The 144,179-nt window shown below is 35.8% G+C and overlaps 2 protein-coding genes, 1 long non-coding RNA gene and 2 other non-coding genes across 8 annotated transcripts in view; 2 read left to right on the top strand and 3 right to left on the bottom strand.

Moving 5' to 3' along the window:
* Window positions 1–19,367, bottom strand: part of LOC136037928 (ribonuclease 3-like) — a 104,786-nt gene extending 85,419 nt beyond the window's left edge. For 2 of the 3 annotated variants that reach the window (XM_065720792.1, XM_065720791.1), the window contains exons 1-2: window positions 19,344–19,367; window positions 14,474–14,713 (exon numbers count right to left, since the gene is read on the bottom strand). In XM_065720792.1, the coding sequence (XP_065576864.1) occupies window positions 14,474–14,713; window positions 19,344–19,359 (256 nt within the window). In that variant the 5' untranslated portion in view covers window positions 19,360–19,367. Of the gene's footprint in view, window positions 1–12,513; window positions 12,771–14,473; window positions 14,714–19,343 lie in introns of those variants that run through there. The other variant, XM_065720789.1, reaches the window with a different exon arrangement.
* Window positions 19,368–38,131: 18,764 nt separating this feature from the next.
* On the bottom strand, window positions 38,132–137,554 carry LOC136037609 (uncharacterized). The gene is made up of 2 exons (XR_010619983.1): window positions 137,240–137,554; window positions 38,132–39,003 (listed from the first exon to the last, which is right to left on the bottom strand). It is a non-coding gene; the product is annotated as an uncharacterized LOC136037609 (long non-coding RNA).
* Trnaf-gaa (transfer RNA phenylalanine (anticodon GAA)) lies at window positions 47,801–47,871 on the top strand. Its single transcript has one exon. It is a non-coding gene; the product is annotated as a tRNA-Phe (tRNA).
* On the top strand, window positions 58,179–58,249 carry Trnaf-gaa (transfer RNA phenylalanine (anticodon GAA)). Its single transcript has one exon. It is a non-coding gene; the product is annotated as a tRNA-Phe (tRNA).
* Window positions 69,920–129,902, bottom strand: LOC136037924 (ribonuclease 3-like). Of its 2 annotated transcripts, none has more exons than XM_065720783.1 (13): window positions 129,790–129,902; window positions 119,721–120,612; window positions 116,006–116,312; window positions 109,492–109,731; window positions 107,542–107,804; window positions 97,393–97,639; window positions 94,073–94,250; window positions 90,879–91,053; window positions 87,841–88,069; window positions 83,596–83,882; window positions 76,910–77,070; window positions 73,759–74,006; window positions 69,920–70,880 (listed from the first exon to the last, which is right to left on the bottom strand). In XM_065720783.1, the coding sequence occupies exons 2-13, from the start codon at window positions 120,600–120,602 to the stop codon at window positions 70,021–70,023; spliced, it is 4,077 nt and encodes a 1,358-aa protein (XP_065576855.1). In that variant the 5' UTR covers window positions 120,603–120,612; window positions 129,790–129,902; the 3' UTR covers window positions 69,920–70,020. The 2 variants fall into 2 exon arrangements, with proteins under 2 accessions (XP_065576855.1, XP_065576856.1); XM_065720784.1 differs by having other exon boundaries at window positions 129,794–129,895.
* Window positions 137,555–144,179: the final 6,625 nt, after the last annotated feature.

Here is a 144,179-nt window from a genome sequence, read left to right as displayed (position 1 = left end):
AGGAGTGGCGCTTCGCGCCACCCCAACACCTAGTTGGTGGGGGCGCCCCCCCCAAGCCCCCCCGCGCGCGTAAGTCGTTACGCGCCATATTAGTTACGCGCCATTGTAGTTGTGTCCCTATGTCCCAACTGTGAATATATATATATATATATATATATATATATATATATATATATATATATATATATATATATATATATATATATATATATATATATATATATATATATATATATATATATATATATATATATATATATATATATATATGTATATATATATATATATATATATATATATATATATATATATATATATATATATATATATATATATATATGTTTTTAACTACGTAAAACTTGCGAATATACAACATTCTTTGCTGTCCCATCGTCTGTGCATATAAATAGATTGTCAGGTTTACCGACTCTTAAACATGCAACGCATAATGGTCCATGGGAAAACAATCCGTATTCAGATCTATACCTCATGATTCTATTGATTGCCCTTGAGCTTTGTTGATGGTGATTGCTAATCGACCATTTCCTTTGTTGCCGTCGTCATTTACATATCCCCCTGTGCCCCCCGGCGTCCCCGTTGTAGTTGTGTCCCTGTGTCCGGGTCGTCATTTATATTCCCTGTGTCCCCGTCGTCATTTGTGTCCCGGTGTCCCAGTCTGTGATTTCTATTTGAGTGTCCCGGGCGTCATTTATATTCGTCAGGATATTGTAGGGCATCGTAGCATCGATGAGTTTAAGCAATTCTTGTCAACTGATTGTTTCGCCTATAAAGAATATTATCTCGAGGTAAGAACTGATCACCGACCACAACGATTGCCACTTTGTTGATAGTTGCGTATCAGGAGGCATCAATTCGATTGCTGTTTTTAAGCAGAAGCACTAAATTATTATTTTTGTGGAAAAGATGATATATATAAATATATATATATATATTTTCTTTTTAGTTTTTTTGTAGTTTTTACCTTTTTTAGTTTTTTTCTTCTTTTATATTAATGCTAAAGCCAAGGTTCAAACCTGGAGCCTCTCGGACCTAGAACCTGAAACATAACACTTTACCAACTCAGCTACTTCGGCGTGAATACATTCGTTTTGAGCAGCTTCCTCGGGTGTTGCCATTGTAGGTTCTTCAGTCATTTTACAATTAGAAATTTCTCTTTCAACGGTCTTCTTACAATTAAAAATTTGTCTTTGAACGATATTCTTAAATACCTGTGTCCTGGTCGTCATTTATATTGCCTGTGTCCCGGTCGTCATTTGTGTCGGTATCCCAGTCTGTAATTTCTCCTTGAGTGTCCCGGTCGTTATTTATATTCCCTCTGTCCCGGTCGTCATTTGTGTCCCGGTCTGTAATTTCTCTTTGAGTGTTTTTTCTTTTTAGTATTTTTTAGTTTTTTACATTTTTTCTTTTTTCAGTTTTCTTTTTCTTCTTTATTTTTCAGCTTCACTATGAAATACATATCGCCGAACCTTTGTTTTTTTAACTAAAATCTGGTAGGCATTGATGACCTTATCCAAGTCAAGATCCCAAACCCAATCATCATCGCTATCATTTTCAGTTTTGATATGTTTTGACTCTCGCTGTCCAGGTGGATCTTCATCTAACTGCGCGGTTTTGCGTTCTTTAGCCTCAAGCCTGTTTCCTTGCTGTTCTTTTGATTCCTCGGCACGCTTTCTTTTCTGACTTTCTCTATCAGCAGCAAGTTTTTTGGCATAGACTCTTTGAACATCTTCATCGGATATATATATATATATATATATATATATATATATATATATATATATATATATATATATATATATATATATATATATATATATATGTTTTTAACTACGTAAAACTTGCGAATATACAACATTCTTTGCTGTCCCATCGTCTATGCATATAAATAGATTGTCAGGTTTACCGACTCTTGAACATGCAACGCATAATGGTCCATGGGAAAACAATCCGTATTCAGATCTATACCTCATGATTCTATTGATTGCCCTTGAGCTTTGTTGATGGTGATTGCTAATCGACCATTTCCTTTGTTGCCGTCGTCATTTATATATCCCCCTGTGCCCCCCGGCGTCCCCGTTGTAGTTGTGTCCCTGTGTCCGGGTCGTCATTTATATTCCCTGTGTCCCCGTCGTCATTTGTGTCCCGGTGTCCCAGTCTGTGATTTCTATTTGAGTGTCCCGGGCGTCATTTATATTCGTCAGGATATTGTAGGGCATCTTAGCATCGATGAGTTTAAGCAATTCTTGTCAACTGATTGTTTCGCCTATAAAGAATATTATCTCGAGGTAAGAACTGATCACCGACCACAACGATTGCCACTTTGTTGATAGTTGCGTATCAGGAGGCATCAATTCGATTGCTGTTTTTAAGCAGAAGCACTAAATTATTATTTTTGTGGAAAAGATGATATATATAAATATATATATATATATATATATATATTTTCTTTTTAGTTTTTTTGTAGTTTTTACCTTTTTTAGTTTTTTTCTTCTTTTGTATTAATGCTAAAGCCAAGGTTCAAACCTGGAGCCTCTCGGACCTAGAACCTGAAACATAACGCTTTACCAACTCAGCTACTTCGGCGTGAATACATTCGTTTTGAGCAGCTTCCTCGGGTGTTGCCATTGTAGGTTCTTCAGTCATTTTACAATTAGAAATTTCTCTTTCAACGATCTTCTTACAATTAAAAATTTGTCTTTGGACGATATTCTTAAATACCTGTGTCCTGGTCGTCATTTATATTGCCTGTGTCCCGGTCGTCATTTGTGTCCCGGTATCCCAGTCTGTAATTTCTCCTTGAGTGTCCCGGTCGTTATTTATATTCCCTCTGTCCCGGTCGTCATTTGTGTCCTGTAATTTCTCTTTGAGTGTTTTTTCTTTTTAGTATTTTTTAGTTTTTTACATTTTTCTTTTTTCAGTTTTCTTTTTCTTCTTTATTTTTCAGCTTCACTATGAAATACATATCGCCGAACCTTTGTTTTTTTTAACTAAAATCTGGTAGGCATTGATGACCTTATCCAAGTCAAGATCCCAAACCCAATCATCATCGCTATCATTTTCAGTTTTGATATGTTTTGACTCTCGCTGTCCAGGTGGATCTTCATCTAACTGCGCGGTTTTGCGTTCTTTAGCCTCAAGCCTGTTTCCTTGCTGTTTTTTTTATTCCTCGGCACGCTTTCTTTTCTGACTTTCTCTATCAGCAGCAAGTTTTTTGGCATAGACTCTTTGAGCATCTTCATCGGCTTTTGCCATTGTAAGTTCATCAGTCATTTTAAACTTAAACATTAATAGATTTCTACGTGAACATATATGTCTTAAATATCTTTAATGACGTCACCGTCATAGCAAAAATGACGACAACTAGCTTCATGACGCCAGTCGACACAGAAACATGACGTCACCTGATCCACAGACAGACAACTTATTTTTATATATATAGATAGATATAATTCTAAAATTGTCAGGTAATTTTCTATTTTGAAATAAAAAACTAAAAATTATTGCTCAGACAACATAAATATTTTTGATATTTACATAATAGCTTTAGTGGTTCTGGACTGAAAACTAAATATGCTAATCAAATTGGGAATTGCAATCTTTTAGGTTGAAAAGCAGATCAATTGGAATCATGAGAATGCGTGGAATAAGAAAAGCCTCACCCTCAAAAGGCCCTGTCAAGATTGTTGCCTCTATTACGTTATAACAGACATAACACGTCATTTGTGTCCCGGTGTCCCGGTCTGTAGTTTCGTTTGTCGACAAACATGACGTCAGACGACAAACAACTTCATGACGACATACAGCTCAATCCTTATAATGACGTCAGTCGACAAACATGACGTCAGTCGACACACAAACATGACGTCAGTCGACAGACAGACAAACAACTTACTTTTATATATATAGATATATATATATATATATACTAGCTGTTGGGGTGGCGCGAAGCGCCACCCAAACATCTAGTTGGTGGGGCGCTTTGCGTCCCCCCAAACCCCCCCGCGCGCGTAAGTCGCTACGCGTCACATTAGTTACGCGCCATTGTAGTTGTGTCCCTGTGTCCCACCTGAGATATATATATATATATATATATATATATATATATATATATATATATATATATATATATATATATATATATATATATATATATATATATATATATATATATATATATATATATATACATATCTGTTTTTAACTACGTAAAACATGAGAATATCCAATATTCTTCGCTTTCCCATTGTCTGTGCATATAAATAGATTGTCAGGTTTACTGACTCTTGAACATGCAACATATAATTGTCCATGGGAAAAACAATCCGTATTCAGATCTATACCTCATTATTCTAATGATGTGCCCCTGTGTCCCGGTCATCATTTATATTCCCTGTGTCCCGGTCGTCATTTGTGTCCAGGTATCCCAGTTTGTAATTTCTCTTTGAGTGTCCCGGTCGTCATTTATAGTCCCTGTGTCCTGGTGTCCCGGTCGCCATTTGTGTCCCGGTGTCCCGGTCTGTAATTTCTATTCGAACAATCGCTGTGTCCCAGTCGTTATTTACATATCCCGCCTGTGCCCCCGTGCGTCCCCGTTGTAGTTGTGTCCCAGTATCCCGGTCGACATTTATATTCCCTGGGTCCCGGTCGTGATTTGTGTCCGGGTGTCCCAGTCTGTAATTTCTCATTTGAGGTTCCCGGTCGTCATTTATATTCCCTGTGTCCCGGTCGCCATTTGTGTCCCGGTGTCCCGGTACGTAATTTCATCAGTTGACAAACATGACGTCAGTCGACAAATAACTTCATGACGCATACAGCTCAATCCTTATAATGACGTCAGTCGACAAACATGACCTCAGTCGACACACAAACATGACGTCAGTCGACACACACGCAGACAACTTATTTATATATATATATATATATATATATATATATATATATATATATATATATATATATATATATATATATATATATATATATATATATATATATATATATATTGTATATATATTTTGTATATATCTGACAAAGTCTTTTGTCAGACTTTGTGATAAGCACCACAATTACTAAAATCACATAATAAATAGTATCACAGTAGTAAAACAAGTCACATTTTAAAGAACTGTATAGGAACAATGAAACTTCCATCCGAAATATTAACGGGAAGCCGATTTCACTTCAAAGAAATAATGTATTAATAAACCAAAAACGGTTTTCAACCAAAATTGGCAATTGAAGAGAATTTGTTCAAAATTTCATAGTGTCATTTGATCAAAGCTAGAAAATTTGAAAAAAAAATTCTAAACAAACAATTTCTGATAATTGTTGTCGTATTATTTTTTGAATTTGTTGAACCTAATTTTGCCAATTGGCAGTAATACAGTATCGGAAAAAACATATACGTCCACGAAATCAACAATATTGTTTTGACCAAGATTCGAGACCAGGCAGTCCTTTACAAGTCTGTCGACACAGTCTTGGAACCAAATGAGGCGGTTAATCATCCATCTAAATTTTTAAATTCCGTGGATCTTTCAGGGTTTCCACCACACGTGCTACAAATAAAAATAGGCGTACCAATAATACTGTTAAGATATATCAACCCACCAAAGCTTTGCAATGGCACGCGACTCGCCGTAAGAAAACAATGGAAAACGTAATAGAGGCCACAATCTTGACAGGGCCTTTTGAGGGTGAGGCTGTTCTTATTCCTCGCATTCCCATGATTCCAACGATCTGCCTTTTCAATTTAAAAGATTACAATTCCCAATTCGATTAGCATTTGCGATCACCATCAATAAAGCTCAAGGTCAATCATTAGAAAAATGTGGTATAGATCTTAATACTGATTGTTTTTCCAATGGACAATTGTACGTTGCATGTTCGAGGGTCGGTAAACCTGGCAATCTATTTATATGCAGCGACAATTGGACAGCGAAGAATGTTGTATATTAGCAAGTTTTACGCAGTTAATTTGTATTGTATCTATCTATCTATCTATCTATTTAAAAACGAATTGTGTGTATGCATGTTTGTTTGTTTGTAAAAAGAGCGTTTACATATGACGTCATTATTAGTACATAAGGCTTTGTATATGCACAGACAATGGGAAAGCCAAGAATGTTGTATATTCCCAAGTTTTACGTAGTTCAAAACACATATATAAATCTATCTATATTCATAGGTGGTACAAAGGGACACAACTACAATGGCGCGTAACTAATATGGCGCGTAACGACTTACGCAAGCGGTGGCGGCTTGGGGGGGGCGCCCCCACCTACTAGGTGTTGGGAGGCGCTGAGCGCCACCCCAACAGCTAGTTTCTGATAATTGTTGTAGTATAAATTTTTGAATTTGTTGAACCTAATTTTGCCAATGGGCAGTAATATAGTATCTGAAAAAACACAACTAGGACACAAATACATTTTTTTATTTTTGAGGTTTATTATAAATTGTTGAGTGTTAGCATGCTTGGCACATAAAATTTTTGCTAACAGTCAATGTTAGAATGAACACTGACAAATTGAAAAACATTGAAAAAGATAGAATGTTACCAAAAAGCAAAACCAGGCTTGCGGTTCAAAGAGAAAGGGCCAGATTAAGAATGTGCAATTTACGTCAACGAAGGCGTGTCGAGGAACTACCAGAGCAACGCGAAACCAGAGTTGTTTCTGAAAGAGAAAGTAAAAAAAAGAAGGTGCGCCGAGGAATCACAAGAACAGCAAGAAAACAGGCTTGTGGCTGATAGAGAAAGTAAGAAAAGAAAGCGTGCCGAGGAATCACATGAGCAACCTGAAAATTATCGCCTGGCATTCAGGTACAGCCCAGTCGATGATTATAGTAGATGTGTTAAAATCGGGACTATGTCTAAAATTTGTCCCTATTACAAGGCCTTGAAATTCAATGGTGAAACAATGGGAATGTGTTGCGCCTCAGGAAAAGTTAAACTTCCTCGATTGGCTGCACCACCAGAGCCATTGAAAACTTTGCTTACTGGAACTACGTCAGAATCTAAGCGTTTTTTATCACAGATCAGAAAATATAACTCATGTTTCAAATGAAGTCGTTTGGTGCCCAAATCGAAAATCCAGATCAATTTATGCCTACTTTCAAAGTAAAAGGGCAAATTTATCGTAAAGCAGGGTCCCTTCTACAATTCTCAGGTTAGAATCATAAACTTTTACAATTGTACTTCATCAGTGATAGAAATTCTGAATTGAATGCACGTTGCGAAATTTCTCCCAACGTTGAAAGGACAATCGTTTCCCAATTACAACATCTTTTCCACGAAAATAATATTTTAATGCGTCTGTTCAAAACAGCCATCGATTTGATGCCTACTGATACGCATAAAATTGTTATTTCCGCTGACAAAACGCCTCCTGGCCAACATGTGCGTAGATACAATGCTCCAACTATCGACGAAGTGGCAATCGTTATGGTCGGTGATCAGTTTTTACCTCGAGATATTATTCTTCATAAGCGAAACGCTCAGTTGGTAAGAATTGCTGAAACTCATCGATGCTACGATGCCCTACAATATCCTATCATTTTTTGGGATGGAGCCGACGGCTATCACTTTAATATTAAATTGATGAATCCAGCCACTAACAAAGAAATGAATAAGAAATGCAGTGCAATGCATTATTATTCCTATAGACTAATGATTCGGCAGGATGAAGAGAATTTTATTTTAAAATGCCGTCAATTGTTTCACCGATATGTCGTTGATATGTATGCAAAAATTGAATCAGAACGTTTGCTATATATCCGCCTGAATCAGAACAAGCTCCGCTCTGAATAATACATTCATTTGCGAGATGCAGTAGTAAATGACGGTAATACCACAAACGTTGGAAGATTAACGATTTTACCTTCGTCATATGCTGGCAGTCCCCGTCATATGCATGCATATGCTCAAGATGCTATTGCGTATGTTCGTCTCTATGGTCGTCCAGATTTATTTATTACATTTACATGTAATCAATCTTGGGACGAGATACAGCAGCTTTTACTTCAAGGACAATCGGCGGTTCATAGACATGACATTACGGCCCGTGTCTTCCGGCAAAAGTTGAAATCACTGATAAACTACAGAGTAAAACTTGAAGTGTTTGGGTCAGTGTGATGCTGGATGTACTCAGTGGAATGGCAAAACGAGGTTCGCCACACGCACATATACTAATCAGGCTACATAATAAAATTACGTCTAACGAAATTGATGATGTGATTTCCGCTGAAATACCTGATGAAAATGTCGATAAGGGGTTATATGATATTGTTGTAAAAAATATGATACATGGACCTTGCGGTGCATTGAACGAACATTCACCTTGCATGGCCAAAGGAAGGTGCACAGGGCAATGTCCTCGACTTTTAGTATCCAACACAATTACTGGCAATGATGGTTACCCACAATATAGAAGAAGATCTACTGAAGATGGCGGTAAAACAGTAATAATAAAGAAACGTAACGGTACCACCATCGAAGTAGATAACCAGTGGGTTGTTCCATATTCCCCATTATTATCAAAAACATTTAATGCACACATAAACGTTGAATACTGAAACTCCGTAAAGGCAATCAAATAAATATGTAAATACGTCAACAAAGGCAGTGACATGGCAGTTTTTGGCTCGCAGTCCGAAATCAAAGATATCGACGAAATCGTAAAATATCAGGCTGGAAGATACATAAGCAGTAATGAAGCTGTTTGGCGAATTCTTTCATTTCCGATACATGAACGTAGTCCAGCTGGTGTTCACTTAGCAATACATTTACAGAATGGTCAACGTGTTTATTTCTCGGACACCAACGAGCTACAAAGAGCCCTGAATCCACCGGATACAAAGTTAACTGCTTTCTTTTCGCTATGCAAAAATGATTCTTTTGCAAAAAAAAACTGCTGTATACTGAAGTGCCTTCGTATTACACGTGGAATACTAAAAATAAAGTATTTGAACGTCGAAAACAGGGTAAGTCAGTCGACGGCCAACCTACCATCTTCAAAGATACCACAATAGGAAGACTACACCGTTCACCCCAATCAACATGAATGCTTTTTTCTACGCCTGCTTTTGGCGAACGTACCCGGTCCGACGTCCTTTGAGAGTTTGAGAACTGTAAACGGTACTATACATGACACTTACCGTAGTGCATGCCAAGCTCTGAATTTATTGGAGAATGACAAACACTGGGATAACTGCATCAATGACGCGTGCGAAACGTCAACTCCAAGTCAAATTCGTGCATTGTTTGGCATCATTTTAACAACTTGCTCTCCATCAGCTCCTACAGAGTTATGGGAAAAATATAAGTCAACAATGTCCGAAGATAAACTCCATCGAAAACGGTTAGAGACGTCAGATATGACTTTTGATTTTACATCAGAAATTTATAACTACACTTTAGTTATTATAGAAGATTTGTACGGATGTATAGCAAACAAACCTCTTCAGGATTTGGGAATGCCTTCACCTAATCATACCGCTGCTGATTCGACATGTGTAGAATTGGATCGTGAACAAAGTTATAGTGCGAGTGATCTATTGTCGTATCTACAAAATAACATTTCCAAGTTATTCTGGCATCAATTCGATCAAAAAATGATATAGCGTTGGCAATTGCGTTGTCCGGAATAGCCGCAACGTTGCTGCCTGGTGGAAGAACTGCTACTTCCACTTTGAAATTGCCTCTGAATTTGCATTCTACAGAAACTCCCACGTGCAATATTTCCAAATCATCTGGGATGGGTAAAGTATTGCAGCAATGCAAACTTATTATTTGGGACGAGTGCACAATGGCACACAAAAAATCGCTCGAGGCTCTGGATCAATGTTTGAAAGATTTGCGAGGGAATTCGAAACCCTTTGGCAGCACATTAATATTGCTTGCGGGAGATTTCAGGCAAACATTACCTATAATACCTAGATCAACCCCTGCAGACGAAATGAATGCTTGCCTGAAAAATTCTAATTTATGGGCACACGTAAAAACATTAAAATTAACTACAAATATGCGTGTCTGATTGCAAAACGATGACTCTGGTCAAACATTTTCAGATCAATTACTGGCAATTGGAAACGGAAAGCTCCCAGTAGACTCAATTTCAGGACGTATACAACTACCTGCTGAATTCTGTAATTTAGTGACGTCCAAAAATGAATTGATTGAAAAAGTATTTCCAAATATTCTATACAATTATAAAACTAATAAATGGCTAAGTGAAAGAGCGATTCTAGCTCCCAAAAACATAGACGTCCAAGAAATCAATAATATTGTTTTGACCAAGATTCGAGACCAGGCAGTCCTTTACAAGTCAGTCGACACAGTTTTGGAACCAAATGAGGCGGTTAATTATCCATCTGAATTTTTAAATTCCGTGGATCTTTCAGGGTTTCAACCACACGTGCTACAACTAAAAATAGGCGTAATAATAATACTGTTAAGAAATATCAACCCACCAAAGCTTTGCAATGGCACGCGACTTGCCGTAAAAAAAAACAATGGAAAACGTAATAGAGGCCACAATCTTGACAGGGCCTTTTGAGGGTGAGGCTGTTTTTATTCCTCGCATTCTAATGATTCCAACGGATCTGTCTTTTCAATTTAAAAGATTGCAATTCCCAATTCGATTAGCATTTGTAATCACCATCAACAAAGCTCAAGGTCAATCATTTGAAAAATGTGGTATTGATCTTAATACTGATTGTTTTTCCCATGGATAATTGTACGTTGCATGTTCGAGGGTCGGTAAACCTGACAATCAATTTATATGCAGCGACAATTGGACAGCGAAGAATGTTGTATATTCGCAAGTTTTACGCAGTTAATTTGTATTGTATCTATCTATCTATCTATCTTTATAAAAACGAGTTGTGTGTATGCATGTTTGTTATTTTGTAAAAAGAGCGTTTGCATATGACGTCGTTATTAGTACATAAGGCCTTGTATATGCACAGACAATGCGAAAGCCAAAAATGTTGTATGTATTCCCATTGAGAAGGTCCCTCTGCTATATTTTGTGTAGTGTGTTCTTTGGTTTTACCCTTTGCTGCTTTCTTGCTGGTTGCCACTAAAGGATGGACTTTGATGTTTGGTCGTGTTTCATTCACACAGGACGTCCCATGTATTTCCATCTTCAAGTCCTGATCATGTTGATGAAAAATGATTGCCCAGTAATTTGGTATATTTTCTGTTTTAAGACATGTGTCTAGTTTACGTTAGTAGTAGTAGTAGTTGTTGTTGTTGAGGATTATTTTGCAGACAATTGTTTCAAAGGCTTGGAGTCTCTTCTCTTGCTGCATTTAACTTCCTTTAACTTCCTTGATTTAACTTCCAGCATTTGCTTCCATACAGTATAAATAGGAGAACATTACTATTTGAAACCCAAAGTTTTAGCTAGTTCGAGAACTTTTGTGACTGCCAAATATGTTTAAACAAAATGTTGAAACATTCCGTTTTTAGTTGAAAGACTGTAAATTTATTTTACATTTCGACCAGATTCAAGAAGAAAATTTACATCTCAAGACGTTGAATAAACATTGTTATTGAACTCTCTCCGAAAAAACGTAGTGAAAGGTTTTTCTATATAAGGTTTTCTACATTCAGTAAAGCTTGTAGCAATTTTGCTTATTCTAATTTAAGCCCTATTTCCTCGTGTGATGGTTACTTTGAAATTCATAGATTTATTTTTGTGTTGAGTTTGCGTTCTCAAGGCGCCAGGCTCGAAAGAGTTCGAAAAAGAGCTCTGATAGTTTCGAAGCAGCCAGAAATGTCGCATGAAGAGCTGCAAACAAATTCTAAAATGCAAAAAAAAAGAAATCTGAAAAAAAAAGATAGAAACCCTGCATTGATTTCGGAAGAAAATCTCTGATCCACTCAATCCAGAAAGCCCTTTCCCCCCTCAATCCACAACAAAACGACTCCCGCGTAAGGTTGCAGTGCCTGTTGAGAAACTTCAGCCGGTACGCTGTGCCCACCAGCGGTTAGAGAACAGTTTATACCTAGTTTTGTAAAAATGTATAACTAAAGCCAGAAGGATTGATTAGTGCTTTGTTTTCTTTTTTTTGTGTGTGTTTTCTTTTTTTTTGCATCGCTTTTTAATGTGACTATACCAAAGAAATTTGGCAGTGTCATGAAAATTTTGGTGAAAATTAAAGCTTATCCCTCTATCTATCTATTCATCTATTACTGAATTTTGCTTAAAAACGGCAAAATTGTACCCAGTGACATTAAGATTGTATTTGCATTTGCTGTGTTGTATAACTTTGATTGTTATTGTTTGTTTTGTTTTCGCTTTGGACTCAGCTTACATACTCTTATGTGATAAAAAAAAACATTAATAATCCAATACAAAAACAAAAAATTGTTATCCTTCGCTGGAATCAGCGGATTAACACGGGGCAAATTAATGTGTAGGCATTTTAGAATCGATTAAATAAACTATTATATTCATAATAGACCAGTCTACTGTGACATACCTGTACCATATCAGTCATTATCCCTGTCGTATAGAATCCTTCAGCAGAAAAGGCAATAGTAACATCTCTTTTCATTGAGCTAGCTGACCTTAGCGCTACTAATTTCTTCTCAATATCATTCAGTTTCTCTTTGTCTTTTTGGAGTGGTTTTGGCATATTTGCTAGAAGGTGGCGTTATTTGACATACTCCCGCCATGTTATTTGATACTCCGGATTTCCGGCATAACTTAACTGAGGTGGACGGAGAACAAAATGCACAATGGCTAGAAATATGGGACACAAATTAAACAATTCTACCAAATCAGTTGAGCATTGTTTGCATCTGCATCTCCCTGTGGTTATAATCATAACTCAAACTGAGGATAGCCAGTAAGTTCCTCTACGTGAGAGGTGAAAAAAATTTAAAAAGGGGTTAAAAATAAAAAAGATTTCAATGGGTTTAAAAATAACTTTAAAAGCATAAAACAGGAAATCAATGGGTTTTCTTAAACTTAAAGTTTGCTAATTGTTTATTTATGGGGATGAAACATAAGCGGTGTTCCTGAATAATATATCCCCTGTTGCCCAAGGGTTTCTCGTTAAAGCAACGTTAAAGGGCCGTGCACTCGTAACTTTTCTTGGCATCAATTTCAGTGGTTCATTGGGCAACAGATAGCGGTGCAAAAACGGCACCCTATGAGCAAGATTTTCAAGCCTAAACATGATGGACACCAAAAGTCGACTGCAGTTTATCACTAGCTAAATGATTAATATCAATTTAGTTCTTTTGATTTTCTTTCTGAAGGGAAGGAAACGACTGACGATTGAACCACCTCAGGAAGATAATTTTTTGGACATTATTTTTTTATTATAATGATGAAATTTGGCGCCGTTTTATTATTTCGGCACCGAAAACTCGAAAATTTTTCCAGCTCAAGTTGCTATCGTTTTCTTTGCAATTTGGTGCCTATAAAAGTTAGGTCAGTGAGAATTCTGATGAAAATAAAAGTTGAAAGCAACCCCAACTTTCAGATACATGCAAGCTGAAACTTATCAATGCCTCAGGGGCTTTATATCTACATACAGGAGAAAAAGAAAATTTCTTCTCTTCAGGAATTTGTCTGAAGGCTTAATTTATTCAAAAAAAGAATACGAGTGGAATAGTTTTACAAGTCCTAAAAAAAATCTTCTAAACTCTTCATAAAATGTAGGCTATGTTACGAACAAACTGGCTGTATTAAGAACAAACAGTAACATTTTCTAATTTATAGCATATTTTTGAACTAGCTCTACCAGACCGGAAGTTGGCACTGTTTAAAAATTTAGCTCAATTGTCTTTTTCTTTTATTTTTGAAGGTCCACTTGTAGAATATACAAATTTTCATTTTTTATATATGTATTTTTCATTTTTTTTGCCTGTAGGGATTTGATTCTCATACAGATTCCATTTACTCCCACAAACTGAAGGGTCAAAGAGGGGAATACCTTTTGGAGAATATGTTGTCAAGATAACACAAGGGAGGAGGTACAAAAATTAGGTACGGATTGAAGGTCACTATCTTTTGCTACTTCGCGGGAAGAAGTCCTTAGAGACTAATTCTATTGGCTTCTTTCATTCACATTTCAGGAATTTCAATTTAACAAGTCGTGTCAATCGTTAATATTTTAATTATTGAAAAAACTACAGGTATGAAAAGAAAATTCCATTACAAAAAGAAACAATAACCAAGGCAAAGTAGTGATCCTCTGTTTTCGGTTACCACCCCAGGCCTCCCTGTTTCTATATTTGCACACCAAGCTTTTGCGGCAATTTTTCCTACACATTATTCTAAACACTTGTACAAGAAGTATTGGACGACGTCCGACCCCCTTTACCTGAATTTAGCTTTTATTTTATTAGTCGTGTATTCTTTTTATCGCTCTCTTTCATTCTTTCTTTTGTTACCAAATTCTTGAAAAAGTTAAGAAGTTTAGTAGAAACACTTACCAGGAAATGTAGTTTTCCCAGGTTCTAATTGATCTCTATCTAACTGATCAACTCTGACTGCATTGGGTCGCATTCCCGGTTTTGTGGCGATCATTTCTTTAAATTCTTCTGCATACCGTTGCCAGTTTTTTGGCGACATGGCAAGATATTCCTGTAGGTTTTCTGGCTCAACCAATAAGCTTCTCGAGCGAATGAAATAAGAGAGGACTTTGTTCATTGACAGAATTTCTTTGCCGTTATCTAAAAAAAACTTTACTTATTGGCTTGCTCACCAATGGTCTGCATAGCGCAGGTACCGACCTCTGATTATCTGCCTTCAGCTAGGTTTTAGGTGTAAAACCTATTTTACAAAATAAATCACCGCGGTACCTTGGCTTCCATATTGATTCTAGTCTATCATGGATGCATTATAGAGACATTATTTCCACTAAAATTGCACGTGGAGTTGGCATCCTCATAAGAATGAAGCATATTCCGCCGGAATGTACTCTTCGCACGATATATTTTGCAATAATCTACCGAAAGTAAAACAGTTCAAAATAGGGATGAAACCTTTTAATTGACAGTGAATAGATATAAAATTGTTTAACTGGATATTTCGAACAGATATACAGTGTTCATCATCAGCAGTAAATAATCTACCCCTACGGGTAGTAATCTACCCGTATATATACGGGTAATATTCTACCCGTATATATCATGCGGATGTTTAGTTTGGAGTGGCAATTTTTATGTTAATTACAAGCGTGTGCAAATGCTACAAAATAAAGTGGCAAGAATAATTGGGAAGTACGTAAAAAAGTTAAAGACACCGGTACATGCTTTAAGTCTCTAAGGCTACTCAATGTTGGACAGATAAAGGACTATCAAGTGGCAATGTTTGTATTTAATTATGTGCAAAATCTAGTCCCGGAAACTTTTAATGAGTTTTACAGGCTTAGAAATTTTATTCATGAGAATGATACAAGAAGATGTGATGACTTGGTTGGGGATATTCAAAATAGTGTAGGATCTGGTTTTACTTAGAAGTATCTTAGACCTTCTGTACGGAATTCACTTCCCTGCTAGGGAGTGTTAGGGAGTCTGAGCACCTTCCACAGTTTAAAAAAAGATTAAAAGGGTTTTTGTTGGGGAATTAGTTTCTTTTTTTATTGGGGGGGGGGTAAGAGTGAGCTATAGGGCTGGAGGGAGGAGCGGTTTGAAGGGATTTGGGCGGACGGAGATGTATTTGGATGGGGGCTGTTACCTTGGGGATGTTTGAGAGAAGGTGATTGTCTTTTCTCTCTTTTCCTTTCATTGTTATTTTATTTAGTGTAGGATGCTTCTAGAAACATTTATGTAGTTTTTTTTATTATTATTTTTAATTTAGGATGTCTTTAGGAATGTTTCTGTAGTTAATCGCTGCGCGTTAGCAAAATTTAAATTTTTCCTTAGCGTAGTGATTTATATCTATAATAGTTTATATTTTTGTTTATTATGTAAATAAAAGTGAAAAAAAGTCAGAAGCTACTTGCTCTCGAGCCCCAAAGTGGCAAAAATATGGGGCAAATTCTTTGTTTATTTTGAATAAAACGAAATTACCGAAACTTTTAGGCATCGAATAAAATATAATTTTTCCAATAATAATAATGTATAATTAAGTAGTACAATAGTACATTATAATTATAATAGTACATTAAGTAGTACCTTATAATTAGTACACTATAATAAATAGTGTATAAATAATCAATTAAAATCAAGTAGTTGCAGACATCAAGCCATGGTTAATTGTAAAAAAAAGCCAAGAAAGATAGTCCGAATGAGTGAGAGGCAAATCTGGCATAAGCCCTTTTTAGGATTGTATAAAAATTACCTCATTTCATTTGTTGATAGATAAGTCTATCTATCATCCATCCATACGTATATGGATGGATGATATCTATAATAGTTTATATTTTTGTTTATTATGTAAATAAAAGTGAAAAAAAGTCAGAAGCTACTTGCTCTCGAGCCCCAAAGTGGCAAAAATATGGGGCAAATTCTTTGTTTATTTTGAATAAAACGAAATTACCGAAACTTTTAGGCATCGAATAAAATATAATTTTTCCAATAATAATAATGTATAATTAAGTAGTACAATAGTACATTATAATTATAATAGTACATTAAGTAGTACCTTATAATTAGTACACTATAATAAATATTGTATAAATAATCAATTAAAATCAAGTAGTTGCAGACATCAAGCCATGGTTAATTGTAAAAAAAAGCCAAGAAAGATAGTCCGAATGAGTGAGAGGCAAATCTGGCATAAGCCCTTTTTAGGATTGTATAAAAATTACCTCATTTCATTTGTTGATAGATAAGTCTATCTATCATCCATCCATACGTCATTCATAGGGCAGAACTAAGGTAGATAGTCACATAATTAAGGGATGAAGGATTGTCAAAAACAGTCAAGAATCTTTGTTTTGAATTTTCTTCACTGTTTGTTCTATAAACTTGGTCATAGTGGTAAGACTTGAAATTAAGGACACTTATCTAACTCCTTCACTGAGTATTTGATTTGTAATTCACTATTTCTTACTAGGCAAATATCCTTTGTAATACAGCCATAAAAACAACACCATAGTGTTTATTATTTTGTGAAAACCAGAAAAATATGGTGCACCTCTTCCACCAAAAGCGAATTCTTAGTTCGCTAGCCCCAATCCCCCTATAAAGTTTTTGCAGAAAGTTTTGGCTTGTTCCCTGTTCATAGGACAAAACAAGGCACACACACAACTATGCATTAAATTTGTCACCTTTAAATAGAAGCTAACGACTACTGGCAATCTCTTTGAGCTGTATAAAACACTCAATTGGAGTCAGGCATAAACTGAAAAGGAAAATATAATCCATCTGATTACCGGAAATAAACTAGTAGTGCATTTGCAAATTTTGAATATCCCTCTGGATTTAGCAATCCCTTCAGAGATTCCGTCCGTTTTCATGCTTAAGAAAAACGCTAGCTTTCCGCAACGATTTGGTCAAATCAAGATGAATTCTTGGCAAGATTTTTAAATGAATAAAACCATGACTACGAATCATCAAAGCTCATGATCTTATAACATTAAACAATTCAAGGCTGCATGTAAAATGTCCTAGCTACAATTTTTACGCAAATTATGATCAATTCAATTAATACTTTCCTCCATTTACTTGAAAACTTTGCCTTAAAACGTAGCGTTTTCTGGGCACTCGTTTGAAAAGATACGGTCGGATTTCCGCGTGAATTTCCATAATGTGTAAAAGAACTATGATTGATTGTAAAAGTTCTCCAGAGAGATAAGTACATAAGGCAACAGCCTGAATAGTTATTAATTTATAACTAGCTAGACCAAAATAAATGGTTCAACTAAACATGCTTTTATTGTTTTTTACCACCTCTTCGTTTTAGGAAATTTTACTTCCTTCTTCCTTCTTGTCTAATATAGAACATTTTATTGAATTTCATGTATATACGCTGAGAAGGAGATAGAGGGATTAGATACTTTGCTCGATTTTGGGACTATCAATGAAATAGGACTTCCTTAGCCTTGTTTGGAAAACAGAATGTTTAGTTCCTTACAGGTCATAGCACTGATTCCCAACCGACTTGGAATCATGTTCCACCTAGACATTTCTATAATTGTAAGACTCCTCTCGTGGTATTTAAATTTTGTTACTCAAAGTATTACGTGTATTCGCACAACCTGTATATGAACCAACCATACCCCACTGGTGGGGCCTTTGTCCCACAGGAATCAAGGGATTATAGCTTCTGAGTATTATTTGATTTGCATTTTTGTATAAGCCTGTTTATTATATTGCATTGAGAAAAAAAAACATTATTTTATTAATTTTATCGCTAATTAACACTTTTAATTAGCACGGAATAATCATTATTAACAATTAGTTTGTCATGTTATTTATTGCTATTAATAAATTGTTATTATCTGAATTCTGCATCAAATATTATTAGCTAATCAATGTTTAACAGCCGTTAGTTATTATTAGCTAACGGCTATATTATTATATAATATCGCTAATATCGATATATCGCTAATATCGCTAATTATCGCTAATTATAATATCTCTAATATCGATAGTATTAGCTAATCAATGTTTAATAGCCGTTTAACCCATCTGTTATTGGATTTTAGCGAAAAGTAGTGTTCTATAATGCATATCGTTTTAAAACTCATTGAAATATAACAAAATAGAAGCAAGACAAAAGTTATGTAATTTAAAAAAAAGGAAAAGATTTGAGAGACCTGATAAATAAAATACATTGATAAGCAAGAAAAGAAAAAAATAGAGAAAAGAAAAAAAATCTAAGGGGGGGGGTAGGAATAGTGAAAAGAGAATAAAAAAGATTTCAAAAAGGGAATAACTGCTTCTCTATATTGATGCTACAATGAAAATACACTAAACGAAGGTCGTGTAAGTAATTTCTTTGACCGCACATCCTTTACAATTGATGAGAAATAAAAATAGTTAGTCAAATATTGACTAACTAGCAATAATTTTTAACAAGAATTCATAAAAAAAAAGAATGAGAAACTTTTGCGCTGATAATCGTTAGATTTCAAGTATTTCCGCTTCATATGCGGTAACCTGTGTCCAGAAATCAGTGTTGTCTAATATTAGGGCTAAAATTTATGAATAAATCCCCTGTGAGATTTGTAATTAGGATGAAATGAAAATATCGAAAGTGTTTTGAAATATTAATTCACTGTTATACAGGAAATAAGAAATAAAACTAAAAAGCAAAGAAAAAGAAAAAAAACTTTTCCACAAATAACGATAGATCCGTATATTTTGGCCTCATAGCATTAGTTTATAGCACATAACAAAGAGTATCCGATACCTGTAGGTCCTGTCATAATGATTCTTAACTGTTTGGCTACTTATATTTAACTATTTAGATTCATGTGTTTTGTATCCAAAAATTTGACCTTCAATGAAAATTATGAAGGCGTTTGGTGCTAAAGTAGCACATATATCAATTTGGAACTTCGTAATTTGTGCTAAAATTGTTGCCTTGACCAGAGTGAAGGGTTATTTACAAAAGTAAGACTGGCGGTACTATTGACAAAATTAAGAGAAGAAATCCTACAATGGTGCCTTTATAAGGGCAACGAAAATACTGGATGCAACAAAAGCGGATATTTCAAGGAAACAACTGCTTCCCTTCTATCAGAGAAAACATCAAAAAACCAAGTTTACACTTTCTGAGCGAAAATGGGAACGATTCAGACCATAAAGAGAGAATAAAAAAAAGACAAAACCAAAACGTGGATGTCACAATGACCAAAATCTAACGTTTAATTTTATTATCAGTTAAAGGCTAGACAAGCGACTAAGATATCTTCGTGTGAAGGAAAATAACAAAGTGGAGAACTACGTCACATTTGTCTAATTTTAAATAAAGCCTATTTAGCATAGGATCTTTTAGGTCTGAGGGGTCGACAATTCGTATCAAGTTGTAAATGTGGAAGTGACAATCTATTTTTGGAATGAATAAATTATCAAATTCTCGTTTAAGAAGACCAAAGTAAGAGTCATTTGTTTTTAAACCACCCGTATCCCTGTTAAGAGCCAATTATAAATTTTGATATGTATTTCAAACATCTCTATTAATGGAATAAATAATTGTCATGAGAAATTAAGCTAGCCTGGTCATTATGATTCAGATGGTCAAAGATGGGCTCAGCAAGGACTGAACTGAAATTTTAAGTTTTTTCCTCTTTCTGACGGCTCTATCGATTGACATACGGTGCTGAGATACTCTATCCAAAATTCTTTCTGTCCTTCTAATATACAGCAGGAGCAAGAAATACTGTAAACACCGTAATTATTGAATTTAGGGACGAGGTCTTTATTTTGACTGATTTTTTTTTTCTGGTAATTCTACCTGTTTAAAAAATGTAAAAATAATATTTTTCTTCAGATTTCTTGCAATTTGATCTGAAACCCCGTTTATGTAAGGAAGCCAAGATAAACTACAGTATCCTTAACATTTGAGGTATCTTCATCTGTTTTTGTGAATTTCTTAATACAGTTTTCAATTACAGAATTAATTAAGGAGATCAGGTACCGATTCCAAAATAAGATTCCTCTAAGGGTTCAAACCCTGATTCAAGAATATGAGGTGAGCATGCACGTATTGCTCTGTCAACTAACGAAGTCACTATGGGTAGCCTTTCTGTACACCTCAAACTCAAAACTTCTGTCATTGTAGTGTACCAGGTCATACAGAGAAGGAAGGCAACTATTCATCTCAGATTGTTTAGGAAATTTGAGTTTCGTATTCATAGAATTAAGCAGAGCAGAGAAGGAATCTAGAGAATCTTTCGTATATTTCCACAAAAGAAAAATATCTAAGCGACCTCAAATTTTTGGCTTATTAAAATTTTCTGAGATAGCTTGTTCTTCAAGATTTTCCACGATAAAATCATCTTCTGTCGGTAAAAAGGGACACCCATTAGAAGTTCATTTTTGTCTGTTAAAAGTGTCTATAATTAAAATAACAATAAGTTTTATTACAAAGAATTGTGAGTGAAAGAAGAGTTATTTGTTAGCGTGGATTTGCTAGAGACGCCTGGGTCAGGGTTCTCCAGAATGAGTTTCATCTTTTGTGATTCACAATTGGCAAACATAGGTTCCACGTGATCCACAGATTTTGAAATTGTAATTAAGCCCTTCAAGAGCATGTCCATGACCACCAGCGCCATAATATTTTACGTGGCCAAGCTAGCTTAATTTCTCACAACAAGGGTTAACCCCATCAATACAGAGATGTGTTTGAAATACTCAGCGACAAACTTGGAAAAATTAAAAAAAAACATAATCTCTCTGTTTCTTTCAAAACTGAACAAAAAGTTGAACATTTTGTTTTTTAACTCGGGAGAGGATAAAACGGACCTTATACTAGGTAGTGGTGTCTACAGATTCCCGTGTTCATTTGGAAAATTTCACATTGGCAGGACTCATCAACAACTAGGGGAACGATTGCATGAACACAAAATTTCAATAAATAAGTCCCTGAGATTTGAAAATAAAAATGACAAATTTCATTCAGCTCTGGCCCTACATATATACGAAAGTCCTGACCATTTAGTTCTTTTTGAAGATAGAACTATAATATCTACCGTAAATGGCCGACCGCAATCTTTTAAAGAGGCAAAAAAAACATGGGAAAACTTCTCATTGGGGAAGACCCTTTCAACGAAGGGGGCGCAGGATTTTTGAATTATTTAAAAAAATAAGGAAAAAATAAATATTAGAAGTTTTTTCTACTGAAAGTGAGGAGCAGCATTAAAACTTAAAACAAGGAGAAATTTTTGCGAATATGAGGGGTTTACCTCCTCGTAATACCTCGCTCTTTACGCAAAAGTATTTTTAGTAATTTCAACTATTTATTCTATGACCTTTGTGATTCAAGGGTCATTCTTAAGGAATTGGGACAGAATTTAAGCTTTAGTGTAAAGAGCGAGTTATCGACGAGGGGTGAACTCCCTCATATACGCAATAAAAATATACAAATATAGAAGTTCGTTACGTAACTTAATTCATAAATTACGTATATTTTTTACTAATGAAAATGTTCGTAAAACAATTAAAAGTTCTAGTTGCCTTTTTAAGTAATCAGAAAATTAGAGGGCAGCTAGGCTTCCTCCCTCTCTCCTTTTTTCTCAAAATCTTCCGATTAAAACTATGAGAAAGCCATTTAGAAAAAAAGAAAATTAATATACAGATTTTGTTTTAATTATTTATGTGCGGAGAGCCAAGATCAAAACATGCATGAATTAAAAAACGTCCAGAAATTAAATAAAAAAAAACAAGTTTTTTAAATGAAAGTAAGGAGCGACATTAAAACTTAAAACGAACAGAAATTACTCCGTATATGAAAGGGGCTTTTCTTCCTCAACGCCCCGCTCTTTACGCTAAAGTTTTTTCCTTTTTTAAAAAGTAGAGCTAAGAGAAAGAGTCAAACTTTAGCGTACAGAGGGAGGCGTTGAGGAAGACAAGCCGGTGGTATGTCCAGTAACCAAAAATGGCTTAGAACCAGTTCACGATCGAACCAGTTCGCGAAAACAACATATATTGGCATTTTTTCTCATTAAGAGCTAGTAAATTCCTTGAGTACCAAAAAGATACACCTTGTAACGTGCATTCAAGGTTATGGAAAAGAACTGCTAAGTCCCGGCGAGAGCAAAAAATTACTACATCATCAGCAAACATAATAATTTTACAAAGAGGCAAAACATCCGGTAAATCATTTATAAAAAGAATAAATAAAACAGGCCCAAGAACAGAGCCCTGAGGATTCCATAATTAATCTGGGAAGTATCTGAACGATGATCACGGGACTTATCGATACATTCTAGTCATCTCCCGGAAAGATAAGATGCAAAAAAATCAACAGTTTGTGATGAAAATCCATAAGATTTAAGTTTCATAAGAAGCAAAGAATGATTGATGCTGGTGGAGGACTCCCAAAACACAAGAACTCACATTTGGAGGCATCAACTGAAAGGCCTACTGTGGATAGTTTGGCTGAAAGCCGGTAAAAGTTGGTAATTAGACTATGTTTTGTCCAGCTAAGAAGCAGAACATCATCAGCATATGCAATGTGATTAATGCCTAAATTTTCATTGTAAAAATTTACGGTTGAAGACGTTGGAGACACGAAGCTAAAACACATTTAAATATGCTCGGGGATAACACGGCACCTTGCCTAATGCCTTTTTTAACAGGAATATACTCCCCTACAGTACCGTTCCACTTCACCCTAACTGAAGAATTAGCATACCAATACTAAAGCACGGAAAAAATAGAAAGGTTAACACCTGAGGCTGCTAGAGAAAACAAAGCATTTGAATGAATTATATTTTAAAAAGCACTAGATATTTCAACAGTCAAACAATACAGGGGACATTTTTGAGCAACCGCTTGTTTCATTCCCCGACCCACAATATGGTGAGCTTGAACGCAGCCCATACCTTTTCTAAAACCAAGCTGGAAGGGTGTAAAATTGCACTTGGAGCTAATGGCCGGTAGCAGTATATATTCAAATAGCTTACTGACAAAACAAGACACAGTGATAGGACGGAATTAGAGCAAGCACTGGGGTCCTTACCCCTCTTGACTATGGGAGACATACAACCGGACAAAAAACTATCTGGCACAACGGACTTTGCCAAACACATCTGAAACAATTACTGCAAATGCTTCAGCAGTTCAGGACAATCATAAGCAAAATACTTGAAGCAAAGACCATCACTATCGAGAAACTCAGACTTATTCACTTGCTTAAGAGCTCGGAGTATAGCACCAGATTCCACCGATAACACTTGAGATTGGTTGATACGAATTGGGAGGATTGAGTTGACAAGCTTTGTAAAATGATTTTGGAGATTAATATTAAATGAAAGCAAAATATTTTTATAATGAGAAACGAAGTCACATAGCCGAAGAGACGAATTAATTGGAGGTGAACCCTTTACACTGTTTATAACACGATCCCAGGATTTCTTGTCACAAGGACCATCCCAGGCATTCAGTCTCGCTTTACGCAGGGAATATTTGTTCTCTCGTTTAGTTTTCTGTTTTATTTGATGTAGTGAACCAGAAGAAGGAGCAATTACTTTTTTTCATTTTTAAAGACTTTTTTAAACAAGTAAGGGTGCTTTGGATTGCTATGTGACGGCTGAGTTGGTATTCTTGGTTTTTCCTGCTTAGTGTCCTCAGTTAGCAGACATAAAGTTGAGTCACAAACCATTATAGAAACCAGAAACCAGATCAGAAAATAGAAGCAACAGAACTATGATTTAAAATTATGCTTTCCTTCTCCAAAAAATGCAGTACAAATTGAGATAAAGACAATAAGCAAAGTTTCACCCCACATTCTCTTGGATATTAGTATAATTTATAATAAAGCCTTTGGGCAGCTTGGTTTGCCTCTTTTTATGATGTCTTGACTATCTGAAAAAATCACTAGATTACAAATAGTACATACATTAACTGTAAACAAGGCATTGAGAGATAAGGTGGTCATTGATTATAATTAGCTGTTGATAAATCATTACTTAGCTATTAATAATTGATAACTGTTTAGAACATAATCTGTAACAGATTAAAACATTCACTAGTAGTTGAGGGTTAATAGTTACAGATTTATAAGTGCGTTTGAGTAATTAGTGGCATGACACAAATTGTACACTTATTGCAATTACTTACTTATTACTTACTTATTGCAATTTATTGTAATATGATGCTTACTTACAAGCTAAAGAACGGAAAGTCAGCAATCTTCGGCGGCAATCTCAGTACCAGCCAGCACAACACAAGAGGACACTCCAAGAAGCTACCAAAGTCAAGCTCTCGATCTAAAACTCGCCAAACATTCTTTTCGAGAAGAGTCATAAATCATTGGAATAAACTGAAAGATTCAACTGTCAGTGCTCCCTCCATCCAGTCCTTCAAAAACCAAGCTGACAAAGAGTGGGAGAAGAAGCTGTGGAGGTTCGACTGGCAGTCATCAACTCAAGAGCACTACAGGTCTGGAAGACCTTAAAGCTCTCAGATGGATTAAGGTAAGGTAATTAAACCTAACAAAAAACAATAAATTTTAATATGCTGTCATTGATTTTGGTTCTGCTTTGACACTTGGTTCCTTGAAACCCCAATTAACCCCAGAACAGAATATACATACTCTGTTATCAAAAAACATACCAAGGGCATTGCAGATTCAGGTTCAGGACTTACTTCCAAGCTAATGTACAGACTTATGTGAAACTAAGAGTGTATATTCTTGGGAACATACTAAGTAAAACAAGCACACAATGATTCTTTTTTCCCTTTTAACTGAAATATATTCATCAATGAACTGGAAATTATTGTAACGGAATTTTACCTTTGACCTTAGATACCCCTGTGCCTCTGGAGGCAACCAGGACATTGACAAAGAGACACCAGTCATCCCTCAAATGGGCTACTGCCATAACGTCTACCCACTGGGGTTGTATGGACGTATTCTCTTTGAGGAGGTCCCTCCGGTATGTTTTGTGTAGTGTATTCTTTGGTTTTATCCTTTGCAGCATTCTTGTTGGTTGCCACTAAAGGATGGACTTTGGTGTTTGGTCGTCTTTCATTCACACAAAACGTCCCATGGTATTTCCATCTTCAGGTCCTGATCATGTTGATGAATAGAGATTGCCCAGTAATTTGGTATATTGTCTGTTTTAAGACATGTGTCTAGTTTTCGTTAGTAGTAGGTAATAGTAGCAGTTGTTGACGATTATTTTGCAGACAATTGTTTTCAAAGGCTTGGAGTCTCTTCTCTTGCTGCCGATTTAACTTCCAGAATTTGCTTCCATTAACCATAAATGGGAAAACATTACTATTGGAAACCCAAAGTTTTAGCTAGTTTGAGAACTTTTGTGAGTGCCAAATCTATTTACGTCTGGTAGATGAGCCACTAGCATGTCCTATACAAGAATAAATCTCTTTGCCTGTTACTCCTCTGTTCTCCACAGGGAATTATCAGGGGAATCATCATATTAACGGAAATGTCATACTGTATGCCTAGACATCTTAATTCTATTCTAGTTTAGGTTGTCTGAAATTATCGTTAAGATAACAAAAAGCGCTGATATGACTTCGGGATAAAATATCAAGCAGAAATAATTATATTTTAACTTATGATCATGATCATATGATCATTTTAACTTATGATCATGATCACCATGAAGTCCTTTTGATCCAACTGTCAAATTATAATTGCTTATTTTTACGAGTATCAAATGCATGACACATAAGAGGGTCCCATAAGGACCTACAATTATCCTTCTTTAAACAACTGATGCAACTTGCATAATCCCCATTTACAATTAACTACATTGACCCCTTATATAACATACCTTAGAGAAGCGACTTTCGAAATATGCTTGTTTCAAGTTATCTTGTCAATAGATTGTTTCAACTAATATGGGTTAAATTTCATTCTTTATCCTTTATATAAAGCCATGTTACTAGTGAAACATTAGTAGTCCCCGTTTATAATGAGCTGTATCGATCCTAATATGATCCACGATCGCTGTATCGATCCACGCGCGTAAGTCGTTACGCCCCATTTTTGTTACGCGCCATTGTAGTTGTGTCCCTGTGTCCCACCTGTGAATACAGATAGATATATATATGTTTTTAACTACGTAAAACTTGAAGATATACAACATTCTTCGATGTCCCATTGTCTGTGCATATAAATAGATTATCAGGTTTACCGACTCTTGAACATGCAACATAAAATATTCCCTGTGTCCCGGTGTCCCGGTTGTCATTTGTGTCCCGCTGTCCCGGTCTGTAATTTATCTTTGAGTGTCCCGGTCGTCATTTATATGTCACGGTCGTTATTTGTGTCCCGGTGTCCCAGTCTGTAATTTCTCTTTGAGTGTCCCGGTCGTCATTTATATTCCCTGTGTCCCGGTCGTCATTTGTGCCCCGGTCTGTAATTTCGTCAGTCGACAAACATGACGTCAGTCGACAAACAACTTCATGACGACATACAGCTCAATCCTTATAATGACGTCAGTCGACAAACATGATTTCAGTCGACACACTAACATGTCGTCAGTCGACAAACACAAAAACAAACAACTTATTTTTATATATATAAATATTTAAGTTACTATGGGCTAGAGTTGGTTCTTTATTATAAAAAAAAAATAAAAAATGACGTATATCAAAATATTTTGGTTGCAGCCACTTTTCTTGATTTTCAAACCAATATATTTCCCTTGTTCTTCAAGCCAAGGGATTCTTCATATATTGGGGTTTCGGACAAGGCTGTTCAAATAGCATAATTCTTGTTTTGATCAGATTCTATTTTTAGGAGTTAAGGGTTATTAAATTTCTTAGCATTGGACCTAATCGTCTGTTACTAGATCACTAGCTACCGCTGCAACCAATATTACTAGCTACTGCTGCAGCTCGGTTTACTATGGCCTAGAGTTCGATATTACCATTAAAAACTAGCTACCGCTGCAGTCATAGAAGTCAATTCGGTAAAATTCTACTTAAATGACTTCTTGCTATCTCGGAAAGGGTTTAGGCTATGAAAATAAAACTTTCAGGGATGGGTCTACAGGCTAGAGTATGTCCCGGGAAGGTATTTTAAAGTTTATTGTACTTCAATTAAGCAGAAGATCTATTTTGGAAGGTTTTACTTTTATAACACAAATATTATAACTCCCTCTAAAGGGAGAAAGATTGGAGGTAGTTGATTCAAAACACCTTCCCGAGACATACTTTAATCTGTAGATTCATCCGTGAAAGTTTCATTTTCCTAACCTAAACCCTTTCTGAGTTAGCAAGAAGTCAATTAACTAGAATTTTACCATCAAATTCTCCTGGTGCATGATATCTACACCGGACATATTTTTGTTGGTTTCTCGAAAATATTGCAGCGTGATCAATTCGCAGCTTCGTGCGAAACTTGAAACATGACTTCATGAAAACCAAACCTTAATTTAACCCTCTAGACATTCTGGTACTCTGAACACTAAAAATGCCTAATTTTTTATTATTTAGGGACAGTAATCAGTAATAACACCTTTCCATAGTCAAATATACCAACCCCTTTTCTACTCACGAAAATAATACTGAATCCTCCTAAAAATAAAGGATCAAGGCAGTAAAACTTCGAAATTAAGCTACGATTGGTTGATTTGTTTTTATACTTAATTATTTTCAACACAAAGTATTTGAAAGATAATTCATGATAAGCCGAAATAGCTCAGTGGGAGAGCGTTAGACTGAAGATCTAGGGTCCCTGGTTCGATCCCAGGTTTCGGCCCGGTGTACGATATCTATACCGGACATATTTTTATTGGTTTCTCGAAAATATTGCAGCATTCGTAGCTTCGTGCGAAACTTGAAATTTGACTTCGCGAATACCAAACCTTAATTTAACCCCCTAGACATTCTGGTACTCTGAACACTAAAAATGCTTAACTTTCATTATTTAGGGACAGTAATCAGTAAAAAACACCTTTCCATAGTCAAATATACCAACCCCCTTCCTACTCACAAAAATAATACTGAATCCTCCTAAAGATAAAGGCTCAAGGCAGTAAAACTTCGAAATTAATCCACGATTGGTTGATTAGTTTTTATAATTAATTACTTTCAACAAAACGTATATCAAGGATAATTTATGATAAGCCGAAATAGCTCTGTTGGGAGAACGTTAGACTGAAGATGTAAAGATCGCTGGTTCGGTCCCGGGTTTCGGCAAATCTTTCTACTTCCTTTTGGTCTTTTGCCAGACTTTGTGATAAGCACCACAATTGCTAAAATCACATAATAAATAGTATCACAATAGCAAAATAAGTCACATTTTAAAGAACTGTATAAGAACAATGAAACTTCCATCCGAAATATTAATAGGAAGCCGATTTAACTTCAAAGAAATAATGTATCAATAAACCAAAACCGTTTTTCAACCAAAATTGGCAATTGAAGTGAATTATTTCAAAATTCCATAGCGTCATTTGATCAAAGCTAGAAAATTTTATACACAAAATTCTAAACAAACAATTTCTAATAAATGCTGTCGTATTATTTTTTGAATTTGTTGAACCTGATTTTGCCAATTGGCAGTAATACAGTATCTAAAAAAAACACAACTAGGACACAAATACATATAACCAAAAATGGCTTACAACCAGTTCGCGACCTATCCAGTTCGCAAAAACAACATATATTGGCATTTTTTCTCATTAAGAGCTAGTAAATTCCTTGAGTACCAAAAAGATACACCTTGTAACGTGCATTCAAGGTTATGGAAAAGAACTGCTAAGTCCCGGTGAGAGGAAAAAACTACTACATCATCTGCAAACATAATAATTTTGCAAAGAGGCAAAACATCCGGTAAATCATTTATAAAAAGAATCAATAAAACAGGCCCAAGGACAGAGCCCTGAGGTATTCCATAATTAATCTGGGAAGTATCTGAACGAAGATCAAGGGATTTATCGATACATTCTAGTCATCTCCCAGAAAGTTAAGATGCAAAAAAATCAACAGTTTGTGATGAAAATCCATAAGACTTAAGTTTCATAAGGAGCAAAGAATGATTGATGCTGGTGGAGAACTCCCAAAACACAAGAACTCACATTTGGACGCATTAACTGAAAGGCCTACTGTGGATGGTTTGGCTGAAAGCCGGTAAAAGTTGGTAATTAGACTATGTTTTGTCCGGCTAAGAAGCAGAACATCATCAGCATATGCAACGTGACTAATGCCTAAATTTTCATTGTAAAAAAATTTACGGTTGAAGACGTTGGAGCCACGAAGCTAAACACATTTAAATATGCTCGGGGATAACACGGTATCTTACCTAACGCCTTTTTTAACAGGAATATACTCCCCTTATTTTGTTCCTGAAACGTTGAATCTGTGCCATTTTTCAAACCCAAATTTAAGTTCACCCTTTGGTCCAGTTTAATAGTAATAATAGCAATAGTATTCATACAGGCTTTGAGAGTTTCAACTTAATATCCTAATCCTTCCCTAAGACATTAATCATGTGCTTTTTGAGAACCTATATGCCCTCGATGCCTTTCAATAATGCCATAGTACCTTAGTTTTATATCAAATACATTTTCTAGAAGTTCTTACTCGTTAACACATTCCACTCCTGAAATAGTGCATCTGTTCCATTTAGATAACTTCGATGGTCTTAAACACTATTTATCTAGTTCCAGAGTAAGTTTTAGCTGGAGTAGTAGTAGTATCCCCAGAAATTTCAGTTTAATAGGCTGACCGTTCCTGATATTTGGCTGATTCACCCTTTCGACTACCAGCGTGCAACAAGTGCTTTTTTATTTAGTGCTACATGCCCCTCAACATCTTCTGTGAGTTTCAATTTAATACCCTGTTCAGTGCCTGATATATTCCATTTGTTGTATTTTGCCAACCTGGATGCACTTAAACTATTTTATTTATTTCAAAAGTAGTAGAAGTAGCGGTAGTAGTAAAAGTAACAGCAATACCATTAGCCTTTTAAGTTATAGTTTAATGCATTAAGCCTATGCTTGGACCCTACCAAAACATTCTTTTAATTACAGTGTGTACATTGTGATTACAGGGTACTGTGTGTTTTGATTTATTTCAATGATCTAAAAATTTCAGCTTAACAGTCCTAGCTGTTCCTGAAATTTGGCTTATACGCTTATCTGACAAAATGTCTGCATGTAGTGTTTTTACATTTTATTTAACCCCACCCTCACCATCCTTTGAAAGCTTTACCGTAAATTTCTTATCCTTAGCGTAGTCTTATTCGTAGTAGAAATAAAACTAACTGGAGCAGCAGGAGTGATAGTAATAACAATAGTAGTAATATTAGCCGTAGTGGCGGTGTTAGCATTCATGTAGTGCCTTATAATTACTTCAAAATCCCATCAACGCACTCTGATAATTGCAACTTATAACTATACGTCAGGGATGCTCAACCAATCATTATAGTGGGCCGTGTTGTCACTTGAAAGAAGTCAATGGGTCCAGAACCTATTAAATTTTAATTTTAATTAATTTTCAATAAATATTACTGATATACTCTTTTGATAGTCAGTATACCCATAGTGTGGTTTTATTAATGTCAATACCCCTTAATTTCTGCTTAAAGTTCCGCATTATATGTTTAGTTTTCAATATCCCTTGAATACTAGTAGCAGCACTAGTAATATGCATAAAGTGACTTTTGGCAAGAAATTAGGACAATCAATTGTTTTCTGAAATAAAAACAATGAAACATATCACCGCAATAAAATTTTTCAAAGAACATTTTTGTGCTGTTACGGAGAGCCCAATGGAGCGTATACTTAGGACAAGAAGTATTGACGGTGACAATGCTGTGGCCTGTATAACCATGCAAAGGTTAGTATTCCCTATCACTGCTCCCTTGAGACAGAGACACAGATAAAGTATACGTAATACATCCAAATGAAATAATTTTACGTCCATTATTGAAATTCAAAAAATCCAAGAATCCTTCACCAACGCTGTAAATGTTTCCTTCATTGCTTTTAGCCAGACAACACTATGTGGAGTACCCTGACAGTGATGCCAATTCCTCTGTCAGCAATCTAATGTCTGCCTGATTTGGTGGCACTGTAATAGATTATAGTTGTGATGAAGATACCGGCTTGTCATCTATATATATATATATATATATATATATATATATATATATATATATATATGTATATATATATATATATATATATATATATATATATATATATATCTATATATATAAAAATAAGTTGTCTGTCTGTCTGTCCTTGGTTCAGGTGACGTCATGTTTCTGTGTTGACTGACGTCATGAAATTAGTTGTCGTCATTTTTGCTATGACGGTGACGTCATTAATGGTATTTAAGACATGCGTTCACGGAAAAATGTTTAATTGTAAAATGACTGAAGAACCTACAATGGCAACAGCCGAGGAAGCTGCTCAAAGAGTCTATGCCAAAAAACTTGCGGCTGATAGAGAAAGTAAGAAAAGAAAGTGTGCCGAGGAATCACAAGAACAGCAAGAAAACAGGCTTGCAGCTGATAGAGAAAGTAAGAAAAGAAAGCGTGCCGAGGAATCACAAGAACAGCAAGAAAACAGGGTTGCGGCTAAAGAACGCAAAACCGCGCAGTTAGATGAAAATCCACCTGGAAAGCGAGAGTCAAAACATATCAAAACTGAAAATGATAGCGATGATGATTGGGTTTGGGATTTTGACTTGGATAAGGTCATCAATGCCTACCAGATTTAAGTTAAAAAACAAAGGTTCGGCGATGTGTACTTCATAGTGACGCTGAAAAATAAAGAAGAAGAAAAAACTGAAAAAATGTAAAAACTAAAAAAACTAAAAAGAAAAAACACTCAAAGATAAATTACAGACCGGGACACAAATGACGACCAACACAGAGGGAATATAAATGACGACCAGGAACCTCAAAGAAAAATTACAGACTGGGACACCCGGACACAAATCACGACCGGGAATATAAATGGCGACCGGGACGCAGGGACACAACTACAACGGGGACGCCGGGGGCACAGGCGGAATATATAATTGACGACTGAGACACAGGGACTGTTTGAATAGAAATTACAGACCGGGACCTCGGGACACAAATGACGACCGGGACACTGGGACACAGGGAATATAAATGACGACCGGGACACTCAAAGAGAAAATACAAACTGGGACACCAGGACACAAATGACGACCGGGACACAGGGAATATAAATGCTATTTATATGCACAGACAATGGGACAGCGAAGAATGTTGTATATTCGCATGTTTTACGTAGTTTAAAATATATATGTATATCTATCTCTATTCACAGGTGGGACACAGGGACACAGTTACAATGGCGCGTAACTAATATGGCGCGTAACGACTTACGCACGCGGGGGGGCTTGGGGGGGCGCGAAGCGCCCCACCAACTAGGTGTTGGGGTGGCGCGAAGCGCCACCCCAACAGCTACTATATATATAAAAATAAGTTGTCTGTCTGTGGATCAGGTGACATCATGTTTCTGTGTTGACTGACGTCATGAAATTAGTTGTCGTCATTTTTGCTATGAAGGTGACGTCATTAACGGTATTTAAGACATTTGTTCACGGAAAAATTTTATTGTATATAAAAATAAGTTGTCTGTCTGTGTGTCTGTCTGTGTGTCAGGTGACGTCATTTTTCTGTGTTGACTGACGTCATGAAATTAGTTGTCGTCATTTTTGCTTTGACGGTGACGTCATTAACGGTATTTAAGACATTTGTTAACGGAAAAATGTTTAATTGTAAAATGACTGAAGAACCTACAATGGCAGAGAAATTACAGACCGGGACACATCTATCTATATATATAAAAATAAGTTGTCTGTCTGTCTGTGGATCAGGTGACGTCATGTTTCTGTGTTGACTGACGTCATGAAATTAGTTGTCGTCATTTTTGCTATGACAGTGACGTCATTAACGGTATTTAAGACATTTGTTCGCGGAAAATTTTTATCTATATATATAAAAATAAGTTGTCTGTCTGTGTGTCTGTCTGTGGATCAGGTGACGTCATGTTTCTGTGTTGACTGACGTCATGAAATTAGTTGTCGTCATTTTTGCTTTGACGGTGACGTCATTCAAGATATTTAAGACATATGTTCACGTAGAAATCTATTAATGTTTAAGTTTACAATGACTGATGAACTTACCATGGCAAAAGCCGATGAAGATGCTCAAAGAGTCTATGCGAAAAAACTTGCTGCTGATACAGAAAGTCAGAAAAGAAAGCGTGCCGAGGAATCAAAAGAACAGTAAGGAAAACAGCAAGAAATCAGGCTTGCTGCTGATAGAGAAAGTAAGAAAAGAAAGCGTGCCGAGGAATCAGAGCAACCTGAAAGTTATCGCCTGGCATTCAGGTACAACCCAGTCGATGATTATAGCTTGAGTAGATGTGTTCAAATCGGGACAACGTCTAAAATTTGTCCAAATTGCAAGGCCTTGAAATTCAATGGTGAAACATTGGGAATGTGTTGCGCCTCAGGAAAAGTTAAACTTCCTCTATTGGCTGCACCACCAGAGCCATTGAAGACGAATGAAGGCTTGCCTGAAAAATTCTAATTTATGGGCACACGTAAAAATATTAAAATTAACTACAAATATGCGTGTCCGATTGCAAAACGATGACTCTGGTCAAACATTTTCAGATCAATTGCTGACAATTGGAAACGGAAAGCTCCCAGTAGACTCAATTTCAGGACGTATACAACTACCTGCTGATTTCTGTAATTTAGTGACGTCCAAAAATGAATTGATTGAAAAAGTATTTCCGAATATTCTAAAAAATTATAAAAATAATAAATGGCTAAGTGAAAGAGCGATTCTCGCACCCAAAAATATAGACGTCCACGAAATCAACAATCTATTTATATGCAGCGACAATTGGACAGCGAAGAATGTTGTATATTCGCATGTTTTACACAGTTAATTTGTATTGTATCTATCTATCTATATAAAAACGAGTTGTGTGTATGCATGTTTGTTTGTTTGTAAAAAGAGCGTTTGCATATGATGTCATTATTAGTACATACGGCTTTGTATATGCAGAGACAATGGGAAAGCCAAAAATGTTGTATATTCGCAATTTTTACGTAGTTTAACTCCTGCAGACGAAATGAATGCTTGCCTAAAAAATTCTAATTTATGGGCACACGTAAAAATATTAAAATTAACTACAAATATGCGTGTCCGATTGCAAAACGATGACTCTGGTCAAACAGTAGACTCAATTTCAGGACGTATACAACTACCTGCTGATTTCTGTAATTTAGTGACGTCCAAAAATGAATTGATTGAAAAAGTATTTCCGAATATTCTAAAAAATTATAAAAATAATAAATGGCTAAGTGAAAGAGCGATTCTCGCACCAAAAATATAGACGTCCACGAAATCAACAATATTGTTTTGACCAAGATTCGAGACCAGGCAGTCCTTTACAAGTCAGTCGACACAGTTTTGGAACCAAATGAAGCGGTTAATTATACATCTGAATTTTTAAATTCCATAGATCCTTCAGGGTTTCCACCACACGTGCTACAACTAAAAATAGGCGTACCAATAATACTTTTAAGAAATATCAACCCACCAAAGCTTTGCAATGGCACGCGACTTGCCGTAAAAAAAACAATGGAAAACCTAATAGAGGCCACAATCTTGACAGGGCCTTATGAGGGTGAGGCTGTTCTTATTCCTCGCATTCCCATGATTCCAACGGATCTGCTTTTTCAATTTAAAAGATTGCAATTCCCAATTCGATTAGTATTTGCAATCACCATTAACAAAGCTCAAGGTCAATCATTAGAAAAATGTGGTATAGATCTTATGGTATAGATTGGAGCTCCATCAGCTCCTACAGAGTTATGGGAAAAATATAAGTAAAAAATGTCCGAAGATATACTCCATTGAAAACAGTTAGAGACGTCAGATATGACTTTTGATTTTACATCAGAAATTTATAACTACACTTTAGTTATTATAGAAGATTTGTGCGTACGTATGGCAAACAAACCTCTTCAGGATTTGGGAATGCCTTCACCTAACCGTATCGCTGCTGTTTCGACATGTGTAGAATTGGATCGTGAACAAAGTTACAGTACGAGTGATCTATTGTCGTATGTACAAAATAACATTTCCAAGTTAACGTCGGAACAAAAAGACATTTATGATACGATAGACTCAATTTCAGGACGTATACAACTACCTGCTGATTTCTGTAATTTAGTGACGTCCAAAAATGAATTGATTGAAAAAGTATTTCCGAATATTCTAAAAAATTATAAAAATAATAAATGGCTAAGTGAAAGAGCGATTCTCGCACCAAAAATATAGACGTCCACGAAATCAACAATATTGTTTTGACCAAGATTCGAGACCAGGCAGTCCTTTACAAGTCAGTCGACACAGTTTTGGAACCAAATGAAGCGGTTAATTATACATCTGAATTTTTAAATTCCATAGATCCTTCAGGGTTTCCACCACACGTGCTACAACTAAAAATAGGCGTACCAATAATACTTTTAAGAAATATCAACCCACCAAAGCTTTGCAATGGCACGCGACTTGCCGTAAAAAAAAACAATGGAAAACCTAATAGAGGCCACAATCTTGACAGGGCCTTTTGAGGGTGAGGCTGTTCTTATTCCTCGCATTCCCATGATTCCAACGGATCTGCCTTTTCAATTTAAAAGATTGCAATTCCCAATTCGATTAGCATTTGCAATCATCATTAACAAAGCTCAAGGTCAATCATTAGAAAAATGTGGTATAGATCTTAATACTGATTGTTTTTCCCATGGACAATTGTACGTTGCATGTTCGAGGGTCGGTAAACCTGACAATCTATTTATATGCAGCGACAATTGGACAGCGAAGAATGTTGTATATTCGCAAGTTTTACGCAGTTAATTTGTATTGTATCTATCTATCTATCTATCTATATAAAAACGAGTTGTGTGTATGCATGTTTGTTTGTTTGTAAAAAGAGCGTTTGCATATGACGTCATTATTAGTGCATACGGCTTTGTATATGCACAGACAATGGGAAAGCCAAGAATGTTGTATATTCGCAATTTTTACGTAGTTTAACTCCTGCAGACGAAATGAATGCTTGCCTGAAAAATTCTAATTTATGGGCACACGTAAAAATATTAAAATTAACTACAAATATGCGTGTCCGATTGCAAAACGATCACTCTGGTCAAACATTTTCGGATCAATTGCTGGCAATTGGAAACGGAAAGCTCCCAGTAGTGGGAAAGCGAAAAATGTTGTATATTCGCAATTTTTACGTAGTTTGAAACACATATATAAATCTATCTATATTCACAGGTGGGACACAGGGACACAACTACAATGGCGCGTAACTAATGTGGCGCGTAACGACTTACGCGCGCTTGGGGGGGGCGCGAAGCGCCCCACTAACTAGGTGTTGGGGTGGCGCGAAGCGCCACCCCAATAGCTAGTATATATATATATATATATATATATCTATATATATATATATATATATATATATATATATATATATATATATATATATATATATATATATATATATATATATATATATATATATATATATATATGTTTTTAACTACGTAAAACTTGCGAATATACAACATTCTTTGCTGTCCCATTGTCTGTGCATATAAATAGATTGTCAGGTTTACCGACTCTTGAACATGCAACACATAATGGTCCATGGGAAAACAATCCGTATTCAGATCTATACCTCATTATTCTAATGATTGCCCTTGAGCTTTGTTGATGGTGATTACTAATCGACCATTTCCTGTGTCGCCGTCGTCATTTATATATTCCCCTGTACCCCCCGGCATCCCCTTTGTATTTGTGTCCCTGTGTCCCGGTCGTCATTTATATTCCCTGTGTCCCGGTCGTCATTTGTGTCCCGGTGTCCCAGTCTGTGATTTCTCTTTGAGTGTCCCGGTCGTCATTTATATTTCCTGTGTCCCGGTCGTCATTTCTATCCCGGTATCCCGGTCTGTATATACATTCGTTTTTTTAGTTTTGTTTTTCTCCTTTATTTTTCATTTTTTTCCTTTTTTTTTCTTTTTTAGTTTTTTTAGTTTTTTAGCTTTTTTAGTTTTTTTTTTCTTTTTAGTTTTTTGTATTTTTTACCTTTTTTTAGTTTTTTTAGTTTTTTTTTACTTATGTCCTGGTCATCATTTATACTCCCTGTGTCCCGGTCGTCATTTGTGTCCCGGTGCTTTGTTGATGGTGATTGATAATCGAACATTCCTTTTGTCCCGGTCGCTTTCTCTTTGAGTGTCGTCATTTATATTCCCTACTAGCTGTTGGGGTGGCGCTTCGCGCCACCCCAACATCTAGCTGGTGGGCGCTTCGCACCCCCCCAAGCCCCCCCGCGCGCGTAAGTCGTTACGGGCCATATTAGTTACGCGCCATTGTAGTTGTGTCCCTGTGTCCCACCTGTGAATAGAGATAGATATAAATATATGTTTTTAACTACGTAAAACATGCGAATATACAACATTCTTCGCTGTCCCATTGTCTGTGCATATAAATAGATTGTCAGGTTTACTGACTCTTGAACATGCAACATATAATTGTCCATGGGAAAAACAATCCGTATTCAGATCTATACCTCATTATTCTAATGATGTGTCCCTGTGTCCCGGTCGTCATTTATATTCCCTGTGTCCCGGTCGTCATTTGTGTCCCGGTATCCCAGTTTGTAATTTCTCTTTGAGTGTCGCGGTCGTCATTTATATTCCCTGTGTCCCGGGTGTCCCGGTCGTCATTTGTGTCCCGGTGTCCCGGTCTGTAATTTATATTCAAACAATCCCTGTGTCCCGGTCGTCATTTATATATCCCGCCTGTGCCCCCGGTGTCCCCGTTGTAGTTGTGTCCCTGTGTCCCGGTCGTCATTTATATTCCCTGTGTCCCGGTCGTGATTTGTGTCCGGGTGTCCCAGTCTGTAATTTATCTTTGAGGTTCACGGTCGTCACTTATATTCCCTCTGTCTCGGTCGTCATTTGTGTCCCGGTCTGTAATTTCTCTTTGAGTGTTTTTTCTTTTTAGTTTTTTTTAGTTTGTTACCTTTTTTCTTTTTTCAGTTTTCTTTTTCTTCTTTATTTTTCAGCGTCACTATGAAGTACATATCGACGAACCTTTGTTTTTTAACTTAAATCTGGTAGGCATTGATGACCTTATCCAAGTCAAAATCCCAAACCCAATCATCATCGCTATCATTTTCAGTTTTGATATGTTTTGACTCTCGCTGTCCAGGTGGATTTTCATCTAACTGCGCGGTTTTGGGTTCTTTAGCCGCAAGCCTGTTTTCTTGCTGTTCTTGTGATTCCCCGGCACGCTTTCTTTTCTTACTTTCTCTATCAGCTGCAAGCCTGTTTTCTTGCTGTTCTTGTGATTCCTCGGAACGCTTTCTTTTCTTACTTTCTCTATCAGCAGCAAGTTTTTTGGCATAAACTCTTTGAGCAGCTTCCTCGGCTGTTGCCATTGTAGGTTCTTCAGTCATTTTACAATTAAACATTTTTCCGTGAACAAATGTCTTAAATACCGTTAATGACGTCACCGTCATAGCAAAAATGACGACAACTAACTTCATGACGTCAGTCGACACAGAAACATGACGTCACCTGACAGACAGACACACAGACAGACAACTTATTTTTATATATATAGATGTGCCGGTGTCCCGGTCGTCATTTGTGTCCCGATGTCCCGGTCTGTAATTTCGTCACTGGAAAACATGACGTCAGTCGACACACAAACATGACGTCACCCGACAGACAGACCCACACACACACACAGACAACTTATTTTTATATATATAGATCTATATATATAAAAATAAGTTGTATGTGTGTTATGTCTGTCTGTCTGTCTAATTTTAAATAAAGCCTGTTTAGCATAGGATCTTTTAGGTCTGAGGGGTCGACAATTCGTATCAAGTTGTAAATGTGGAAGTGACAATCTATTTTTGGAATGAATAAATTATCAGATTCTCGTCTAAGAAGACCAAAGTAAGAGTCATTTGTTTTAAACCACCCGTATCCCTGTTAAGAGCCAATTATAAATTTTGATATTATTTCAAACACCTCTATCGATGGAATAAATAATTGTCATGAGAAATTAAGCTAGCCTGGTCATTATGGTTCAGATGGTCATAGATGGGCTCAGCAAGGACTGAACCGAAATTTTAAGTTTTTTCCTCTTTCTGACGGCTCTATCGATTGACATACGGTGCTGAGATACTCTATCCAAAATTCTTTCTGTCCTTCTAATATACAGCAGGAGCAAGAAATACTGTAAACACCGTAATTATTAAATTTAGGGACGGGGTCTTTATTTTGACTGATTTTTTTTATCTGGTAATTCTACCTGTTTTAAAAAATGTAAAAATAATATTTTTCTTCAGATTTCTTGCAATTTGGTCTGAAACCCCTTTTATGTAAGGAAGACCAAGATAAACTGCATTATCCTTAATATTTGAGGTATCTTCATCTGTTTTTGTGAATTTCTTAATACAGTTTTCAATTACAGAATTAACTAAGGAGATCAGGTACCGATTCCCAAATAAGATTCCTCTAAGGGGTTCAAACCCTGATTCAAGAATATGAGGTGAGCATGCACGTATTGCTCTGTCAACTAACGAAGTCACTATGGGTAGCCTTTCTGTACACCTCAAACTCAAAACTTCTGTCATTGTAGTGTACCAGGTCATACAGAGAAAGAAGGCAACTATTCATCTCAGATTGCTTAGGAAATTTAAGTTTCGTATCCATAGAATTAAGCAGAGCAGAGAAGAAATCTAGAGAATCTTTCGTATATTTCCACAAAAGAAAAATATCTAAGCGACCTCAAATTTTTGGCTTATTAAAATTTTCTGAGATAGCTTGATCTTCAAGATTTTCCATGATAAAATCATCTTCTGTCGGTGAAAAAGGGATACCCATTAGAAGTTCATTTTTGTCTGTTAAAAGTGTCTATAATTAAAATAACAATAAGTTTTATTACAAAGAATTGTGAGTGAAAGAAGAGTTATTTGTTAGCGTGGATTTGCTAGAGACGTCTGGGTCAGGGTTCTCCAGAATGAGTTTCATCTTTTCTGGCTCACAATTGGCAAACATAGGTTCCACGTGATCCACGGATTTTGAAATTGTAATTAAGCCCTTCAAGAGCATGTCCATGACCACCAGCGCCATAATATTTTACGTGGCCAAGCTAGTTTAATTTCTCACAACAAGGGTTTGCCCCATCAATTCAGACATGTGTTTGAAATACTCAGCGACAAACTTCGAAAAATTAAAAAAAAAACATAATCTCTCTGTTTCTTTCAAAACTGAACAAAAAGTTGCACATTTTGTTTTTTAACTCGGGGAAGGATAAAACGGACCTTATACTAGGTAGTGGTGTCTACAGATTCCCGTGTTCACATCAACAACTAGGGGAACGATTGCATGAACACAAAATTTCAATAATTAAGTCCCTGAGATTTGAAAATAAAAATGACAACTTTGATTCAGCTCTGGCCCTACATATATACGAAAATCCTGACCATTTAGTTCTTTTTGAAGATGCAACTATAATATCTACCGTAAATGGCCGACCACAATTTTTGTGGAAACATGGAAAAACTTCTCATTGGGGAAGAGACTTTCAATGAAGGGGGCGCAGGATGTTTTTGCATTATTTAAAAAAAAGGAAAAAATAAATATGAGAAGTTTTTTCTACTGAAAGTGAGGAGCAGCATTAAAACTTAAAACAAGGAGAAATTTTTGCGAATATGAGGGGTTTACCTCCTCGTAATACCTCGCTCTTTACGCAAAAGTATTTTTAGTAATTTCAACTATTTATTCTACGACCTTTGTGATTCAAGGGTCATTCTTAAGGAATTGGGACAGAATTTCAGTTTTAGTGTAAAGAGCGAGGTATCGACGAGGGGTGAACTCCCTCATATACACAATAAAAATATACGAATATAGAAGTTCGTTACGTAAGTTAATTCGTAAATTACGTATATTTTTTACTAATGAAAATGTTCGTAAAACAATTAAAAGTTCTAATTGCCTTTTTAAGTAATCAGAAAATTAGAGGGCAGCTAGGCTTCCTCCCTCTCTCCTTTTTTTCAAAATCTTCCGATTAAAACTATGAGAAAGCCATTTAGCCAAAAAGAAAATTAATATGCAGATTTCGTTTTAATTATTTATGTGCGGAGAGCCAAGATCAAAACATGCATGAATTAAAAAACGCCCAGAAATTAAATAAAAAAAAAACAAGTTTTTTTAAATGAAAGTAAGGAGCGACATTAAAACTTAAAATGAACAGAAATTACTCCGTATATGAAAGGGGCTTTTCTTCCTCAACGCCCCGCTCTTTACGCTAAATTTTTTTCCTTTTTTAAAAAGTAGAGCTAAGAAAAAGAGTCAGACGATCGAATCAGTTCGCGAAAACAACATATATTGGCATTTTTTCTCATTAAGAGCTAGTCAATTCCTTGAGTACCAAAAAGATACACCTTGTAACGTACATTCAAGGTTATGGAATAGAACTGCTAAGTCCCGGTGAGAGGAAAAAATTACTACATCATCAGCAAACATAATAAAAAACAAAGAGGCAAATGTGGCAAACATAACAAAGAGGCAAAATATCCGGTAAATCATTTATAAAAAGAATAAATAAAACAGGCCCAAGGACAGAGCCCTGAGGTATTCCATAATTAATCTGGGAAGTATCTGAACGATGATCACGGGATTTATCGATACATTCTAGTCATCTCCCAGAAAGATAAGATGCAAAAAAATCAACAGTTTGTGATGAAAATCCATAAGATTTAAGTTTCATAAGAAGCAAAGAATGATTGATGCTGGTGGAGGACTCCCAAAACACAAGAACTCACATTTGGAGGCATTAACTGAAAGGCCTACTGTGGATAGTTTGGCTGAAAGCCGGTAAAAGTTGGTAATTAGACTATGTTTTGTCCAGCTAAAATGCAGAACATCATCAGCATATGCAATGTGATTAATGCCTAAATTTTCATTGTAAAAATTTACGGTTGAAGACGTTGGAGACACGAAGCTAAAACACATTTAAATATGCTCGGGGATAACACGGCACCTTGCCTAATGCCTTTTTTAACAGGAATATACTCCCCTACAGTACCGTTCCACTTCACCCTAACTGAAGAATTAGCATACCAATACTAAAGCACGGAAACAATAGAAAGGTTAACACCTGAGGCCGCTAGAGAAAACAAAGCATTTGAATGAATTACATTTTAAAAAGCACTAGATATGTCAACAGTCAAAGCATACAGGGGACATTTTTGAGCAACAGCAAGTTTCATTAGCCGACCCACAATATGGTGAGCTTGAACGCAGCCCATACCTTTTCTAAAACCAAGCTGGAAGGGTGTAAAATTGCACTTGGAGCTAATGGCCGGTAGCAGTACATATTCAAATAGCTTACTGACAAAACAAGACACAGTGATAGGACGGAATTAGAGCAAGCACTGGTGTCCTTACCCCTCTTGACTATGGGAGACATACAACAAGACAAAAAACTATCTGGCACAACGGACTTTGCCAAACACATCTGAAACAATTACTGCAAATGCTTCAGCAGTTCAGGACAATCATAAGCAAAAAACTTGAAGCAAAGACCATCACTATCGAGAGACTCAGACTTATTCACTTGCTTAAGAGCTCGGAGTATAGCACCAGATTCCACCGATAACACTTGAGATTGGTTGATACGAATTGGGAGGATTGAGTTGACAAGCTTTGTAAAATGATTTTGGAGATTAATATTAAATGAAAGCAAAATATTTTTATAATGAGAAACGAAGTCACATAGCCGAAGAGACGAATTAATTGGAGGTGAACACTTTACACTGTTTATAACACGATCCCAGGATTTCTTGTCACAAGGACCATCCCAGGCATTCAGTCTCCCTCTACGCAGAGAATATTTGTTCTCTCGTTTAGTTTTCTGTTTTATTTGATGTAGTGAACCAGAAGAAGGACGATCCCAGGCTATCCACATACGGAGCCAGAACTTAGCTATATGCAAAAAGGCAAATCACCCAAAAGCACGATTGAATACAACAACAGCAATTACTTTTTTCATTTTTAAAGACTTTTTTAAACAAGTAAGGGTGCTTTGGATGGCTATGTGACTGCTGAGTTGGTATTCTTGGTTTTTCCTGCTTATTGTCCTCAGTTAGCAGACATAAAGTTGAGTCACAAACCATTATAGAAACCAGAAACCAGAACAGAAAATAGAAGCAACAGAACCATGATTTAAAATAATGCTTACCTTCTCCAAAAAATGCAGTACAAATTGAGATAAAGACAATAAGCAAAGTTTCACCCCACATTCTCTTGGATATTAGTATAATTTATAATAAAGCCTTTGGGCAGCTTGGTTTGCCTCTTTTTATGATGTCTTGACTATCTGAAAAAATCACTAGATTACAAATAGTATATACATTAGCTGTAAACAAGGCATTGAGAGACAAGGTGGTCATTGATTATAATTAGCTGTTGATAACTCATTACTTAGCTATTAATAATTGATAACTGTTTAGAGCATAATCTATAACAGATTAAAACATTCACTAGTAGTTGAGGGTTAATAGTTACAGATTTATAATTGCGTTTGAGTAATTAGTGGCATGACACAAATTTAACACTTATTGCAATTACTTACTTATTGCAATTTATTGCAATATGATGCTTACTTACAAGCTACAGAACGAAAAGTCAGCAATCTTTGGCGGCAATCTCAGTACCAGCCAGCACAACACAAGAGGACACTCCAAGAAGCTACCAAAGTCAAGCTCTCGATCTAAAACTCGCCAAACATTCTTTTCGAGAAGAGTCATAAATCATTGGAATAAACTGAAAGATTCAACTGTCAGTGTTCCCTCCATCCAGTCCTTCAAAAACCAACCTGACAAAGAGTGGGAGAAGAAGCTGTGGAGGCTCGACTGGCAGTCATCAACTCAAGAGCACTACAGGTCTGGAAGACCTTAAAGCTCTCAGATGGATTAAGGTAAGGTAATTAAACCTAACAAAAAACAATAAATTTTAATATGCTGTCATTGATTTTGGTTCTGCTTTGAAACTTGGTTCCTTGAAACCCCAATTAACCCCAGAACAGAATATGCATACTCTGTTATCCAAAAACATACCAAGGGCATTGCAGATTCAGGACTTACTTCCAAGCTAATGTACAGACTTATGTGAAACTTTGAGTGTATATTCTTGGGAACATACTAAGTAAAGCATGCACACAATGATTCTTTTTTCCCTTTTAACTGAAATATATTCATCACTGAACTGGAAATTATTGTAACGGAATTTTACCTTTGACCTTAGATACCCCTGTGCCTCTGGAGGCAACCAGGACATTGACAAAGAGACACCAGTCACCCCTCAACTGGGCTACTGCCATAACGTCTACCCACTGGGGTTGTATGGACGTATTCCCTTTGAGGAGGTCCCTCTGGTATGTTTTGTGTAGTGGGTTCTTTGGTTTTATCCTTTGCTGCATTCTTGTTGGTTGCCACTAAAGGATGGACTTTGGTGTTTGGTCGTCTTTCATTCACACAAGACGTCCCATGTATTTCCATCTTCAGGTCCTGATCATGCTGATGAATAGAGATTGCCCAGTAATTTGGTATATTGTCTGTTTTAAAACATGTGTCTAGTTTTCGTTAGTAGTAGTAGTAGTAGTAGTAGTAGCAGTTGTTGACGAATATTTTGCAGACAATTGTTTTGAAAGGCTTGGAGTCTCTTCTCTTGCTGCCGATTTAACTTCCAGTATTTGCTTCTATACAGTATAAATGGGAAAACATTACTATTGGAAACCGAAAGTTTTAGCTAGTTTGAGAACTTTTGTGAGTGCCAAATCTATTTACGTCTGGTAGATGAGCCACTAGCATATCCTATACAAGAATAAATCTTTTTGCCTGTTACTCCTCTGTTCTCCACAGGAAATTATCAGGGGAATCATCATATTAACGGAAATGTCATACTGTATGCCTAGACATCTTAATTCTATTCTAGTTTAGGTTATCTGAAATTCTCGTTAAGATAACAAAAAGCGCTGATATGACTTCGGAATAAAATATCAAGCAGAAATAATTATATTTTAACTTATGATCAGGATAATCATGAGGTCCTTTTGATCCAGCTGTCAAATTATAATTGCTTATTTTTACGAGTATCAAAGGCATGACACATAAGAGGTTCCCATAAGGACCTACAATTATCCTTCTTTAAACAACCGATGCAACTTGCATAATCCACATTTACAATTAACTAGATTGACCCCTTATATACCATACCTTAGAGAAGGTACTTTCGAAACATGCTTGTTCAAGTTATCTTGTCAATAGATTGTTTCAACTAATATGGGTTAAATTTCATTCTTTATCCTTTATATAAAGCCATGTTACTAGTGAAACATTAGTAATCCCCGTTTATAATGAGCTGTATCGATCCTAATATGATCCACGATCGCTGTATCGATCCACGCACGTAAGTCGTTATGCCCCATATTTGTTACGCGCCATTGTAGTTGTGTCCCTATGTCCCACCTGTAAATACAGATAGACATATATATGTTTTTAACTACGTAAAACTTGCGAATATACAACATTCTTCGATGTCCCATTGTCTGTGCATATAAATAGATTATCAGGTTTACCGACTCTTGAACATGCAACATAAAATATTCCCTGTGTCCCGGTCGTCATTTGTGTCCCGGTGTCCCGGTCTGTAATTTATCTTTGAGTGTCCCGGTCGTCATTTATATGTCCCGGTCGTTATTTGTGTCCCGGTGTCCCAGTCTGTAATTTTTCTTTGAGTGTCCCGGTCGTCATTTATATTCCCTGTGTCCCGCTCGTCATTTGTGCCCCATTCAGTAATTTCGTCAGTCGACAAACATGACGTCAGTCGTCAAACATCTTCATGACGACATTCAGCTCAATCCTTATAATGACGTCAGTCGACAAACATGATTTCAGTCGACACACAAACATGACGTCAGTCGACAAACTCACAAACAAACAACTTATTTTTATATATATAGAAATTTCAGTTAATATGGGCTAGAGTTGGTTCTTTATTATACAAAAAAAAATAAAAAAATGACGTATATCAAAATATTTTGGTTGCAGCCACTTTTCTTGATTTTCAAACCAATATATTTCCCTTGTTCTTCAAGCCAAGGGATTCTTCATATATTGGGGTTTCTGACAAGGCTGTTCAAATAGCATAATTCTTGTTTTGATCAGATTCTATTTTTAGGAGTTAAGGGTTATTAAATTTCTTAGCATTGGACCTGATGGTCTGTTACTAGATCGCTAGCTACCGCTGCAACCAATATTACTAGCTACTGCTGCAGCTCGGTTTACTATGGCCTAGAGTTCAATATTACCATTAAAAACTAGCTACCGCTGCAGTCATAGAAGTCAACTCGGAAAAATTCTACTTAATTGACTTCTTGCTATCTCGGAAAGGGTTTAGGTTATGAAAATAAAACTTTCAGGGATGGGTCTACAGGCTAGAGTATGTCCCGGGAAGGTATTTTAAAGTTTTTTGTACTTCAATTAAGCAGAAGATCTATTTTGGAAGGTTTTACTTTTATAACACACATATTATAACTCCCTCTAAAGGGAGAAGGATTGGAGGTAGTTGATTCAAAACACCTTCCTGAGACATACTTTAATCTGTAGATTCATCCGTGAAAGTTTCATTTTCCTAACCTAAACCTTTCTGAGTTAGCAAGAAGTCAATTAACTAGAATTTTACCATCAAATTCTCCTGGCGCATGATATCTACACCGGGCATATTTTTGTTGGTTTCTCGAAAATATTGCAGCGTGATCAATTCGCAGCTTTGTGCGAAACTTGAAACATGACTTCGTGAAAACCAAACCTTAATTTAACCCCCTAGACATTCTGGTACTCTGAACACTAAAAATGCCTATTTTTTATTATTTAGGGACAGTAATCAGTAAAAAACATCTTTCCATAGTCAAATATACCAACCCCTTTTCTATTCACGAAAATAATACTGAATCCTCCTAAAAATAAAGGCTCAAGGCAGTAAAACTTCGAAATTAAGCTACTATTGGTTGATTTGTTTTTATAATTAATTATTTTCATCACAAAGTATTTGAAAAATAATTCATGATAAGCCGAAATAGCTCAGTGGGAGAGCGTTAGACTGAAGATCTAAGGTCCCTGGTTCGATCCCAGGTTTCGGCCCGGTGCATGATATCTACACCGGACATATTTTTATTGGTTTCTCGAAAATATTGCAGCATTCGTAGCTTCGTGCGAAACTTGAAATTTGACTTCGCGAATACCAAACCTTAATTTAACCCCCTAGACATTCTGGTACTCTGAACACTAAAAATGCTTAACTTTCATTATTTAGGGACAGTATTCAGTAAAAAACACCTTTCCATAGTCAAATATACCAACCCCCTTCCTACTCACGAAAATAATGCTGAATCCTCCCAAAGATAAAGGCTCAAGGCAGTAAAACTTCGAAATTAATCCACGATTGGTTGATTAGTTTTTATAATTAATTACTTTCAACAGAACGTATATCAAGGATAATTTATGATAAGCCGAAATAGCTCTGTTGGGAGAACATTAAACTGAAGATCTAAAGATCGCTGGTTCGATCCCGGGTTTCGGCAAATCTTTCTACTTCCTTTTGGTCTTTTGTCAGACTTCGTGATAAGCACCACAATTGCTAAAATCACATAATAAATAGTATCACAGTAGCAAAATAAGTCACATTTTAAAGAACTGTATAAGAACAATGGAACTTCCATCCGAAATATTAATAGGAAGCCGATTTAACTTCAAAGAAATAATGTATCAATAAACCAATAACGTTTTTCAACCAAAATTGGCAATTGAAGTGAATTATTTCAAAATTCCATAGCGTCATTTGCTCAAAGCTAGAAAATTTTATACACAAAATTCTCAACAAACAATTTCTGATAAATGCTGTCGTATTATTTTTTGAATTTGTTGAACCTGATTTTGCCAATTGGCAGTAATACAGTATAAAAAAAAACACAACTTAGACACAAATATATATGACCAAAAATGGCTTACAACCAGTTCGCGACCGATCCAGTTCGTAAAAACAACATATATTGGCATTTTTTCTCATTAAGGGCTAGTAAATTCCTTGAGTACCAAAAAGATACACCTTGTAACGTGCATTCAAGGTTATGGAAAAGAACTGCTAAGTCCCGGTGAGAGGAAAAAACTACTACATCATCTGCAAACATAATAATTTTGCAAAGAGGCAAAACATCCGGTAAATCATTTATAAAAAGAATAAATAAAACAGGCCCAAGGACAGAGCCCTGAGATATTCCGTAATTAATCTGGGAAGTATCTGAACGATGATCACGGGATTTACCTAACGTCTTTTTTAACAGGAATATACTCCCCTTATTTTGTTCCTGAAACGTTGAATCTGTGCCATTTTTCAAACCTAAATTTAAGTTCACCCTTTGGTCCAGTTTAATAGTAATAATAGCAATAGTATTCATACAGGCTTTGAGAGTTTCAACTTAATATCCTAATCCTTCCCTAAGACATTAATAATGTGCTTTTTGAGAACCTATATGCCCTCGATGCCTTTCAATAGTGCCATAGTACCTCTGTTTTATATCAAACACATTTTCTAGAAGTTCTTACTCGTTACAACATTCCACTCCTGAGATTTTGCATCTGTTTCATTTAGATAACTTCGATGGTCTTAAACACTATTTATCTAGTTCCAGAGTAAGTTTTAGCTGGAGTAGTAGTAGTAGTATCCCCAGAAATTTCAGTTTAATAGGCTGACCGTTCCTGATATTTTGCTGATTCACCCTTTCGACTACCAGCGTGCAACAAGTGCTTTTTTATTTAGTGCTACATGCCCCTCAACATCTTCTGCGAGTTTCCATTTAATACCCTGTTCAGTGCCTGATATATTCCATTTGTTGTATTTTGCCAACCTGGATGCACTTAAAATATTTTATTTATTTCAACAGTAGTAGAAGTAGCGGTAGTAGTAAAAGTAACAGCAATACCATTAGCCTTTTAAGTTATAGTTTAATGCATTAAGCCTATGCTTGGACCCTACCAAAACATTCTTTTAATTACAGTGTGTATATTGTGATTACAGGGTACAGTGTGTTTTGATTTATTTCAATGATCTAAAAATTTCAGCTTAACAGTCCTAGCTGTTCCTGAAATTTGACTTATACGCTTATCTGACAAAGTGTCTGCACGTAGTGTTTTTACATTTTAATTTAACACCACCCTCACCATCCTTTGAAAGTTTTACCGTAAATTTCTTATCCTTAGCGTAGTATTATTCGTAGTAGAAATAAAACTAACCGGAGCAGCAGGAGTGATAGTAATAACAATAGTAGTAATGTTAGCCGTAGTGGCGGTGTTAGCATTCATGTAGTGCCTTATAGTTACTTCAAAATCCCATCAACACGCTCTGATAATTGCAACTTATTACTATACGTCAGGGATGCTCAACCAATCATTATAGTGGGCCGTGTTGTTACTTGAAAGAAGTCAATGGGTCCAGAACCTATTAAATTTTAGTTTTAATTAATTTTCAATAAATATTACTGATATACTCTTTTGATAGTCAGTATCCCCATAGTGTGGTTTTATTAATGTCAATACCCCTTAATTTCTGCTTAAAGTTCCGGATTATATGTTTAGTTTTCAATATCCTTTGAATAGTAGTAGCAGCACTAGTAATATGCATAAAGTGACTTTTGGTTAGTGCAAGAAATTAGGACAATCAATTGTTTTCTGAAATAAAAACAATGAAACATATCAACGCAATAAAATTTTTCAAAGAAAATTTTTGTGCTGTTACGGAGAGCCCAATGGAGCGTAAACTTAGGACAAAAAGTATTGACGGTGACAATGCTGTGGCCTGAATAACCATGCAAAGGTTGGTATCCCTTATCACTGCTCCCTGGAGACAGAGACACAGACAAAGTGTACGTAATACATCCAAATGAAATAATTTTACGTCCATCATTGAAATTCAAAAAAAATCCAAGAATCCTTCACCAACGCTGTAAATGTTTCCTTCATTGCTTGTAGCCAGACAACACTATGTGGAGTACCCTGACAGTGATGCCAATTCCTCTGTCAGCAATCTAATGTCTGCCTGATTTGGTGGCACTGAAATAGCTTATAGTTGTGATGAAGATACCGGCTTGTCATCTATATATATAAAAATAAGTTGTTTGTTACACTATCTATATATCTACATGTATATATATATATATATATATATATATATATATATATATATATATATATATATATATATATATCTTCTATATATATAAAAATAAGTTGTCTGTCTGTGGATGGATCAGGTGACGTCACCTGAAAAAACTGGATCAGGTGACGTCAAAACTGAAAAAACTAAAAAAGGCAAAAACTACAAAAAAAACTAAAAACTAATAAAAAAAATAAAAAAGCTAAAAAACTAAAAAAACTAAAAAAACTAAAAAAAAGGTAAAAAACGAAAAAAACTAAAAACTAAAAAAAAACTAAAAAAAAAGGAAAAAACTGAAAAATAAGCTAAAATAAAGGTAAAAACCAATAAAAAACTAAAAAAAAAACTGAAAAAACTAAAAAAAGGCAAAAACTACAAAAAAAAACTAAAAACTAATAAAAAAAGTAAAAAAGCTAAAAAACTAAAAAAACTAAAAAAAGGTAAAAAACTAAAAAAAATAAAAAATAAAAAAAAACTAAAAAAAAGGAAAAAACTGAAAAATAAGCTAAAATAAAGATAAAAACCAATAAAAAACTAAAAAGAAAAAAAGGAAAAGACTAAAAAAAATTTTCATCTAAAAAACTAAAAAAAACTAAAAAAGGTAAAAACTAAAAGAACTAAAAAAGAAAAAAATAAATGACGAAACTCAAAGAGAAAGCGACCAGGACAAAAGGAATGTTCGATTAGCAATCAACAAAGCACCGGGACACAGGGAGTATAAATGACGACCAGGACATAAGTAAAAAAAAAAAACTATCTATATATATAAAAATAAGTTGTCTGTGGATCTGTGGATCGTGGATCAGGTGACGTCACCTGAAAAAACTGGATCAGGTGACGTCAAAACTGAAAAAACTAAAAAAAGGCAAAAACTACAAAAAAAACTAAAAACTAATAAAAAAAATAAAAAAGCTAAAAAACTAAAAAAACTAAAAAAAGGCAAAAACTACAAAAAAAACTAAAAACTAATAAAAAAGCTAAAAAACTAAAAAAACTAAAAAAAGGCAAAAACTACAAAAAAACTAAAAACTAATAAAAAAAATAAAAAAGCTAAAAAACTAAAAAAACTAAAAAAACTAAAAAAAGGTAAAAAACTAAAAAAACTAAAAACTAAAAAAAACTAAAAAAAAGGAAAAAACTGAAAAATAAGCTAAAATAAAGGTAAAAACCAATAAAAAACTAAAAAAAAAACTGAAAAAACTAAAAAAAGGCAAAAACTACAAAAAAACTAAAAACTAATAAAAAAAGTAAAAAAGCTAAAAAACTAAAAAAACTAAAAAAACTAAAAAAACTAAAAAAAGGTAAAAAACTAAAAAAAATAAAAAATAAAAAAAAACTAAAAAAAAAGGAAAAAACTGAAAAATAAGCTAACATAAAGGTAAAAACCAATAAAAAACTAAAAAGAAAAAAAGGAAAAAACTAAAAAAAATTTTCATCTAAAAAACTAAAAAAAACTAAAAAAGGTAAAAACTAAAAGAACTAAAAAAGAAAAAAATAAATGACGACACTCAAAGAGAAAGCGACCAGGACAAAAGGAATGTTCGATTAGCAATCAACAAAGCACCGGGACACAGGGAGTATAAATGACGACCAGGACATAAGTAAAAAAAAAAAATTAACAAAACTAAAAAGAAGTTAAAAACTACAAAAAAACTAAAAAGAAAAAAAAACTAATAAAAAAACTAAAAAATCTAAAAATCTAAATAAACTAAAAAAGAAAAAAAAAGGAAAAAAATAAAGGAGAAAAACAAAACTAAAAAACGAATGTATATACAGACCGGTACACCGGGATACAAATGACGACCGGGACACAGGGAATATAAATGACGACCGGGACACAGGGACACAACTACAACGGGGACACCGGGGGAAACAGGGGGATATAAATGACGACCGGGACAAAAAAACTAAAAAGAAAAAAAAACTAAAAACTAATAAAAAAACTAAAAAATCTAAAAATCTAAATAAGCTAAAAAAGAAAAAAAAGGAAAAAAATAAAGGAGAAAAACAAAACTAAAAAACGAATGTATATACAGACCGGGACACCGGGATACAAATGACGACCGGGACACAGGGAATATAAATGACGACCGGGACACAGGGACACAACTACAACGGGGACACCGGGGGAAACAGGGGGATGTAAATGACGACCGGGACACCGGGACAGGGAATGGTCGATTAGCAATCACCCATGGTCCATGGTTAGCATTTTCCCATGGACCATTATATGTTGCATGTTCAAGAGTCGGTAAACCTGACAATCTATTTATATGCAAAGACAATGGGACAGCAAAGAATGTTGTATATTCGCAAGTTTTACGTAGTTAAAACCATATATATATATATATATATATATATATATATATATATATATATATATATATATATATATATATATATATATATATATATATATATATATATATATATATATATATCTATATTCACAGGTGGGACATAGGGACACAACTACAATGGCGCGTAACTATTATGGCGCGTAACGACTTACGCGCGCGGGGGGGCTTGGGGGGGGGGGCGAAGCGCCCCCACCAACTAGGTGTTGGGGTGGTGCGAAGCGCCACCCCAACAGCTAGCATCTATATATATAAAAATAAGTTGTCTGTCTGTCTGTGGATGGATCAGGTGACGTCACCTGAAAAAACTGGATCTGGTGACGTCAAAACTGAAAAAACTAAAAAAAGGCAAAAACTACAAAAAAAAACTAAAAACTAATAAAAAAAATAAAAAAGCTAAAAAACTAAAAAAACTAAAAAAAGGCAAAAACTACAAAAAAAACTAAAAACTAATAAAAAAGCTAAAAAACTAAAAAACCTAAAAAAAGGCAAAAACTACAAAAAAAACTAAAAACTAATAAAAAAAATAAAAAAGCTAAAAAACTAAAAAAACTAAAAAAACTAAAAAAAGGTAAAAACTAAAAAAACTAAAAACTAAAAAAAACTAAAAAAAAAGGAAAAAACTGAAAAATAAGCTAAAATAAAGGTAAAAACCAATAAAAAACTAAAAAAAAAACTGAAAAAACTAAAAAAAGGCAAAAACTACAAAAAAAAACTAAAAACTAATAAAAAAAGTAAAAAAGCTAAAAAACTAAAAAAACTAAAAAAAAGGTAAAAAACTAAAAAAAATAAAAAATAAAAAAAAACTAAAAAAAAGGAAAAAACTGAAAAATAAGCTAAAATAAAGGTAAAAACCAATAAAAAACTAAAAAGAAAAAAAGGAAAAAACTAAAAAAAATTTTCATCTAAAAAACTAAAAAAACTAAAAAAGGTAAAAACTAAAAGAACTAAAAAAGAAAAAAATAAATGACAAAACTCAAAGAGAAAGCGACCAGGACAAAAGGAATGTTCGATTAGCAATCAACAAAGCACCGGGACACAGGGAGTATAAATGACGACCAGGACATAAGTAAAAAAAAAAAACTATCTATATATATAAAAATAAGTTGTCTGTGGATCTGTGGATCGTGGATCAGGTGACGTCACCTGAAAAAACTGGATCAGGTGACGTCAAAACTGAAAAAACTAAAAAAAGGCAAAAACTACAAAAAAAAACTAAAAACTAATAAAAAAAATAAAAAAGCTAAAAAACTAAAAAAACTAAAAAAAGGCAAAAACTACAAAAAAAACTAAAAACTAATAAAAAAGCTAAAAAACTAAAAAAACTAAAAAAAAGGCAAAAACTACAAAAAAAACTAAAAACTAATAAAAAAAATAAAAAAGCCTAAAAAACTAAAAAAACTAAAAAAACTAAAAAAAGGTAAAAAACTAAAAAAACTAAAAACTAAAAAAAACTAAAAAAAAGGAAAAAACTGAAAAATAAGCTAAAATAAAGGTAAAAACCAATAAAAAACTAAAAAAAAAACTGAAAAAACTAAAAAAGGCAAAAACTACAAAAAAACTAAAAACTAATAAAAAAAGTAAAAAAGCTAAAAAACTAAAAAAACTAAAAAAACTAAAAAAAGGTAAAAAACGCTTGGACACAAAAAAAAGACCCAAAGATGAATGGTTATTCGATAAGACTTAGATCCTCATTGAAAAGCGTCAGAAATTAAAAAAACGTCTTCTAAACGGTGGAGACGACGGCGATAAAATCTTGAGAAATCATTTATACCGACACCAAGACAAGCTAGTGAAGAAGAGCGCAAGGGGGGATAAACAATACTTTCTAGAAAAGAAGGCAGCTACGGCAGAAGAAGCAGCCAAAGGCGACGATTCCAGAGCTGTTTACAAAATTAACAATGAAATCATCGGGAAACGACGTAACCTAAACAGGCCAGTTAAAGATAAAAATGGCAAGATGGTCACAGCTCCCGATGAAACCTCTAAAGTTTGGGCCGTACATTTTGAGAAAGTCATCAACAGACCTAGTCCTCCGAACATAGCAGACATCCTCACAACCCCTTGCCTTGACTTTCAAATCAATACAGAAGAGCCATCGACCGAAGAAATAGTTCAAGCCGCTCGCAAGATGAACAACAGTAGAGCACCAGGAAGTGACAGGATATCTGCAGAAATGATCAAAACCTCTTTATGTACTAGCATGACGGTATGGATGGCATTCTTTGCATGCATCTGGAAATCAGAGAAAGTCCCTGAAGAATCGAGAAAAAGCAAACTCATCAAGCTTTTTAAGAAAGGAGATGCATTGAAGTGCGATAACTAGAGGGGAATAACATTCCTTTCTATCCCAGGGAAACTATTCTCACAGATAATCCTCTGCCGTATCCAGACAGCACTAAATAAGCACTTGAGAGACAAACATCATGGCTTCTGCCCACCTCGCTCCTGCTCAGACCTTGTATATGTCCTGCACATGTTGATTGAGGATTGCAACGAATGGAGGCAAAAGATGTACCTTGTCTTTGTGGATCTCAAAACAGCCTTTGACTCAATACACCGAGAGTCGCTGTGGAAAATCCTCCGACACTACGGCATTCCAGATAAACTGACATCCCTGATCAGTGCACTTACGAAAACAAGGAGTGCTGCGTTCGGACCCATGAAGTAATTACAAGGTCTTTCAGCATCATTTCTGGGGTCAAACAGGGATGTGTCCTCCCCCCCCCCTGATTTTTGTCCTGGTTATTGATCATGCGCTCCAAGATTGCACAGGGATTGGGATCCAAATATGCAATAATAAACGACTAGCAAATCTTGATTTCGACAATATCACCCTGATTGAGGCAAACAAGTAAAGGCTCCAGGAGCTTATCGATGTCATACGAGAGAAAGCAAGTCGACCGGGACACAGGGAATATAAATGACCTCAGTCGACACACAAACATGACGTCAGTCGACAAACACACAAACAAACAACTTCTTTTTATATATATACTGGCTGTTGGGGTGGCGCTTCGCGCCACCCCAACACCTAATTGGTGGGGCGCTTCGCGCCCCCCCCAAGCCCCCCCGCGCGCGTAAGTCGTTACGCGCCATATTAGTTACGTGCCATTGTAGTTGTGTCCCTGTGTCCCACCTGTGAATAGAGATAGATATATATATACCTCATTATTTTAATGATGTGTCCCTGTGTCCCGGTCGTCATTTATATTCCCTGTGTCCCGGTCGTCATTTGTGTCCCGGTATCCCAGTTTGTAATTTCTCTTTGAATGTCCCGGTCGTCATTTATATTCCCTGTGTCCCGGTCGTCATTTGTGTCCCGGTCTGTAATTTCTATTCGAACAATCCCTGTGTCCCGGTCGTCATTTATACATCCCGCCTGTGCCCCCGGCGTCCCCGTTGTAGTTGTGTCCCTATGTCCTGGTCGTCATTTATATTCCCTGTGTCCCGGTCGTGATTTGTGTCCGGGTGTCCCAGTCTGTAATTTCTCTTTGAGGTTCCCGGTCGTCATTTATATTCCCTGTGTCCCGGTCGTCATTTGTGTCCCGGTGTCCCGGTATGTAATTTCACCAGTTGACAAACAAGACGTCAGTTGACAAACAACTTCATGACGCATACAGCTCAATCCTTATAATGACGTCAGTCGACAAACATGACGTCAGTCGAAACACAAACATGACGTCACTCGACACACACACACACACACACATACACACACTGACAATTTATTTATATATAATATATATATATATATATATATATATATATATATATATAGATATTTAAGTTACTATGGGCTAGAGTTGGTTCTTTATTATATAAAAAAAAATGACGTATATCAAAAATTTTGGTTGCAGCCACTTTTCTTTATTTTCAAACCAATATATTTCCCTTGTTCTTCAAGCCAAGGGACTCTTCATATATAGGGGTTTCGAACAAGGCTGTTCAAATAGCATAATTCTTGTTTTGATCAGATTCTATTTTTAGTAGTTAAGGGTTATTAAATTTCTTAGCATTGGACCTAATCGTCTGTTACTAGATCACTAGCTACCGCTGCAACCAATATTACTAGCTACTGCTGCAGCTCGGTTTACTATGGCCTAGAGTTCGATATTACCATTAAAAACTAGCTACCGCTGCAGTCATAGAAGTCAATTCGGAAAAATTCTACTTAATTGACTTCTTGCTATCTCGGAAAGGGTTTAGGTTATGAAAATAAAACTTTCAGGGATGGGTCTACAGGCTAGAGTATGTCCCGGGAAGGTATTTTAAAGTTTTTTGTACTTCAATTAAGCAGAAGATCTATTTTGGAAGGTTTTACTTTTATAACACACATATTATAACTCCCTCTAAAGGGAGAAGGATTGGAGGTAGTTGATTCAAAACACCTTCCTGAGACATACTTTAATCTGTAGATTCATCCGTGAAAGTTTCATTTTCCTAACCTAAACCCTTCCTGAGTTAGCAAGAAGTCAATTAACTAGAATTTTACCATCAAATTCTCCTGGTGCATGATATCTACACCGGACATATTTTTGTTGGTTTCTCGAAAATATTGCAGCGTGATCAATTCGCAGCTTCGTGCGAAACTTGAAACATTACTTCGTGAAAACCAAACCTTAATTTAACCCCCTAGACATTCTGGTACTCTGTACACTAAAAATGCCTAATTTTTTATTATTTAGGGACAGTAACCAGTAAAAAACACCTTTCCATAGTCAAATATACCAACCCCTTTTCTATTCACGAAAATAATACTGAATCCTCCTAAAAATAAAGGCTCAAGGCAGTAAAACTTCAAAATTAAGCTACGATTGGTTGATTTGTTTTTATAATTAATTATTTTCAACACAAAGTATTTGAAATATAATTCATGATAAGCCGAAATAGCTCAGTGGGAGAGCGTTAGACTGAAGATCTAAGGTCCCTGGTTCGATCCCAGGTTTCGGCCCGGTGCATGATATCTACACCGGACATATTTTTATTGGTTTCTCGAAAATATTGCAGCATTCGTAGCTTCGTGCGAAACTTGAAATTTGACTTCGCGAATACCAAACCTTAATTTAACCCCCTAGACATTCTGGTACTCTGAACACTAAAAATGCTTAACTTTCATTATTTAGGGACAGTAATCAGTAAAAAAACACCTTTCCATAGTCAAATATACCAACCCCCTTCCTACTCACGAAAATAATACTGCATCCTCCCAAAGATAAAGGCTCAAGGCAGTAAAACTTCGAAATTAATCCACGATTGGTTGATTGGTTTTTATAATTAATTACTTTCAACAGAACGTATATCAAGGATAATTTATGATATTCGAAATAGCTCTGTTGGGAGAACATTAGACTGAAGATCTAAAGATCACTGGTTCGATCCCGGGTTTCGGCAAATCTTTCTACTTCCTTTTGGTCTTTTGTCAGACTTTGTGATAAGCACCACAATTGCTAAAATAACATAATAAATAGTATCACAGTAGCAAAATAAGTCACATTTTAAAGAACTGTATAAGAACAATGAAACTTCCATCCGAAATATTAATAGGAAGCCGATTTAACTTCAAAGAAATAATGTATCAATAAACCTAAAACGTTTTTCAACCAAAATTGACAATTGAAGTGAATTATTTCAAAATTCCATAGCGTCATTTGCTTTTAGAATTTTTAGAAAAAATTCTAAACAAACAATTTCTGATAAATGCTGTCGTATTATTTTTTGAATTTGTTGAACCTGATTTTGCCAATTGGCAGTAATACAGTATAAAAAAAACACAACTTAGACACAAATATATATAACCAAAAATGGTTTACAACCAGTTCGCGACCGATCCAGTTCGCAAAAACAACATATATTGGCATTTTTTCTCATTAAGGGCTAGTAAATTCCTTGAGTACCAAAAAGATACACCTTGTAACGAGCATTCAAGGTTATGGAAAAGAACTGCTAAGTCCCGGTGAGAGGAAAAAACTACTACATCATCTGCAAACATAATAATTTTGCAAAGAGGCAAAACATCCGGTAAATCATTTATAAAAAGAATAAATAAAACAGGCCCAAGGACAGAGCCCTGAGATATTCCTTAATTAATCTGGGAAGTATCTGAACGAAGATCACGAGATTTACCTAACGTCTTTTTTAACAGGAATATACTCCCCATATTTTGTTCCTGAAACGTTGAATCTGTGCCATTTTTCAAACCTAAATTTAAGTTCACCCTTTGGTCCAGTTTAATAGTAATAATAGCAATAGTATTCATACAGGCTTTGAGAGTTTCAACTTAATATCCTAATCCTTCCCTAAGACATTAATAATATGCTTTTTGAGAACCTATATGCCCTCGATGCCTTTCAATAGTGCCATAGTACCTCTGTTTTATATCAAATACATTTTCTAGAAGTTCTTACTCGTTACAACATTCCACTCCTGAGATATTTCATCTGTTCCATTTAGATAACTTCGATGGTCTTAAACACTATTTATCTAGTTCCAGAGTAAGTTTTAGCTGGAGTAGTAGTAGTATCCCCAGAAATTTCAGTTTAATAGGCTGACCGTTCCTGATATTTTGCTGATTCACCCTTTCGACTACCAGCGTGCAACAAGTGCTTTTTTATTTAGTGCTACATGCCCCTCAACATCTTCTGCGAGTTTCCATTTAATACCCTGTTCAGTGCCTGATATATTCCATTTGTTGTATTTTGCCAACCTGGATGCACTTAAACTATTTTATTTATTTCAAAAATAGTAGAAGTAGCGGCAGTAATAAAAGTAATAGCAATACCATTAGCCTTTTAAGTTATAGTTTAATGCATTAAGCCTATGCTTGGACCCTACCAAAACATTCTTTTAATTACAGTGTGTACATTGTGATTACAGGGTACAGTGTGTTTTGATTTATTTCAATGATCTAAAAATTTCAGCTTAACAGTCCTAGCTGTTCCTGAAATTTGGCTTATACGCTTATCTGACAAAGTGTCTGCATGTAGTCTTTTTACATTTTATTTAAAACCACCCTCACCATCCTTTGAAAGTTTTACCGTAAATTTCTTATCCTTTGCGTGGTATTATTCGTAGTAGAAATAAAACTAACTGGAGCAGCAGGAGTGATAGTAATAACAATAGTAGTAATATTAGCCGTAGTGGCGGTGTTAGCTTTCATGTAGTGCCTTATAGTTACTTCAAAATCCCATCAACGCGCTCTGAAAATTGCAACTTATTACTATACGTCAGGGATGCTCAACCAATCATTATAGTGGGCCGTGTTGTCACTTGAAAGAAGTCAATGGGTCCAGAACCTATTAAATTTTAGTTTTAATTAGTTTTCAATTAATATTACTGATATACTCTTTTGATAGTCAGTATCCCCATAGTGTGGTTTTATTAATGTCAATACCCCTTAATTTCTGCTTAAAGTTCCGCATTATATGTTTAGTTTTCAATATCCCTTGAATAGTAGTAGCAGAACTAGTAATATGCATAAAGTGACTTTTGGTTAGTGCAAGAAATTAGGACAATCAATTGTTTTCTGAAATAAAAACAATGAAACATATCAACGCAATAAAATTTTTCAAAGAACATTTTTGTGCTGTTACGGAGAGCCCAATGGAGCGTAAACTCAGGACAAGAAGAATTGATGGTGACAATGCTGTGGCCTGTATAACCATGCAAAGGTTAGTATCCCCTATCACTGCTCCCTGGAGACAGAGACACAGACAAAATGTACGTAATACATCCAAATGAAATAATTTTATGTCCATCATTGAAATTGACATAATCCAAGAATCCTTCACCAACGCTGTAAATGTTTCCTTCATTGCTAGTAGCCAGACAACACTATGTGGAGTACCCTGACAATGATGCCAATTCCTGTCAGCAATCTAATGTCTGCCTGATTTGGTGGCACTGAAATAGCTTATAGTTGTGATGAAGATGCCAGCTTGTCATCTATTATAAGGGTGAAGGTTTTATCTTATTTCTTGTCATGATTAACAAAATTGGCAAGGAATTCCCCCAAAGATGGAAATATGTCCATCATATATTTGGAGTTTATCATGAAACATGTTAAACCCCTTGGTGTCACAATTTCTAAGGATCTTAAGTGGGACACACATGTTTCCAACATAGTTAAGCAAGCAAATATTTCACTATCCATGTTTAAGCTGCTAAACAAACTTAATCGTCCTAAGATACATTTCCTCCGTGTTTACTTGTCCTTTATCAGGCCGTTATTGGAATATGCATGTCCGGTCTGGCATTCGCAACTTTCAAGTGAACTTAATGACAAAATTGAGTCGGTCCAAAGCGTTCGCTCAGGATCATTTACAAAGAAGGCCAAATTCCATACTCCTTCCTCCTTAAAGCTGCACACATTACCACCTTAAAAGAAAGGAGGGAAAAAATTTACTTGCTTTTCGCTAAATCAGTCATTTCCAATCCACGTACTGAGGACTTACTCCCTGAATTTCACAATCCCTTTAGACCTCGACTCCCCCGGTCAGCCTCCTTGGCAATCCCAACTTACTCTTCGATCCATGCTGTTACAGACAGGTTTCGTAAAATTTTTATCCCCTTTATTCTGGAGCACCTTTATAAAAATTCGTAATCATGTCCTTGCCAAAATCACCTTTTCCTCTATTGCCGTTTTTATTTTTGATTTAATTGTCAAGTTTACATATTCGCCCTTTAATTTTAATGATTTTGCCTTTTTAATTTTTTTTTTTTTAATTTTAAGCGTTTGACTTAATGTACTGATTTGAATTTTTTTTTTCTTAACTTTAACTGACATATAAAACGAATTCGGCTCTATAGAGCTTGTGATAGCCTTTTGAAAATAAATATTATCTTATCTTTCTTCATGCCGAATGGATTTGAACCCTACTGTAGAGAAATTTAAGTAGCATATGTCACCTAGTACCAATCTGGAGTCAAATATTTTGCTTCTCAATTACTTCATCCAAGTCTATGTCAATAGTTAAATGAGTATATTTCACATCTCCCTTGACATGAGACACGGTTATACTTACTTTTTCACACACATGGAACCCGTTATAGGGCACTATAAGGCCAACTATACTTTCATGCGTACCTTAACGAGCCCCTTAGCGCGGTAATATTGTTTGGGAGATACATTTTCTGGTACTAGGGACGGGTATACTAGCACCACCTATCACCCCCTTTACCCATTGGTCCTTTTTGTCTTGACATCATATTCTGAATCAGTTCTCTTTTAGCCTCATAGGAAAAGAATTTTGGACACAAAAAAATTGGATCAAGAGTTTGTTGTTCACTGCATCAAAATGCACTGTATATCTTCTGCCAATCTTTTACCGCGTCAACTTTCCACCTTGATTGGGTTAAGTTTTACAGCTTCAGCAGAAACTTATCTTTTTCCCCAGCCAACTATCTATGCCTTTTCTTAATCCTTACCCCTTTTCTTTGCTTTTGAGTACCTTTGTCAACAGTACCGGTAACATAATTAGAAATGATCCCTTCATCCTCAAACATTGTCAATAAAATAATGGGTGCGTTCTAAGATATTGTATTTTGAAAGAAACTTTTATATATTTTTTCCCGTTTCTATAGGAGCCATTTGCGTTGTTGTCCAGACGCTTAGATTATCAATTCATCTTATATTGCAAGCTTACCTCACAGTGACGATAACAAAGAACAATCGAAAATATTATAACTCACCAAATGGAAGAGGCAACGAGTGCGTCTTTTAATCACCTCTGATTGGCCAACGGATATCAACGTTTAGTGGCAATCTCGACCTCGACAAAGTTTCCCAATGCCTTGCACAAGCAGCAAAGTGAACTACTTGATCTCCTGTTGCGTTACATTACGCCGACAGTAAAACCGGCCTTAATATATTTGTTTTAAACACAATTGTAGGGGATTGGGGCGATGTTCAATTTTCTCCTTTTGGCACTGCCGCCCTTCCCTAATTAAGGCTCACCTAAATACCCTTAGCCTGAGAAATAGTGGAAGCTGCAAGACTAGCAATTATAGGACTATTAGTATTAGCATGCATAGATAATAGGTATTTATTGCAACAAAAGCCACTTTGGGTAATGGCGAAAAACAAATAACACAAAATAATAGCACATGATACTAACAATGGTATATAACAATAACAATGAAAAAGTATAACAACTGTGAAACAAAACAAATATAATAAGACACATTATAAAATAAAACTAACATAAAATGTCGCCGATATATCGTAAATGCTTTATAGCTACATGGGCCACGGCTGCAAAAAATGTGAAATAAAGTACTTCAAGCAGGCCTTATAAAATAAATTTCTACATTTTCTTTTGTCCCACCCATCGCCCTCACCCCTAGCAAAAATCTCTCTCTGCTGCATGGCTACACGGACTTATCTCCCCACATATTTTATATCTACTTTACAATTACTTTTATAAATTCCCACCATCCAACCCCTCCCTTTTATCCGAATTCAAAAAATTTCTACTCCCAAATACTTCAACTCCTTACAATTGCACAGAAACTATGAAGGCACTGTGGAGTCATTCTGAAACAACCTAAAAGAAGCCAACAACCAGACAGCACTAGAAACGCTTGGACATAAATACTTCAATTCCTTACAATTGTACAGAAAGTACTTTGAATCTTCATTCTCTCCGCATTTCGGACTAAAATTGGTAATTTTGGTGTAAAAACTCAGGTCAATATGAAACAAAAATTTTAATTAAACTCTCCCAAAAGAACTTCAAGAAAGAGTAGAGTAATAATAGTTATAAAAATTAACAGTACACTTATTTTATTAGGGCTATACCACTCCTAGAGTTCAAGTTGTGGATGTTCAGTCTATAGCACCTTCACTTTACTGTAGTCAAAATTGAGGCAAATGGTCAAAGCAATAATATTGAGCAAGTTGTTTTCAACACGATCCTTGCAAAAACAAAAAGCTAAAAAAAGCCACCAAATACCCCACCATGGGGTAATATAGAGGTATATTTCAAACCCCTCACTGCTTCTTACCCTTGCTCATAATAAAATTAATAGAGGTAAATGTAGCTCTAAGTTAAAAATAATAACAAAAAATCATTAATATCTCTTATATCGGACGGAAAATCCTTATATCGCTCCAAGCTTCGATATAAGGTAAGGTAATGAAGTGGCCAAGCAATTTTATATATTATAAAATTTTTATTCAATTTCTATTTCAGAGGCTCTTTGCTATCAACTCCATCTGTAATCATACAGCCAGTCCCTAGCCTGGAGAGGGAGGAGGGTTTGGCAGCAGACTAGCAGCCTACCCCTGGAAAAAAGACTTGCCATAGAACCATCTAGTTTTGAGAGCCAACATAATACCGAATATGCAACCTGCTGATGACTATGGACCACCCCTTGACACCATGACGACGAATTCAGACCGCACCCGGACATAATTTTTGAAAGCAAATTGTCTAATGAAACTTGGCTTTTGGAACGTGAGGACGATGACCCAACTTTCAAAAACAGAACAAGTTGTTAATGAGATGGAAAGATATCCTTGCTCTGTCGGAAGTCCGTTTGACAGGTATTCACAATCCTGCACAGTGGCATCGAAAAAAAAAGCGATAAGCAGGTGTTGCCATAATGCTGTCCAAATCTGCGCCCAGAGCTCTAAGTAAATGGACACCCATAAATGAGAGGATCATCCAGGCACGGCTCACAGGTCGAAAAGTCAAACTAGTAGTAGTCCCATGTTATGCAACAAATAACGACACAGACGATAGAATAAAAGACAGTTTCTAGAACATCCTACAAGCTATCACCAAAGATATCCCCAGCCATGATCTAGTTTTCTTTGTTGGCGACTTCAATGCCAAAATTGGGAGCGACAAGTCCTACTGTTCTAAAGTTCTTGGCAGTCAAGGTCTCGGCAAATTCAACGAGAATGGATCACTGTTAGTTGACTTTGCTCTAACAAATGACCTCACCATCGGTGGAACTCTTTTTCAACATAAAACTATCCACAAGTACTCAAGGAACACGCCGGATGGTCGAACTTATCATCAGATAGACCATATCCTGATAAACAAAAAGTGGTAGTCGAGTCTCCAGGATGTTAGGGCCCACAGAGGAGCCGACGTCACCTCAGACCATGCCTTGATGATCGCAAAAGTGTCCCTCAAGCTGTAATCCACAAAGAAGTCAGAATCCAAAAGAAAAGCCCATCTACGATTCAGAAAAACTATCAAATACAACAGTTCGTCACAAGTTTAATATCTAGCTTACAAACAGGTTTGAGAGCTTGGCCCTAGATTTCAACAATGAAGGAACTGTGGAGTCATTCTGGAACAGCCTAAAAGAAGCCAATAACGAGACAGCATTAGAAACACTTGGACGCAAAAAAAAGACCCAAAGATGAATGGTTAATCGATAAGACTTGGATCCTCATTGAAAAGCGTCAGAGATTAAAAAAACGTCTTCTAAACGGTGGAGACGATTGCGATAAAGTCTTGAGAAATTATTTATACCGACATCAAGACAAGCTAGTGAAGAAGAGCGCGAGGGGAGATAAACAATACGGCAGAAGAAGCAGCCAAAGGCGACGATTCCAGAGCTGTTTACAAAATTACAAATGAAATCATCGGGAAACAACGTAACCTAAACAGGCCAGTTAAAGATAAAAATGTCAAGATGGTCACAGCTTCCGATGAAACCTCTAAAGTTTGGGCCGTACATTTTGAGAAAGTCATCAAAAAACCTAGTCCTCCGAACATCCTCACAACCCCTTTCCTTGACTTTCAAATCAATAGAGAAGAGCCATTGACCGAAGAAATAGTTCAAGCCGCTCGCAAGATAAACAACTGTAGAGCACCAGGAAGCGACAAGATATCAGCAGAAATGATCAAAACCTCTTTAGGTACTAGCATGACGGTATGGATCGCATTCTTTGCATGCATCTGGAAATCAGAGAAAGTCCCTAAAGAATGGACAAAAAGCAAACTCATAAAGCTTTTCAAGAAAAGAGATGCACTAAAGTGCGATAACTGGAGGGGAATCATATTTCTTTCTATCCCAGGAAAACTATTCTCACAGATAATCCTCCGCCGTATCCAGAGGGTTTGGGATCCAAATATGCGATAATAAACGACTAGCAGATCTTGATTTCGACAACATCACCCTGATTGAGGCAAACAAGGAAAGACTCGAGGAGCTTCTCGATGTCATACGAGAGAAAGCAAGTCTTTTGGGTCTAAAGATTAGTTCAGACAAGAAAAGAAACATGGCAAAAAGCGACTCACTACTTGGCTTAAAGTGCGGGGAGAAAAGTGCAATAAAGTACAATAGAGGAGGTAGTGGAATTCAGACACCTCGGAAGTACAGTCGAACAAACTGGATATAGCAAAAAGGAGATACAGTCTAGGATTAGACAAGCCAGTGGAGCTTTCAATCGACTAAAACAAGTTTGGCGATAAAAACTACTCTCTGAAGCTGAAATTGAGGCTGTTCTACAGTAACGTCCTCTCTGCCCTCCTCTATATCTGTGAATGCTGGAAACTGAAACAACAGCAAGAAAAGAGGATTCTCGCTTTCGAGAACAACTGTCTTCGCAGGATATTGAATATTAACTGGAGGGACCACATAACCAACCAGACAGTTCGCTCTATCACGCATCAGCCCCTGTAAGAGACGTCATACGCCGACGAAGATGGCACTACTTGTTATCCATATGGCAGAAGACAAACTCCTCAGAACGGTAATCGAGTAGCAACCAGAGGAAATCCGAAGAAGAGGAAAGGCAAAAAATACACTACGTCGTACACACCAGCGGGACCTGAAGTTTATCAATTCGATAGCCCGACCCCAATAGAAAGACGTTTGGGCAGCAGCACATATGAGGGATGATTGTTGGCTCTTTCTGGATGCCCTCGGTGCCTCTGGTGGCACAGGAGGAACTAAGGTCTAAGGTTACTATCATGGGAAGCAATTGAGTTAGGTGAAATAAGGTATCAGGAATAGCCTTATTTACTTATTCATTTGTTTTTGCAGATCAGTGTGTACAGATCTAATCTATTTTGAAAGAAAACAATATTAAGGTAGATCTGAGAACTCTGATAATACTTCTTAGGCTTTTTTTTTTTTTTTTTTTTTTTTTTTTTTTTTTTTTTACTGTCCACCCCTTTTTTCATTCTACTCTGATAAATAACTTTGAAATTATTAATCCAATTACGAAACTTTTTAATTACTAACTCATTTTGGTAACAATCAGTAATCTGAAACTGAAAAAAATGGGTTCCTTTTGTCTTCACTAGTTATTGCTAGATGACAGCAATAATTACAGTCTTTATAATTGTGACCATCTGGTACTTTAGATTCAATTAAGTCCATTTCTGATTCTAAATTTCCAGACAAATGCTAGTACCTTATTTTTTCTAGTCAGACTATTTTTTTCAAAGGAGCAATAGATTTGTTTTCACTATTTTGAGGGATCAGAAGCTTTGTGGAGATTTAATATCAGGCTCAAACATTGTCGTATTTAGTAATGTTACATATGAGTAGGGTCTTTCATACCGGGCTAACCAGGTGTTGAGCAATAGTCTGCATAAAGTACTTCCTTCAATCCAAATCAATTTAGACCTTTGGTTGGCAAAAATAATTACAGCCAAAGGAAAGAACAAGTTAAAACCAAAATGAAACGAAAATTTCTGAAAAAATGAACAAAATATTCAACAAATTAATTAACAAAAAAAAATATAAATGTGTAGCAAAAAAAAACAAGGAATGGTTCACAATAGGTTCAGCAAGACCGCGGAAGTTATTACTGTAGACTATGGACTATTAGACTTTTTCTAGGAATGGATTGTTATATGATTATTAAGATTTGATTTAGAAGAATATTCTCCCTAGCATATATCACACTTAAATGGTTTCTCCATAGCGTGTACTCTTTGGCGCAGAATCAAGTTGCATGGATGAGAAATAAATTTTCACATACTTCACATTTAAAAGGTTTCTCACCCGTAAGTACTTTTCGGTGTCTAATTAAACTGCTTGACTCAGAAAAAAGTTTTTTCACATACTTCACTTTTAAAGGGTTTTTCACCCGTGTACCAGAAGTACCCGACACAGTACCAGAAGTACAGAGTACAAGTACCCCACAAGTACCAGAAACAGCGGTCACAGTACCAGACACAAGGGGTCACAGCCGTAGTCACAAAAAATCGCTGTCAAAAGTAGTCGAAGTAACCGTCGCAAACACTCGCAGCCACAATCCCAGTAGCAAGTAGTCAAGGTCGAAGTTGCAGGTAGTAACACTTTCAAGTAGCCATAGCCACAGTCACAAGAAGTCACAATTGTAGTCACAGTAGCTGTAATAAGGGTCATTTATGTTTCAAGTAAATACCCTTAACCACTCTTAAAAGGTTGCAGACACACCTTTTTGAAAAGCTTGACGTATATAGTTTTTTTTTTATTTAGTTTAAGATCTCCCTCAAGATTCCCTGAAGTTTTACATTAATACCCTTAGCATTTTCTCACAGACCTCGGATCAAATATTCCCCCTTTTTCCTAAATATAAATCATGCGTGTAAATTCTTGTTCTAGATCCCACTAAAAATTTCCTGAAAGTAGTCACAATAGATGAAGTCGCAGTAGTAGTGGCCCTTAAAGTTTTAAGTTAATGCCATCAGGCGCTCCTAAGCTGCTGTAGATTCTTGCGTCTGGATGCATAGTATCTTTTGATTTAATTCAATACCCCCATAAACATAAAATGGAATTTCATCTTAACAATTTTAACCATGTGATTTGCCCACAATTTTAACTATGCGAATTCCCCATTTCCAAATGATAAATCCTGTATGTAAATAATGGGCAAATCGCATTGATTTACACCCCTCGATCCGGGCGCTGTAGGGGGGGGTAGCATCCCTGGGGACATAGTTATTAGACCTTTAGACCATTTTGAACAAAATGATTTTTTTCCAAAGCTTCGATCAGCATTGAGGAGGGGTCAGTTTACCCCCGATTACTTTAGAGCGTCCCCCTGAACAAACCCTGAAAGTTTCATTTTGTTCAAAATCTCCCTCAGCATTTTTTTAAAAAGTAGTTGCTACTAAAAGTGGCACAAAATCTTAGCCACAATCGCAAGTAGTCGCAGAAGCACTCGCAAGTGCTTACAGTTGCAGTCACAGAAGTGGTTGCAGCAGCAGTGAAACTGAAAGAAGTTATTACACTTACCCGTTCCTAAGGTATTGCATATATGCATTTTTGATAATCTGGATGTACAAAATGTAAATTGATTTAGCTCAATATACCCCTCACGTTCTCCGAAGGTTCACCTCAATACGCTTAGCATTTTCGGACGCTCTCAGGATCAAACATTCCCCCTTTCCTTATGATTAGTCAGGATAAAAAGCGCATGAGAGGGGGCTGGTTGCCAACCAAGCTTTTTCAACACTCCCTCAACATACTCTGAAAGTTTCAAATTAATACCTCAGTTGTTCTTAAGATATTGCAGATACTCCTTTTTGATAAACTGGATGCACAAGGTGCGTTCTACTTTAGTTTAACATACGCCTGTGCACACATGGACTCTGGCATGACAGTACACTGAATCTGCGTTTTTGTCCTTCATCACTAAGAATAGAAGCTTGCAATTTCGATGAAATATCAGTAATAATAAGTAGTTTATTAAATATTGTACCACAATTTATGACAGGAAATAAAAGTCAGAGAAGAATAATAAAAAAAAGTTGCAAACCTAATCACTTAATCAAGAATCTCTCCCTCTGACAAATCACTCAGATATACACACGGCCTGAAGTCTGAAGTATTTTCAGCGGAAGTTGAGTCCTCTTTTAATTCACCATCACTAAGATCGGAGTAAATATGGTCATTTCTCAGAGTATTTCTATCAAGATCACGATGAGCATTTTTTTTCAAAGAACGTAAACTTTGATTGGGTTCATCTTTCTCTGCCCCTCTGCTATCACTACTTTCTAATTGCACTGAATCAAGCTCACTATCAGACACAGGTGACAGTTCACAATCAGAGTCAGAGTATTGAACAAGTTTAGATGGCGACTCTGTTCTCCATAAAGACTTCCTTTTATATTCAGATGTGCAACTCACAATATCTTTACTTGTAGTTTCTCCTCTTCGGTTAAATTGTTTCTCCTCTATGAATATAACACCACCAGAATCAAGACATTTGTTGCTTTTGCGTAAGGAAACTTCGGACTCAATATTTACCTGAGGAATTTTTATAGAGACGTCTTTGTGGTCCGTACCAACCCTTGAGACCCCTTGCAAAAGAGATAATGCTTCATCGTTACTATCAGAACTATCAGTGCGCCTTCTTCGTTTCCCCCTTCTGCTTTGAGTGGAGTCAAGAAGCTGACGGCGGTAAGGAGATCGGTTTTGGTCCTTCTTTCCTACAAATTTCTTAACAAATTTATCTGTATGATCAAGAATCCTAGCCCGTTTTGATTCTGGTTTTTTATTATCAAGACGGGCTGTTCTTCGGTCTTTATTTACTCTTCCATAACTTCTATTGTCAACATCTGTTTTGTCATTGAAAAAATCGTTGTCAGAGTCTTCATCTTCCACAACCCCTTTATAATGGACACCTACCACAAGAAAAAAGTAGATATTTTATTTATTTAATATCAACTATTAACCAAAAAACTTAACATAAACAAGTTCCCTCCAAATGCCATATCATGATATGGATGAGGGGCAATCAAACAAATCTACAAAAAATAACAATAATTAAAATTAACCTGAAAAGGTATAAAAAAAACAGAGCATGACTGCAAAATCATGAACCCTGCTGCCACTAACTTAACACTTAACACCAGGACCGCATCAAAGATTTTTTTTTCCGGGTGGAGGGGGGTACAGAAAAAAAAAAAAAACAAATACAAAATTGGTTCATAGCCATTTTGTTACATTTTTACCATTCAGACAAACATTCCGGGGGGGGGGTCAAACCCCCTAGCCCCCCTGGATACGGCTTTGCTTAACACTCAAAAATAGATTAGTGTACATTTCTTTTTAATTTATTATATTGTACAATAACGTCTGATCATCCTAAGCCAAAATAGAACTTGTCTTTTTCATTACGGTGAATAGCTAACCATAAAAAGATATTTAAACGTTAAAGAACAGTTATAGATTTCTCTTCTTTCCCTCTATTTTCAAGCCCAGAACTGCGGCACCTTCAATTATTTGTTAGTAGCCGTGTAACTAGGTGATTAGATTATTACCAGCAATATGGGTAGTTAGCCTCTATAGATCCTGACTGGGAGAATTTAGAACCAATTTTTTGCGATATCTAACTGAATACAACCACGGCAGTGCCACAGAATCTATTCCAAAACATAAAGACACCTTTCGCACATCTAAGGCTTAGCCAGTTTGAATTTAAAGCTGCATGGTTTGCTTAAGATCAAACCCTTGAAGCATCAGTTTTCGCTAAAAAAAAACTGTTTTACGACAAGCGTGCAACAGTAGGTTGTCCCAAAAGGACAAGATACTTACATCATTGGATTCTTTAATCTCAGTTCTATCCACTCTCCGAGTCAAAATTGTGATATTACTTAGGGTTTTTCTTGGAAAATGATCCAAATTCAATTATAAAATAGGAAAATTGTAATTTTGTTTTAACAATTTCAATTTATATTCAACGGATTTTCAGTCTGACGATGATGGATTAAAACCATGTACATTGAATTTCAAATGTACCAGGGTAATATGTCACGTGACATACATAAATGCATGTACAGTTACTCATTTATATATATATATATATATAAATATATGTATTACTGTTTTTAAAATTTTAGTCCATCCTTTTTTAATACGTCACGTGACCACACAAGAATAGTGATGTGATATGCCGACCAAAATCAGTGATTTAAGCAAGAACATTCTGTAAGAAGCCCATAATATTTTAAGCATTGACGTGGCCTGTGCCATATGTTCATTTGTCAACAGATCTGGTCGGGATTTGAAATAAGAGCTCTGAGACATGAGTTTCTTCTAAACATCAAATTTCATTAAGATGCGGTCACCCGTTCTTAAGGTAAAAATACCTCAATTTCTCTAATTTTTCCAAATTAACAACCCCCGGCTCCCCCAAAGAGAACGGATCCGTACCAATTATGTCAATCTCGTGTCTATAACTTGTGCTTGTTCTTCCCATAAAGTCCAAGATTTCTGTTTCCCCTCTCCAACCCTCTATGTCCCCAGATCCAATTCGAATTGAAAATGGAGCATCTGCGACATAAAACTCTTCTATTTATCAAGTTTCATTGAGATCCGATCACCCATTCGTAAGATACCTCGATTTTCACCTTTTCCAAGAATTCCGACTTCCCCCTCCAACTCCCTTCAATGTCACCGGATCTGGTCGGGATTTAAAATTTTCCGAATTACCCCCCCCCCCGCAACTCCACCAAAGACAGTGGATCCGGTCCGGTTATGTCAGTCACTTATCTTGGACTTGTGCTTATTCTTTCCACAAAGTTTCATCCTGATCTCTCCGCTTTAAGCGTTTTCTAAGATTTTCGCCCCGCCCCTCTAATGACACTGGATCCGGTCGGGATAAAAATAAGAGATCGTAGTTTCGAGGCCCTTCTCATTATGAAACTTCAGTAAGATACGGTCACTCTTTCGCAAGTTAAAAATATCTCCTTTTTTCTATTTTTTTAGAGTTAACCCTCTCCTCCCCACTCCCCCAAAGAAAGCGGATCCATCCCAGTTATGTCAACCATGTATCTAGGACTTGTGCTTATTTTCCCTATCAAGTTTCATCCCGATCCCTCCACTCTAAGCGTTTTCAAAGATTTTAGGTTCCCCCTCAATGTCACCGGATCCAGTCAGGATTCAAAATAAGAGCTCTGAGACACAATATCCTTCCAAACTTCAAATTTCATTAAGATCCGATCACTCCTTCGTAAGTTTAAAAATACCTCATTTTTCGAATTTGTTCAGAATTAACCCCCCCCCCAACTCCCTCAAAGAGAGCGGATACGTTCCTGTTATGTCAATCACGCATCTAGGACTTGTATTTATTTTTCCCAACAAGTTTCATCCCGATTCCTCCACTCTAAGCGTTTTCCAAGATTTTAGGTTCCCATCTCCAACTCCCCCCAATGTCACCAGATCCGGTCGAGATTTAAAATAAAACCTCTGAGACACGATATCCTTCCAAACATCAAATTTCATTGAGATCCCATCACCCGTTTGTAAGTTGAAAATAGTTCATTTTTTCTATTTTTTCCGAATTAAGCGACCCCTTACTCCCCCCCCCAGATGGTCAAATCGGGAAAAACAACTATTTCTAATTTAATCTGGTCCTTTCTCTGATACGCCTGCCGAGTTTCATCGTCCTAGCTTGCCTGGAAGTGCCTGAAGTAGCAAAACCGGGAGAGACAAACAGACCGACAGAATTTACGATCGCTATATATCACTTGGTTAATACCAAGTGCCATAAAAACTTACGCTCAGTGTCATAATCCAAGAGCACTTCATCCTTGTTTATTTTCTGAACTTTGAGACTCTTACTCATCACTTGTTTTTGATACTGCAACTGTGGTAGTAATTCCTCACAATTTTCAAGTGCCAGAGTAGCTGCCTGCATCTCTGCACTTTGTATACTCAACCCAGATGCCTTAGACAATCGACGACCTCGGAAATACACAGCCACAGTGTATATACGGGTGTTTGTTGGTCCTTTGGTTTGGATGACCCTAGAAAAATAGAGGGCTCACTTTATCCCGACAATGGCCTTCAGTAAGATGCCTACAGTTCGACCTTCATAATCACATCATCATGCATGATAAAATCGTCAATTCACGTTTAGCCAGATATTTAAGATTAATATATAATTGGCTGAAAATATAAATTTCTTAAGGCATGGTCAACAGCGTACAAAGAATAATAAAAAAAAAACAGCTCTAGACTTTTACTGTTCCTACCGTCAGTGTTATTTCATAGTCTTTCAGCACAGAAGCACAGTGGGGAGTTTGGACCAGCCATCCTGTGCTTTCACTCACTCTTCCTGTTTACCCCAGATTTCTAGCTGAGCGAGAGTCACGACACTGACCCCGTTCCAAACTAAATAAACAGCAACTCCAGGAATCGAAATCCTGTCCTTGCAGATTAGGGATTTCAAGTCTAGCCCTAGTCATCTCAACTTTTTTCTCATTATAGCCGTAGAAATTGGGATTGAGCTGGTAGGCGGGAACGAAGTTAGTAGCTCGTTTCGTATTAAATAGGGAGTTAAGCAGGGTTGCGTTCTATCCCCATTTATAAGGATCATTTTGATGAACTTTCCCTTAAGGAGTACAGGAAAGACAATGGAAGAAAACAGAATCAAATGAGGAAGTAAAACTTTCCTCGACATAGATTATAATTATAGATAGATTATGCTCTACAGATTACGCTGATGATTTAAGTATCCTTGATGATAGTGTTAGTAAAATGAATAAGCTTATAAAGATTTTGCAAGTTCAGGGCGCAACAAAAGGCATTTATTTTGCAGCTCTCAAATAGCTTTGTTGCACTTGACGTATACATGGCGGCATATTTGGGGGGCGAGCCATTACAGCTTGTGTATGTTCCCTCAGAACAAAGAACAAAGCTGTTGAAGAACAGCTTCAACAAGCATGCTTGTACCAAAAGGACAGGACTCGTGATAACCCGATTCATTAGTCTCAATGTCCAGTCAACGATTCATAATTATGGTATTGTCCTTACTTTTTCTTACAGAACATTCTAAACTTACTTGAAAAATACTTGAATTGTCCTTTTCTCTATGATTTTAAAACAATTTTCAACTTTTATTTAATCTAAAAAAGAACTCTATAAAACACATTTTTAAAATTGAATTCGATACGTAGAACTGAATCTGTTTTTTTTTTTTTTTTTTTTTTTTTTTTTTTTTTTTTTTTTTTTTTTTTTTTTTTTTTTTTTTTTTTTTTTATATTGCTACCTACAATAGTAAAACCGTAAGAGAGCTGGAAAATAGCATACAAAACCTCTCACAGGGGACATAAGCTTTCAAAGTCACAAACAGGAAAGAAGAAGCACATATTTATTCGAAATTGGCACTTTCTGTCAGGACTTTGCAAGGTCAACATATAAAAATAGTCTATATTATATATAAGTCAATATAACTCGTAATAACTATATAAGTTATTAATTAACGAGTTAACAATAATGAACCTTAGTAATTAAGACTATTTAAGTCTAAGTATACAAGTCTATATATATATATATATATATATATATATATATATATATATATATATATATATATATATATATATATATATATATATATATATATATATATATATATATATATATATATATATATATATATATATATATATATATATATATATATATATATATATATATATATATATATATATATATATATATATATATATATATATATATATATATATACGTATCCATGAACGTATCCAAGGCCCTTCTTGCGCTAGGAAACTGACAGCATTATTAAAAGGGTAAATACGGCAAAAACAAAAATAAATTGGTTAAAAATGACTTTACATCTAACCTAATACAGGCTAAAAATAATTTCTTGATGAGGAAGTAATTCTGGAGGATTTTAAGATAAGACTGGTAGAGCCTTTGCTTAAGAAAGGTGAAACATAATCAAGTTCTACTTACAGAGGATAAATCAGTCTATTTGTGGTAGTAAACTGTGATACTATGAATAAAATGCTGGGAGACGAACACGATACTTGAAAAGGGCAAAGGACATTAGATACGAAGATTAGGATGGGTGAGAGACAAAATTACCGATTTATTTAAATAATATAAAAGAAAACTCGGACATACACAATAGTATAAACAATCACCCAGCTTTTTGCATTCAAAAAGTATTTAAAGTATTTGTTTAAAAGCAAAAACTATCGTTTGTCAGATAGAATCTTTTTTTTAAACATTTTTTTTTCACCTTTTTCTGTGTGCCTTAATTTCCTTCAGTAGGTGTTTTTCTAATATTTTTCCCCTTTTTTTCTCGTTGACTAAAATTTCCGGAGGGAAGCCAAAATATTCAGACTTTTAACTAATTGTTGAAAAGCACTTTTTCTATGTTGACTGTCTTATTAAGTTTTACCCATTCTCAATATTTTCATTCCGATCTAATTTTCATATTTACGAATACCCTCAGTCACCGTTGAAACAGCTAAGCCATTTAATAACAAAGAATTAGGATTTCGCTCATGCATGCACTGAAAAATACAAATTATCAGCCACTTTTAGGTACCTCTACAATTAAAATAATAAAACTGGACTCGTTAAACTTAAAGCTGCATATTCCGTGTCAAACTGGTTTAATAAGATGAAATTATTAGGAAAATAGGCACAAAAAATATACCTAACAATATCCATAAATTCCAGAAACATATTGGTAAATATTATTTGTAACTATATGTTAAAATGGTGAATACTGAAAATCATTCAAATGAAAAAGGGCTTAAATTTGTTTAGTTGTCGACATAGTTCTAGTAAAGCAAAGCGATAATATTTTCTCCGCCATTGCTTATAATGTTAAAATAGATTAATTCTCTTTTATCCCTTCTTAGGATCAACGGCAATCACCCAAACTACTTACTTGTATTGAGGAATATCTGGCTCTCCAGCCCCAATTGTCCTTAGAGTTAGACAACACTGTTGAAGCTTCGACTTGGGATCATTCCATTCTTGATTTAGAATAAAGCTTTGCAATCTTGGAAAGAAACAAACGTTACAGAATACAATGCAACTTTCGAGGCCCTGTAAGAGAAACGTTTGTGAAATGGCAGCAGGGGAAACACAAATCATTGAGATAGGTTTCTTAAACAAGGAGCTATAATCTTTTTGCACAATTGTTCAATTATGCTTCAAACAAACAATTTTTTAGTTTCAAATTGTTTTCCGGATATCAATTTTCCTCAGATGTAAAATCCTATAATAGTGCTTACAGTAGATATGCTTAACTATGAATTCCTGGAATGGTTTTACTAACCCTCAATGTTCTTGTTCTTTTAATACACAGTAGCCCAAAATGAACCAGAAAAAAACAGACAGGTACAACTTTGTTTTGAAAGTCTTCAAAAGATATTACACATGCCATCACTCGAAAAAATTTGTCTTAAAAATAGACAAAAAAGGATAATAAACTTATTATCCTTTTTTTCAAAATCAGATCCAAAATCAAAGCTAATAAGAATTGGATTTTTTTTTATGTCACGAATTTCGGTGCCAAATCTTAAACTAAGTAAGATATACCGCTAGCATTGCTATATTGTAGTGAGCATCCGACATCATTCCATGCCGTCACATGCCTTACGTACGATTTTGTAGGTAAAATAATTTAGTTATAACCAGTACGGTATTAGGTCACAAAATGGGCCATATTTAGCATAATACTCTTGCTTACTTACTTGTACTTGGGCCAGGACAACGGCTGCAAACCTTCCCTGGCATCCAATAGTTCGTAAACGATTGGGTTCCATCTTTTGCAGGCTAGAGCCTATTTCTGCGTGATTTTGAGCCAGTTCTTGTCCCACCGTCGGCCAAAGTGGTGAAATCTTCCTTTGGTTTCGAGGTCAGCTTTGAGGCACGTTTTGGATTGTTCCCCTTGGCGTTTCACCCAGCGGGAGTGAGGCTAGCAGTGAAGGGCTTTTTTGGTCTACGCATCAAGTGGTCGGCGGCATTTCTTGAAACTGACCCGATGTCAAGGCGCTGTTGGCATGATCGATAAAGATCTGCATTGCTCACTCTGTTGGTTAGTCTGATACCGAGGAACCTCCGAAGGCAAGAATGGTCAAAGACTTTCGGATCATGTACCTCCGATGCTTTCAGCTTCTAAGACTCGCATCCATGTAGGAGAATCGATCTGACGAGTGTATTGTAGATACGAATCTTTTTTTTGCAGCTGGATTTGACGCTTCCACCACAGGCAAGATTTGAGCTGGGCAAACACTTTTGCCGCGTATGCCATTCAAGTGTCGACTTCGTTCGAGCTGCTTCCGTTACGGTCAACCACGGATCCTGAGGAGGACCATAGAAAATTCTTTTGCTGCAATGCATATAAATTAAATTCTTCTACAATTTTTGCATTGAGTGGCATCTTCCTTCTTGAAGATAGGCAGAATTATGGGGTCACGCCACTCTTGGCAGAATCGTTCTTCTTTCCAGATTTTAACGCTTATGCTGTTGAGCTTCCATACAAGTACAGAGCCTCCTTAAATATAGAGCTCTGCAGATGTCGCGTCGAGTTCCCGTGCTTTATGTCTTTTTAACTTCTTTACAGCTCATTGGATTTCGTTGAGGTCCAGTGGGTCAATATTTAGAATAGTAGGCGGTCAGCTCTAGGGGTGTTGGTCTAGGGATATGCTGCCCTTGGGATAGCAATGGTGGGTGTGATAAATTCTCAAAGTGTTCCTCTCAGCGGTTTATCACGTGGTCTTCAACAGTAATGATTCTGCCGTTTTCCTGTACTGATGTTGTGTTAAGTTTTCTCTCAGTTCCTTCTGCTTCCTTAAGAAGCTGGTATAGCTTTCGTGTATCAGATCTCAAAGCAACATATTTCATTTCGATAGCAAAATTGTCCCAGAGAGCTGTTTACCCTTCGGTGCTGATCGGTGGCATTCGCTTTGGAGCTTCTTAGATTCCTTGGATTTTGGGCAACCCATTGCTTATTTTTCTCTGCCACGTTCATTGTTTTGTCTCATATCAATCTCTTAAGTTGCCACTTTTGGTGGCCTGGAGTGGCTTCGGTGGATGATTTAATTACACCGCGAAAGTTTTACCACTAGTCTTCGATGCACGTTGACTCCACCACCTCGTGCGCGGGGAAGCGGTTGGACAGTTGGATTCTTAAATCTTCCTTTACACCTGGGTCCTTGAGCTTGGATATATTTATACGCCAGAGCGGCTCTGTTTCCCGTCTCGCAGACACGCAAGAGCTCATTGAGAGCTTTGTGATCATACGGGTTTTTGGACCCAGTACCTGCCCTCTGTATATTTGCCAATTTGAGATGGTGGATTTCCAACGTTTGGATATAAGGATATGGTCACGTTTGGCACTTGCTCTTCCGTCTCTGGACCTTCATAATACTCATATGATATTAAAATTTCCAACCTTACTGATTGTATTTATGTATATCTAAACCGGAAGGATCGATACAAGGAACTAAGAGGCAGGATTCAGCCAGGATTAATTTAAGGCTGAAATTTAGGAAGACAACTACCTTCTGTAGTTGTAATCTTGACAGACTCTAGGATGAGAACTTGAGAGGAACTTTATGATTGATATATTTTATGACAGAATCAGACACATTTTGCGAACAAAGAATCACAGACTTCCAAAGATTATACTTTTTGGCAATTAGTCTGGGGCCAAATGAAAGGCAAGTCGTCATCGAATGGGTTGGGATACTGGAACTACATAGGATGAAATCAAGTGGGAAGCTTGGAATATATTGGGATGCATGCGAAGAATATCAAGCTGCATTAGCCTCAGGTGGTTTGGTGCTGTAGGGAGTAGTTGATAGTAGAAGTGTCTTTACTCCTCTTTTTTATACAGGCTTCTCAGTTCCATCACAAGTGATAATACATTACTCCGCGAGTTCTGGTAATTACCTCACTATTCACTTTTGCAGTATTTATTGTACCTTCTATTGAACACCCAAAGAGAAGGATTTTCCATGATTTCCTCAACTGGAAGGCCATTCCATGCAGCGATGGATCCTCGGGCAAAACTCGTCATCAAGCATTCTTGGCGGGGTGTATCCTTCACAAGGTAGTCCTGTCGAGCTGTAGTTTGGCCAGTTGATCGCAAAGCCTTTATTCTATCTGAACGAGTTTTGATATCTCCTCCGATAGAGGAAAATGCAAATATTTTTATAACACCAACATTGGATCCATGTAAAACGATCTTAAATCCACTGCACGGGTTTGACATCAGAAATGCTTGATATTGCTGCGCGAACTGCTCAATTTTGGACAAATTGAAGCCGAGCGATGGGGCTAATTGGAGAATCAGCATAGAGGACATGCATATTCCATGACCGGTCTGATACATGATGTGAATAGTGTAAAAATGGATTCGTCAGGGAGGAGGCTTCTGCATCTTAGGATGACTCCTATTTTCAAGGGCAAGACACATTTTGTCCCTGAAACGCTTTACTGAGGTGTCCAACCGACGTGAGATCCGACGAGAAATGAAGTCAAAGAAGGCGTATGTGTCAACTATTATCACTTATTATGTAAATTCTTGCTCTTATTTTGACTTGACAGGCTTCGAGGCTTACTCTCTCAAATGAGTAAAACAGAACAATAAGGCAAGAAAAAAAAAGAATCAAACAAAAATGATTCCTCATATCACGGTCGTCCTGCCCACTGTTCACTACTGCTATTTACTATACTATAGGTTACCATCCATGGACCGTCCTGTATGTACTAATCTTCTGCAAAATTTAGTTCAGAAACTTTTCAGATTTACTTTTTCAATCCGCGTTGGAATCACCAAATTTAAAACCAAAAAGAATTACCGAATTCCGCAATAAAGGTACCACTGAAAGGTTTTTCAATCTGTTCAATTTTTGCAAGCTTTCGGTCATAATCGTCTACTCATTTCTTTTTTCGGAACATGCCCATGAAGTGGGAGACTTTTCTGTAAACAATTCACGCCCTATAGGAGAAAAAAGTTTTTTTTCTCTCTCTCTCTTTAACACAAGTTAACAGTTTTACCTACGTTTAAGCTGCGTAAGCTACAGCTGTGGTATTTCATTTCCATCAGTTTTTTTTTAGCAACTAAGTAATATATTATTTCGTTGAATCACTGTCTTAGAATATCTTACCTTTTATTTTTGGGTTTATCTCTTTTTTCAAAGAGACATGAGGCCAAACATCAAGCAAAAAATACATCTAACTTGACGCTTAGAGACATGAGGCCGAACATCAAGTTCGGCCTTGACAAAGAGACATGAGGATCGGCCTTGACAAAGAGACACTTCGGCCTTGACAAAGAGACATGAGGCCGAACATCAAGAAAAAAATACATCTAACTTGACGTTTTAAACAACCAAATAAAGTTTTTAAAATTTAAGTGAGTTTGAATTAAAAGGGAATAGAAAAAATCCTAACAATGAAGGCAGTTATTACCCCTTTAACCCCCTAGTTCTTTCGTCATGATTTTGATTTACATACGTTTTGAGTTCCCTTGACCTTCTAAGCGGTTAAATTTCTTTTAACTTTTTACTTGTAATATAATAACATCTTTTCCTTTTTATTCATTTACTTGACAAGAAATACGAGTTCTCCGTTGGCTGCTTGTTAAAGCCATTTCGATAACAGAACTTAATCTTATTTTGTCTTTACGATTAAGTCTAACTTGCGCTTTAAAGAAGCACAACTCGCCTTTTCAAATATGAAGTTTCTATCAAAACTATTTGAAGATAACCTATTCAAATTAAAAAAAAAAAAAAAAAAAAAAGCGTCCGGGATAAAGAGCAACCTGTTACGGCTGAAAATCTTTTATCCTTTGTAACAGATACTGAAAGCAAACTGTCTTTCCTGATAGCAAAGGATAGCTAAAATTTTGACTACTCAGGTTTTTCAAGAGAAAACAAAAGTGAAAATTAGAAGAACAAGGCAAGGTATTTACACAGTGGGAGGAGCTATCTAGCATCTGCTTCCACTCACCTTCCCCTCCCAGAAATATAGGTATTTCTAAAAAACTGTCTATTTTCTTACGCTTCCAATGTAACCTGGCTATTCTCTGGTTTATGTTCGAACTAGTAGGTTCTAACAAAATAGAACAATATGTACGCAACAACGTAGTAGTTAGTATATTAATGTCGTCTAAGTTTTAATTTAGATTTCAGGATATTATAAGAACTCTGAAACATATAAATCATTAATTATATAAATCATTAATTAACTACACTATCAACTAATAAACTAATTAATTAACTAATTATCAAATTATATGTAATTTATTTCTACTTAAAATTTCTGAAAAAATTTGTGCTAACAAGAATACAACATTAATTAAAATGCATTGTCTAGATTACTTGCTATCAAGTAGTCCCAATAAACTAATAACCTAACAAAGCAATGTAGGAGGATAAAGATACCGACATGCTAAGCTTCCGAGAATATCATAAGTCATGAGAATATCATAATCTCTAAAGTAGCAAATTATCTCATTCGGGAAAAGAATAAACGGTTACTAATCGAAAACAGGAGAATCTCCAAAAATATAGCATTACGGAGGTCAATAGGTGAGAACGAGTGAAAGTGCAACGGCGTGATATAGGCCACTGGAACCCTCCCCCTGGGCATTGTCAGATGAGAAAAATAAAAGCAAACTCCTGATCAATTTATTTGGAAACTTTCAGCACTTCAAACTATATTAATATAAAATCCAATCTCACAGGTTTTGTGTTTATAGATTTCTGGCTACATCTCATAATACTATTTAAAGCAGCAATAGAAAAAGGTGTTTAGAGAACAATTACCATCTGTTTCGGACGTTTGGGGAGGAAGAGGGGGGTTCACCAAAACAACAAAATAAAAAATTATACGAGAATCAATGTATCAGTACATTTCAGGGGGGAACCCAAATGTCTCCATCCCCTATCCTCCCCCTTGCACTTTTGTCAGAGCTATTCTTATTAAATACATTTTTAATATAGAAAGTTTTAAAGCAAAATTTTTGCTGCTCAGTCCATTGCAAAAATTTACCAATGGTCACACAACTTACTAAATCCTTCATGCTAACGGGCTGATGACCTAAGGTAGACTGCAATGCGTGCCCTGAGCCCTTTTACTGCTTACCACGGCCTATAGCGAATATCCAATTCTCGTAATTGAAAGTTACATATTCTATGAATTAATATCACAAGGCAATGTTATGGCACTGCCTAAGTAAAGAGTTGAAAAACTCAAGAGCTGCAACAGCACCTTTGAAAAACTGGGGGAAGAACTGGCTCTGAAAGAACATTCACAGGCTTTTGGAAATTGAACTAAGGTTTAAATAAGGCTGCTGCTCTATAGAGGATGTTGTCGTTTGTGACTGATGGACTAAGATTGTATGTCTTGCAGATAGCTTCAAAAGATCGAATTCACTAATCTAATCATCTCCATGTGAACAACCATATAACTATCTGCTTACCAAGACTAACCAAAACATGCAGATCCAATGCTGTGGACTACTGTAGCTGCTTTACTGTTAGATGATAATCTCATTATTTGATTATGATACTTAAATCAATATGACCTACAAAACGCAGAAAGCTGCAACCTTACCTGGTCAACATAAATGGCACCCAGAAAGGACTCAAGTAAATCAGCTTTATCTTTGACTTTCACCTCAGTTTTTGGAATTTTGTATTGCGCATATTTTGTCATTCCCAGATCATCACAGACAACTGCTTGGGTCCGATTATTTACCAACGAACTACGAAGTAATGACAAATGGCCTTCGTGATGATCAGGAAAATGCTTATAAAGATATTCTGATGCAATGAGCTGGAGGACGGTATCTCCCAAGAACTCCATTCGCTGATTCGACCCCAGAGTTAAGTTATTAATACCTAGAAATATATAGATATTTATTTTCGACCCGCAACAAAAATGAAAGTGGAGTAACAATAAAAGAAATAGAACACTAAAAAAAAGGAAGAAAAATCAAACATTAAAGGACACTATGGGCGAGTAGATATGTTTATGCGGAGATGGGGTAGTTTACCACCGAGTTCAGTAGGTTTAAACAAATGTCTGGAGTCCGTAAACAGATACGAGGTCTCAATTTTAGTAATATAGAACTTTAAAAAACGATAAAATACAGTGTAAAACTCTACAGTATAGTATATATATCTACTATAGAGTTTAATATATATAAACTATATGCTATTCAATACTGTATAGTAAAACACTGGAAAACCAGAAGTACTATGAACGAACTGAACTTGCATTTAAAGAAAGAAAAATGGGGTAAAGTCTGGAAAGAAACAGAACCGAGTGGTCTATAAAACAGAATATAATTTGGGGAGAGACTTTTTCTTTTTAGGAATTGTACAATAGCACGATCAAATTTTTTTTCTTGCAATAACCGACGGAAAGGGCCAGGAGGCATTTTAGTGTTTAACTAGCATTGAATCCTTGCCATTGATCATCATACTGAACCTGACAGGATTTCATCATTCCTACAAACCTGGAGCTAACAACAGCCAGAAAGTACGAACAAAATATTCTGAACAACACAGTTATTATGGAGATACCCGTGATTTCGATTAGGGTAGGGGGATATAAAACAGTCAAAGTCTCTCTTAGGGGAAGGGAGGTGTACAAACTGTCTTAGAATCTTCTTTATACCAATTATTGAAGAAATGTTCTACTTCTTACTTTTATTTTACGATGCTTCGTTTTTTCTTCTCTGAGAGACAGTTAATTCCATGGATACACCCATGTGTGCGAGAAACTATCTAGAAGACTAAGCATAAAATTGATACTTGCTTGGGAGACTTTAGCAACAAGCTATCTTAATGTAGAAGCACCAAAGAAACAGCATCTGAAGCAACTGTTTGTTTGCCACAATTTGCCAGAACAAAACACGATTCTGGGTAGACGTCTACCGAAAATGTTCTCCCAAAGGGGGGCAGATTCCGTCGAAGTCATCTGTTTATTCGTTCAAGCCAAATTCAAACAGTTGCATATAACTTAGTAACGAAAATGGGCAAAGAACCAGCATTATATCCCGCAGTTAAGATACAGAAGCCATCAGAAACTTTCTGCTTCTCTATCTTGTGAATTTTCTCTTTTTCCTAACCTCAGAAAGAGTGTATGCCCTTAAAATCTGTGTAAACACTTATATAAGCTTAAATTTTTAAAGAAGGACTGAATACTATGTAGATTTTGAATAACACATATAATAATTAACTGATCTTGGCCAATGACGCAGAGTTGAAATTTGATCTCAAGCTTTAAAACGTTCTAGTTTCTAAGAACTATTATCCACTTAGCCAAGAAAAGAACATCAAGCCCATTTAGGACTGTGACTTTACCTATGAGAAATTTGACAACGAGGACACAATACTTAGCAAAAGCATTTGGCTTATTTATTTCCAAAATACTGCACATAGCGTGGGTTTTCGAAAAAAAGAAAACATTAGCTTTAAACGGAAAATGCCTTTTAAAAGTTAAAGTTATAGTGTCAAGCATGAGCTCTGGTTCCTTTTCTATTTATTATAATCACGCATAAGATCCGATCACTCCTTCGTTAGTTAAAAATACCTCATTTTTTCTAATTTTTCAGAATTACCCCCCCCCCCCCAACTCCCCCAAAGAGAGCGGACCCGTTCCGGTTATGTCAATCACGTATCTAGGACTTCTGCTTATGTTTCCCACCAAGTTTCATCCAGAACCCTCCACTCTAAGCGTTTTCCAAGATTTGAGGTTCCCCCAAAAATGCCCCCAATGTCAACAGATCCAGTCGGGATTTAAAATTAGAGGTCTGAGACACGATATCCTTCTAAATATCGAATTTCATTAAGATCCGATCCCCCGTTCGTAAGTTAAAAATACCTCATTTTCTCTAATTTTTCTGATTTAACCGTCCCACCACTCCCCCCCCCCCCAGATGGTCGAATCGAGGAAACGACAATTTCTAATTTAATCTGGTCTGGTTCCCGATACACCTACCAAATTTCATTGTCCTAGCAGACAGACCGACTGACCGATAATTTGCGATCGCTATATGTCACTTGGTAGATACCAAGTGCCATAAAAATTCCTGAGTTAATTGTAAATTTTCCGATATTTTGGCGAGAGAATTCCTCCTCCTGTTTACAGGACTAGTGCAATCACAGTGTGTACTAGCTCAACTGTCTGAACAAAAGCTGCCCATGATGAATATTGGCTGGAACTTCAGTATGATAAAGTTTATTACTCTATATACAAAAATTCCAACTTTTATCTTTTAAAGTTTAATTAATAAATGTGATAAGTTCTAAAGTGTCTTTTCTTTTTAATAACTATACAGCTTCATTTTCACAAACTCCTCGTATTTGTATGTCCTAGTCCCGTGAAATTATTCAAGATGATGCACCCAAGAACTAGAAAGCAAGACGGTACCATTAAGAAGAGGAAAGAAAGATACGTTAGTTCCCGTTAAAGCAAGAACAAACCGACATGATAATTCTTTCGTCCCGGTTTTCGTCGATATATACAGTAAGAGTTAATGTTTATAGTTTGATTTATATTTATACGTGTAGTTTGATTTAGAATATGTTGTAAAGAAACACAAATCCTGGATAGCTGCCAAGTTTTTGCTATTAAACCTGTCTGCTACTACTACACCCTAAACTAAGATCATGTAACGGGCTAAATTTTGTGTTATGCTATGCTAAGTTTGGAACACCACATTTTGCCAAATTCCTAAGAGGATTTTGCCAATCTTTTCAAATTGATTTTTTTTCTTCAAGAATTCCTAGAATGCTTTTCTGAACTGGAAGGCTCTAAAGACTCTCAAGTTTTCTTACAAGATATCCTATAGAACTTCTTTATAGGATATCAGGGAAAAAAATTATTAAATATAACAGTTCAAAATAGGGATGAAACCTTTTAATTGACAGTGAAATAAATATAAAAATTTTAACTGGATATTTCGGACATATATAGAGTGTCTATCATCAGCAGTAAAACTAAAAGATATTAATAAAAACAAAACAAAATTGATACCCATGTCTTTTAGTTTTACTGCTGATGATGGACACTGTATATGTATTGTGGCCGAAATATCCAGTTAAATTTTTTTTATCTGTTTCACTGTCAATTAAAATGTTTCGTCCCTCTTTTGAACCATTATATTTTCGTTACGGAAAGACAGTGTGGGCTTCGAAGTTATTTAAAAAATATAAGTTGAAAACATTAGCACACCACTTGAAGGTTTATGTCAAAATCTAACATGCCTGAGCTTAGCATTAATGTGCGTTGTAGTCAGTGAAATTTCACGATTTTCAAATCAAACAATCTCAGGATAGGAGCCCAAGTACTTCTAGAGATGCCAACAACCCATGGCAATACAAAGCACCAACTAGAAGAACCAGTCAAAGAGCCACCAAGACCAACAGAGCGCAGAGCCATTTCATTTTCGAGATTATTTAAACTAAAAAATCTAGTATTAACTTGAGCACAATTACCTTTATCACTATAATTTTCAGAATTCTATTGCAGCATTATTACCTGTCTAGATATTGGGAATTTAAGCAATTGTTGCAGCAAAACTTTTCAAAACGATCCTTCACTATTCCTTGTCTACCTTTATTTTCATGAAAGAGAAATGACAGAAAAACGAGGATTAAATATAGTATACAGTTAAAAGAGAAGTCAAAGTGGATAAGAATAAGAAAAGATTAGCAGACTAGACTCTACTACAGACTCCAGGTGAGGAAGCTTATTTTTATCTAGAGTAGAGAATCTGTGATTTAAAACCGCATCAGTAGTAGCAGATACAGTGTTTAACATTGATTTAATGAAAAGCGCCTAGCTTACCAATACTCCGGTCTGTGAAGGCTCTGGCTAATAACCTAATATGCTTAAACCGAATACCAGTGGCTTCTTCAAATTGCACGAGCCTCTGCAGAACTGGATAGGAGCTAATCAAATGCCTGTCACCCTGTGGCTCTTGTTCTTGAAGAGGGTGCGGCAGAAGGTTTGTCCAAACTGAGTAAAGACGTGGGTCATCCATATGGAAAACCTTGGCAAACACCCTATCAGCCACCTAAAGAACACCATTAGGAAATAAAATTAATAACATCATTAACAAATCGTTAAAAAAAACCTAGCAAATAAAAACTATACATTCGCCAATGGATGTTTAATATGGCATCAGCTCAAACCCCTGGTCCCCAACCTCTTCAAAACATAAAAAAAACAAATATTAAAAATTAAGAATCTTTTTTTAGAACTCTAGTCGTCAAAGAAATTATATATTTAAATAAGTTATTTTTTTGAAGTGCGGGGCTTCTAGCCCGAATATGGCATACAAACAAGGGACATCATTTCATGAAGCCAGAAAGCCCAACCCGACGTGGTTACTCCCTTGACTGGAGACAGATCCTCGTGACAAGAAAGTTTGTCAACCTCTTAGTGCCAGGGAGAGCTGATAGAATATGTTCCTCGCTGCAAATACGTACAAAGTAAGCAATCCTGACCTAGAATATTCATTATTTTACGTCCAAATAGCAATTATTTAGGGTTTATAACAAAGAAGGTGTCATCGCCCTGTCTTGCCTGTTTATAGGACTTCTCCAACCTAAAATGCGCAGATTTGATTATGTTACGATATGATATCAATATTGTAATTTTCACAGCTATATTTCAATAACTTCAAGTAAAGAGAAGAATTGTTCAAGGTTTTGCTGAACTATTTTTGTATTATAGTTTCCAATGGTCGATTCTTAGAATCTTGTTCTCCAGCCTAGCTCAGTCTTATGTTTCATATTGTTCTATTATATGGATGACAACTTTTCCCTCGTCTCTGAAGCTACTTTCAAAACTTTGTGATAAAGCAAAGACTCTTATTCAGGAAACTAACCGATCTTCACTTAAACCCTTGCTTTATTTGAAATCTCTGTATTTTCTTTCTTGTTCTTCTTTCATTTTTTACAGTTGCACGGCCATCTTCCTGCTGTCCTATGTAATAATATATCTTTTATTTCTGATCAATCGACTTATCATATCCGCACTTTCAACAATTTACTGGTTTTTCACACTCCGTCAGTGAGGTCTGACTTCAACTCTCTGACAGCTTGCAACAGGATCTGGAACACACTCCCATAGTTCGTACGAAGTTTCCTCTCGTATGTTATGTTCAAAAATTATGTTAGAGAATTTCTAGCTAGTAGATATTTTTTTTATTCAGGTTTCCCTTGGAGAACTCAGAACTCAATATACAGAACTTTAGACAACAAGTTCTACTAGCCTTAAACTTTGTCACTATTATCGGCTAATCATTGGATTTAAAATACATTTATCCGCCGATTTTTTACCATCTTCTGCATCCATTTACCATCTTTTACCATTTACCATTTACCATTTTTGCATCTTTTACCATCTCCATTTTCTGCAGCAACAAGCACCCTTAGCACCAGTTTCCCAGTTCCTATATTCTATTAAGAAAAAAAGTGATGCCACAACTTGCCACTCTAGATTTAAAATGTGGTTTGATTACCATTTGTGAACAATACTATTTATAACTTACAAAAAGAAAGAATGTTTAACCACCCCCACCTCCCATCAATCCTTCCCCGGCTATTCTGTCTCAAACAAGATCAAGAATTTGGAAATTTAAAAATAAAAATTAAAACAAAGTCGTTCTCCAAACGAAATCTGTATTTCAAAACTTTACACAATACAATTTGAAAAGTAAGAAAGATCTCTCTAAGGGGTCTTTGTCCTTAAATGTATTTCCAGCGACGTTCGCGTTTAAATCCTGTTATTTCATAAGAGGTAGGGGCAACCGACTGAAATTGGATAAAAATGTTTATTTCAAATGGCAACCTAAGAACTTTGTGTGCGGTACACCAAATCAAAGTCAAATGGTTCATCTAGACCAGGGGTATTAACCAAACTGATTTTGAGGAACCTTTTGGAAATAGGTCATAGCTCCACGGGTCGCATGTGAGAAATACGTTGCCATGGAACTAAACCCCTATAGACATTATTTGGAGTGAAAAATTGAAACGTAATTAGTTATTGCCGTTGTGTATATTGCCGTTGTGTATTATTCTTACACGTAAACATAAAACAGATAATAATTTGATGCTAGACGCAGACTGCAAAGAAATATTTAACGATAAAAATTCAACATAAGTATATGAATCAAACATAAAATTAAATCATATAAATATTAGTTTTCCTAGTGCAGTATTTGTTTCTCCATTCTTTGACTTAGCTTTTACAAATTGGCCTCAATTCGGGTATTTGCATAGCGTTATTGGAGTTAGCATGTTAATTTTGAGTTGTTTTGGTCAAGTTAATACTAGTTTCAACTGAAAAAAGAAAAAAAAACTTTTGCATGTGCAAATTGTACCAATAGTACTAGAACAATTTTTGCCAAATTGTGCCGGATTTATACGGATTATTGCGCAAATTCGCGACGGACTTCTCAAACTGTGGATTTTCTGTTTTGGCGAAATAAGTGTTTTAAAAATCTATTTTGGATTCTGTGGTTTCAAGAAGGTGTTCAATTAATTTTTTTCAGGATTTCGACAGTTAATTATACATGGATGGACGTATAAATACTGCATTTTTTAGTCATAATTTTCCTCTAAATTTACATATTGAGAAAAATACAATGAACCTTGCGGGCTGCAAAAATGTTCAAGAGGGGCTATATATAACTCGTGGCTTACCCAACTCTGATCTAGACACTATGATGTTTAGGTTTCCGTTGAGTTCCTAATTTGAGTTTTAGAAAAAAAAACTTTCCTGCAAAAAAATAAGCAAAATGTCTCTTGTAAATTATAAAATATGAGATACGCCTTTTTGTTTTGGCTACGATACAAAATAGACGAAAGATAACAAACCTCCCAGCCACCGTCTAGAAAAAGAGCACCCATAAGCGCTTCAAAACAATTTGCCATTGCATGCCGAAGTTCCAAATCATGGCACAAATCTGAACCGTGAGCATAGAGCATAAAATGATCTAGTGCCATTTTCCTGGCCAACACTGCCAAATGCTGATTTTGAACTATTGCTGCTCTGCAAATAAAAGATAGCATCAGCAATTATTTGAACCAGGGGTCCCTCGGGGAGGATAGAAAAACCCTCTGGAGTACGAAAACCATTTCTTTTTCTGTTTAAAATTACAAATAAATCAAACTAGGAGTTTTTCAAATTGTACTGTTCTTTAAAACTGTAAAAAGCACTATCACGAATGCAAAGCACCATTATACTTGCATTACAAACGTAAAGCCAGCATAAACGTTTTCAAAATGCAGTATATACAGATTATTCTTTTGTTTGCACGTTTTCGTTATTTCCAAGAATACATTCATTCCCATAACCAAAGAAAATGGAGAAAATGAACAGAAATACACCTTTACGCTTTAACGATAATTTAAATTAAAACTACTGGACCCACAGGAATGTCAACCGAATGAAAAAAAAGTCTAATTACAAAAGCTTGGAAAGCAACAGTGTATTACTGGTTGTACAGAGTAAATACTAACAAGAGCTAAGAGCTCATATGGCACTTGTCACGAGATCAGAAGAGCCAAGAGCTCATATGGCGTGAGTTCTAGCAAAACTCTCAGAATCAATAGATTGGTCCAAAAGGAAAATCAGAGGCTTAATGCGGTCGGGATTTAAAATAAAAGCTGTGAGACACAAGGTATTTCTAAATATTAAAATTCCTTAAGATCCGATCACCCCCTCGTAAGTTAAAAATCCTTCATTTTTTCTAATTTTTCCTCTCCCTTCAACCCCCCAAATGGTTGAATCGGGAAAAACGACTTTATCAAGTACAGTTTGTGCAGGTTCCTGACACACATACCAATATCCATCGTCCTAGCACCTACAGAAGCACTAAACTGGCCAAAACACTGGACCCCCCTAACTCCCCCAAAGAGAGGGGATCCAGTTTAGTTACGTCAATCACGTATGTGCTACATTCGCTTATTCTACCCACTAAGTTTCATCCCGATGTCTCCACTCTAAGCGTTTTCCAAGATTTCTGTTCCCCCCTTCCAACCCCCAATGTCCCCGGATCCAATTCGAATTGAAAATGGAGCATCTGAGACATAGGATCTTTATATAGGATCTATATGTCAAGTTTCATTAAAATCCAATCACCCATTCGTAAAATAAAGATACCTCAGTTTCACGTTTTCCTAGATTTCCGGATTCCCCTTTCAACTTCCCCCAATGTCACCGAATCTGGTCGGGATTTCAAATAAGAGCTCACCCGTTCGTAAGTTGAAAATACCTCATTTTTTTAATTTTTCCGAATTACTCCCCCCCCCCCCACTTCCAAATTTCCCAAAGAGAGCCAATCTGGTCTGATTATGTCAATCTTGTACTTAGGACTTGTTCTTATTCTTCCCGCCAAATATCATCACAATATCTCCGCTCTAAGCGTTTTCCGGTTTCCTCATCCAACTCCAACCAATTTCACTGGAACCGGTCAAGATTTAAAATAAGAGCTCTAAGACACGAGGTCCTTCTAAATATCAAATTTCATTAGGATCCAATCACCCGTTTGTAAGTTAAAAAATACCTCATTTTTTCTAATATTACCCAATTAGCCCCCCCCCCCCAAATCTCTCAAAAAGAGCAGATCCGGTACGGTTATGTCAATCACGTATCTAGGACTTGTTCTTATTCTTCCCACCAAGTTTCATCCCGGTCTCTCCACTCTAAGTGTTTTCCACGATTTCTGGTTCCCCTAACCCCCCCCCAAATAACACTGGATCCAGTCGGGATTTAAAATAAGAGATCTGAGTTATGAGATCCTTCTAAATATCGAATTTCATTAAGATCCGATCTTTCCTTCATAAGTTAAAAATACCGAATTTTTTCTAATTTTTAAGACTTAACCCCCCCCCCCCCCCCCAACCCCAACTCGATCAGTTCTGGTTATGTCAATCACGTATCTAAGACTTGTGCTTATTTTTCACACCAAGTTTCATTCCGATCCCGCCACTCTAAGCGTTTTCCAAGATTTCAGGTTTCCCCCTCCAAATCCCCTCAATGTCACCGGATCAAGTCGGGATTTAAAATAAGAGCACTGAGACACGATATCCTTCTAAATATAAAATTTCGTTAAGATCTGACCACCCGTTCGTAAGTTAAAAATACCTAATTTTTACTAATTTTTGCGAATTAACCGTCCCCCCACACCATCCCAGATGGTCGAATCAGGAAAACAACTATTTATAATTTAATCTGGTCTGGTCCCTGATACGCCTGCCAAATTTCATCGTCCTAGCTTAACTGGAAGTGCCTAAACTAGCAAAACCGGGACATACAGACCGACAGACAGAGCGACAGAATTTGCGATCGCTATATGTCACTTGGTAAATACCAAGTTCCATAAAAACGGATAGACAACTTGGCAATTTGACTAGGTAACATTAGATGGCGTTTTTCCTTCTTTACTTTTCATAGAACAGATCAAACTCTTATTAATTTCTCACATTCTTTGAACCTAACCTTAAACATTGCCCATTAGCTCACTTTCTAAGAGATATAGGAAATGAATACAACCGTTTATCTCTGTGCAAAGAAATTCAATCATTTTTCAGTATATATTTTTGGAAGCAGTCTTTCAAATTGACCAAAATTGATATTTTAAAGTCAAAATTATTGAAATGAAATATTAAGAGATTATCAATTTATGGAAAATTTTTATTTCTTGCCAAAACTATAGGTTGGCACTGCCAACTAAATATTGAACTAAAAGTCAAATATCTGGCAGCTATAGTGACGGCAAGTTTTCCAATACAAAGGAGAGCCAAACCAAACAGAGAATTTTATTCGTCTGTCTGATCAAGGTGGAATGGAATAGTGGCACCGCCAGCTTTTTATCCAACTTAACCAAGTACTGTTTTTCTTCAAATTTTACTTTATTCTAGAATTTAGGGTGAATTCATCTTCAGAATAATTAAAGCACTGTGAATACCTTGTTACCCCTCCGGTTTTTTATTTATTATGAATTAGACTACTTCAGGCATGTCTAACCTTGCGGCAGTTCTTACTTTTTTCTTTACATCTGGCCTACCTGTACGTAGCTAGTCCTCCTTCTTCGACGTCAGGAAACATAAAAAAAAGATGAATAGAAGAGACGAATTCAACAACTGCATCACCCAAAAATTCCAGCCTTTCGTTATGAGTCACTCGTGATTCAGTCGCTTCATGCTTTCCGAAGCGAGCCATTATGTGGATGAGTGTGTTTATACCTAAAAGAAAAATGAATTAAGGAAACCGAAGCATTATTTTACACAGTATGTAAAATAAATATATACATACTTTGCGCAGAACAAATTTGAGCTTTATTGAAAAAAAAAAAACAATAACCAAAAAATCGACCATGGATTGTCAGTTTAATAGACATATACTGATATTTGTTCCTTAAGGTTTTGACAAATTATTATTTATGAAAGGTGTTCTAATCAAATGAGCTCTTCTCGAAATTATTAAGACAACAAATGGCCATCTCAAAATTTCTATCAGATGTATTGCGAGAAAATATGAGGTGTGGGTGGAGAGGTATCCACCCTCCGATCCCTCTGAATCTTAAAAAGGGCACTAGGACTTCTGATTACCAATCCAATAAACCCCTCCAAAGTTTATACGATCATCCTTTCTATAAATACCGTATATGCCCTCAGGGCATAACTTACAACCCTTGCCCTAAGGGCTTTGGGGGGGAAGGGTTATCATCCTCAAATACATAATTTCCAGACCTGTTATTTCCAGAAATACCTAGATAGTTAGACCTGTTATAATTTCCAGAAATGGTCATCTCAAAATTTTGATTGGATGCGTTTGGGGAAGTGATGGGCGTGGGAGAGGGTTAGTTACCCTCCGATCACTTGCGACTACTAAAAATGGCACTCGCCCTTTGAATTTCCAATCGAATGAGCCATTTTCGAAGTTTCTACGACAACTCCTTCGATACAAAGTGCCCTGGTCTAAAAAAAAAAATCAACACATTGTGCCCACATTGTTCTTTACTTGGGCAGCGCTATTGCGCTGACTGTGATATACTACTCAAGTAGTGAGGTATTAGCCTGTATGAAAAACCTAATTCTTGAAAATAATTCTGAATCAAACGAAAAGTTGCCATTGGTGTTGCTGAGTAAAATAGCCAAGCCAATACATAGTCAGACCTGTAAATGAAAGACAAAACTTTTGAATGATGCGTGTTTTTTATTGATTTTAACGCCAAGCTTGAATCATAGAAGTGGGAAAATTGAAATGACAAGAGTTTGGTATGAAAAGGCTTGTATCAATACTCATTTCTTCCCAACTGCTGCCAATACTATGTCTTTCTATCTTTTGCCAGAATCATCTGACAGATAGGAATACTATTGTTCTTGGCGTCCATCTTTCCTAATTTTGAAAATTATGTTTAAACCTTTACTAGGATTGGTCAAATAATAAATCCCAACTGCTGCCAATACTATGTCTTTCCATCTTTTGCCAGACTCATCTTATAGATAAAAAAAACTATTGTTCTAGGCGTCCATCTTTCCTAATTTCAAAAATTATGTTTAAACCTTTACTAGGATTGGTCAAATCATAAATATTATGCTTGATAATTGAATAATATTCAACTCAGAAAATTACAAACAGGATATATTATTGGCGCTGTAGTCATGCGTATTTTTGATTTATCTACTAATGTGACTATACTATGACCAAGTCATAGTACTTTTTATCAGATATCCTTTCAAATGTTGTTCATTTTTATCACTTAGACTAAAAATGTTGTTCATTTTGTATCATTTTATGACTAAAAAGGGAAGATAAGGATATACCAAGTTACAAGTTTACGACTTCAAAATGGTATCAAGTCGAGGGAAAACACGGTAAATTTATAAATGTTTACATAATTTAGCTATGAAGAAAGTGAATATTACCTGATACCTTTATTATGCTGTTTCCAAATTCAATAATTGCTCCTGGGGCAAATACCATTTGGAGCCCTTAATGGAGCTAAAAACAGTTTATAGTAACCAAAAGTTTAAAAATGTATTTCTAATCAAAACTGTGAGGTGAGAAAAAACACCATTTATAGCTAATTCAGGAATGGTAATTATTATTCCCATTAGTATTAACAGTAAACTGTTATTTCGTAAGCACAATTTCCAGGAATTTTTTAAAAGAGCCTGAAACCCCTCAAAAAGGCTTTACAGAAAATCAGCAGGCACAAATTTGGAATCAATATTGTTGAAAACCCTAAACAGGAAACTTACAGCCCTCATCTTCACCCTAATTAAACTCTGGGCTAATTTAAACCCTAATTTTACATCATAGTCTAAAAACTAGAGACAAGGTAATACGTTACCTTTCGAGGACCCATTAAGGGTTCCAAATGGGATTTTTTGCAAAAGCAATTATTTAATTTGGAAAGAGTATAAGAAGGCAACAAGTGATGCATTCACTTTCTTCCTAGCTAAATTCTATGAATATAAATAAATTTACTGAAAATACAACAGAAGACTTAAGAGATGATGCAAATACTCTGATTCAGTCAAGAGAACAGAGTATACATTCCTAATGGTCCAAATGGGCCATTTAGATCTCATTGATGGTAATTACTACTTTTATTCTGTTTTTTCACTTTCTGTTCTATTTTGTCGATAAAAACAGAAAACAGTCTACGATTTTAGCTCCTATTCTATCATTTTAACCTATATTTTATTCACTTCTCTATTTATCTTTACAGAAAGTTCCATTTCGTTTACAAATGATATTTTGGCGGAGAAGGCAGCGTGATCTTCGAAAATACCCATAACCTTAAAGCATTTTTGTTATGTCAATCCTGATTTCTAAATTTTTAGTCAATTCTACTTTTTCTAGTATATTCTAGAAAATTTTCTAGTTCTAGAATATTCTAGTTTTCTAGAATTGTTTCTAGTTTTTCTCGTGGACGTTACGCTAAAATATTTTTAAAAGTGCAACTATTTATTGACTTTACTTGTCCCTTCTATTTAACTGTTTATTGCAGGTACCCTCGTAATTTATCAGATTCTTTCCCTTTGCTCCATATATGCGTCACTCCCATCATGTATTTCCATCTCTCTGTCCTCATAACGTAGCATCAATTATGTGAATGATAGGCTTCTATTTGGTACATGCAGTCTAATATAAGGAAGATAACGACTGGTTAAAAGGAACATAAGGGCTAATATAAGGAACATACTTCAAATGCAAACTTACTTGCATATATTTTCATGTTCAACAACAGCTAAATATGGATATCAGAAAATTATCTCTGATACCGTCATAAGAAAATCAAGCTCGTTTTTCGCACCCATTCTCTATATTCCAATAAAAAATCTGGAAAATAAGTGCGCAGCATTGCCGACTTACCTCTTTTCCTCATGTTCTGGTAATGAATTTTTCTATCTCCATACTGTGGTTGTCTTATACCACAGTTGGTAAGTGAATTCCTAGCGTGATCTGGATTAGTTCCATAGTTTTCTCTGTATGATGGATGCGTCAAGGCCAATTGTAGCAAAGCCCTAGTTTTGAATTTATAGCCGATAGAATCTTCTAAATACCCCAAAGATCGATGAATTCTAAAGTGTCCGATCAGTACTGGTAATAATAAAGCATGCTAGAAAGAAAAATGATATAAGATGGGTCTTTAATCCATGATGTTTTCTATCCCTAATAAATATTTTTGTTTTTTATAGAGCTGTACCAGAGAAGCCGTATCTGACACATTTTTCGAAAAAAGACGTACCGGGCTCCTTTGGAAACAGTAAGAGAGATTGACAGTTATTGTGACCAGAATCGTTTCAGCACCTTACGCTTTTTTCTCTGCTATTTACGAGATCGAAGCCGCATCAGTACTAATTACTCAAAGATTACAGAGAAATTCCTGTAGATTCTTTTGCATTCAAATCCTCAAAGCTAGTTTTTCTGCATAACTAACAAAAAATATTTTGACTTGGCTGTAAATATTAAAATTTATTGGCCCTCAGATTTAGAAACGACATAATAATCTGTTTTGGATTCAGAAAAAGTTTGCAAAGCAATCAAAACCTCTCAAATGCTATATAAGGATGTTTCAGAGGGATAGAAATAAAACTTTCTTTAAACATATTCAAAAAAGAGCTTCCGTTTATTCTTTAATAGAGAAGGAAAGTTTACAAGAAATCTAGAACCTTGATAGGCAGAGACAAAAGTCAAAGCAAAAAAAAATCATTTACGAAAATTTTTATAAATATGTAAATCCTGAAAGGGTTAACCCTTTCTAGAGTTATTTAGGATCTCATATTGTACATGAGCAACTAGAAAGCTCTGCTAAATTTATAAGTTTCAAACAAACTATTTACTCTCTGCATAACTTAATTTAAATAAGCATTCCACACAACAAGTTTTTTAAAGACAAGTTAAGAGATACATTAAACTAAAGATGAGCAGAACTAAAATGAAATAATTTTTCAAACGTAAAACTACCATAAATTACTATCATTTGATATATTAATACTCAGAACGAACAAAAATAACAATAAATACACAAATCAAACTCGAAACGAGTAGAAACTACCACAAAGAGAAGCAGGGCTAACTACCTTTTTGCCTTTTAAAGACCAGAAAATAACTTGCACATTACTGAAAACAAAATGCATTTTAAACGTTTTCTATTTTATAACTTTATCGAATCGAAAATTATTAAGACTTTCATGAATGAATATCAGCATGTACATTAAAGTGTCAGTCTATTTTAATTTTTTTTTTCGTGATCTTTGTTACCAAGGGCGCCTGCCGAAAATTTTTTCAGGTACCGAGAGACCAGAATGGCAGGAGTAAGTGGAGAGCACGGGAATATATTTCAGGATCCATTTTCTTGGGAATAATTGATTTTTAGATAGATAAGGAAAAATTAGAAATAAAAAGAGTAACTAACTTTGCATAAACAAAACTCAGCAAATGTTAAACGGGTAAGGTTCTTGGCGAAGGGATTAATCTATTTAGCCTATAATATATCTAATTATTATGCATTTAGTCTTAATTCATTTCGTTCAAAGCACAGAGTAAAACAAAATCACTCTCAAACCGAGATTACGGAGAGATTTATTGTTTCCCAAGATTGTAACAGGTGTAGACTTGTCTTTATGCAATTTTCCAAACCCTAGAATATGGCTACAGAAGGAGTAGAGAAAGTATCCTAAAAATACCTTCTAAGGGAATATCTTACGCTCTGATTTCATTCCTGGAAGCTTCAGTTATCTGCCCTAGATCAAAAGATTTCTAAGATCTAAAAAAACCTACAGTAGGGTTTTGCCAAGATCTTCACATTTGTAAAGGCCCATACTCAAAACTCCACCTGCCTGAATATAAACCAGGTTTTGATTGTATAATGGCCATATAAATATACTTTTTCCATAATTGGACAATACTCCCCATTGATCTGGAATCCCTTACATCTATCATAACTAAAAACGAAATTTTAATGACATTTAACACATTAATGTGTCGTATTAATATGACACATTAACAGAATTGGCTTTTTATTTTGATTCTAAATATATGAAATTCATTTCAGTTTATTGTAGCCCACCAAAAGCTAGAAATCAGAGAAAATTTCCCTGATTTTCCAAAAAAGGGGAAACACTTCGGAAAAGCACGTGGTTATAGTGAAAATCACTTTTTTAGATCCATCATATCAGAGAACCTTACCGCAGAGGTTTCGAGCTCCACTTTATAATTTTTTTTTTGCAGAAGAAAGATGGTTGATGCATGTTTATTTGTTTTTTCCCGGGGATGATCGTAAAAGGAAGCAATTTTAACGAAAATCACTTTATTGAACTCATCATGTCAGAAAACCCAACCGTAGGGGTTTTAATCTCTAATCTATAAAATATGGAAAACCTACAGGCAGGCAGTCCATGGGCCATCACAGATTTTCCCATCATTCTCCTCCTCTGCTCTCTTTTGGTTTCTTCATAATTATTACATAGTCCCCGATTTTCAAGGGGGGAGGGACAGCCCCCCTGCTGGTACCCGTGTTGGTTACACCAACACGGTAATGAAGTAATGAGAGTAAAAACACATAGCTCAAAATAAAGATTGTTTTCTTTGTTAACGATTGTTTTCGATGTTAAAAAACTAATTTTTAAATTTATAATAAGATTAATTATATATAAGATTATATTAATAACTAGCTGTTGGGGTGGCGCTTCGCGCCACCCCAACACCTAGTTGGTGGGGGCGCTTCGCGCCCCCCCAAGCCCCCCCGCGCGCGTAAGTCGTTACGCGCCATAATAGTTACGCGCCATTGTAGTTGTGTCCCTATGTCCCACCTGTGAATATAGATATATATATATATATATATATATATATATATATATATATATATATATATATATATATATATACATATATATATATATATATATATATATGGTTTTAACTACGTAAAACTTGCGAATATACAACATTCTTTGCTGTCCCATTGTCTTTGCATATAAATAGATTGTCAGGTTTACCAACTCTTGAACATGCAACATATAATGGTCCATGGGAAAACAATCTGTATTCAGATCTATACCTCATGATTCTAATGATTGCCCTTGAGCTTTGTTGATGGTGATTGCTAATCGACCATTCCCTGTCCTGGTGTCCCGGTCGTCATTTACATCCCCCTGTTTCCCCCGGTGTCCCCGTTGTAGTTGTGTCCCTGTGTCCCGGTCGTCATTTATATTCCCTGTTTCCCGGTCGTCATTTGTATCCCGGTCTGTATATACATTCGTTTTTTAGTTTTGTTTTTCTCCTTTATTTTTTTCCTTTTTTTTTCTTTTTTAGCTTATTTAGATTTATAGATTTTTTAGTTTTTTTATTAGTTTTTAGTTTTTTTTTCTTTTTAGTTTTTTTGTCCCGGTCGTCATTTATATCCCCCTGTTTCCCCCGGTGTCCCCGTTGTAGTTGTGTCCCTGTGTCCCGGTCGTCATTTATATTCCCTGTGTCCCGGTCGTCATTTGTATCCCGGTGTACCGGTCTGTATATACATTCGTTTTTTAGTTTTGTTTTTCTCCTTTATTTTTTTCCTTTTTTTTCTTTTTTAGTTTATTTAGATTTTTAGATTTTTTAGTTTTTTTTATTAGTTTTTAGTTTTTTTTTCTTTTTAGTTTTTTTGTAGTTTTTACCTTCTTTTTAGTTTTGTTAATTTTTTTTTTACTTATGTCCTGGTCGTCATTTATACTCCCTGTGTCCTGGTGCTTTGTTGATTGCTAATCGAACATTCCTTTTGTCCTGGTCGCTTTCTCTTTGAGTGTCGTCATTTATTTTTTTCTTTTTTAGTTCTTTTAGTTTTTACCTTTTTTAGTTTTTTTTAGTTTTTTAGATGAAAATTTTTTTTAGTTTTTTCCTTTTTTTCTTTTTAGTTTTTTATTGGTTTTTACCTTTATGTTAGCTTATTTTTCAGTTTTTTCCTTTTTTTTTTAGTTTTTTTTTATTTTTTATTTTTTTTAGTTTTTTACCTTTTTTTAGTTTTTTTAGTTTTTTAGCTTTTTTACTTTTTTTATTAGTTTTTAGTTTTTTTGTAGTTTTTGCCTTTTTTTAGTTTTTTTCAGTTTTTTTTTTAGTTTTTTATTGGTTTTTACCTTTATTTTAGCTTATTTTTCAGTTTTTTCCTTTTTGTAGTTTTTTTTAGTTTTTTACCTTTTTTTAGTTTTTTTAGTTTTTTAGCTTTTTTATTTTTTTTATTAGTTTTTAGTTTTTTTCAGTTTTTTCCTTTTTTTTAGTTTTTTTTTATTTTTTATTTTTTTTTAGTTTTTTACCTTTTTTTAGTTTTTTTAGTTTTTTTAGTTTTTTAGCTTTTTTACTTTTTTTATTAGTTTTTAGTTTTTTTTGTAGGTTTTGCCTTTTTTTAGTTTTTTCAGTTTTTTTTTTAATTTTTTATTGGTTTTTACCTTTATTTTAGCTTATTTTTCAGTTTTTTCCTTTTTTTTTAGTTTTTTTTAGTTTTTTTAGTTTTTTACCTTTTTTTAGTTTTTTTAGTTTTTTAGCTTTTTTATTTTTTTTATTAGTTTTTAGTTTTTTTTGTAGTTTTTGCCTTTTTTTAGTTTTTTTAGTTTTTTAGCTTTTTTATTAGTTTTTAGTTTTTTTTGTAGTTTTTGCCTTTTTTTAGTTTTTTTAGTTTTTTAGCTTTTTTATTTTTTTTATTAGTTTTTAGTTTTTTTTGTAGTTTTTGCCTTTTTTTAGTTTTTTCAGTTTTGACGTCACCTGATCCAGTTTTTTCAGGTGACGTCACCTGATCCACACATCCACAGACAGACAGACAACTTATTTTTATATATATAGAAGATTATATATATATATTATATACTAGCTGTTGGTGGGGCGCTTCGCGCCCCCCCTAGCCCCCCCCGCGCGCGTAAGTCGTTACGCGCCATATTAGTTACGCGCCATTGTAGTTGTGTCCCTGTGTCCCACCTGTGAATATAGATAGATTTATATATGTGTTTCAAACTACGTAAAAATTGCGAATATACAACATTTTTGGCTTTCGCACTACTGGGAGCTTTCCGTTTCCAATTGCCAGCAATTGATCTGAAAATGTTTGACCAGAGTCATCGTTTTGCAATCGGACACGCATATTTGTAGTTAATTTTAATATTTTTACGTGTGCCCATAAATTAGAATTTTTCAGGCAAGCATTCATTTCGTCTGCAGGAGTTAAACTACGTAAAAATTGCGAATATACAACATTCTTGGCTTTCCCATTGTCTGTGCATATACAAAGCCGTATGCACTAATAATGACGTCATATGCAAACGCTCTTTTTACAAACAAACAAACATGCATACACACAAATCGTTTTTATATAGATAGATAGATAGGCAGATACAATACAAATTAACTGCGTAAAACTTGCGAATATACAACATTTTTCGCTGTCCAATTGTCGCTGCATATAAATAGATTGTCAGGTTTACCGACCCTCGAACATGCAACGCACAATTGTCCATGGGGAAAACAATCAGTATTAAGATCTATACCATATTTTTCTAATGATTGACCTTGAGCTTTGTTAATGGTGATTGCAAATGCTAATCGAATTGGGAATTGCAATCTTTTAAATTGAAAAGGCAGATCCGTTGGAATCATGGGAATGCGAGGAATAAGAACAGCCTCACCCTCAAAAGGCCGTGTCAAGATTGTGGCCTCTACTAGGTTTTCCATTGTTTTTTTTTACGGCAAGTCGCGTGCCATTGCAAAGCTTAGGTGGGTTGATTTCTTAAAAGTATTATTGGTACGCCTATTTTTAGTTGTAGCACGTGTGGTGGAAACCCTGAAAGATCTATGGAATTTAAAAATTCAGATGGATAATTAACCGCTTCATTTGGTTCCAAAACTGTGTCGACTGACTTGTAAAGGACTGCCTGGTCTCGAATCTTGGTCAAAACAATATTGTTGATTTCGTGGACGTCTATATTTTTGGGTGCGAGAATCGCTCTTTCACTTAGCCATTTATTATTTTTATAATTTTTTAGAATATTCGGAAATACTTTTTCAATCAATTAATTTTTGGACGTCACTAAATTACAGAAATCAGCAGGTAGTTGTATACGTCCTGAAATTGAGTCTATCGTATCATAAATGTCTTTTTGTTCCGACGTTAACTTGGAAATGTTATTTTGTACCTACGACAATAGATCATTCGTACTGTAACTTTTTTCACGATCCAATTCTACACATGTCGAAACAGCAGCGATACGGTTAGGTGAAGGCATTCCCAAATCCTGAAGAGGTTTGTTTGCCATACGTACGCACAAATCTTCTATAATAACTAAAGTGTAGTTATAAATTTCTGATGTAAAATCAAAAGTCATATCTGACGTTTTCTCTAACTGTTTTCGATGGAGTATATCTTCGGACATTTTTGACTTATATTTTTCCCATAACTCTGTAGGAGCTGATGGAGAGCAAGTTGTTAAAATGATGCCAAACAATGCACGAATTTGACTTGGGGTTGACGTTTCGCACTAATGGGGAATATGGAACAACCCACTGGTTATCTACTTCGATGGTGGTACTGTTGCCATTGTAGGTTCTTCAGTCATTTTACAATTAGAAATTTCTCTTTCAACGGTCTTCTTACAATTAAAAATTTGTCTTTGAACGATATTCTTAAATACCTGTGTCCTGTTCGTCATTTATATTCCCTGTGTCCCGGCCGTCATTTGTGTCCCGGCCGTCATTTGTGTCCCGGTATCCCAGTCTGTAATTTCTCTTTGAGTGTCCCGGTCGTTATTTATATTCCCTCTGTTCCGGTCGTCATTTGTGTCCCGGTCTGTAATTTCTCTTTGAGCGTTTTTTCTTTTTAGTATTTTTTAGTTTTTTACATTTTTTCTTTTTTCAGTTTTCTTTTTCTTCTTTATTTTTCAGCTTCACTATGAAATACATATCGCCGAACCTTTGTTTTTTTAATTAGAATCTGGTAGGCATTGATGACCTTATCCGAGTCAAAATCCCAAACCCAATCATCATCGCTATCATTTTCAGCTTTGATATGTTTTGACTCTCGCTGTCCAGGTGGATCTTCACCTAACTGCGCGGTTTTGCGTTCTTTAGCCTCAAGCCTGTTTCCTTGCTGTTCTTTTGATTCCTCGGCACGCTTTCTTTTCTGACTTTCTCTATCAGCAGCAAGTTTTTTGGCATAGACTCTTTGAGCATCTTCATCGGCTTTTGCCATTGTAAGTTCATCAGTCATTTTAAACTTAAACATTAATAGATTTCTACGTGAACATATATGTCTTAAATATCTTTAATGACGTCACCGTCATAGCAAAAATGACGACAACTAACTTCATGACGTCAGCTGACACAGAAACATGACGTCACCTGATCCATAGACAGACAACTTATTTTTATATATATAGATAAGATTAATTATATAGTAATTAAGAATAATTACATATTAATTATATATAAGATTATATTAATAATTATATATAAGATTATATATAAATAAATTATAATAAGATTAAATGGCTGAAGTTTTTTAATACAAAAGCTTCTGGTTCTAATGAAACGGCCTTTGTGTTATGGGAGCCGTTCTTTAAGAATTGGAGCAAAAGATCGAACTTTAGCTTAAAGAGGGGGATATTGAACAAATTTTAGCGTAAAGAGGGGGAAGGGGTATCGCCCTCTTATACGGAATGATTTCTGTTCACTTTAACAGTTGAGCATCACCGCTTTTTTATTTAACTTCTGATCGTTTTTCAAACAATACTGGGAAATCCACATCCCCCTCCTTGGAAAATCATCCCCCCGCGAAAAAAATCCTCCATGGGAATCCCTCCCCATAGGGAAATTACCCCGGATATTTCCACCCTCAATGCAAATTACCCCAAAGAACTGTTTGCGGACGATTCCACCTTGAAAATTCTCCTTAGCGTACTTTCATTTCAAAAGAAAGGACTAGATTTTATTTAGTTTCTGATCCTTTTTCAGGACATGGCGGAAAACCTCCCTTTGTGGAAAAATTTCCCCGTAAATCCTTCCCCCAATGGTAAGTTTCTTCCGCGAAGAATTTCTCTACGAAGAATTTTTTCCGGTAATAACTCCCCTATGGATAATCTCTCCCATGAAAAAACCCATCAGAAAATTCCAACTCCACCGAAAATTTCCCTGAACAGTTCCCCCAGAACATCTCTTCGTGTAAAATGGAGTCTCTAAAGAAAAAGCCAGACAAATAAAGCTAGTCACCTATATGATTTCTGCCAAATTCCCCCCCCCCTTCGTATAAAATTTACCCTGGAGAGTAAAGTTCACCCCCCGAAACTTCCCTCCCAGCAAAAATCTCTCAATAGAAAATTCTACCCCCCCCCTAGAAAAATATCTTTATACTTTCCAGTAATAATAACTATACGTAAACAGTGGACAACTTGATCACCTTCCCTGGGGACTGTGAGATCATGTCATCCTCAAAAGGTTAGCTACTGGATCTTTCAACTATGCTGACCAAAATGACTCGACCGAGCGACTTTGGGGAAAAAGATGTAAGAGGGAGGCTAATTAATGTATACATTTACAGTTGCTGGATAATGTATTCAAGGTCTGAGGATAAATCGGAAACTTAGTTTTTAATAAAAAAAAAGACCTCCATTTGCAGTTATACACTTTTATGGTAGTAACGGGTACCAAATTTAAAAAAAGTGGGTAAAAAATCATTAAAAATCCAAGTTAAAAACAAGAAGCACCAACGAGCTATAGAAAACGCAGGAGTTGTCATCAAAAGATTGGTAATGTTTGAATTTTTACGGAAGAAAAACATAATCAGATCTAACTAACCATCTTATTTACTTTCGCTGCTCGACATAGCAAAACTCACAAAGTATGAAACTACCCGAAAAACTTCATAATTTTGAAACAACCAAAGCAAATATTTTATAAAATTGCGGTTTTAAATTATGAATAGACCTAAAAATGGCCATATCCAGTATTTTTGTTCGAGAGGAGAAGGGGAATAAGGAGAAGAGGGATACTAGATATTTCCATCGTATATACAGCGATCGTCATCAGTAGAAATACTAAAGTATTAAAATTAAAACTAACATATTAATGTAAAACAAAATAATTAACTTCAAGGTCATTCACTGGATTTATTTCGGAGAGAGTTCAATAACAAGGTCCATTCCAAGTCTTGAGTCAAACGAAATGTTGAAACATTTCGTTTGCAGTTAGAAGACTATAAATTTATTTTACATTTAGACAAGATTAAAGAAGAAAATTTACATCTCAAGACTTTGAATGAACTTTGTTATTGAACTCTCTCCAAAAAAAACCTAGTGAGAGGTTTTTCTATATAAGGTTATTCTATATATAAATACAATTATTTATATATTATTATATTATATATATATTATATATATATTATTATATTATATATATATATATATATTATATAATATATATTATATTATTTCTATATAAGGTTATTCTATATTCAATAAAGCTTGCAGCAATTTTGCTTATTCTAATTTAAGCTCTATATCCTCGTGTGATGGTTAGTTTGAAATTCACAGATTTATTTTTGTGTTGAGTTTGCGTTCGACAAAAAATCCTTTTTCTATTGCTCATCACCCTAAGGCCAGACCGGAGAAATTCTAAAAAGCAAAATTTGACCTCCCGAATAAAGGCAAAGTGTGCCAAAAATGTACTAGAAATATTTTGAATATAAATGTCCAAATATACCACATTGTACCAGTATTACTGAATTGTGCCAAAAACCGCACAATTGTGCCTAGTTGGCATTAAAATTGTATTTGCATTTGTTGTGTTGTATAACTTTGATTGTTATTGTTTGTTTTGTTTTCGCTTTGGACTCAGCTTACATACTGTTATGTGGGTAAAAAAAAAATCATCAATAATCCAATACAAAAACAAAATTTTTATCGTTCGCTGGAATCAACGGATTAACACGGGATAAATTAAAGTGTAGGTATTTTAAAATCAAGTAAAAAAATTATTATATTCACAATAGACTAGTCTACTATGACATACCTGTACCATATCGGTCATAATCCCTGTCGTATAAAATCCTTCAGCAGAAACGGCAATAGTAACATCTCTTTTCATTGAGCTAGCTGACCTTAATGCTACTAATTTCTTCTCAATATCATTCAGTTTCTCCTTGTCTTTTTGAAGTGGTTTTGGCATGTTTGCTAGAAGGTGGCGGTATTTGACATACTCCCTCCATGTTTTTTGATACTCCGGATTTCCGGCATAACTTAATTGAGGTGGACGGAGGCCAAAATGCACAATGGCTAGAAATATGGGACACAAATTAAACAATATCACCAAATTTGTTTTGCATTGTGTGCACCAACATCTCCCTGTGGTTAAAATCATAACTCAAACTGAGGTTAGCCGGTATATTCCTCTACGTGAGAGGTTAAAACAAAAATAAAAAGATTTCAATGGGTTTAAAAACAATTCTGAAAGCATAAAACAGGAAATAAATGGGTTTTTTTAAAGTAAAAGTTTGTTAATTGTTTATTTATGGGGATAAAACATAAGCGGTGTTCCGGAATAATATTTCCTCTGTTACCCAAGGGTTTCTCGTCAAAGCAACGTTAAAGGGCCGGGCACACGTAACTTTTCTTGGCACCAATTTCAGTAGCTAATTGGGTACACGATAGCGGCACAAAAACAGCACCCTTTGCGCGAGATTTTCAAAACTAAACATCATGGACACGAAAAGTGGACAGCAGTTTATCAATAGTTAAATCATAAATCTCAACTTAGTTCTTTTGATTTTTCTTTCTGAAGGGAAGGAAACGACTGAGGATTGAACCACCTCAGGAAGATAATTTTTTGAACATTATTTTTTTTCTTCATGATTATGATGAAATTCGGTGCTGTTTTATTATATTGACACCGAAAACTCGAAAATTTTTCAAGCTCAAATTGTTGTCGTTTTCTTTGCAATTCGGTGCCAAGAGAAGCTACGTCAGTAAGAATTCTGATGAAAATAAAAGTTGAAAGCAACCCGAACTTTCAGATACATGCGTGCTGAAACTTTTCGATGCCTCAGTGGCTTCATAACTACATACAGGAGAAAAATAAAATTCTTTTCTTCAGGGATTTGTCTGAAGACTCAATTTATTCATCAAAAAGAATGCGAGTTGAATAGTTTTACAAGCCCTGAAAAAATCTTCTAAACTCTTCATAAAATGTAGGCTATATTAAGAACAAACAGTAACATTTTCTAATTCATAGCATATTTCTAAACCAGCTCTGCTAGGCGGGAAGTTGGCACTGTTTAAAAAAAGAGGGGAATATCTTTTGGAGAATACGTTGTTAAGATAACACAGAAAAATAGGGTTTAATATTTCCGTAAATGGAAGGTGAAAACCTTCTAGTACGGCAGGTGGCAATGTCGAATTGGGATATGAAAAGTGGCAACTAGAATATCAAAAGTCGTAATCTTAATTTGCAGTCACTAGTTCAAATCACTCTGATGCCGCATTTGCACTAAAGTGCATTTTAAGCCCAAATATGCTTATTTTTAAAGGGAGGAAGTGCAAAAATTCGGTACGGATTGAAGATCACTAATTTTTGCTACTTCGCGGGAAGGAGTCCTTAGAGACTAATTCCATTGGCTTTTTACTTTTCTGGAATTTCAATTTAACAAGTCGTGTCACTCGTTAATATTTTAAATTATTGAAAAAACTACAGGTGTGAAAAGAAAATTCCATTACAAAAAGAAACAATAACCAAGGCAAAGTAGTGATTCTCTGTTTCTACATTTGCACACCAGGCTTTTGCAGCAATTTTTCCTATACACTATTCTAAACACATATACAAGAAATACCGGACGACTTCCGACCCCCCTTTAAATTAATTTTGCTTTTATTTTATGAGTCGTGTATTCTTTTTTTCGCTCTCTTTCTTTCTTTCTTTTGTTACCTAATTCTTGAAAAAGTTAAGAAGTTTAGTAGAAACACTTACCAGGAAATGTAGTTTTCCCAGGTTCTAATTGATCTCTATCTAACTGGTCAACTCTGACTGCATTGGGTCGCATTCCCGGTTTTGTGGCAATCATTTCTTTAAATTCTTCTGCATACCGTTGCCAGTTTTTTGGCGACATGGCAAGATATTCCTGTAGGTTTTCTGGCTCAACCAATAAGCTTCTCGAGCGAATGAAATAAGAGAGGACTTTGTTCATTGACAGAATTTCTTTGCCGTTATCTAAAAAAAAAACTTTATTTATTGGCTTGCTCACCAATGGTCTGCATAGCACAGGTACCAACCTCTGATTATCTGCCTTCGGCCGGGAGTGCAATACGTGGTTGGGGGCAAATTATTCAAAACTTACCCTGTTTCTCCTCCAGATTTCTTCCAGTACCCATTTACAGCTGGTTTGACTCTGGCTGAACTTACAGTCACTTTATTGACCACCACTCCAAACCCCATAACCACCGACACCAGGACTCGAACCCTGTCCTCAGAATTTCAAGTCTAGTGCGCTAACCACTTGGCTAAGGCGGCTCAAACAACAGTTATCTAAAGCCATATCAAATATAATATAGCTGAAGTAATTGTACTGAAAAGTTCATTGAAAAATTACAACCAAAAAAAGGTAACCAATCTATGCATAACATTATTTTCACAGTTTTACTTGGGTATTGGAGACAAGGCCGCAGATTTGGTACTATAAATGGGAGCAACTTTGTACTTTCCTCTGTATTCCAGTACCATTTTATAAGAATAAAAAGGAAAGTTGCGTTCCCGTTTGACGGCAAAGAAACTTTGAGGAATTGATCTGCGTCCTGAACCAGAATCCCTTTCCCTGAATCCCTTTCCCTGGACCAGCTACTAGAAAAGGGATTCCATGTTTTCATCTCTACCCCCGAAGATTTTCCACTCGCATAGTCTTTTAAAGGTGCAAGACGCAAACCTGTCACACGGCCTGGTGTCAGTGAGAATCGTTCCCTCGGCCCCGTCTTGTCAAGTAGAGCATCAATCCACTGTCTTTAATTTACTTTTTCCTTACATCGCAAAATAGTTCGAGGCGTTTTAAACTTTTGATAGTAGCATACCCTAACTACAGTCCTAAAGGTGCACCTATTTCATTTGATTGTCGGGATAACCATCATTAAAACATATGTAATCCTCATATTTCATATCAAGACACCTGGTTCAAAGTGTTAACTGTGCACTAAACTCAGGTAACGTACCTATGTCTATTTTCATTGACATTAGAAAAGCGTTTGACTCTGTTGAGTACCTAGTATTGCTTCAACGAATGAGAAGTCTTGGAATAAATGGAGTTTGTCTAAGATGGTTTGAGACCTATCTTTACGGCAGGTCCCTTAAAGTCGTGTCTCATCGTCTTTTCCTGTGAAGTGTGGTGTATCTCGAGGCTCTTTGCTGGGCCCTTTACTTTATCTAGTTTACGTGGACATGATCCACTTTTACCTACAGGATGCATGTATTACTCCTTTGGCAGATGGCACTGTGGTAACAGTATTTGTAAAATCAGTCGATGATTTAATAGTAAAAGCCAATGATGCTCTCAAAACATTAGAGGTGTTTACAAGTTTAACTTTGCTGTGCGTGAATGTAAAGAAAACATTTTTACTGACATTCTGTAGAGTGGGTGATTCTGTTTATGTAAGTAGTAAAGTCCAATTAGGTGAAAAACCTATTTTAAAAGTTAAATCACTGCGATACCTTGGCTTCCATATTGATTCTAATCTATCATGAAAGCATCATAGAGACATTATTTCCGCCAAAATTACACGTGGAGTTGGCATCCTCATAAGACTGAAGCATATTCAGCCGGAATGTACTCTTCGCACGATATATTTTGCAAAAATCTGCCCGTTTTTATAATACGGATGTTTAGTTTGGAGCAGCAATTTTTATGTTAATTACAAGCGTGTGCAAATTCTACAAAATAAAGAAACAAGAATAATTGGGAAGTACGTAAAAAATAAAAATGACTATCAAGCGGCAATGTTTGTATTTAATTATGTGCGTAATCTAGTCCCGGAAACTTTTAATGAGTTTTACCGTTTTAGAAATTCTGTTCATGAGCATGATACAAGAAGATGTGATGACTTGGTTGTGGATATTCAAAATAGTGTAAGATCTGGTTTTACTTTGAAGTATCTTGGCCCTTCTGTATGGAATTCACTTCCTGTGAGTGTTAGGGAGGCTGAGCACCATCCACAGTTTGAAAAAAGATTAAAAGAGTTTTTGTTGGGGAATTAGTTTCTTGTTTTTTTATTGGGGGAGGGGGGTAGGAGTGGGTTATAGGGCTGGAGGGAGGAGCGGGTTGAAGGGATTGGGGTGGAGGGAGATGTATTTGGATGAGGGCTGTTACCCTAGGGGCGTTTGAGAGAAGGTGATTGTCCTTTCTCTTTTTTCCTTTCATTATTATTTTATTTAGTGTAGGATGCTTCTAGAAACATTTATGTAGGTTTTTTTATTATTATTTTTAATTTAGGATATCTTTAAGAATGTTTATGTAGTTAATCGCTGCGCGTTAGCAAAATTTAAATGTTTCCTTAGCGCAGTGATTCGTATCTGTAATAGTTTATATTTTTGTTTATAATGTAAATAAAAGTCACGAACTACTTCCTCTCGAGCCTCAAAGGGGCAAAGGGGCAAATTCTTTGCTTATTTTAAACTAAACAAAATTACCAAAATTTTTAGGCATCGAATACAATGTAATTTTTGAAATAATAATATTGTATAATTAAGTAGTACAATAGTACATTAAGTAGTACATTATAATTAGTACACTATAATGAATATTGTATAATTAATCAATTAAAATCAAGTAGTTGCAGGCATCAAGCCATGACTAATTGTAGAAAAAGCCAAGAAAGATAGTCCGATTGAGCGAGGGAAATCTGGCATAAGCCCTTTTTAGGATTGTATAAAAATGACGTCATTTCATTTGTTGCTAGATAAGTCTATCTATCATTCGTCCATACGTCATCCCTAGGGCAGAACTGAGGTAGATAGTCATATAACTAAGGGATTATCCTAGATAAGGACACTTATCTAACTCCTTCACTGAGTATTTTGATTTGTAATTCACTATTTCTAACTAGGCAAATATCCTTTGCACTACAGCCATAAAAACAAAACCATAGTGTTTATTATTTTGTGAAAAACGGAAAAATATGGTGCACCTCTTCCACCAAAAGCAAATTCTTAGTCCGCTAACCCCCCTCCCCCTATAAAGTTTTTGCTGAAAGTTTGGGCTCGCTCTCCGTTCATAGGACAAAACAAGGCACACACACAACTATGCATTAAATTTGTCGCCTTTAAATAGAAGCTAACAACTACTTGCAATCTCTTTGAACTGTATGTAATAATAATAATAATAATAATAATATAATAATAATAATTTATACCAGAAAAAGACCGTGGGCCATAGGAAAATACTCACTTGGAGTCAGGCACAAACAGAAAAGAAAAATATAATCCATCTGATAACCGGAAATCAACTAGTAGTGCATTTGCACCTTGCGGATATCCCTCCGGATTTAGCAATCCCTGTAGAGATTCCGTCCGTTTTCGTGCTTGAAAAACTCTCTAGCTTTCCGCAACGATTTGGTCAAATCAGGATGACTTCTTGGAAAGATTTTTAAATGAATATAACCATGACTACGGATCATCAAAACTCATGATCTTATAACATTAAACGATTCAGGGCTGCATGTAAAATGTCTGCTACAATTTTTACGCAAATTATGATCAATTGTTCTTTTTTTTATTATTTATTTAAGAATTAACGACGCTTCTTGACTACTATGGTCCCTGTGTCGGCCCTGCAGTGCATTCCTGCAGCGTGATTCGATCTCTGGGTCCCATATTAACAAGCTAAGGTCAAATCCACTGCGCCACCACAGGACCGAATTGCTCTTTTTAACACGCTCATTCATTTATTTGAAAACTTTGCCTTAAAACGTAGCGTTTTCTGGGCCATCGTTTGTAAGTAGTAGTAGTAGTAGTAGTAGTAGTAGTAAGTAAGTAAGTAAGACGGCACTAGACCCTTAAGGTCCAAACCGGCGATGATGATCTCCGTTTCATGGCTCTTCAGCCATGAAGTGCAGTGGGGGGTTGGGGGCCAACCCTCCTGTGCTTTCATACACCCTTCCTGCTTACCTTCCCCAGATTTCTCCAGGTACCCATTTAGAGCTGGATCAACTTTGGCTGAGCTTACAGAGTCACGCCACTAACCCCCGTCCCAAACTAAATAACTGGTTACAACCGGGATTGAACCCGTGCCCCTTGGACACAGAATTCCCACGCCAGCGCGCCAACCACTCAGCCAGGACGGCACGTCGTTTGAAAAGATACGGTCGGATTTCCACATGAATTTCCACAATGTGTAAAAGAACTATGATTGATTGTAAAAGTTCTCCAGAGAGATAAGTACTTCAGGCAACAGCATTACATCATTGTTTCCAGATCAGGCATTGGTTGGCTTTATGAACATTTCCCAATTATTATAAATATTATTTATAAGAAAACCCGTCATAAAAAAAAGAAAAAGACGGAGCAATAAACAAAAAAAGATGAAATACGAGAAACACTTACAAGAAGAAGAGAAAAACTTACAAAAACACAACAGAAGAAGAGAAACACAAAAACACAACAAATACATCTCAACTACTGGGCCAGTACCGGCGACCAAGGATGGTTCAACTTCGTCAAACGGGAATTATAGGCACGAATTTGTTTTTCCACAGCTATAATGGGGTTAGCAATGCTGAATTTTCTAAATAGATAAGAGTTGCGGGTCCAAGGGGGAAACATAAAAGATATTTTGCGAACCGGAAGAAAACTGAATGAATTTTTGATTTTTCAGATTTCGTATGCATTTTCCAAAACGGCAATATGTACAGATAATGTGGTAGGGCGATAGAGTTGAAAAGTTTCTAAAGAAGACGGAGGTTGAAGCGTAACTTATTCGTTACAAAAGAGTCATACGAAAACCCAACTCTATGTTCAATGTGAGCAACTAATAATTGTCGCGTGTGCACTATTGACGACCCAATGGGAAGACCGAGGTAGGTGGTATGATCTACTGGCTTAATCCTACTATTTCCGAGAGGAATATCCCCAGGCAACGCTTGCTTCCAGTTGAACAATACAACTTCGGACTTTTCAGCATTGAACTGAAGACCTAGTTTTGCATACTCAGATTGCAGCGTTGCAAAAACTTGCTAATGCGCTGGATAGTACGGCTCAGAATGTCGTCTGCATAACATACGAGAGGTAAATCAAGACCGGCAACGATGAAAGATGTTGGAACAGCTGATTGTGCATCAGGAACTTCATTACTGAAAAGTGAAGGGGAAGAAACAGCACCTTGGCGGGTACCTCTTTCAACGTTGACAAAAATGTAAGGGATTGGTGCGTAGACTTGAAAGCCATCAGCTTTGGATAACGGGTAAAGTATTAAGCGAACTTTAAGATGAGAATAATTGTCTCGAAGGGCTCTAATATGTGAAGGGCTTACTCCACGTTTTGCTGCATGGAGTAGCGCAGCGGCGTGAATAAGAGAATCAAACGCTTTACGAACATAGTGCCCGGCTAACACGAGAGTTTCACCTGATACATTAACATCGATCAATGCGTTCGCGAGAACTGACAAAGCATGGGCGCAACCAACACGTGGCTGGAATCCAAATCTGTAAGGTGGAACATAGCATTTCGCGTTCGGGTGGTCAATGAACAGAAGCTCGAAAAGCTAGTAGCCACCGTTATAGGGCGGAAAGACGAGCCCTGGGTGGCGAGTTTACCTTTCTTTGGAATTGAAGTGAGATCTCCAATTGAGAAAGAAGAAGGTGCAACTACTTGGGTAGCAATTATCTGCATCAAAAATAGCAACAATACCATCTCTGTTGTGGATAATGTGGATCTCACTCAAGGATTTATTACGGATCTTAGGTATTCGATACAATAGAATAAAATATCCGAAATAAAAAAAAAAACGGAAAAAAAATAAAGAGAGATTTTGGGTGACAGAGGATGTTGGAATAATGGCTACGATCAAATTTGCCCTTAGCCTTTTACTACAAGTGCCTATCCTAGACAAGACACAAAAAAAAATCTTCATAAGAGAGATAGGATGAAAAATGAGACAAGATAGATATAGAAAGAAAGTGAAATGAGAAGGGAAACTAAATATCTTCCAAGCCTCGGCCGTTTAAAGTACGTATTTTTTAGTAAAGAGGGTATCGTTTTTATTCTAAACACTATTAGTATTCTGATTTATTATGGAGGGTTGCGTATTCTGTATGACAGGACGAACCCTCTGAAACGGCAAAAGAAGAAAAAAAACAGATGAAGAGGATCTTGGAAGAGGGGCTGGGATGGACTTCCTCCCCCCCCCCCTGTAAGTGCCTGCGCAACGTCGTTAGTTCAGGTATAGGACGAAAAGGCGAGGGCGGGATGGATATAGAAACAAAGCGGAATGAGAAGAGAAAGTAAATACCTTCCAAGTCTCGAACAAATCTTGGCATTATATGAAACTGTGGGCAGCCTTTATTTTCACCAGGGCCAAACAGGTCGAAATCATAAAGCTCCAAGATTTCTTTGAAAAGGAACTCAGAAACAAGGTCCAATTCTCTTATTGTGTAGTTCTCAGGAAGTTTTTCTTCTATGTAGATTATTGTGTATTCAATATTAAATCGAATTACTTTGCACGTTGGTAGTTGAGGTATTGGGAAGTGTGATAGTAGTGAAAATCCTTCAAAAATAAACTCGTGGTTGTCGTGGCTGATAATCGTTGGATACTTCACCTTAAAAGGAGATAACGTATAAACAAAAATAAAAGCGGATATAGGTCTTTCGCGATATTAAAATTCAAACTTAATTATGTGTGCGGAGGGTGAAAATTCAGGAAGGCTTAGGGTGTATAGTTTCTAATTTCCCAAGGAAGGTAATTTCGAGGATCCTGTTATTCCCCAAAAACTGATTAGGGTCATTACGAGCCCTTGGGATTCATATATATTTTGATAAAAAAGGTTTTACATTTCTAATTTAATTTTTAAACATGTTTCCAAAAACAATAGGTTATTCACTTAGTAAGTACGAAGGCACTAGACCCTCAAGGTCCAAACCGGCGGTGCTGATCTCCGTTTTGCGACCCTTGGTTTCGCACACCCTTGCGATCCGGTGGTTTCGCACATCATCCCCGCTTGCCTTCCCTAGATTTCTCCTGGTACCCATTTAGAGCTAGGTCGACTCTGGCTGAGCTTACAGAGTCACACCATTGACGCCCGTCCCAAACTAAATAACTGGTCACGTCTGGGAGGTCAAACCCGTGCCCCTCAGACAAAGGATTACCAACACAGTGCACCAACCGGCGCACTGTTCAGTGTTGACACGCTACTCAGAATATTCAGTGTTCATTATTGAACATTTGTCAATTTTTTAAGTTCATACCTATCAGAGATAGGAGGAGAGAAAGGAAGTTCCCGTTTGGACTAAGGAGTGAAAAAAGAGCCTGGGAGTCGTAGTGCCACATTCATAGAGCCAGACAGAAAAATCAATAAGAACAAGGCAACAAGAAAATTATTAGTATCAGACAGAGGTCACCAGGAAAGAGAACGTGTACAGATAACTTTCCTATTACCTGGTGGTTTTGAGCAAGGTATTTTAAAAACTTAAAACACAGACTTAACAAGAATGGTGACAATTAATGGTAATTAATTATTTGTTCCGGAGAAGCAGACCCAGATAATTGGTTTGGACTGCTTTAAACACCTTTGCAACCTATTGCTGTTGACATGGAAGAAAAATCCCAAAGAACTCGCAAAAACAGATGCTACCTGCAATTTATTATCAATCATTGTTATCAAATATTATCAATCATATTATCAAAGTGTGCACTAAGTCAAGAATTATATTAAACATTTTGATCTGCTATACAATTCTTTTCTATTCCCATCCCCAACAAATAAAATGATTTAGAAAACATATAGAATCAAAAATATACCTCAAAATGAGGAAAGGAGAGCGAGGATTTCTTAAGAACTAGCTAACCGTCACGCGTCACTACGACCTCAAAAGAAGAAAATTCAAAGAAATTTCTTTTCCCATGCTAAAAAATTGCCCCATGGACAATTCCCCTCCCCCCAAAGTTGCAGCTCTACTTAAAAATTCTCCCCCTCCTCCAATAAAAATTTTCTCTAAATATAAAATAACGGTCATATTTTTAAATTTAAAAATACCTGAAAAATTAAGTTAGTATTATTTGCTGATCTATTGGGCGTTATTGGATAATTAATGTCTAGAAGTAAATAATACGTCATTTGGACGGAAGAAAACGTCAAGTATTTGTATTCGGGTGTCTCGAATTTCAGTCAACACGAGAAGTATTTATACCTAAAACCATCATAACAGTGTACTTAACAACTTCATCAAGTTTCCTGGCGATCTGATGAACAGTGTAGTTATGCATAAAGGACAGTCATACATTCGACTGTATATAAATAGATGAAAGAACCTCCAGTTTGTGCAAGTAATGCAAGAAAGCAGAGGACAGCTATTGATGTGAACGACTATAAACTTTGTTTTCGGCTGTAATATAACATGTATATCGTCAAATTAAAGGGTATATTTTTCGGGTATTAGACACTGAAGCAACAGATTTTTTTCTGTAAATTCAGCGAAATTTTGGTGGATGTGAGGTCTGTCAACTCAATATTGTAATTTCTTGATATTTTATATATATATATATATTTTAAGTTGGTATAGCTGGCATAAGGAAAAAGAATAATAATATAATAGTGGAAATAGAAGTGTAAATGATTTTAAGTTGTTGATGTAAATATACCAAAACAAGAGTTTCTGGAGGGACTGAAATTTCCTGAAACTCTGAAAGCAGTAGTAGTTTTTGTCGTTTTATATTGGTAATATTCTACCCTAAGCACTTGCGCGTAGGCTTCTATGACTTACGGAAATCAGTCCCTATATTTATTTTCTAGAACTAATAAGAGGTTTATTGTCATAAAGAAATATTTAAGGGCAATGGGAACTTCCTGGGAGGGTGTAAAAAGGGAGGCTTTGCATAGATTAGGATGGAGGAGGAGCGTGGGTAGCTGTGTTAGCCTCAGAAGGCTTGGTGTCGCGGTGAGTTATTAGTAGCGGTAGTATTAAGAGGTTTATTAGAGATTTTCGGAGAAATATAAAAACAGAATGAGCTATGTAGCAAGATAAAAGAGGTATTAGAAAAATGTAAATTTCGTCAGATAAATGAAGGGCTGTAGCCACTATCTGCACTTAGTTATGTAAACATATATGGTGCAGCACAGTTACAAAGTAGAAAAGTGCAGTACTCAAACTCATGAATCAAAATTAAATCGACATAAATACATTGCGAAAATAATAAACTGATATGAGATACGAAGAACGAGTACCAAAATATGGGCTATATAATAATAATTAAATTAAGACTATAAAAATAAAAAAAAACATCGGTTAATTAAAGCAAATAGAAAAGTGAAAAGCAATTAAATAACACTAATTAAATTAAAATAATAAGCAACTAAACAAACAACCGCATTGCAAATACGATTGGGAAGGTGAGAAATTGAAAATAACAATCCTAAAAAAAAATTGGCTTTTTTAAAATCTCGTTGTATTGAATGGAAGCAGAGAAATAACTAAACTATGGGTTTTAAATTACGCCAGCCTTTTTTTGCTATGATTTTTATCATTTTGAAAGGGTAAAAAATTCAAGTCCTAGACTTTTCTGCATAAGAGTCTATTGAAAGTAACAGTGCAATTCTTGGATATCAGTCAATCAAAGAGTGTTATAAGCTTGTCCAGTCATATTCGAGGAGCCAAAACAAATTCAAGTAATAAATCAAACTTAAAAATAACTTCAACACTATGAATGAATATGTGAAACTTATTATAAATATAAATAAAAATTAAAAATCAAGTATAAATTAAAACAATCAAAAATAATTGTAAAAGAGATGGATCAACTACAGACCCTCCAATAAAAAACAATTTGCATTAGAAGGAAAGCAGATTCTTCAACAAATCGCTACATACGAATTTTCCTTATGCTGTAAGCCCACATTTTGATAATGCGTAAAAACAAAAATTAAAACGTACAATGCTTGCATAACGATATTAGGGCAGGCGGAGGTTTAAACCTAGAGACCTATTAAATACAGACATTGATATCAACTTACCAAAAAATTAGTAGGTGGCGACAAAGTGACTCTATATTGATAGAGTTTGTCAATACAGTTACTAAACGGGTCACATTTAGGAATTGTGGTTTCCCCAACAAAAATATTATGTCGAATACCAGTGCGACGGGATTTCAAGCTACATTTGCAAATAGGTCCTTCATTGGTTTCCCCTGCTTCATTATGCCACAACTCAAGGTGAAGCCTAAACGGATGATTTTGTTTCTTATTTAATTCATTAATAACTTTATCTTTTTCATCTACGAATTCTCCATCCTCCGATTCTGTGCCACTAGAATCACTACTATGATCATGCTTGTCACCTTTACAACTAGCCGTGCATTTTCTTATTTTAGTAAAAGGTTTTGATGTTGAAGGCCATGCCTTCCTTGCTTCAACACCAGGTGCAATTATTTCTGAATAGAAACGACTGCAGAGATCTTTTAACTTCTGTGTAGCAACCATTGTACGTCCAGACGTACGTTCATAGTACAAATCAGCAGGACAGGTTCGAGTCCATGTTTTGGTTTCTTGGCTGATAATTTCTTCAACTGAGAGACTTGACAAGTCTTCAAGCAAGTTCATCATTTCATCGGAATTCCTGTCCAGAAAACGATTGTAGTTTCTCCTACTATTGCTCAAATTTTCAATCCACGCATCACTATTTCCTGATTTGGATGATACTCTACTCGGGGTAGTTTCAGAATTCCGGTTAGATTTCTTAATATCATTAAGGGATCGAACTGATTTCGTCTTTGGGGGCAAACAACAACTACTCTGAGTTTTGCATGCTGTTGAAGGGATAGAGTCTGGAGTTTCACATGGAGCCAGGTCCAAGGACATCAATGGAATTGGTCCCTTGCTACCACTTTGTTCATCCATTCTTTTATTTCTGTAAGAAAAAGTACATATATAAGGATCCGAAGTAAAACTGACAAACCATGACAAAAAAAAATATAAATAAAATAAAGCCAACAAACAAGTTTAGGGTCTGTGGAAAGACAGGAGAAAATGATACAAGCATTTTGTCTATATGAAAAAGGCGATTTCAGCGTACATGAGGACCGAAAAAGACCAGATACACAAATAGGACCCCATCCCCCCTGCTAAATTAAAAATTGAACAAGTCAAATTTACAATAATTCACCCATCAGGTCTGCTTAAATAAAGTTTAGCAGAAACAAATATTATACATTTTACTTGTTTTGTTGTTTGGATTTAAAGTCACCCAACAAAAATTATTAGATAGAAATAAGAGAAAACCAGTCAAAGCGGGACTAATCCTGATAAAAATTACACTATTAAATTCAAAGATGTCCATGCACCCAGATAAGTGAATTCATACTAATATATGCAAAAACATAAGATTTAACATTTTTTATTCGAAGAAGGTTGATTACAGATGTGTGTCTATTTCTTTTTCTCGCCCCTGGGGTGTGTGTTAAACCTATGATAACAGAATATTGGGAGATGGCTCACCCCAACTGAAAATTTAGTTTTAGATTCCTTTTAAAGTGACAAATAGACTTTGCAAAAGAAAGGTGGCTATGCCTATCGTTTAGTGCAGGAAAACAAATAGCTTAAAAGTATCTCAAGCTACAGATACAGCAACAAATTTCAGATTTCGTCACAGAAAAGTGCCAATTTCTGCTATTTTGTGTCACCAAATTAAATGTTGGCCAAACTACAGTCAATTAAGTTCACAACCGAAATTTCTGAAATAGCTAATTAATTTAGAACTACTGAAGAGCTATATACACAGTCTTCCAGTTTTGGGGGTAATACTGCCCTGGGGTGGCACATTCACCCCTAAAGATAAATTTAGCCTAATCCAAACAGAATTTCTGTTCAATATTCAATTCAATTTGCACCTTCACATTCCTTCATTTGGTAGAATATATATTTGCAACTGTAGTTATGATTGGAGTAATAGGGATAAATATTTTCTGTTTCTTCTGCAATGTGTTCAAACCTGTGCTGCAAATCTAGGCCTACTTTTGCCATTGTCTTTACCCTGCAGTCGACCCTTACACTAATAGAGGAACTGAATCATTTAGTAAATTAATTAGAAAGCAAAATTGAAAATTGGCATATTCAGCTTTCAAGGTAACTCTCAATCAAATTATTCAATCACAATTTGCTCTTCACATTTACTCTAGTCTCATTCATTTCATAATAAAAAGGCATTATTTGCTTATTCAAACAGTTTTAAAGGAATTTAAACTTTATGGAAGGAACAGGAGTTGAGGGAACAAAAGCTCCCTCAAATTTGGCAATATAGTTAGCACGAAATAAAAACAAACAGAAATAGTAAAAAAATATATTTTTTTAATTAAAAAGTGAAGGGTGATACTAAGCCAAAAACGTTAATACTTTGGAAAACATTTTGTTTTTTACTTTTCACATAAGGAAGGGTCCCCCCTTCTCTTCTTTTTGCAGACGGACATACAAAAATAAAAAGGGCAGAGCAGCACTTTTAAACTACTGGCGAGATTCTTCACAGAAAAAAACACTCATAATCCTCAATAAGTCAGACAGAATTTGTGCCAGTGTTCAATCTGTCTGAATTTGCTACTCAACAAGCGTTTTTCCAATATACTGTAGTATGCCCAATATGGTGTAATTTTTGAAGTTTTGAAAAAAAAAACTGTTTTACAGTGTATCGAATCAATGGTCATAGACTAGCAAAAAGAAGCTAATCCTTACAAGCTATTGAAGTTCTAGCACCCTTTTCAAGCAACAAATATATCAGACCACAGCAAAGTGCTGACCTGTGCCATTTTGTTCTGCAGAACAACAGCTACAATCCAAATAGAGCCAAAAAAATACCGAGCGACATCTCTGAGAGTCAATCGGTTTAGAACTATGACAAAGCTAAATTCGTAACCTTCCAGTTTCAAATGAAATGATTCCAATTGGCAACAAAATAGTCCTTAGAATTATCAGTCCATTCAAAATGAATTGTTTATTACAGACTGCTTTATGTCTCTACAGCCGATTAGACAATGCCAACAGTTCTTTAAAGCAAGTGTTAATATACATATTTGTTACTCTTATATGTAACTGAAATTCTTAGCAACTTGTTTGATTCAGTGAAACTTTTTAGCAAGCTAGTGATTACCACTATCACTACAAATCTCAGAAATCATAGATAGCTTATCATTTATACTGGTTTAGGTCAAACAGCAAGGGTAACATACAAAAGTGGAAACTGGTGCTAGTGTCAACAAAAAAAACTATCAATGCCATCAGCCGTTTGGCGACACTTGACATTTTTTCAACCTTTTCAATCGTTTCTTCACCCCAAACAGAGATCAGACAATCATTACTTCCCTAATTTTACCAATTAAATTAATTATTCTTATTAGTACACCGGAAAAAATATCTATTGTTATCAAATACTTGATAGATACATTTTTTGTTGCCACTGGCTCCAGTTCCCACACTTACCAGTTTCCTCTACTCTTTGGGTTTAGTTAAGAATGCTCCTTTTAACAACTTGAGCACTCAATGTAGTATTTCAAAAGAGTATTCTTTTTTTCATGCTTGCTGAACAATATAATCTTTTTTTAACTTCAATATAGTATATTATAGAATTACCAATAAGCTGTAGAATATAATGATTCAAAATATGACTTAACGTTATCAAGTCTCCCAATGGTATTTGTAAATGCAAATTCAAATAGGGATAAATCTTTTTAATAGACAGTGATAAATTTCACTAAACATACTACATATTTTGGTCACATATGCAGTGACCGTCATCGATAGTAATACAGAGTATTCCTGAAGATAATAGTGACTAAGATGAATTTTGCTTACAGTTACAAGAACAAATAGACAGGGTTCTAGGTAGAAATATAGTGTTTTTATTAGACAATTTTAATGTCCAGGTCAGTAGAAATAGGAATACTTGGTATCCCAGCCTAAGTAAATTAGGTGTATGAAAAGAAAAGGGTAATGGGTACATACTAATACACTTTTGTAGGTTTAACAATCTGGTTATAACTGGTACAGTGGTACATTTTATGACAGTGGTCATAAAATGGCTCATAAGTGTACATAGTATTCACTTAATGGTAAGACAGCTAACCTTATTGACTATGTTATTGTGAACTGAACACTGCCAGGATCAGTACAAGATATTATGGTATATAGAAGTGCTGTTCATGATGTTGGAAGTAAAGATCACCATCTAGCAGTATGTAACTTTAAAAGATGAAATTTTGCAAGAGAACTACCTTCCATGAAGCTATGAAGTTGGCAGACTCTACAAAGAGAATGTAAGAGAGACTCTCCTGGAACAGTTGAATAATAAACTAGAATTTTAAACTTGACAATGCAAAAGATGGATAGAATAATTTTAGGAAAATAATTTTTTGAAGCTGCTGATGGTGTCTTAGGGAAGAAAGTCAAGAATGCAGGTAGAAATATTACAGAAAATGCTTTGTGTAATAAAAGAAGGGGCTTGTGCAAGTATTATCTATGATATGTTGTGTGAAAATAAGAAGAGTGTAATAAAAGTACAGAAAGCACTAAATATGAACTAAGGATGCGTGAAGTGGAGGCCATGGACAAAATTGCCAAGGATCTAGAAGATATAGCTAGACAGCATAATAGTAAAATATTGTACAGGTATGTTAGTAAATTTAGAGGGAGTAGCCAATCCAGGCTTGTCCAAATTAAAAATAGGAATGAGGCAACAATTATTGATATGGAAATAATTAAACAAAGATAGACAAAATATTTTGAGAATGTGCAAAACCAGGATAGTTACAGGGAAAGATATAGAGGAAAACAAAAAATTGGTGACAAGTTCAATGAGAAGGAAATTTATTTTGTGAAGAAGAACTACTTACAATACTATAAGGCTTAAAAAATAATAACAAGGCCCTAAGTACTGAAAGTATGGTAAGTAAGTTTCTTAATTGTGGTGGTTATAAGGTAAGAAATAAATTGCTGAAGATTATTAACACAATTTTAGAAAAAGGGGAAGTACCTAGCAATCGTAGGAAAGCCCTAATTAACAATAGTAAAAGAAAGGTGATAAGAGTGAGTGTGGTAATTATAGATGCATTAGCTTGTTTTTTTTAGACAGTAAATTACTTAGTATGATGATAGTTTTCAGACTTAGAGATACTTTAGAAAAGTTTTCAGAGAAGAATAGTGTATTCTTAGGTTGGGTAGATAATATGTTCATAAAATTTTCACTCAAAGGTAAATAATCAAAAAGTGCCTTATTTATCAAGCAGCTTTGGTCCAAAGTTTTATAAGTTACAAACAAGCATTGGATTTACCTGAAAAAGTATCTACAGTTAAGTATTATAGCCTACTAGACGAAAACATTAAAGTGAATAGTGCCATTTATAGGAATAACAGTGCTGAAGTTAAGGTAGAAAATGAGATTAGTAACTCACATTGAATTAAAGCAGGAGTTAATCAGGGCTGTGTTCTATTTCTATTTAAATGGATTATTTGATGGACTTTGTCTTAAGGATCAAAGGAATGGTAATCAGAGAACATGGAATCAATAAATAGAATATTCCTGGACTTAGATTTTGCTGATGATTTATGCATCCTAGATGAAAGTAAGAGCAAAATGAATGATCTTTTAGAGGTTTTGTGAGTTTGGGTTGCTTTAATAGGCTAGGTTTAGAAAAAGTTTAAGAAGACTTATAAACAAATTAAGTGCTGGATCATCATTCTCCTGGTATTGCCCCCTTGGTTTAGCCGACCCCGCGAGAAAAAGTGCTACTGCTGAGGATGTAAACACAATTGTGAAAGAACAAATTGATTGCCTAAAAACTGAACTGCTTGCAAAAATGACTATAATGGTTGATTCAGTCTCTGAAAGAGTTTAAGAAATTGAAATAGAACTGTTAAAAAAGTGCAACAAAGCATACATGGAAACACATGTCAAATACCTTGTTGGATAAGAACTAAAAGTGTTGAAGGAAACCCTAACAAACGAATTCCATGTCGAGCTCACAGCCATTACTAAAGCTCATAAATCAGAAGCCCACAAAGAAGTGAGAGACAAAATAAGAAGAGACCATGATAGGCAGCACTGAAGGCTAAATACCATAGCTCACGGAATTCCCGAGCTAGAGCAGGGTACAAGCCAGGAGAAGGAAGAGGCTGATATAATGTTCATCAGCAAGCGCCTAAAAACCTCCTATAAACTTCCAGAATTTCATCTCACAAATGTAAAGCGCTTGATACCTACAAATAACCAGATTGTTGCCAGGCAACAGCCACCAAGAATAGCGCCAGTGATATTTACCATCCCCAACATGATGATAAAAAAGGAAATCACTAGAATCTCCTTTTTGAAAAAGGAGATGATTCAGTACCGTAGTGATATAAGCAGGGAGGACAGAGAGAAGCAAGCAAAGCTTGTGAAAGAATTAAAGGACTGGCTGGAAAATGGTGAAAAAGACCTTGTTAACCGTAAAAGTTGCATTCTCCCAAAAAACCAGCAGTGAGCAGGGTTGGGAACTTTCCCTTCCCCACTAGTGTAAATAGATCCAATAGTTCAAAATATTTAGACTGTAGTGACAATAGATGTACAGATTCGGAAAGGGATATGGTGTCCACAAGTTATGCCCAAACAGCTAGTGAAATAAGTGATAGTAGCCCAAGTGACCTAGTACAAAACATTAAAAGTCATTGCTCTAAGTTTCTTCAAGTGCTGAGCACAAACGTAGACTCCTTGCCAAATAAACTAATGGAGTTATGGATCTTAGCAACAAAAAATGATTATGATGTGATTTGTGTAGCTGAAATTAAGCCAAAGAATACAAATAACCCCTTGGATGATGCCCACATTGGAATTGCTGGATACTTTCTATTTACAAACTTACAAGATGACCCAAGAAGAGGAATTGCAGTCTATGTGAAGGCAACCTTATTGGTAAGCAGAATCTCTCTTAATAAAGTTTTAGATTGGGTTGAATATTTAGCTATAGAGATTGTGCTACCCCAAGAAAGTCTAGTTTTAGCCACCTTTTACTGGAGCCCAATTTGCCCAAACCTAATAGAGTCTGAACTGGCACTTTGTAAGGCCCTGCAGTTGCTACAAGATAAGAAGCCAAGGAACCTTTTAATAATTGGAGATTTTAACCTTCCTCAAGTCAGCTGGGTTGATGGCTTAGGGTATTCCCCCCAGTATCATGAGGGTCATGGTATGAATTCTGCTTTCCTCAATTACCTAGCAGAAAATACGCTATATCAATCCATTGAATCACCAACAAGGTTCAGAGATGGACAAATACCCTTGCTACTTGACCTAGCAATCACAGACAACCCAGATCAAATTCTAAGTATTGATCATTTACCACTGATTGGTGCAAGTGATCATGTATGTCTCTTAACAACTCTCCAACTGTCACCACCCTCTTCCAACCATATTTGCAGAAGATATATCAATTATGAGAAAACCTGCAAGGAACTAAGGAGAATGCAAAATGGTGACTGGGAAGCAGTGTTTGAGCACAAGTCAAGCAATGACAGCTGGAATCTCTTCAAGGAAATAATGCTATAGCATGAGGAGACATGTACCACTATCTCATATATCAAGAGGCCACACACCCTACCTTACTTGACAAGGTCCATAAAACAGGAAATGAACAGATACTGGGCAAAATACAGGCAAACCAATTCTTGAGAACACTATGGTAAATTCAAAAAAGCAAGGAACAGAGATAGATTGAGAAAAATTACACAATACTCTATAAAAAAGCATGAAGATATCATTGCTACAGAAACTAAAACTAATCCAAAGAGGTTGTGGACTTATGTATCATCAGCAAAGCCAAGACAACATTCCATTCCCTACCTAACCATGCCATCTGGCAAAATCACCAATCATGCAGAGATAGCAGAAACCTTAAACAAACAATATTCCTCAGTCTACACAGTGGAAAACTCTAGAAACATCCCAGATACCCAGGAATATCCTGTCAATGTAACAATGCCAATGGCTGTCATTTTTTAGTCAGATGTCCAAAAACAACTGAAAAAGCTTGATGCATTGAAGTCAAAAGGACCAGACAGTATACACCCAAGAGACTGCTGAACTAATATCCTCACCTTTAGCAAAAATCTTCAAGAAATCACTAAAGGAAAAAGCTGTCCCCTCTGACTAGAAAAAAGCTATTGTTATACCATTACACAAGAAAGGCTCCAAAGACAAAGCTGAAAATTATAGGCCAATAAGTCTAACATCAGTAACTTCAAAGATTCTTGAGAGAATCATAAATGATGCTGTCACTAAGCACTTGACATACAACAACATCATGTCTCCAAATCAGCATGGTTTCCAAAATGGCCATTCCATGGACACAAACCTAATACAGTCATACAATGAAGTCACCAAACTACTGGACAAAGGGACACCTGTGGACATGATTTTGTTGGATCAAGCAAAAGCATTTGACAAAGTTGCACATCTAAGGCTGAAAAGAAAGCTTCAAGCTTGTTGCTTCCACTTGGACATCATTGAATGGATTGTAGACATCCTGGGAGAACAAACCCAAAGAGTTGTTGTTATTAATGATAAAGGAGTATGTGTACTATCATCACCTATACCTGTTCTTAGTAGAGCTCCCCAAGGAACCATGCTTGGGCCATCACTTTTCAACATATATATCAATGATGCTCCTGAAATACTCCAAAACCTTCTCACACTCTATGCAGATGATTCTAAGCTCATTGGGGCAGCATCATCTTGGGCAGAGGCTGCCTCAATCCAAGCCAATCTCAACAAGCTGGATGACTGGGCTAGACAATGGCTACTTGAATTTAATTCAAGTAAATGTAAAGTTTTACATTTTGGCAATAAAAATCAAAAACATATTTACACCATGCAAAACCAAAATGACTGGTCAAAGACAACCCCTAGTTGCAGTTACAGAGGAAAGAGACTTGGGTGTCACAGTTGACTGCCAGTTAAAGTTTCAAAGTCATACTGAAAAGATTGTAGCTAGTGCAAACCATGCTTTAGAGACAATTAAACAAACATTCACAACTAGATCTCCACAAACAATCACCAAGCTATACAAGAGTCTTGTCAGACCAAGGCTAGAAACTGGCATGTCAATTTTCATCTTACTTCTACAAAGTGGACAAAGACATGATAGAGAAAATACAGAGGAGAGCAACAAAGATAGTAGACAGGTGCCAACATCTTCCTTACCCAATGAGACTGCAAACTCTGAACTTATGCAGTATGACTTACCAAAGAAAAAGGGATGACATAATTAACACTTACAAATTGATTCACAACAATCCAATTCATGGTCTCTTCTTCATTGATTAATCACAGAGGACAAGGGGTCATTCTAAGAAGCTCATAAAGGTCAATGCTCAGAGGAGGGAACCCCATCACTTCCTAACAAAAAGGGGTAGTATACCAGTAAAACTCCCTGAGCAATCATACTGTATCCAGTAAGACTGTCAAAGAATTCAAAGTCTCACTTGACAAGGAGTGGAGCAATAAGGAATGGAGGCCGGAATAGAACACCTTGGAGTCCCAGACCAGAACATAAACCCTAGTCAATAAAACCAACTCAATATTCAAAACAATTCCAAATCAATCCACATGGAAATTTTTGAAGAAATGCTGAGCAATGCTACAGAATGGAAAATCCTTCAATTGCTCCAAGTTGCAATTTAAGGTAAGACTAAGTCACAGAGGGTGGGAATAACTGAAGATGAAAAGTTCTGTAAACCAAGGTTAGAATAGCCTATTAGAAGCTACAACAATTGCAGTTGTTAAATATGGTTCTAAAGTAGCCTAATACCCCCTAATCTAGACCTATGCCTGGTTTTAGACTACACTAACACCAAATGATTAAATTTTGAGAACATAAACAAAAGGCACTTAGTAGAGTGTTCATCTTGTCCTTATCAAAATTATGGACCTAGGCTATATTCACTCAAAAAATTAACTATTTTCATTTTATAAGACAAATGGAATGGGATGCCATGGTAGTAACCATTATATTCGGGAATAGCGTCAAACGAACAAGTAGTCTAGGTCAACACTATGTTGTTTAAAAGAGCCTACCAACAATTTCTGAGGGTGTCCGAAAGCTTATTTCACGGAGAATGCAGCATCCGGACGCAGGGTTAATTCTGTATACTCAGTCCGAAAGCTGCTGTTTTCGTCATTTGTTCTTTGAACCCCAAATCCCTGTTCAGCAGCAACTTAACAGTAGCAGGGGAAGAAACAGAAATTCCAATTGGTTAATTGCACAGGTTAGTTCTGCAGTTTTTCACTGGGATAAATAATGTAGGGATTCTGTCATGTATGTATCTATAGATATTTTTTAGACAATGTCATGGAAAAGAAGATATAAGAGCTTTCTGTGCATCCAGTAGCCTATATTGTGTCTTTCAGTCTCTGTTTTACCTTTATTGTGAAAAAGCCATTGATTTTTGTAGCTTAAAATTTTTGCTATTTTATTAAAAATATCCTCTTTTTCTTTTTGAATGAACTCTCTTTGGTCAGAAACTGATTAGCATAACATGAACTAAAGAACAAAATTAGGCTGAGTCAATCTTATTCACCTGTTATATACAGGTTAAATACAATTTAATTATCTAAACTAACTTGAGAAAAGGTAAATTCTAAGCTTTTCGGATTTTGAGTTAAATACATTTGTTAAAATTCTAGTTAATTGACTACTTGCTATTGCAGAAAGGGTTTACATTAGGAAAATGAAACTTTCAGGGATGAATCTACAGACTAAATTATGTCCCAGGAACGTATTTTGAAGCAACTACCTCCACTCCTTCTTCCTCTAGAAGGGCTTGACCTTTAAAAATATGTGTGTTACAAAAGTGAAACCTTGCAAAATAGGTCTTCTGCTTAATTGAAGTACAACAAAATTGTTTTCAGCTTCATAACTTTGCTCAATTCCATTTTAAAAGGTTTTAAAGATATGCAAATGTAGCCTTTTTCTTAAATTTTGAAAAAAAAACATTGATTTTGCTCAAAATTCTATTCAAATAACAGGGAATTGCATTTTCAGAACTAAAGGCAGAGAAAAAGCAACTAGTAGGCTAACTGAATATTAATGTAAAATGTTGTTTTGTCAAAATTTCAATAGGTAGAGACCTGTCATGTAGGCAAATTTCAAGGCCCTCTAGAGGAAGAAGGAGTGGAGGTGGGTACTTCAAAATACCTTCCCAGGACATAATTGAGCCTATAGACCCATCCCTAAAAGTTTCATTTTCCTAACCTAAACCCTTTCCAAGATAGCAAGAAGTCAATTAACTAGAATTTTACCATACATTTAAACTAGTTTTTTCTAATAGAAAACCAGTGCTCTAGTAGGGTATTGGCTAGTGCTGCCAACTCAGAAGTGGTGGCTCTAGGGGTTAATGCGTCATGATGCCACCAATGCAAGGAACTGTGTTGTCAGAGGATTTGTTAATTTCAACTAACCAACCAAGAAAGCATAATAAATAATCAATTTCTTTCTTTGTTTTTGTTCTTGTGTATGATACACAGTATCAATCTACTTATTTACACTAATTTCCCATGGCTTGATGACCCATTCGCTATGCTATAAACAATAAAATAACTCTTAAGTGTTCAGCCAAAGAGAGCCATCCTCTGCATCACCATTCTTCCAGCAAAATAAAAAAAGTTTAAGTGTACTCATCTTATTTTCATTGAGAACTAACACTTACATCCTAATTTTAAATAGTTTTATCACAAAAAAGCTTTATTTAATCCATATCATGGTATAAATAAAATAAAACAATCAAAATATCTATTAGTATTATTTTTGCTGTCAGATTCTCCTCTAAATTTCACCCAATTATTTTTAATTTTCCACAAAATATTTTAGGGTGCTAATTATGAAAATAACCTAAGCTCTAGGATTTCAAATCTCAGGAGGAATAAAATTCTAAGTACACCATGCAGTCAACAGGATATACAATAGCATTTAAACTTACATTAAGTTGTAAAGGAGCTGACTGCTTTTTGTTGGTTGGGACTAACAAGTCTTATGACAATGGTTCTTGTATTGATGGCATTGTAGAGTATCTAACCTTCAAACCCTCTGCTTTTGAGTCCACTATGCTAGTCAATAGTCCACATGATCACAAGCAAATAAACAGTGAAGCCCAACATTAATCAGCTGCAATGGGGCTGGTAATGGAATAACCAATAGAATCTGACTGTTCTAGATACCACAAAATTTTGACTTTAGGTCCTATTGAGGGTCTTTTCTCTGGGAATACAGTGTTTGATGTGGCATAAACCAAAGGAAGAACATGTAGGCCTAGAGAAAAAACATGTTAAAAAAAGTGATTTTTTATAATTTGCACAATAATTATAGCTCACACATTTTACATGCAATCCTGCTCTACTTTACCCCCAACCCTCCATATATAGAAATATATAGCTGAATTTACATGTTTCCCATTGATTCTGCCAATCTATCCCTCAACCTTAACTCCCTGTTAATTGAAGCACCTGTGACAAAACAAGAATGGGAAAAAAAATTAACAGGTGACAGAATACATTAGAACTATGTAATTTGGACTATATATTTGTACATTCGACAGGTTGGAGGTAAATTGTAGCATAGAGATGTATGCTTTTCCCTTTGTTATGTAGGCAAAGTAGAAGGTCACTTGTACCTGATGCTCTCCCAGTTGTTTTTAGTTAGATGGGAAAAATCCAAAGAATTTTCCCTTTGAAAAGGAAAGGTGAGATTGAATTTGTCAAAGCTTGGAGGTTTGCCCCTTCAGTCTGCTTAAAGGAAACAGATTCATAATTGCAGCTTTGTTCATTTCAATCTTAAGGGTGACCTATATTTGTGACAAGAATAGAGTCAGATCAAAAGAAAAAGTACGCAAATAAGACCACGTTGTCCAAAACCCCTATATAGGTAATGTACCATTCCTCAGCTTGAAGAGCAAGGGAAAGATATTGGCTTGAAAATTAAGAAAAGTACAATTTCAACTTTGTTTTGAATCTCTGGTACAACAATCACTAACTGCATTTGAAGAAATTCTATTTATATGTTTTCAGTAAGAGTTCTTTAAATAAAGAGTTCACATATTTCATAATAAAGGGGGACTATTGGATATAGTTGAAACCTAGTAAAGGAAAACCGAGGTACATAGTAACTAAAAGCAATCCAGATTGCAGTGGTAGCTATCAACCTTTCAAGAGATCGACTCGTCCCGTAGTAGTTATAATAAAGAACGAACCCTAGCTCATAGTAATAGAAATATTAATACTAGTAACTTTACCCTTACTGACAGCGTTATCATCGGTAATCCAGGTTGTAGCAATAGCTACCAATCTAGTAAGAAACGATTTCTTCCCATAGTAAAACCTACAATTACCAATAATTCCTAAAACTTGGGTCAGATCAAAAGAAGAAGTACACTCTTAGAGCCGCCTTGTCCAAAACCCCTTTATAGGAAACTTACCATCTCTTGACTTATACAACAGGCAAAATATATAGGCTTGAAAATCAAGAAAAGTGGCTGTAAACGACAACATTGTGTATATACGCCATCTTTTTTCTGTTTCTCCTCAGATACCTTGGCACTGGAACATCTCAGAGAGCTGTTTAATGGCTCATTTTGAAGGAAATCTATGTTAAAAACCCTTAATATTTAAATAATTAAATTTTTAAAATATAGTAATTTTTGTAACAAAACTGTATTTTTCATGTACAAGATTGATCAATGACATCACAATCGTAGGTTTGACGTTTTAAGAGATTAGTATCTTGCTAATCTAATTAGGAAAAAGCCATATGTTTTTTTTTACTTTGAATTTGTTACTATAATTTCACAGTATCTAGTATAAGAAGACGAAAAACGCAATAATAATTTTTTGTTTTTTTTTTACTTAGAATTTGTCAAACAATGTCCTAAGGATAAGTTACTGGTTGTACTTTTGTTAATCTATACTGTTTGTATCTCTGTTACTCTACTTTACTTCTTTATTTCTGTTCTCTAAAAACTCTACTGTGGGTTTTGTTTAAGTGATCAACAATTGCAATTAAAAATGCAAGATTAAAATAAGTGTTCATTCAAGTCCCAGATAAATGCAGTTTCTACCGGACTTCTAACGGAAATCTCGAAAAAGACAGACCTACCAGGACTGCAGAAGAACAAGCCTTTACCACACGGAACATGTAATTACATAAAGTTGTCAAACTCTTATGGAAAAATTTAAGATATTTATTCACGGAAAACTTTATTAAAAAATAAAGTTAAATACGGAAAAATATTAAATTGCTTAAAGAGTAAAAAACTGGTAATTACAAAAATATTTGAATACATTTTGACAAGGGATTAAAGCAATTCAAAAACCTTAAATAAGAAAACCAAAAGTTTAAAGCTTAGTACATACAAATGTTTTAACTGGTTAAATTCCCAAGAATTGCACTGACCCAAACACTTCAAGTTTTACTATGTAGTTTATCAGTGATTTCAACTTTTGCCGGAAGACACGGGCCGTAATGTCATGTCTATGAACCGCCGATTGTCCTTGAAGTAAAAGCTGCTGTATCAAACAGTTCGTGGTAACGAACTGTAGTAAGGAGCGACCCGGCTCAATAGTAACCAAAACTCTAAAAAATTGGATTTTGATATCAATAGCTACATCAAAAGAATCGCATTTTAATACTGATTTTAAATATATAAGTTTCATCAAGTTTAGTCTTACCCATCAAAAGTTACGAGCCTGAGAAAATTTGCCTTATTTAGGAAAATAGGGGGAAACACCCCCTAAAAGTCGTAGGGTCTTAGCGAAAATGACACCATCAGATTCAGCGTATCAGAGAACCCTACTGTAGAAGTTTCAAGCTCCTATCTACAAAAATGTGGAATTTTGTATTTTTTTGCCAGAAGACAAATCACGGGTGCGTGTTTATTTGTTTGTTTTTTGTTTTTTTTTTTTCCCAGGGGTCATCGTATCGACCAAGTGGTCCTAGAATGTCGCAAGAGGGCTCATTCTAACGGAAATGAAAAGTTCTAGTGCCCTTTTTAAGTGACCAAAAAAATTGGAGGGCATCTAGGCCCCCTCCCACGCTCTTTTTTCCCAAAGTCAATGGTTCAAAATTTTGAGATAGTCATTTTGTTCAGCATAGTCGAAAACCATAATAACTATGTCTTTGGGGATGACTTACTCCCCCACAATCCCTGGGGGAGGGGCTGCAAATTACAAACTTTGACCAGTGTTTACATATAGTAATGGTTATTGGGAAGTGTACAGACGTTTTCAGGGGGATTTTATTTTGTTTGGGGGTGGGGCTGAGGAGAGGGGGCTATGTTGGAGGATCTTTCCTTGGAGGAATCTGTCATGGGGGAAGAAAAATTCAATGAAAAGGGCGCAGGATTCTCTAGCATTACTATAAGAAAACAATGAAAAATAAACATGACAACGTTTTTTCAAATGAAAGGAAGAAGTAGCATTGAAACTTAAAACGAACAGAGATTATTACGCATATGAGGGGTTCTAAAAATACTTTAGCATAAAGAGCGAGATATTTAGGAGGAGATAAATACCTCGCTCTTTATGCTAAAGTATTTTTAGTAATTCCAACTATTTATTCTACGGCCTTTCTGATTCAGGGGTCATTCTTAAAGAATTGGGACAAAACTTACGATTTAGTGTAAAGAACGAGGTATTAACGAGGGTACAAACCCCCTCATATACATAATAATAATTAAAGAATATAAAAGTTTGTTACGTAAGTTAATTCTAAAGTTACGTATATTTTTTGCTAATAGAAAAATTCGTTAAAATTAAAATTAATAGTTGCCTTTTTATGTAACCGAAAAATTGCATGGCAACTAGGCCTCCTTCCCCATCCCATATTTCTTAAAATCGTATGATCAAAACTAAGAGAAAGCCATTTAGCCAAAAAAGGAATTAATATGCAAATTTCATTTGAATAGTTTACGTGTGGAAAGTCAAAATCAAACATGCATTAATTCAAAAACGTTCCGAAATTACATAAAAAAACTAGTTTTTTTAATTGAAAGTAAGGAGCGACATTAAAACTTAAAACGAACAGAAATTACTCCGTATATGAAATGGATTGTTCCCTCCGCAATCCCTCGCTCTTTACGCTAAAGTTTGACTCTTTGCCACAATTCTGCTTTTTAAAACAATTAAAAGGTTTAGCGTAAAGAGCGAGGGATTGCGGAGGGAACAATCCATTTCATATACGGAGTAATTTCTGTTCGTTTTAAGTTTTAATGTCACTCCTTACTTTCAGTTAAAAAAACTAGTTTTTTTTATGTAATCTCGTCCCAAGATTGATTACATATAAATGTAATAAATAAATCTGGACGACCATAGAGACGAACATACGCAATAGCATCTTGAGCATACTCATGCATATGACGGGGACTGCCAGCATATGACGAAGGTAAAATCGTTAATCTTCCAACGTTTGTGGTATTACCGTCATTTACAACTGCATCTCGCAAATGAATGTATTGTTCAGAGCGGAGCTTAGTCTGATTCAGACGGATATATAGCAAACGTTCTGATTTAATTTTTGCATACATATCAACGACGTATTGGTGAAACAATTGACGGCATTTTAAAATATAATTGTCTTCATCCTGCCAAATCATTAGTCTATAGGAATAATAATACATTGCACTGCATTTCTTATTCATTTCTTTGTTAGTGGCTGGATTCATCAATTTAATATTAAAGTGATAGCCGTCGGCTTCATCCCAAAAAATGATAGGATATTGTAGGTCATCGTAGCATCGATGATTTTCAGCAATTCTTACCAACTGAGCGTTTCGCTTATGAAGAATAATATCGCGAGGTAAAAACTGATCACCGACCATAACGATTGCCACTTCGCCGATAGTTGGAGCATTGTATCTACGCACATGTTGGCCAGGAGGCGTTTTGTCAGCGGAAATAACAATTTTATGCGTATCAGTAGGCATCAAATCGATGGCTATTTTGAACAGACGCACTAAATTATTATTTTCGTGGAAAAGATGTTGCAATTGGGAAACGATTGTCCTTTCAACGTTGGGAGAAATTTTGCAATGTGTATTCAATTCAGAATTTCTATCACTGATGAAGCACAATTGTAAAAATTTATGATTCTCGCCTGAGAATGGTAGAAGGGACCCTGGTCTATGATAAATGTGCCCTTTTACTTTGAAAGTAGGCATAAATTGATCTTGATTTTCGATTTGGGCACCAAACGACGTCATTTGGAAACATGAGCTATATTTTCTGATGTTTGATAAAAAACGCTTAGATTCTGACGTAGTTCCAATAAGCAAAGTCTTCAATGGCTCTGGGGGGTGCAGCCAGTAGAGGAAGTTTACCTTTCCCTGAGGCGCAACACATTCCCATTGTTTCACCATTAAATTTCAAGGCCTTGCAATAGGGACAAATTTTAGACATAGTCCCGATTTGAACACATCTACTATAATCATCGACTGGGCTGTACCTGAATGCCATGCGATAATTTTCAGGTTGCTCTTGTGACCTCGGCACGCCTTCTTTTTTCACTTTCTCTTTTAGCAGCAGGTCTGGTTTCGCGTTGCTCTGGTAGTTCCTCGACACGCCTTCGTTGACGTAAATTGCACATTCCTAATCTAGCATTATCTCTTGAAGCCGCAAGCCTGTTTTCACGTTGCTCTTGTGATTCCTCGACACGCCTTCTTTTTTACTTTCTCTTTCAGCAGCAAGTCTGGTTTCGCGTTGCTCTGGTAGTTCCTCGACACGCCTTCGTTGACGTAAATTGCACATTCCTAATCTGGCCCTTTCTCTTTGAACCGCAAGCCTGGTTTTGCCTTTTGGTAACATTCTATAACATTGACAGTTAGAGAAATCTCCACGTGCCAAGCTTGATAAAGCTCAACAATATATAATAAACCTCAAATTTTAAGTATCTTTTTTGAGGTTTTCCAATTACATTAATCTATTGTCAAAATATTTCGAAATATTTATGCAATTCCCAGTTTTTACATTTAAACCCTCAACACAAAAATACATAGAACTTTTTTTTTTATATATATAGAAGACTAACTGTTGGGGTGGCGCTTCGCGCCACCCCAAGCCCCCCCGCGCGCGTAAGTCGTTACGCGCCATATTAGTTACGCGCCATTGTAGTTGTGTCCCTGTGTCCCACCTGTGAATATAGATAAAAGAGAAAAGATTTATCTTTTCCTTATAGATATATATGTTTTTAACTACGTAAAACTTGCGAATATACAACATTCTTCGATGTCTCATTGTCTGTATATATAAATAGATTGTCAGTTTTACCGACTCTTGAACATGCAACATAAAATGGTCCATGGGAAAAACAATCCGTATTCAGATCTATACCTCATTATTCTAATAATTGCCCTTGAGCTTTGTTGATGGTGATTGCTAATCGAAAATTCCCTGTGTCCCGGTCGTCATTTATATTCTCAGTATCCCGGTCGTCATTTGTGTCCCAGTGTTTAATTTCTCTTTGAGCGTCCCGTTCGTCATTTATATTCCCTGTGTCCCGGTCGTCATTTGTGTCCCAGTCTGTAATTTATCTTTGAGTGTCCCGGTCGTCATTTATATCTCCCGGTCGTTATTTGTGTCCCAGTGCCCCAGTCTGTAATTTCTCTTATAGTGTCCCGGTCGTAATTTATATTCCCTGTGTCCCGGCTTTTAGTTTTCTTTTTCTCCTTTATTTTTCACTTTTTTTCCTTTTTTTAGTTTTTTTTTAGTTTCTTTATTAGTTTTTAGTTTTTTTTCTTTTTAGTTTTTTTAGTTTTTACTTTTTTTTAGTTTTTTTAGTATTTTCTTTTTAGTTTTTTTGTAGTTTTTACCTTTTTTAGTTTTTTTCTTCTTTTGTATTAATGCTAAAGCCAAGGTTCAAACCTGGAGCCTCTCGAACCTAGAACCTGAAACATAACGCTTTACCAACTCAGCTACTTCGACTTGAATACATTCGTTTTGAGCTGCTTCCTCGGGTGTTGCCATTGTAGGTTCTTCAGTCATTTTACAATTAGAAATTTCTGTTTCAACGATCTTCTTACAATTAAAAATTTGTCTTTGAACGATATTCTTAAATACCTTTGTCCTGGTCGTCATTTATATTCCCTGTGTCCCGGTCGTCATTTTTGTCCCGGTATCCCAGCCTGTAATTTCTCTTTGAGTGTCCCGGTCGTCATTTATATTCCCTCTGTCCCGGTCATCATTTGTGTCCCGGTCTGTAATTTCTCTTTGAGTGTTTTTTCTTCTTTATTTTTCAGCGTCACTATGAGATACATATCGCCGAACCTTTGTTTTTTTTTAACTAAAATCTGGTAGGCATTGATGACCTTATCCAAGTCAAAATCCCAAACCCAATCATCATCGCTATCATTTTCAGTTTTGATATGTTTTGGCTCTCGCTGTCCAGGTGGATTTTCATCTAACTGCGCAGTTTTGCGTTCTTTAGCCGCAAGCCTGTTTTCTTGCTGTTCTTGTGATTCCTCGGCAAGCTTTCTTTTCTTACTTTCTCTATCAGCTGCAAGTTTTTTGGCATAGACTCTTTGAGCAGCTTCCTCGGCTGTTGCCATTGTAGGTTCTTCAGTCATTTTACAATTAAACATTTTTCCGTCCACGATCTTCTAACAATTAAAAATTTGTCTTTGAACGATTTTCTTAAATACTTTTAGACTTCTTTTTTCACTTTCTCTTTTAGCAGCAAGTCTGGTTTCGCGTTGCTCTTGTGATTCCTCGGCACGCTTTCTTTTCTTACTTTCTCTATCAGCAGCAAGACAGAGCGTTGTCCTATAAGAGCCACAGCTCATGCCATTCTCCACGAATATTATTTAAAGCCAGAAATTGTCGACGCAGAACAGAAAAAAGAAGCCATCGTTCAAGCTGCAGCCTCTATAATCAGAAGTGATGCAACAGGTATTAAACAGCAAATGGATGTGTGTCCCAGTTCTGAAAATCTCGATGGAAGCGCTGTATTTGCAGAGATAAACAGCAGACAGAGCGTTGTCCTATAAGAGCCACAGCTCATGCCATTCTCCACGAATATTATTTAAAGCCAGAAATTGTCGACGCAGAACAGAAGAAAGAAGCCATCGTTCAAGCTGCAGCCTCTATAATCAGAAGTGATGCCACAGGTATTAAACAGCAAATGGATGTGTGTCCCAATTCTGAAAATCTCGATGGAGTACAATCGAATCGAATTCTGAAAACAGATGCCACCCCAACAGCTAGTCTATATATATAAACTAGCTGTTGGGGTGGCCCTTCGCCGTCATTTTCTCTTTGAGACGCAAGTCTGTTTTCATGTTGTTCTTGTGATTCCTCGGCATGCTTTCTTTTCTCACTTTCTCTATTAGCCGCAAGCCTTTTGGCATTAACTCTTTGAGCAGCTTCCTCGGCTGTTTCTTCTACCATTGTAGGATTTATACTAAAAATTCTCTTTGAATTAACTCTTTGAGCAGCTTCCTCAGCTGTTTCTTCTGGCATTGTAAGATTTATACTAAAATTTTTCTTTGAATTGCCCCCTTATATAATGACGTCATATACAAAGCCTTATATACTTATAATGACGTCATATGCGGACATACACACAAACATACAACTTATATATATATATATATATATATATATATATATATATATATATATATATATATATATATATATATATATATATATATATATATACTAGCTGTTGGGGTGGCGCTTCGCGCCACCCCAACACCTAGTTGGTGGGGCGCTTCGCGCCCCCCCAAGCCCCCCCGCGCGCGTAAGTCGTTACGCGCCATATTAGTTACGCGCCATTGTAGTTGTGTCCCTGTGTCCCACCTGTGAATATAGATAGATTTATATATGTGTTTCAAACTACGTAAAAATTGCGAATATACAACATTCTTGGCTTTCCCATTGTCTGTGCATATACAAAGCCTTATGTACTAATAATGACGTCATATGCAAACGCTCTTTTTACAAACAAACAAACATGCATACACACAACTCGTTTTTATATAGATAGATAGATAGATAGATACAATACAAATTAACTGCGTAAAACTTGCGAATATACAACATTCTTCGCTGTCAAATTGTCGCTGCATATAAATAGATTGTCAGGTTTACCGACCCTCGAACATGCAACGTACAATTGTCCATGGGAAAAACAATCAGTATTAAGATCTATACCACATTTTTCTAATGATTGACCTTGAGCTTTGTTAATGGTGATTGCAAATGCTGATCGGATTGGGAATTGCAATCTTTTAAATTGAAAAGGCAGATCCGTTGGAATCATGGGAATGCGAGGAATAAGAACAGCCTCACCCTCAAAAGGCCCTGTCAAGATTGTGGCCTCTATTAGGTTTTCCATTGTTTTTTTTTACGGAAAGTCGCGTGCCATTGCAAAGCTTTGGTGGGTTGATATTTCTTAAAAGTATTATTGGTACGCCTATTTTTAGCTGTAGCACGTGTGGTGGAAACCCTGAAAGATCCACGGAATTTAAAAATTCAGATGGATAATTAACCGCTTCATTTGGTTCCAAAACTGTGTCGACTGACTTGTAAAGGACTGCCTGGTCTCGAATCTTGGTCAAAACAATATTGTTGATTTCGTGGACGTCTATATTTTTGGGTGCAAGAATCGCTCTTTCACTTAGCCATTTATTATTTTTATAATTGTTTAGAATATTCGGAAATGCTTTTTCAATCAATTCATTTTTGGACGTCACTAAATTACAGAAATCAGCAGGTAGTTGTATACGTCCTGAAATTGAGTCTCCTGGGAGCTTTCCGTTTCCAATTGCCAGCAATTGATCTGAAAATGTTTGACCAGAGTCATCGTTTTGCAATCGGACACGCATATTTGTAGTTAATTTTAATGTTTTTACGTGTGCCCATAAATTAGAATTTTTCAGGCAAGCATTCATTTCGTCTGCAGGGGTTGATCTCGGTATTATAGGTAATGTTTGCCTGAAATCTCCCGCAAGAAATATTAATGTGCTGCCAAAGGGTTTCGTCTTCCGTTGCAAATCTTTCAAGCATTGATCCAGAGCCTCGAGCGATTTTTTATGTGCCATTGTGCACTCATCCCAAATAATAAGTTTGCAGTGCTGCAATACTTTACCCATCCCAGATGATTTGGAAATATTGCACGTGGGAGTTTCTGTAGAATGCAAATTCAGAGGCAATTTCAAAGCGGAATGAGCAGTTCTTCCACCAGGCAGCAATGTTGCGGCTATTCCGGACGACGCAATTGCCAACGCTATATCATTTTTTGATCGAATTGATGCCAGAATCAGTTTTATCACAAACGTTTTACCAGTACCTCCTGGCGCATCCAAAAAGAAAATTTCTCCAACGTTGTTATCGACACAATGCATTATCGTATCATAAATGTCTTTTTGTTCCGACGTTAACTTGGAAATCTTATTTTGTACATACGACAATAGATCACTCGTACTGTAACTTTGTTCACGATCCAATTCTACACATGTCGAAACAGCAGCGATACGGTTAGGTGAAGGCATTCCCAAATCCTGAAGAGGTTTGTTTGCCATACGTACGCACAAATCTTCTATAATAACTAAAGTGTAGTTATAAATTTCTGATGTAAAATCAAAAGTCATATCTGACGTCTCTAACTGTTTTCGATGGAGTATATCTTCGGACATTTTTGACTTATATTTTTCCCATAACTCTGTAGGAGCTGATGGAGAGCAAGTTTTTAAAATGATGCCAAACAATGCGCGAATTTGACTTGGAGTTGACATTTCGCATGCGTCATTGATGCAGTTATCCCAGTGTTGGTCATTCTCAAATAAATGCAGAGCTTGGCATGCACTACGGTAAGTGTCATGTATAGTATCATTTACAGTTCTCAAATACTCAAAGGATGTCAGACCCTGTACATTCACCAAAAGCAGGCGTAGAAAGAAGCATTCATGTTGATTGGGGTGAACGGTGTAGAGTCTTCCTATCTTGGTATCTTTGAAGATGGTAGGTTGGCCGTCGACTGACTTACCCTGTTTTCGACGTCCAAATACTTTATTTTTAGTATTCCACTCGTAATACAAAGGCACTTCAGTATACAGCATTTTTTTTGCAAAAGAATCATTTTTGCAAAGCGAAAAGAAACCGGTTAACTTTGTATCCGGTGGATTCAGGGCTCTGTGTTGCACGTTGGTTTCCGAGAAATAAACACGTTGACCATTCTGTAAATGTACCGCTAAGTGAACAACAGCTGGACTACGTTCATGTATCGGAAATGAAAGAATTCGCCAAACAGCTTCATTACTGCTTATGTATCTTCCAGCCTGATATTGTACGATTTCGTCGATATCTTTGATTTCGGGCTGCAAGCCAAAAACTGCCATGTCACTGCCTTTGTTGACGTATTTACATATGTATTTGATTGCCTTTACGGAGTTACAGTATTCAACGTTTATGTGTGCATTAAATGTTTTTGATAATAACGGGGAATATGGAACAACCCACTGGTTATCTACTTCGATGGTGGTACCGTTGCCATTGTAGGTTCTTCAGTCATTTTACAATTAGAAATTTCTCTTTCAACGGTCTTCTTACAATGAAAAATTTGTCTTTGAACGATATTCTTAAATACCTATGTCCTGGTCGTCATTTATATTCCCTGTGTCCCGGTCGTCATTTGTGTCCCGGTATCCCAGTCTGTAATTTCTCTTTGAGTGTCCCGGTCGTTATTTATATTCCCTCTGTCTCGGTCGTCATTTGTGTCCCGGTCTGTAATTTCTCTTTGAGTGTTTTTTCTTTTTAGTATTTTTTAGTTTTTTACATTTTCTCTTTTTTCAGTTTTCTTTTTCTTCTTTATTTTTCAGCTTCACTATGAAATACATATCGCCGAACCTTTGTTTTTTTAACTAAAATCTGGTAGCATTTCCGGGCTTTGTTCGAAGTGTCAGTCCTTATGAAACTAGAAACAAGGATGATGTGCTAGTGCCATCCACCCCTGCAGTGCGCTCGGACTTTGGTCTGATAGTTGCTGTCGGACGTGCCTGGAATTCCATTCCTGTTGGGATTCGACGGTCCTGTACCATAGGATCCTTCAAGAAACGGTTGAAGAATTTTTTAATCAAAAAAAAAAATAAATTAAATTATAATATTGATCAGTTATTTATATTGTTTAGTTATCAAGATTTAATTTATTTATTTAATTATTTAGATTGAATTTATTTATTTAGATTTGGGTGGTGTGAGTGTAGGATCCTCGATGTATATATATATTTTTATTTATTTTTTGTAAGTAGGTGGTGCGGAGACCGGTTGTACTCGGGTGAGGATTGGTGAGTAGACTCTAAATATATTTTAAGTGTGAATGTAATTAATAGTTATTTATGTTTTGTTTTGTTGTTTTTTTTTCCAAATAACGGGCCATTGAGCCCTTTGGGATATTTTTTGTTTATAAATGGATGGATATTGGTAATAAA

This window comes from Artemia franciscana, chromosome 17 (assembly GCF_032884065.1).
Source record: "Artemia franciscana chromosome 17, ASM3288406v1, whole genome shotgun sequence".
Classification (NCBI taxonomy): domain Eukaryota; kingdom Metazoa; phylum Arthropoda; class Branchiopoda; order Anostraca; family Artemiidae; genus Artemia; species Artemia franciscana.
Note: the sequence above shows the minus strand (reverse complement) of the source record. Positions and strands in the feature narration are given on the sequence as shown.

Excerpts from the sequence above, each read along its gene's own strand:
- LOC136037924 (XM_065720783.1), bottom strand. The coding sequence starts at position 120,602 with ATGGATGAACAAAGTGGTAGCAAGGGACCAATTCCATTGATGTCCTTG. Across the intron at positions 107,805-109,491 it reads TGGGAAAACTACATTTCCTG|CCATTGTGCATTTTGGCCTC; the intron begins GTAAGTGTTTCT and ends CCATATTTCTAG. Across the intron at positions 88,070-90,878 it reads TTCTAGACGGTGGCTGGGAG|GTGGCTGATAGGGTGTTTGC; the intron begins GTTTGTTATCTT and ends GGTGTTCTTTAG.